This window comes from Amblyomma maculatum, chromosome 8 (assembly GCF_055883805.1).
Source record: "Amblyomma maculatum isolate TAMU_Amacu chromosome 8, ASM5588380v1, whole genome shotgun sequence".
Lineage (NCBI taxonomy): Eukaryota > Metazoa > Arthropoda > Arachnida > Ixodida > Ixodidae > Amblyomma > Amblyomma maculatum.
In genome coordinates this window covers 15,495,511-15,639,689 of record NC_139351.1, presented here as the reverse complement: position 1 = coordinate 15,639,689, position 144,179 = coordinate 15,495,511, and the positions used below count along the sequence as shown (strand labels likewise).

General features: G+C 46.0%; 1 protein-coding gene across 1 annotated transcript; it reads left to right on the top strand.

Annotated features, from left to right (window-relative positions):
• Window positions 1-98,517: 98,517 nt before the first annotated feature.
• Window positions 98,518-99,375, top strand: LOC146180602 (uncharacterized). The gene has a single exon (XM_084577813.1). It carries the CDS (start codon window positions 98,518-98,520, stop codon window positions 99,373-99,375), a length of 858 nt encoding a protein of 285 aa, XP_084433939.1.
• Window positions 99,376-144,179: the final 44,804 nt, after the last annotated feature.

The following is a 144,179-nucleotide window of genomic DNA, read 5'->3' as shown; positions in this document are numbered from 1 at the left end:
GCGGTGCAATAACGGACGGAAATGGACAATACAAATGAATTTGTATTTCACAGTGCGGCATATATGCAGGCGTTATTAGTTTACACTCAGGATGGCGCCGATTGAAATCCAGGGCCATCGTCAGCTGATCCACTCGCTCACAATTGTCCACATTCCTCTATTTTGTGCCCGGAAGGCTGCTCTTTGTGGCATGTCCACTGCGGTGCAATAACGGACGGAAATGGACAATACAAATGAATTTGTATTTCACAGTGCGGCATATATGCAGGCGTTATTAGTTTACTTTACACTCAGGATGGCGCCTATTGAAATCCAGGGCCATCGTCAGCTGATCCACTCGCTCACAATTGTCCACATTCCTTTATTTTGTGCCCGGAAGGCTGCTCTTTGTGGCATGTCCACTGCGGTGCAATAACGGACGGAAATGGACAATACAAAGGAATTTGTATTTCACAGTGCGGCATATAAGCAGGCGTTATTAGTTTACTTTACACTCAGGATGGCGCCTATTGAAATCCAGGGCCATCGTCAGCTGATCCACACGCTCACAATTCTCCACATTCCTTTATTTTGTGCCCGGAAGGCTGCTCTTTGTGGCATGTCCACTGCGGTGCAATAACGGACGGAAATGGACAATACAAATGAATTTTTATTTCACAGTGCGGCATATATGCAGGTGTTATTAGTTTACTTTACACTCAGGATGGCGCCTATTGAAATCCAGGGCCATCGTCAGCTGATCTACTCGCTCACAATTCTCCACATTCCTTTATTTTGTGCCCGGAAGGCTGCTCTTTGTGGCATGTCCACTGCGGTGCAATAACGGACGGAAATGGACAATACAAATGAATTTGTATTTCACAGTGCGGCATATATGCAGGCGTTATTAGTTTACACTCAGGATGGCGCCGATTGAAATCCAGGGCCATCGTCAGCTGATCCACTCGCTCACAATTGTCCACATTCCTCTGTTTTGTGCCCGGAAGGCTGCTCTTTGTGCCATGTCCACTGCGGTGCAATAACGGACGGAAATGCACAATACAAATGAATTTGTATTTCACAGTGTGGCATATATGCAGGCGTATTAGTTTACACTCAGGATGGCGCCTATTGAAATCCAGGCTCATCGTCAGCTGATCCACTCGCTCACAATTGTCCACATTCCTTTATTTTGTGCCCGGAAGGCTGCTCTTTGTGGCATGTCCACTGCGGTGCAATAACGGACGGAAATGGACAATACAAATGAATTTGTATTTCACAGTGCGGCATATATGCAGGCGTCATTAGTTTACTTTACACTCAGGATGGCGCCTATTTAAATGCAGGCTCGTCGTCAGCTGATCCACTCGCTCACAATTGTCCACATTCCTCTATTTTGTGCCCGGAAGGCTGCTCTTTGTGGCATGTCCACTGCGGTGCAATAACGGACGGAAATGGACAATACAAATGAATTTGTATTTCACAGTGCGGCATATATGCAGGCGTTATAGTTTACACTCAGGATGGCGCCTATTGAAATCCAGGCTCATCGTCAGCTGATCCACTCGCTCACAATTGTCCACATTCTTTTATTTTGTGCCCGGAAGGCTGCTCTTTGTGGCATGTCATCTGCGGTGCACTAACGGACGGAAATAGACAATACAAATGAATTTGTATTTCACAGTGCGGCATATATGCAGGCGTTATTAGTTTACACTCAGGATGGCGCCTATTGAAATCCAGGCTCATCGTCAGCTGATCCACTCGCTCACAATTGTCCGCATTCCTTTATTTTGTGCCCGGAAGGCTGCTCTTTGTGGCATGTCCACTGCGGTGCAATAACGGACGGAAATGGGCAATACAAATGAATTTGTATTTCACAGTGCGGCATATATGCAGGCGTTATTAGTTTACTTTACACTCACAATGGCGCCTATTGAAATCCAGGGCCATCGCCAGCTGATCCACACGCTCACAATTGTCCACATTCCTTTATTTTGTGCCCGGAAGGCTGCTCTTTGTGGCATGTCCACTGCGGTGCAATACTGGACGGAAATGGACAATACAAATGAATTTGTATTTCACAGTGCGGCGTATATGCAGGCGTTATTAGTTTACTTTACACTCAGGATGGCGCCTATTTAAATCCAGGCTCATCGTCAGCTGATCCACTCGCTCACAATTGTCCACTTTCCTTTATTTTGTGCCCGGAAGGCTGCTCTTTGTTGCATGTCCACTGCAGTGCAATAACGGACGGAAATGGACAATACAAATGAATTTGTATTTCACAGTGCGGCATATATGCAAGCGTTATTAGTTTACTTTACACTCAGGATGGCGCCTATTTAAATCCAGGGCCATCGTCAGCTGATCCTCACGCTCACAATTGTCCACATTCTTTTATTTTGTGCCCGGAAGGCTGCTCTTTGTGGCATGTCCACTGCGGTGCAATAACGGACGGAAATGGACAATACAAATGAATTTGTATTTCACAGTGCGGCATATATGCAGGCGTTATTAGTTTACTTTACACTCAGGATGGTGCCTATTGAAATCCAGGGCCATCGTCAGCTGATCCACTCGCTCACAATTGTCCACATTCCTTTATTTTGTGCCCGGAAGGCTGCTCTTTGTGGCATGTCCACTGCGGTGCAATAACGGACGGAAATGGACAATACAAATGAATTTGTATTTCACAGTGCGGCATATATGCAGGCGTTATTAGTTTACTTTACACTCAGGATGGCGCCTATTGAAATACAGGGCCATCGTCAGCTGATCCACACGCTCACAATTGTCCACATTCCTTTATTTTGTGCCCGGAAGGCTGCTCTTTGTGGCATGTCCACTGCGGTGCAATAACGGACGGAAATGGACAATACAAATGAATTTGTATTTAACAGTGCGGCATATATGCAGGCGTTATTAGTTTACTTTACACTCAGGGAGGCGCCTATTGAAATCCAGGGCCATCGTCCGCTGATCCACACGCTCACAATTGTCCACATTCCTTTATTTTGCGCCCGGAAGGCTGCTCTTTGTGGCATGTCCACTGCGGTGCAATAACGGATGGAAATGGACAATACAAATGAATTTGTATTTCACAGTGCGGCATATGCAGGCGTTATTAGTTCACTTTACACTCAGGATGGCGCCTATTGAAATCCAGGCTCATCGTCAGCTGATCCACTCGCTCACAATTGTCCACATTCCTTTATTTTGTGCCCGGAAGGCTGCTCTTTGTGGCATGTCCACTGCGGTGCAATAACGGACGGAAACGGACAATAGAAATGAATTTGTATTTCACAGTGCGGCATATATGCAGGCGTTATTAGTTTACTTTACACTCAGGATGGCGCCTATTTAAATCCAGGCTCATCGTCAGCTGATCCACCCGCTCACAATTGTCCACATTCCTTTATTTTGTGCCCGGAAGGCTGCTCTTTGTGGCATGTCCACTGCAGTGCAATAACGGACGGAAATGGACAATACAAATGAATTTGTATTTCACAGTGCGGCATATATGCAGGCGTTATTAGTTTACTTTACACTCAGGATGGCGCCTATTTAAATCCAGGGCCATCGTCAGCTGATCCACACGCTCACAATTGTCCACATTCTTTTATTTTGTGCCCGGAAGGCTGCTCTTTGTGGCATGTCCACTGCGGTGCAATAACGGACGGAAATGGACAATACAAATGAATTTGTATTTCACAGTGCGGCATATATGCAGGCGTTAATAGTTTACTTTACACTCAGGATGGCGCCTATTGAAATCCAGGGCCATCGTCAGCTGATCCACACGCTCACAATTGTCCACATTCCTTTATTTTGTTCCCGGAAGGCTGCTCTTTGTGGCATGTCCACTGCGGTGCAATAACGGACGGAAATGGACAATACAAATGAATTTGTATTTCACAGTGCGGCATATATGCAGGCGTTATTAGTTTAATTTACACTCAGGATGGCGCCGATTGAAATCCAGGGCCATCGTCAGCTGATCCACTCCCTCACAATTGTCCACATTCCTCTATTTTGTGCCCGGAAGGCTGCTCTTTGTGGCATGTCCACTGCGGTGCAATAACGGACGGAAATGGACAATACAAATATATTTGTATTTCACAGTGCGGCATATATGCAGGCGTTATTAGTTTACTTTACACTCAGGATGGCGCCTATTGAAATCCAGGGCCATCGTCAGCTGATCCACACGCTTACAATTGTCCACATTCCTTTATTTTGTTCCCGGAAGGCTGCTCTTTGTGGCATGTCCACTGCGGTGCAATAACGGACGGAAATGGACAATACAAATGAATTTGCATTTCACAGTGCGGCATATATGCAGGCGTTATTAGTTTAATTTACACTCAGGATGGCGCCGATTGAAATCCAGGGCCATCGTCAGCTGATCCACTCCCTCACAATTGTCCACATTCCTCTATTTTGTGCCCGGAAGGCTGCTCTTTGTGGCATGTCCACTGCGGTGCAATAACGGACGGAAATGGACAATACAAATGAATTTGTATTTCACAGTGCGGCATATATACAGGCGTTATTAGTTTACTTTACACTCAGGATGGCGCCTATTGAAATCCAGGGCCATCGTCAGCTGAACCACACGCTCACAATTGTCCACATTCCTTTATTTTGTGCCCGGAAGGCTGCTCTTTGTGGCACGTCCACTGCGGTGCAATAACGGACGGAAATGAACAATACAAATGAATTTGTATTTCACAGTGCGGCATATATGCAGGCGTTATTAGTTTACTTTACACTCAGGATGGCGCCTATTGAAATCCAGGGCCATCGTCAGCTGATCCACACGCTCACAATTGTCCACATTCCTTTATTTTGTGCCCGGAAGGCTGCTCTTTGTGGCATGTCCACTGCGGTGCAATAACGGACGGAAATGGACAATACAAATGAATTTGTATTTCACAGTGCGGCATATATGCAGGCGTTATTAGTTTACTTTACACTCAGGATGGCGCCTATTGAAATCCAGGCTCGTCGTCAGCTGATCCACTCGCTCACAATTGTCCACATTCCTTTATTTTGTGCCCGGAAGGCTGCTCTTTGTGGCATGTCCACTGCGGTGCAATAGCGGACGGAAATGGACAATACAAATGAATTTGTATTTCACAGTGCGGCATATATGCAGGTGTTATTACTTTACTTTACACTCAGGATGGCGCCTAACGCAAATGCACAATACAAATGAATTTGTATTTCACAGTGTGGCATATATGCAGGCGTTATTAGTTTACACTCAGGATGGCGCCTATTGAAATCCAGGCTCATCGTCAGCTGATCCACTCGCTCACAATTGTCCACATTCCTTTATTTTGTGCCCGGAAGGCTGCTCTTTGTGGCATGTCCACTGCGGTGCAATAACGGACGGAAATGGACAATACAAATGAATTTGTATTTCACAGTGCGGCATATATGCAGGCGTTATTAGTTTACTTTACACTCAGGATGGCGCCTATTGAAATCCAGGGCCATCGTCAGCTGATCCACACGCTCACAATTGTCCACATTCCTTTATTTTGTTCCCGGAAGGCTGCTCTTTGTGGCATGTCCACTGCGGTGCAATAACGGACGGAAATGGACAATACAAATGAATTTGTATTTCACAGTGCGGCATATATGCAGGCGTTATTAGTTTAATTTACACTCAGGATGGCGCCGAGTGAAATCCAGGGCCGTCGTCAGCTGATCCACTCCCTCACAATTGTCCACATTCCTCTATTTTGTGCCCGGAAGGCTGCTCTTTGTGGCATGTCCACTGCGGTGCAATAACGGACGGAAATGGACAATACAAATGAATTTGTATTTCACAGTGCGGCATATATACAGGCGTTATTAGTTTACTTTACACTCAGGATGGCGCCTATTGAAATCCAGGGCCATCGTCAGCTGAACCACACGCTCACAATTGTCCACATTCCTTTATTTTGTGCCCGGAAGGCTGCTCTTTGTGGCATGTCCACTGCGGTGCAATAACGGACGGAAATGAACAATACAAATGAATTTGTATTTCACAGTGCGGCATATATGCAGGCGTTATTAGTTTACTTTACACTCAGGATGGCGCCTATTGAAATCCAGGGCCATCGTCAGCTGATCCACACGCTCACAATTGTCCACATTCCTTTATTTTGTGCCCGGAAGGCTGCTCTTTGTGGCATGTCCACTGCGGTGCAATAACGGACGGAAATGGACAATACAAATGAATTTGTATTTCACAGTGCGGCATATATGCAGGCGTTATTAGTTTACTTTACACTCAGGATGGCGCCTATTGAAATCCAGGCTCGTCGTCAGCTGATCCACTCGCTCACAATTGTCCACATTCCTTTATTTTGTGCGCGGAAGGCTGCTCTTTGTGGCATGTCCACTGCGGTGCAATAGCGGACGGAAATGGACAATACAAATGAATTTGTATTTCACAGTGCGGCATATATGCAGGTGTTATTACTTTACTTTACACTCAGGATGGCGCCTAACGCAAATGCACAATACAAATGAATTTGTATTTCACAGTGTGGCATATATGCAGGCGTTATTAGTTTACACTCAGGATGGCGCCTATTGAAATCCAGGCTCATCGTCAGCTGATCCACTCGCTCACAATTGTCCACATTCCTTTATTTTGTGCCCGGAAGGCTGCTCTTTGTGGCATGTCCACTGCGGTGCAATAACGGACGGAAATGGACAATACAAATGAATTTGTATTTCACAGTGCGGCATATATGCAGGCGTTATTAGTTTACTTTACACTCAGGATGGCGCCTATTGAAATCCAGGGCCATCGTCAGCTGATCCACACGCTCACAATTGTCCACATTCCTTTATTTTGTTCCCGGAAGGCTGCTCTTTGTGGCATGTCCACTGCGGTGCAATAACGGACGGAAATGGACAATACAAATGAATTTGTATTTCACAGTGCGGCATATATGCAGGCGTTATTAGTTTAATTTACACTCAGGATGGCGCCGATTGAAATCCAGGGCCATCGTCTGCTGATCCACTCCCTCACAATTGTCCACATTCCTCTATTTTGTGCCCGGAAGGCTGCTCTTTGTGGCATGTCCACTGCGGTGCAATAACGGACGGAAATGGACAATACAAATGAATTTGTATTTCACAGTGCGGCATATATACAGGCGTTATTAGTTTACTTTACACTCAGGATGGCGCCTATTGAAATCCAGGGCCATCGTCAGCTGAACCACACGCTCACAATTGTCCACATTCCTTTATTTTGTGCCCGGAAGGCTGCTCTTTGTGGCACGTCCACTGCGGTGCAATAACGGACGGAAATGAACAATACAAATGAATTTTTATTTCACAGTGCGGCATATATGCAGGCGTTATTAGTTTACTTTACACTCAGGATGGCGCCTATTGAAATCCAGGGCCATCGTCAGCTGATCCACACGCTCACAATTGTCCACATTCCTTTATTTTGTGCCCGGAAGGCTGCTCTTTGTGGCATGTCCACTGCGGTGCAATAACGGACGGAAATGGACAATACAAATGAATTTGTATTTCACAGTGCGGCATATATGCAGGCGTTATTAGTTTACTTTACACTCAGGATGGCGCCTATTGAAATCCAGGCTCGTCGTCAGCTGATCCACTCGCTCACAATTGTCCACATTCCTTTATTTTGTGCCCGGAAGGCTGCTCTTTGTGGCATGTCCACTGCGGTGCAATAGCGGACGGAAATGAACAATACAAATGAATTTGTATTTCACAGTGCGGCATATATGCAGGCGTTATTAGTTTACTTTACACTCAGGATGGCGCCTATTGAAATCCAGGGCCATCGTCAGCTGATCCACACGCTCACAATTGTCCACATTCCTTTATTTTGTTCCCGGAAGGCTGCTCTTTGTGGCATGTCCACTGCGGTGCAATAAGGGACGGAAATGGACAATACAAATGAATTTGTATTTCACAGTGCGGCATATATGCAGGCGTTATTAGTTTAATTTACACTCAGGATGGCGCCGATTGAAATCCAGGGCCATCGTCAGCTGATCCACTCCCTCACAATTGTCCACATTCCTCTATTTTGTGCCCGGAAGGCTGCTCTTTGTGGCATGTCCACTGCGGTGCAATAACGGACGGAAATGGACAATACAAATGAATTTGTATTTCACAGTGCGGCATATATACAGGCGTTATTAGTTTACTTTACACTCAGGATGGCGCCTATTGAAATCCAGGGCCATCGTCAGCTGAACCACACGCTCACAATTGTCCACATTCCTTTATTTTGTGCCCGGAAGGCTGCTCTTTGTGGCATGTCCACTGCGGTGCAATAACGGACGGAAATGAACAATACAAATGAATTTGTATTTCACAGTGCGGCATATATGCAGGCGTTATTAGTTTACTTTACACTCAGGATGGCGCCTATTGAAATCCAGGGCCATCGTCAGCTGATCCACACGCTCACAATTGTCCACATTCCTTTATTTTGTGCCCGGAAGGCTGCTCTTTGTGGCATGTCCACTGCGGTGCAATAACGGACGGAAATGGACAATACAAATGAATTTGTATTTCACAGTGCGGCATATATGCAGGCGTTATTAGTTTACTTTACACTCAGGATGGCGCCTATTGAAATCCAGGCTCGTCGTCAGCTGATCCACTCGCTCACAATTGTCCACATTCCTTTATTTTGTGCCCGGAAGGCTGCTCTTTGTGGCATGTCCACTGCGGTGCAATAGCGGACGGAAATGGACAATACAAATGAATTTGTATTTCACAGTGCGGCATATATGCAGGTGTTATTACTTTACTTTACACTCAGGATGGCGCCTAACGCAAATGCACAATACAAATGAATTTGTATTTCACAGTGTGGCATATATGCAGGCGTTATTAGTTTACACTCAGGATGGCGCCTATTGAAATCCAGGCTCATCGTCAGCTGATCCACTCGCTCACAATTGTCCACATTCCTTTATTTTGTGCCCGGAAGGCTGCTCTTTGTGGCATGTCCACTGCGGTGCAATAACGGACGGAAATGGACAATACAAATGAATTTGTATTTCACAGTGCGGCATATATGCAGGCGTTATTAGTTTACTTTACACTCAGGATGGCGCCTATTTAAATGCAGGCTCGTCGTCAGCTGATCCACTCGCTCACAATTGTCCACATTCCTCTATTTTGTGCCCGGAAGGCTGCTCTTTGTGGCATGTCCACTGCGGTGCAATAACGGACGGAAATGGACAATACAAATGAATTTGTATTTCACAGTGCGGCATATATGCAGGCTTTATAGTTTACACTCAGGATGGCGCCTATTGAAATCCAGGCTCATCGTCAGCTGATCCACTCGCTCACAATTGTCCACATTCTTTTATTTTGTGCCCGGAAGGCTGCTCTTTGTGGCATGTCCACTGCGGTGCAATAACGGACGGAAATAGACAGTACAAATGAATTTGTATTTCACAGTGCGGCATATATGCAGGCGTTATTAGTTTACACTCAGGATGGCGCCTATTGAAATCCAGGCTCATCGTCAGCTGATCCAGTCGCTCACAATTGTCCACATTCCTTTATTTTGTGCCCGGAAGGCTGCTCTTTGTGGCATGTCCACTGCGGTGCAATAACGGACGGAAATGCACAATACAAATGAATTTGTATTTCACATTGCGGCATATATGCAGGCGTTATTAGTTTACTTTACACTCAGGATGGCGCCTATTGAAATCCAGGGCCATCGTCAGCTGATCCACACGCTCACAATTGTCCACATTCCTTTATTTTGTGCCCGGAAGGCTGCTCTTTGTGGCATGTCCACTGCGGTGCAATAACGGACGGAAATGGACAATACAAATGAATTTGTATTTCACAGTGCGGCATATATGCAGGCGTTATTAGTTTACTTTACGCTCAGGATGGCGCCTATTGAAATCCAGGGCCATCGCCAGCTGATCCACACGCTCACAATTGTCCACATTCCTTTATTTTGTGCCCGGAAGGCTGCTCTTTGTGGCTGTCCACTGCGGTGCAATACCGGACGGAAATGGACAATACAAATGAATTTGTATTTCACAGTGCGGCATATATGCAGGCGTTATTAGTTTACTTTACACTCAGGATGGCGCCTATTTAAATCCAGGCTCATCGTCAGCTGATCCACTCGCTCACAATTGTCCACGTTCCTTTATTTTGTGCCCGGAAGGCTGCTCTTTGTTGCATGTCCACTGCAGTGCAATAACTGACGGAAATGGACAATACAAATGAATTTGTATTTCACAGTGCGGCATATATGCAAGCGTTATTAGTTTACTTTACACTCAGGACGGCGCCTATTGAAATCCAGAGCCATCGTGAGCTGATCCACACGCTCACAATTGTCCACATTCCTTTATTTTGTGCCCGGAAGGCTGCTCTTTGTGGCATGTCCACTGCGGTGCAATAACGGACGGAAATGAACAATACAAATGAATTTGTATTTCACAGTGCGGCATATATGCAGGCGTTATTAGTTTACTTTACACTCAGGACGGCGCCTATTGAAATCCAGGGCCATAGTCAGCTGATCCACACGCTCACAATTGTCCACATTCCTTTATTTTGTGTCCGGAAGGCTGCTCTTTGTGGCATGTCCACTGCGGTGCAATAACGGATGGAAATGGACAATACAAATGAATTTGTATTTCACAGTGCGGCATATATGCAGGCGTTATTAGTTCACTTTACACTCAGGATGGCGCCTATTGAAATCCAGGCTCATCGTCAGCTGATCCACTCGCTCACAATTGTCCACATTCCTTTATTTTGTGCCCGGAAGGCTGCTCTTTGTGGCATGTCCACTGCGGTGCAATAACGGACGGAAATGGACAATACAAATGAATTTGTATTTCACAGTGCGGCATATATGCAGGCGTTATTAGTTTACTTTACACTCAGGATGGCGCCTATTTAAATCCAGGGCCATCGTCAGCTGATCCACACGCTCACAATTGTCCACATTCTTTTATTTTGTGCCCGGAAGGCTGCTCTTTGTGGCATGTCCACTGCGGTGCAATAACGGACGGAAATGGACAATACAAATGAATTTGTATTTCACAGTGCGGCATATATGCAGGCGTTATTAGTTTACTTTACACTCAGGATGGCGCCTATTGAAATCCAGGGCCATCGTCAGCTAATCCACTCGCTCACAATTGTCCACATTCCTTTATTTTGTGCCCGGAAGGCTGCTCTTTGTGGCATGTCCACTGCGGTGCAATAACGGACGGAAATGGACAATACAAATGAATTTGTATTTCACAGTGCGGCATATATGCAGGCGTTATTAGTTTACTTTACACTCAGGATGGCGCCTATTGAAATCCAGGGCCATCGTCAGCTGATCCACACGCTCACAATTGTCCACATTCCTTTATTTTGTGCCCGGAAGGCTGCTCTTTGTGGCATGTCCACTGCGGTGCAATAACGGACGGAAATGGACAATACAAATGAATTTGTATTTCACAGTGCGGCATATATGCAGGCGTTATTAGTTTACTTTACACTCAGGAAGGCGCCTATTTAAATCCAGGCTCGTCGTCAGCTGATCCACTCGCTCACAATTGTCCACATTCCTTTATTTTGTGCCCGGAAGGCTGCTCTTTGTGGCATGTCCACTGCGGTGCAATAGCGGACGGAAATGGACAATACAAATGAATTTGTATTTCACAGTGCGGCATATATGCAGGCGTTATTAGTTTACACTCAGGATGGCGCCTATCGAAATCTAGGCTCATCGTCAGCTGATCCACTCGCTCACAATTGTCCACATTCTTTTATTTTGTGCCCGGAAGGCTGCTCTTTGTGGCATGTCCACTGCGGTGCAATAACGGACGGAAATGGACAATACAAATGAATTTGTATTTCACAGTGCGGCATATATGCAGGCGTTATTAGTTTACACTCAGGATGGCGCCTATTGAAATCTAGGCTCATCGTCAGCTGATCCACTCGCTCGCAATTGTCCACATTCCTTTATTTTGTGCCCGGAAGGCTGCTCTTTGTGGCATGTCCACTGCGGTGCAATAACGGACGGAAATGGACATTACAAATGAATTTGTATTTCACATTGCGGCATATATGCAGGCGTTATTAGTTTACACTCAGGAATGCGCCTATTGAAATCCAGGGCCATCGTCAGCTGATCTACACGCTCACAATTGTCCACATTCCTTTATTTTGTGCCCGGAAGGCTGCTCTTTGTGGCATGTCTACTGCGGTGCAATAACGGACGGAAATGGACAATACAAATGAATTTGTATTTCACAGTGCGGCATATATGCAGGCGTTATTAGTTTACACTCAGGATGGCGCCTATTGAAATCCAGGACCATCGTCAGCTGATCCACACGCTCACAATTGTCCTCATTCTTTTATTTTGTGCCCGGAAGGCTGCTCTTTGTGGCATGTCCACTGCGGTGCAATAACGGACGGAAATTGACAATACAAATGAATTTGTATTTCACAGTGCGGCATATATGCAGGCGTTATTAGTTTACACTCAGGATGGCGCCTATTGAAATCCAGGCTCATCGTCAGCTGATCCACTCGCTCACAATTGTCCACATTCTTTTATTTTGTGCCCGGAAGGCTGCTCTTTTTGGCATGTCCACTGCGGTGCAATAACGGACGGAAATGGACAATACAAATGAATTTGTATTTCACAGTGCGGCATATATGCAGGTTTTATTAGTTTACTTTACACTCAGGATGGCGCCTATTTAAATCCAGGCTCATCGTCAGCTGATCCACTCGCTCACAATTGTCCACATTCCTTTATTTTGTGCCCGGAAGGCTGCTCTTTGTGGCATGTCCACTGCAGTGCAATAACGGACGGAAATGGACAATACAAATGAATTTGTATTTCACAGTGCGGCATATATGCAGGCGTTATTAGTTTACTTTACACTCAGGATGGCGCCTATTTAAATCCAGGGCCATCGTCAGCTGATCCACACGCTCACAATTGTCCACATTCTTTTATTTTGTGCCCGGAAGGCTGCTCTTTGTGGCATGTCCACTGCGGTGCAATAACGGACGGAAATGGACAATACAAATGAATTTGTATTTCACAGTGCGGCATATATGCAGGCGTTATTAGTTTACTTTACACTCAGGATGGCGCCTATTGAAATCCAGGGCCATCGTCAGCTGATCCACACGCTCACAATTGTCCACATTCCTTTATTTTGTGCCCAGAAGGCTGCTCTTTGTGGCATGTCCACTGCGGTGCAATAACGGACGGAAATGGACAATACAAATGAATTTGTATTTCACAGTGCGGCATATATGCAGGCGTTATTAGTTTACTTTACACTCAGGATGGCGCCTATTGAAATCCAGGGCCATCGTCAGCTGATCCACACGCTCACAATTGTCCACATTCCTTTATTTTATGCCCGGAAGGCTGCTCTTTGTGGCATGTCCACTGCGGTGCAATAACGGACGGAAATGGACAATACAAATGAATTTGTATTTCACAGTGCGGCATATATGCAGGCGTTATTAGTTTACTTTACACTCAGGATGGCGCCGATTGAAATCCAGGGCCATCGTCAGCTGATCCACTCGCTCACAATTGTCCACATTCTTCTATTTTGTGCCCGGAAGGCTGCTCTTTGTGGCATGTCCACTGCGGTGCAATAACGGACGGAAATGGACAATGCAAATGAATTTGTATTTCACAGTGCGGCATATATGCAGGCGTTATTAGTTTACTTTACACTCAGGATGGCGCCTATTGAAATCCAGGGCCATCGTCAGCTGATCCACTCGCTCACAATTGTCCACATTCCTTTATTTTGTGCCCGGAAGGCTGCTCTTTGTGGCATGTCCACTGCGGTGCAATAACGGACGGAAATGGACAATACAAAGGAATTTGTATTTCACAGTGCGGCATATAAGCAGGCGTTATTAGTTTACTTTACACTCAGGATGGCGCCTATTGAAATCCAGGGCCATCGTCAGCTGATCCACACGCTCACAATTCTCCACATTCCTTTATTTTGTGCCCGGAAGGCTGCTCTTTGTGGCATGTCCACTGCGGTGCAATAACGGACGGAAATGGACAATACAAATGAATTTGTATTTCACAGTGCGGCATATATGCAGGTGTTATTAGTTTACTTTACACTCAGGATGGCGCCTATTGAAATCCAGGGCCATCGTCAGCTGATCCACTCGCTCACAATTGTCCACATTCTTTTATTTTGTGCCCGGAAGGCTGCTCTTTGTGCCATGTCCACTGCGGTGCAATAACGGACGGAAATGGACAATACAAATGAATTTGTATTTCACAGTGCGGCATATATGCAGGCGTTATTTACTTTACACTCAGGATGGCGCCTATTGAAATCCAGGGCCATCGTCAGCTGATCCACACGCTCACAGTTGTCCACATTCCTTTATTTTGTGCCCGGAAGGCTGCTCTTTTTGGCATGTCCACTGCGGTGCAATAACAGACGGAAATGGACAATACAAATGAATTTGTATTTCACAGTGCGGCATATATGCAGGCGTTATTAGTTTACTTTACATTCAGGATGGCGCCTATTGAAATCCAGGGCCATCGTCAGCTGATCCACACGCTCACAGTTGTCCACATTCCTTTATTTTGTGCCCGGAAGGCTGCTCTTTGTGGCATGTCCACTGCGGTGCAATAACGGACGGAAATGGACAATACAAATGAATTTGTATTTCACAATGCGGCATATATGCAGGCGTTATTAGTTTACTTTACACTCAGGATGGCGCCTATTTAAATCCAGGCTCGTCGTCAGCTGATCCACTCGCTCACAATTGTCCACATTCTTTTATTTTGTGCCCGGAAGGCTGCTCTTTTTGGCATGTCCACTGCGGTGCAATAACAGACGGAAATGGACAATACAAATGAATTTGTATTTCACAGTGCGGCATATATGCAGGCGTTATTAGTTTACTTTACACTCAGGATGGCGCCTATTTAAATCCAGGCTCGTCGTCAGCTGATCCACTCGCTCACAATTGTCCACATTCTTTTATTTTGTGCCCGGAAGGCTGCTCTTTGTGGCATGTCCACTGCGGTGCAATAACGGACGGAAATGGACAATACAAATGAATTTGTATTTCACAGTGCGGCATATATGCAGGCGTTATTAGTTTACTTTACACTCAGGATGGCGCCTATTTAAATCCAGGCTCGTCGTCAGCTGATCCACTCGCTCACAATTGTCCACATTCTTTTATTTTGTGCCCGGAAGGCTGCTCTTTTTGGCATGTCCACTGCGGTGCAATAACAGACGGAAATGGACAATACAAATGAATTTGTATTTCACAGTGCGGCATATATGCAGGCGTTATTAGTTTACTTTACACTCAGGATGGCGCCTATTTAAATCCAGGCTCGTCGTCAGCTGATCCACTCGCTCACAATTGTCCACATTCTTTTATTTTGTGCCCGGAAGGCTGCTCTTTTTGGCATGTCCACTGCGGTGCAATAACAGACGGAAATGGACAATACAAATGAATTTGTATTTCACAATGCGGCATATATGCAGGCGTTATTAGTTTACTTTACACTCAGGATGGCGCCTATTTAAATCCAGGCTCGTCGTCAGCTGATCCACTCGCTCACAATTGTCCACATTCTTTTATTTTGTGCCCGGAAGGCTGCTCTTTGTGGCATGTCCACTGCGGTGCAATAACGGACGGAAATGGACAATACAAATGAATTTGTATTTCACAGTGCGGCATATATGCAGGCGTTATTAGTTTACACTCAGGATGGCGCCTATTGAAATCCAGGACCATCGTCAGCTGATCCACACGCTCACAATTGTCCTCATTCTTTTATTTTGTGCCCGGAAGGCTGCTCTTTGTGGCATGTCCATTGCGGTGCAATAACGGACGGAAATGGACAATACAAATGAATTTGTATTTCACAGTGCGGCATATATGCAGGTTTTATTACTTTACTTTACACTCAGGATGCCGCCTATTTAAATCCAGGCTCATCGTCAGCTGATCCACTCGCTCACAATTGTCCACATTCCTTTATTTTGTGCCCGGAAGGCTGCTCTTTGTGGCATGTCCACTGCAGTGCAATAACGGACGGAAATGGACAATACAAATGAATTTGTATTTCACAGTGCGGCATATATGCAGGCGTTATTAGTTTACTTTACACTCAGGATGGCGCCTATTTAAATCCAGGGCCATCGTCAGCTGATCCACACGCTCACAATTGTCCACATTCTTTTATTTTGTGCCCGGAAGGCTGCTTTTTGTGGCATGTCCACTGCGGTGCAATAACGGACGGAAATGGACAATACAAATGAATTTGTATTTCACAGTGCGGCATATATGCAGGCGTTATTAGTTTACTTTACACTCAGGATGGCGCCTATTGAAATCCAGGGCCATCGTCAGCTGATCCACACGCTCACAATTCTCCACATTCCTTTATTTTGTGCCCGGAAGGCTGCTCTTTGTGGCATGTCCACTGCGGTGAAATAACGGAAGGAAATGGACAATACAAATGAATTTGTATTTCACAGTGCGGCATATATGCAGGCGTTATTAGTTTACTTTACACTCAGGATGGCGCCTATTGAAATCCAGGGCCATCGTCAGCTGGTCCACACGCTCACAATTGTCCACATTCCTTTATTTTGTGCCCGGAAGGCTGCTCTTTGTGGCATGTTTACTGCGGTGCAATAACGGACGGAAATGGACAATACAAATGAATTTGTATTTCACAGTGCGGCATATATGCAGGCGTTATTAGTTTACTTTACACTCAGGATGGCGCCTATTGAAATCCAGGGCCATCGTCAGCTGATCCACACGCTCACGATTGTCCACATTCCATTATTTTGTGCCCGGAAGGCTGCTCTTTGTGGCATGTCCACTGCGGTGCAATAACGGACGGAAATGGACAATACAAATGAATTTGTATTTCACAGTGCGGCATATATGCAGGCGTTATTAGTTTACTTTACACTCAGGATGGCGCCGATTGAAATCCAGTGTCATCGTCAGCTGATCCACTCGCTCACAATTGTCCACATTCCTCTATTTTGTGCCCGGAAGGCTGCTCTTTGTGGCATGTCCACTGCGGTGCAATAACGGACGGAAATGGACAATACAAATGAAATTGTATTTCACAGTGCGGCATATATGCAGGCGTTATTAGTTTACACTCAGGATGGCGCCTACTGAAATCCAGGGCCATCGTCAGCTGATCCACACGCTCACAATTGTCCACATTCCTTTATTTTGTGCCCGGAAGGCTGCTCTTTGTGGCATGTCCACTGCGGTGCAATAACGGACGGAAATGGACAATACAAATGAATTTGTATTTCACAGTGCGGCATATATGCAGGCGTTATTAGTTTACTTTACACTCAGGATGGCGCCTATTTAAATCCAGGCTCGTCGTCAGCTGATCCACTCGCTCACAATTGTCCACATTCCTTTATTTTGTGCCCGGAAGGCTGCTCTTTGTGGCATGTCCACTGCGGTGCAATCGCGGACGGAAATGGACAATACAAATGAATTTGTATTTCACAGTGCGGCATATATGCAGGCGTTATTAGTTTACACTCAGGATGGCGCCTATTGAAATCTAGGCTCATCGTCAGCTGATCCACTCGCTCACAATTGTCCACATTCTTTTATTTTGTGCCCGGAAGGCAGCTCTTTGTGGCATGTCCACTGCGGTGCAATAACGGACGGAAATGGACAATACAAATGAATTTGTATTTCACAGTGCGGCATATATGCAGGCGTTATTAGTTTACACTCAGGATGGCGCCTATTGAAATCCAGGCCCATCGTCAGCTGATCCACACGCTCACAATTTTCCTCATTCTTTTATTTTGTGCCCGGAAGGCTGCTCTTTGTGGCATGTCCACTGCGGTGCAATAACGGACGGAAATGGACAATACAAATGAATTTGTATTTCACAGTGCGGCATATATGCAGGCGTTATTAGTTTACACTCAGGATGGCGCCTATTGAAATCCAGGCTCATCGTCAGCTGATCCACTCGCTCACAATTGTCCACATTCTTTTATTTTGTGCCCGGAAGGCTGCTCTTTGTGGCATGTCCACTGCGGTGCAATAACGGACGGAAATGGACAATACAAATGAATTTGTATTTCACAGTGCGGCATATATGCAGGCGTTATTAGTTTACACTCAGGATGGCGCCTATTGAAATCCAGGGCCATCGTCAGCTGATCCACACGCTCACAATTGTCCACATTCCTTTATTTTGTGCCCGGAAGGCTGCTCTTTGTGGCATGTCCACTGCGGTGCAATAACGGACGGAAATGGACAATACAAATGAATTTGTATTTCACAGTGCGGCATATATGCAGGCGTTATTAGTTTACTTTACACTCAGGATGGCGCCGATCGAAATCCAGGGCCATCGTCAGCTGATCCACTCGCTCACAATTGTCCACATTCCTCTATTTTGTGCCCGGAAGGCTGCTCTTTGTGGCATGTCCACTGCGGTGCAATAACGGACGGAAATGGACAATACAAATGAAATTGTATTTCACAGTGCGGCATATATGCAGGCGTTATTAGTTTACTTTACACTCAGGATGGCGCCTACTGAAATCCAGGGCCATCGTCAGCTGATCCACACGCTCACAATTGTCCACATTCCTTTATTTTGTGCCCGGAAGGCTGCTCTTTGTGGCATGTCCACTGCGGTGCAATAACGGACGGAAATGGACAATACAAATGAATTTGTATTTCACAGTGCGGCATATATGCAGGCGTTATTAGTTTACTTTACACTCAGGATGGCGCCTATTTAAATCCAGGCTCGTCGTCAGCTGATCCACTCGCTCACAATTGTCCACATTCCTGTATTTTGTGCCCGGAAGGCTGCTCTTTGTGGCATGTCCACTGCGGTGCAATCGCGGACGGAAATGGACAATACAAATGAATTTGTATTTCACAGTGCGGCATATATGCAGGCGTTATTAGTCTACACTCAGGATGGCGCCTATTGAAATCTAGGCTCATCGTCAGCTGATCCACTCGCTCACAATTGTCCACATTCTTTTATTTTGTGCCCGGAAGGCAGCTCTTTGTGGCATGTCCACTGCGGTGCAATAACGGACGGAAATGGACAATACAAATGAATTTGTATTTCACAGTGCGGCATATATGCAGGCGTTATTAGTTTACACTCAGGATGGCGCCTATTGAAATCCAGGCTCATCGTCAGCTGATCCACTCGCTCACAATTGTCCACATTCCTTTATTTTGTGCGCGGAAGGCTGCTCTTTGTGGCATGTCCACTGCGGTGCAATAACGGACGGAAATGGACATTACAAATGAATTTGTATTTCACATTGCGGCATATATGCAGGCGTTATTAGTTTACTTTACACTCAGTATGGCGCCTATTGAAATCCAGGGCCATCGTCAGCTGATCTACACGCTCACAATTGTCCACTTTCCTTTATTTTGTGCCCTGAAGGCTGCTCTTTGTGGCATGTCTACTGCGGTGCAATAACGGACGGAAATGGACAATACAAATGAATTTGTATTTCACAGTGCGGCATATATGCAGGCGTTATTAGTTTACACTCAGGATGGCGCCTATTGAAATCCAGGCCCATCGTCAGCTGATCCACACGCTCACAATTTTCCTCATTCTTTTATTTTGTGCCCGGAAGGCTGCTCTTTGTGGCATGTCCACTGCGGTGCAATAACGGACGGAAATGGACAATACAAATGAATTTGTATTTCACAGTGCGGCATATATGCAGGCGTTATTAGTTTACACTCAGGATGGCGCCTATTGAAATCCAGGCTCATCGTCAGCTGATCCACTCGCTCACAATTGTCCACATTCTTTTATTTTGTGCCCGGAAGGCTGCTCTTTGTGGCATGTCCTCTGCGGTGCAATAACGGACGGAAATGGACAATAGAAATGAATTTGTATTTCACAGTGCGGCATATATGCAGGCGTTATTAGTTTACACTCAGGATGGCGCCTATTGAAATCCAGGGCCATCGCCAGCTGATCCACACGCTCACAATTGTCCACATTCCTTTATTTTGTGCCCGGAAGGCTGCTTTTTGTGGCATGTCCACTGCGGTGCAATAACGGACGGAAATGGACAATACAAATGAATTTGTATTTCACAGTGCGGCATATATGCAGGCGTTATTAGTTTACACTCAGGATGGCGCCTATTGAAATCCAGGGCCATCGCCAGCTGATCCACACGCTCACAATTGTCCACATTCCTTTATTTTGTGCCCGGAAGGCTGCTTTTTGTGGCATGTCCACTGCGGTGCAATAACGGACGGAAATGGACAATACAAATGAATTTGTATTTCACAGTGCGGCATATATGCAGGCGTTATTAGTTTACACTCAGGATGGCGCCTATTGAAATCCAGGCCCATCGTCAGCTGATCCACACGCTCACAATTTTCCTCATTCTTTTATTTTGTGCCCGGAAGGCTGCTCTTTGTGGCATGTCCACTGCGGTGCAATAACGGACGGAAATGGACAATACAAATGAATTTGTATTTCACAGTGCGGCATATATGCAGGCGTTATTAGTTTACACTCAGGATGGCGCCTATTGAAATCCAGGCTCATCGTCAGCTGATCCACTCGCTCACAATTGTCCACATTCTTTTATTTTGTGCCCGGAAGGCTGCTCTTTGTGGCATGTCCACTGCGGTGCAATAACGGACGGAAATGGACAATACAAATGAATTTGTATTTCACAGTGCGGCATATATGCAGGCGTTATTAGTTTACACTCAGGATGGCGCCTATTGAAATCCAGGGCCATCGCCAGCTGATCCACACGCTCACAATTGTCCACATTCCTTTATTTTGTGCCCGGAAGGCTGCTTTTTGTGGCATGTCCACTGCGGTGCAATAACGGACGGAAATGGACAATACAAATGAATTTGTATTTCACAGTGCGGCATATATGCAGGTTTTATTAGTTTACTTTACACTCAGGATGGCGCCTATTTAAATCCAGGCTCATCGTCAGCTGATCCACTCGCTCACAATTGTCCACATTCCTTTATTTTGTGCCCATAAGGCTGCTCTTTGTGGCATGTCCACTGCAGTGCAATAACGGACGGAAATGGACAATACAAATGAATTTGTATTTCACAGTGCGGCATATATGCAGGCGTTATTAGTTTACTTTACACTCAGGATGGCGCCTATTGAAATCCAGGGCCATCGTCAGCTGATCCACACGCTCACAATTCTCCACATTCCTTTATTTTGTGCCCGGAAGGCTGCTCTTTGTGGCATGTCCACTGCGGTGCAATAACGGACGGAAATGGACAATACAAATGAATTTGTATTTCACAGTGCGGCATATATGCAGGCGTTATTAGTTTACACTCAGGATGGCGCCGATTGAAATCCAGGGCCATCGTCAGCTGATCCACTCGCTCACAATTGTCCACATTCCTCTATTTTGTGCCCGGAAGGCTGCTCTTTGTGGCATGTCCACTGCGGTGCAATAACGGACGGAAATGGACAATACAAATGAATTTGTATTTCACAGTGCGGCATATATGCAGGCGTTATTAGTTTACTTTACACTCAGGATGGCGCCTATTTAAATGCAGGCTCGTCGTCAGCTGATCCACTCGCTCACAATTGTCCACATTCCTCTATTTTGTGCCCGGAAGGCTGCTCTTTGTGGCATGTCCACTGCGGTGCAATAACGGACGGAAATGGACAATACAAATGAATTTGTATTTCACAGTGCGGCATATATGCAGGCGTTATAGTTTACACTCAGGATGGCGCCTATTGAAATCCAGGCTCATCGTCAGCTGATCCACTCGCTCACAATTGTCCACATTCTTTTATTTTGTGCCCGGAAGGCTGCTCTTTGTGGCATGTCCACTGCGGTGCACTAACGGACGGAAATAGACAATACAAATGAATTTGTATTTCACAGTGCGGCATATATGCAGGCGTTATTAGTTTACACTCAGGATGGCGCCTATTGAAATCCAGGCTCATCGTCAGCTGATCCACTCGCTCACAATTGTCCACATTCCTTTATTTTTTGCCCGGAAGGCTGCTCTTTGTGGCATGTCCACTGCGGTGAAATAACGGAAGGAAATGGACAATACAAATGAATTTGTATTTCAGAGTGCGGCATATATGCAGGCGTTATTAGTTTACTTTACACTCAGGATGGCGCCTATTGAAATCCAGGGCCATCGTCAGCTGGTCCACACGCTCACAATTGTCCACATTCCTTTATTTTGTGCCCGGAAGGCTGCTCTTTGTGGCATGTTTACTGCGGTGCAATAACGGACGGAAATGGACAATACAAATGAATTTGTATTTCACAGTGCGGCATATATGCAGGCGTTATTAGTTTACTTTACACTCAGGATGGCGCCTATTGAAATCCAGGGCCATCGTCAGCTGATCCACACGCTCACAATTGTCCACATTCCTTTATTTTGTGCCCGGAAGGCTGCTCTTTGTGGCATGTCCACTGCGGTGCAATAACGGACGGAAATGGACAATACAAATGAATTTGTATTTCACAGTGCGGCATATATGCAGGCGTTATTAGTTTACTTTACACTCAGGATGGCGCCGATCGAAATCCAGGGCCATCGTCAGCTGATCCACTCGCTCACAATTGTCCACATTCCTCTATTTTGTGCCCGGAAGGCTGCTCTTTGTGGCATGTCCACTGCGGTGCAATAACGGACGGAAATGGACAATACAAATGAAATTGTATTTCACAGTGCGGCATATATGCAGGCGTTATTAGTTTACTTTACACTCAGGATGGCGCCTACTGAAATCCAGGGCCATCGTCAGCTGATCCACACGCTCACAATTGTCCACATTCCTTTATTTTGTGCCCGGAAGGCTGCTCTTTGTGGCATGTCCACTGCGGTGCAATAACGGACGGAAATGGACAATACAAATGAATTTGTATTTCACAGTGCGGCATATATGCAGGCGTTATTAGTTTACTTTACACTCAGGATGGCGCCTATTTAAATCCAGGCTCGTCGTCAGCTGATCCACTCGCTCACAATTGTCCACATTCCTGTATTTTGTGCCCGGAAGGCTGCTCTTTGTGGCATGTTCACTGCGGTGCAATCGCGGACGGAAATGGACAATACAAATGAATTTGTATTTCACAGTGCGGCATATATGCAGGCGTTATTAGTCTACACTCAGGATGGCGCCTATTGAAATCTAGGCTCATCGTCAGCTGATCCACTCGCTCACAATTGTCCACATTCTTTTATTTTGTGCCCGGAAGGCAGCTCTTTGTGGCATGTCCACTGCGGTGCAATAACGGACGGAAATGGACAATACAAATGAATTTGTATTTCACAGTGCGGCATATATGCAGGCGTTATTAGTTTACACTCAGGATGGCGCCTATTGAAATCCAGGCTCATCGTCAGCTGATCCACTCGCTCACAATTGTCCACATTCCTTTATTTTGTGCGCGGAAGGCTGCTCTTTGTGGCATGTCCACTGCGGTGCAATAACGGACGGAAATGGACATTACAAATGAATTTGTATTTCACATTGCGGCATATATGCAGGCGTTATTAGTTTACTTTACACTCAGTATGGCGCCTATTGAAATCCAGGGCCATCGTCAGCTGATCTACACGCTCACAATTGTCCACTTTCCTTTATTTTGTGCCCTGAAGGCTGCTCTTTGTGGCATGTCTACTGCGGTGCAATAACGGACGGAAATGGACAATACAAATGAATTTGTATTTCACAGTGCGGCATATATGCAGGCGTTATTAGTTTACACTCAGGATGGCGCCTATTGAAATCCAGGCCCATCGTCAGCTGATCCACACGCTCACAATTTTCCTCATTCTTTTATTTTGTGCCCGGAAGGCTGCTCTTTGTGGCATGTCCACTGCGGTGCAATAACGGACGGAAATGGACAATACAAATGAATTTGTATTTCACAGTGCGGCATATATGCAGGCGTTATTAGTTTACACTCAGGATGGCGCCTATTGAAATCCAGGCTCATCGTCAGCTGATCCACTCGCTCACAATTGTCCACATTCTTTTATTTTGTGCCCGGAAGGCTGCTCTTTGTGGCATGTCCTCTGCGGTGCAATAACGGACGGAAATGGACAATAGAAATGAATTTGTATTTCACAGTGCGGCATATATGCAGGCGTTATTAGTTTACACTCAGGATGGCGCCTATTGAAATCCAGGGCCATCGCCAGCTGATCCACACGCTCACAATTGTCCACATTCCTTTATTTTGTGCCCGGAAGGCTGCTTTTTGTGGCATGTCCACTGCGGTGCAATAACGGACGGAAATGGACAATACAAATGAATTTGTATTTCACAGTGCGGCATATATGCAGGCGTTATTAGTTTACACTCAGGATGGCGCCTATTGAAATCCAGGGCCATCGCCAGCTGATCCACACGCTCACAATTGTCCACATTCCTTTATTTTGTGCCCGGAAGGCTGCTTTTTGTGGCATGTCCACTGCGGTGCAATAACGGACGGAAATGGACAATACAAATGAATTTGTATTTCACAGTGCGGCATATATGCAGGTTTTATCAGTTTACTTTACACTCAGGATGGCGCCTATTTAAATCCAGGCTCATCGTCAGCTGATCCACTCGCTCACAATTGTCCACAATCCTTTATTTTGTGCCCGGAAGGCTGCTCTTTGTGGCATGTCCACTGCAGTGCAATAACGGACGGAAATGGACAATACAAATGAATTTGTATTTCACAGTGCGGCATATATGCAGGCGTTATTATTTACTTTACACTCAGGATGGCGCCGATTGAAATCCAGGGCCATCGTCAGCTGATCCACTCGCTCACAATTGTCCACATTCCTCTATTTTGTGCCCGGAAGGCTGCTCTTTGTGGCATGTCCACTGCGGTGCAATAACGGACGGAAATGGACAATACAAATGAATTTGTATTTCACAGTGCGGCATATATGCAGGCGTTATTAGTTTACTTTACACTCAGGATGGCGCCTATTGAAATCCAGGGCCATCGTCAGCTGATCCACTCGCTCACAATTGTCCACATTCCTTTATTTTGTGCCCGGAAGGCTGCTCTTTGTGGCATGTCCACTGCGGTGCAATAACGGACGGAAATGGACAATACAAAGGAATTTGTATTTCACAGTGCGGCATATAAGCAGGCGTTATTAGTTTACTTTACACTCAGGATGGCGCCTATTGAAATCCAGGGCCATCGTCAGCTGATCCACACGCTCACAATTCTCCACATTCCTTTATTTTGTGCCCGGAAGGCTGCTCTTTGTGGCATGTCCACTGCGGTGCAATAACAGACGGAAATGGACAATACAAATGAATTTTTATTTCACAGTGCGGCATATATGCAGGTGTTATTAGTTTACTTTACACTCAGGATGGCGCCTATTGAAATCCAGGGCCATCGTCAGCTGATCTACTCGCTCACAATTCTCCACATTCCTTTATTTTGTGCCCGGAAGGCTGCTCTTTGTGGCATGTCCACTGCGGTGCAATAACGGACGGAAATGGACAATACAAATGAATTTGTATTTCACAGTGCGGCATATATGCAGGCGTTATTAGTTTACACTCAGGATGGCGCCGATTGAAATCCAGGGCCATCGTCAGCTGATCCACTCGCTCACAATTGTCCACATTCCTCTATTTTGTGCCCGGAAGGCTGCTCTTTGTGCCATGTCCACTGCGGTGCAATAACGGACGGAAATGCACAATACAAATGAATTTGTATTTCACAGTGTGGCATATATGCAGGCGTTATTAGTTTACACTCAGGATGGCGCCTATTGAAATCCAGGCTCATCGTCAGCTGATCCACTCGCTCACAATTGTCCACATTCCTTTATTTTGTGCCCGGAAGGCTGCTCTTTGTGGCATGTCCACTGCGGTGCAATAACGGACGGAAATGGACAATACAAATGAATTTGTATTTCACAGTGCGGCATATATGCAGGCGTTATTAGTTTACTTTACACTCAGGATGGCGCCTATTTAAATGCAGGCTCGTCGTCAGCTGATCCACTCGCTCACAATTGTCCACATTCCTCTATTTTGTGCCCGGAAGGCTGCTCTTTGTGGCATGTCCACTGCGGTGCAATAACGGACGGAAATGGACAATACAAATGAATTTGTATTTCACAGTGCGGCATATATGCAGGCGTTATAGTTTACACTCAGGATGGCGCCTATTGAAATCCAGGCTCATCGTCAGCTGATCCACTCGCTCACAATTGTCCACATTCTTTTATTTTGTGCCCGGAAGGCTGCTCTTTGTGGCATGTCCACTGCGGTGCACTAACGGACGGAAATAGACAATACAAATGAATTTGTATTTCACAGTGCGGCATATATGCAGGCGTTATTAGTTTACACTCAGGATGGCGCCTATTGAAATCCAGGCTCATCGTCAGCTGATCCACTCGCTCACAATTGTCCACATTCCTTTATTTTTTGCCCGGAAGGCTGCTCTTTGTGGCATGTCCACTGCGGTGCAATACTGGACGGAAATGGACAATACAAATGAATTTGTATTTCACAGTGCGGCGTATATGCAGGCATTATTAGTTTACTTTACACTCAGGATGGCGCCTATTTAAATCCAGGCTCATCGTCAGCTGATCCACTCGCTCACAATTGTCCACGTTCCTTTATTTTGTGCCCGGAAGGCTGCTCTTTGTTGCATGTCCACTGCAGTGCAATAACGGACGGAAATGGACAATACAAATGAATTTGTATTTCACAGTGTGACATATATGCAAGCGTTATTAGTTTACTTTACACTCAGGATGGCGCCTATTTAAATCCAGGGCCATCGTCAGCTGATCCTCACGCTCACAATTGTCCACATTCTTTTATTTTGTGCCCGGAAGGCTGCTCTTTGTGGCATGTCCACTGCGGTGCAATAACGGACGGAAATGGACAATACAAATGAATTTGTATTTCACAGTGCGGCATATATGCAGGCGTTATTAGTTTACTTTACACTCAGGATGGTGCCTATTGAAATCCAGGGCCATCGTCAGCTGATCCACTCGCTCACAATTGTCCACATTCCTTTATTTTGTGCCCGGCAGGCTGCTCTTTGTGGCATGTCCACTGCGGTGCAATAACGGACGGAAATGGACAATACAAATGAATTTGTATTTCACAGTGCGGCATATATGCAGGCGTTATTAGTTTACTTTACACTCAGGATGGCGCCTATTGAAATACAGGGCCATCGTCAGCTGATCCACACGCTCACAATTGTCCACATTCCTTTATTTTGTGCCCGGAAGGCTGCTCTTTGTGGCATGTCCACTGCGGTGCAATAACGGACGGAAATGGACAATACAAATGAATTTGTATTTCACAGTGCGGCATATATGCAGGCGTTATTAGTTTACTTTACACTCAGGGAGGCGCCTATTGAAATCCAGGGCCATCGTCAGCTGATCCACACGCTAACAATTGTCCACATTCCTTTATTTTGCGCCCGGAAGGCTGCTTTTTGTGGCATGTCCACTGCGGTGCAATAACGGACGGAAATGGACAATACAAATGAATTTGTATTTCACAGTGCGGCATATATGCAGGCGTTATTAGTTTACACTCAGGATGGCGCCTATTGAAATCCAGGCTCATCGTCAGCTGATCCACTCGCTCACAATTGTCCACATTCCTTTATTTTGTGCCCGGAAGGCTGCTCTTTGTGGCATGTCCACTGCGGTGCAATAACGGACGGAAACGGACAATAGAAATGAATTTGTATTTCACAGTGCGGCATATATGCAGGCGTTATTAGTTTACTTTACACTCAGGATGGCGCCTATTTAAATCCAGGCTCATCGTCAGCTGATCCACTCGCTCACAATTGTCCACATTCCTTTATTTTGTGCCCGGAAGGCTGCTCTTTGTGGCATGTCCACTGCAGTGCAGTAACGGACGGAAATGGACAATACAAATGAATTTGTATTTCACAGTGCGGCATATATGCAGGCGTTATTAGTTTACTTTACACTCAGGATGGCGCCTATTTAAATCCAGGGCCATCGTCAGCTGATCCACACGCTCACAATTGTCCACATTCTTTTATTTTGTGCCCGGAAGGCTGCTCTTTGTGGCATGTCCACTGCGGTGCAATAACGGACGGAAATGAACAATACAAATGAATTTGTATTTCACAGAGCGGCATATATGCAGGCGTTAATAGTTTACTTTACACTCAGGATGGCGCCTATTGAAATCCAGGGCCATCGTCAGCTGATCCACTCGCTCACAATTGTCCACATTCCTTTATTTTGTGCCCGGAAGGCTGCTCTTTGTGGCATGTCCACTGCGGTGCAATAACGGACGGAAATGGACAATACAAATGAATTTGTATTTCACAGTGCGGCATATATGCAGGCGTTATTAGTTTACTTTACACTCAGGATGGCGCCTATTGAAATCCAGGGCCATCGTCAGCTGATCCACACGCTCACAATTGTCCACATTCCTTTATTTTGTGCCCGGAAGGCTGCTCTTTGTGGCATGTCCACTGCGGTGCAATAACAGACGGAAATGAACAATACAAATGAATTTGTATTTCACAGTGCGGCATATATGCAGGTGTTATTACTTTACTTTACACTCAGGATGGCGCCTAACGCAAATGCACAATACAAATGAATTTGTATTTCACAGTGTGGCATATATGCAGGCGTTATTAGTTTACACTGAGGATGGCGCCTATTGAAATCCAGGCTCATCGTCAGCTGATCCACTCGCTCACAATTGTCCACATTCCTTTATTTTGTGCCCGGAAGGCTGCTCTTTGTGGCATGTCCACTGCGGTGCAATAACGGACGGAAATGGACAATACAAATGAATTTGTATTTCACAGTGCGGCATATATGCAGGCGTTATTAGTTTACTTTACACTCAGGATGGCGCCTATTGAAATCCAGGGCCATCGTCAGCTGATCCACACGCTCACAATTGTCCACATTCCTTTATTTTGTTCCCGGAAGGCTGCTCTTTGTGGCATGTCCACTGCGGTGCAATAACGGACGGAAATGGACAATACAAATGAATTTGTATTTCACAGTGCGGCATATATGCAGGCGTTATTAGTTTAATTTACACTCAGGATGGCGCCGATTGAAATCCAGGGCCATCGTCAGCTGATCCACTCCCTCACAATTGTCCACATTCCTCTATTTTGTGCCCGGAAGGCTGCTCTTTGTGGCATGTCCACTGCGGTGCAATAACGGACGGAAATGGACAATACAAATGAATTTGTATTTCACATTGCGGCATATATACAGGCGTTATTAGTTTACTTTACACTCAGGATGGCGCCTATTGAAATCCAGGGCCATCGTCAGCTGATCCACACGCTCACAATTGTCCACATTCCTTTATTTTGTGCCCGGAAGGCTGCTCTTTGTGGCATGTCCACTGCGGTGCAATAACGGACGGAAATGAACAATACAAATGAATTTGTATTTCACAGTGCGGCATATATGCAGGCGTTATTAGTTTACTTTACACTCAGGATGGCGCCTATTGAAATCCAGGGCCATCGTCAGCTGATCCACACGCTCACAATTGTCCACATTCCTTTATTTTGTGCCCGGAAGGCTGCTCTTTGTGGCATGTCCACTGCGGTGCAATAACGGACGGAAATGGACAATACAAATGAATTTGTATTTCACAGTGCGGCATATATGCAGGCGTTATTAGTTTACTTTACACTCAGGATGGCGCCTATTGAAATCCAGGGCCATCGTCAGCTGATCCACACGCTCACAATTGTCCACATTCCTTTATTTTGTGCCCGGAAGGCTGCTCTTTGTGGCATGTCCACTGCGGTGCAATAACGGACGGAAATGGACAATACAAATGAATTTGTATTTCACAGTGCGGCATATATGCAGGCGTTATTAGTTTACTTTACACTCAGGATGGCGCCTATTGAAATCCAGGGCCATCGTCAGCTGATCCACACGCTCACAATTGTCCACATTCCTTTATTTTGTTCCCGGAAGGCTGCTCTTTGTGGCATGTCCACTGCGGTGCAATAACGGACGGAAATGGACAATACAAATGAATTTGTATTTCACAGTGCGGCATATATGCAGGCGTTATTAGTTTAATTTACACTCAGGATGGCGCCGATTGAAATCCAGGGCCATCGTCAGCTGATCCACTCCCTCACAATTGTCCACATTCCTCTATTTTGTGCCCGGAAGGCTGCTCTTTGTGGCATGTCCACTGCGGTGCAATAACGGACGGAAATGGACAATACAAATGAATTTGTATTTCACATTGCGGCATATATACAGGCGTTATTAGTTTACTTTACACTCAGGATGGCGCCTATTGAAATCCAGGGCCATCGTCAGCTGATCCACACGCTCACAATTGTCCACATTCCTTTATTTTGTGCCCGGAAGGCTGCTCTTTGTGGCATGTCCACTGCGGTGCAATAACGGACGGAAATGAACAATACAAATGAATTTGTATTTCACAGTGCGGCATATATGCAGGCGTTATTAGTTTACTTTACACTCAGGATGGCGCCTATTGAAATCCAGGGCCATCGTCAGCTGATCCACACGCTCACAATTGTCCACATTCCTTTATTTTGTGCCCGGAAGGCTGCTCTTTGTGGCATGTCCACTGCGGTGCAATAACGGACGGAAATGGACAATACAAATGAATTTGTATTTCACAGTGCGGCATATATGCAGGCGTTATTAGTTTACTTTACACTCAGAATGGCGCCTATTGAAATCCAGGCTCGTCGTCAGCTGATCCACTCGCTCACAATTGTCCACATTCCTTTATTTTGTGCCCGGAAGGCTGCTCTTTGTGGCATGTCCACTGCGGTGCAATAGCGGACGGAAATGGACAATACAAATGAATTTGTATTTCACAGTGCGGCATATATGCAGGTGTTATTACTTTACTTTACACTCAGGATGGCGCCTAACGCAAATGCACAATACAAATGAATTTGTATTTCACAGTGTGGCATATATGCAGGCGTTATTAGTTTACACTCAGGATGGCGCCTATTGAAATCCAGGCTCATCGTCAGCTGATCCACTCGCTCACAATTGTCCACATTCCTTTATTTTGTGCCCGGAAGGCTGCTCTTTGTGGCATGTCCACTGCGGTGCAATAACGGACGGAAATGGACAATACAAATGAATTTGTATTTCACAGTGCGGCATATATGCAGGCGTTATTAGTTTACTTTACACTCAGGATGGCGCCTATTTAAATGCAGGCTCGTCGTCAGCTGATCCACTCGCTCACAATTGTCCACATTCCTCTATTTTGTGCCCGGAAGGCTGCTCTTTGTGGCATGTCCACTGCGGTGCAATAACGGACGGAAATGGACAATACAAATGAATTTGTATTTCACAGTGCGGCATATATGCAGGCTTTATAGTTTACACTCAGGATGGCGCCTATTGAAATCCAGGCTCATCGTCAGCTGATCCACTCGCTCACAATTGTCCACATTCTTTTATTTTGTGCCCGGAAGGCTGCTCTTTGTGGCATGTCCACTGCGGTGCAATAACGGACGGAAATAGACAGTACAAATGAATTTGTATTTCACAGTGCGGCATATATGCAGGCGTTATTAGTTTACACTCAGGATGGCGCCTATTGAAATCCAGGCTCATCGTCAGCTGATCCAGTCGCTCACAATTGTCCACATTCCTTTATTTTGTGCCCGGAAGGCTGCTCTTTGTGGCATGTCCACTGCGGTGCAATAACGGACGGAAATGGACAATACAAATGAATTTGTATTTCACATTGCGGCATATATGCAGGCGTTATTAGTTTACTTTACACTCAGGATGGCGCCTATTGAAATCCAGGGCCATCGTCAGCTGATCCACACGCTCACAATTGTCCACATTCCTTTATTTTGTGCCCGGAAGGCTGCTCTTTGTGGCATGTCCACTGCGGTGCAATAACGGACGGAAATGGACAATACAAATGAATTTGTATTTCACAGTGCGGCATATATGCAGGCGTTATTAGTTTACTTTACACTCAGGATGGCGCCTATTGAAATCCAGGGCCATCGCCAGCTGATCCACACGCTCACAGTTGTCCACATTCCTTTATTTTGTGCCCGGAAGGCTGCTCTTTGTGGCATGTCCACTGCGGTGCAATACCGGACGGAAATGGACAATACAAATGAATTTGTATTTCACAGTGCGGCATATATGCAGGCGTTATTAGTTTACTTTACACTCAGGATGGCGCCTATTTAAATCCAGGCTCATCGTCAGCTGATCCACTCGCTCACAATTGTCCACGTTCCTTTATTTTGTGCCCGGAAGGCTGCTCTTTGTTGCATGTCCACTGCAGTGCAATAACGGACGGAAATGGACAATACAAATGAATTTGTATTTCACAGTGCGGCATATATGCAAGCGTTATTAGTTTACTTTACACTCAGGACGGCGCCTATTGAAATCCAGGGCCATCGTGAGCTGATCCACACGCTCACAATTGTCCACATTCCTTTATTTTGTGCCCGGAAGGCTGCTCTTTGTGGCATGTCCACTGCGGTGCAATAACGGACGGAAATGAACAATACAAATGAATTTGTATTTCACAGTGCGGCATATATGCAGGCGTTATTAGTTTACTTTACACTCAGGATGGCGCCTATTTAAATCCAGGCTCATCGTCAGCTGATCCACTCGCTCACAATTGTCCACGTTCCTTTATTTTGTGCCCGGAAGGCTGCTCTTTGTTGCATGTCCACTGCAGTGCAATAACGGACGGAAATGGACAATACAAATGAATTTGTATTTCACAGTGCGGCATATATGCAAGCGTTATTAGTTTACTTTACACTCAGGACGGCGCCTATTGAAATCCAGGGCCATCGTGAGCTGATCCACACGCTCACAATTGTCCACATTCCTTTATTTTGTGCCCGGAAGGCTGCTCTTTGTGGCATGTCCACTGCGGTGCAATAACGGACGGAAATGAACAATACAAATGAATTTGTATTTCACAGTGCGGCATATATGCAGGCGTTATTAGTTTACTTTACACTCAGGACGGCGCCTATTGAAATCCAGGGCCATAGTCAGCTGATCCACACGCTCACAATTGTCCACATTCCTTTATTTTGTGTCCGGAAGGCTGCTCTTTGTGGCATGTCCACTGCGGTGAAATAACGGACGGAAATGGACAATACAAATGAATTTGTATTTCACAGTGCGGCATATATGCAGGCGTTATTAGTTTACTTTACACTCAGGATGGCGCCTATTTAAATGCAGGCTCGTCGTCAGCTGATCCACTCGCTCACAATTGTCCACATTCCTCTATTTTGTGCCCGGAAGGCTGCTCTTTGTGGCATGTCCACTGCGGTGCAATAACGGACGGAAATGGACAATACAAATGAATTTGTATTTCACAGTGCGGCATATATGCAGGCTTTATAGTTTACACTCAGGATGGCGCCTATTGAAATCCAGGCTCATCGTCAGCTGATCCACTCGCTCACAATTGTCCACATTCTTTTATTTTGTGCCCGGAAGGCTGCTCTTTGTGGCATGTCCACTGTGGTGCAATAACGGACGGAAATAGACAGTACAAATGAATTTGTATTTCACAGTGCGGCATATATGCAGGCGTTATTAGTTTACACTCAGGATGGCGCCTATTGAAATCCAGGCTCATCGTCAGCTGATCCAGTCGCTCACAATTGTCCACATTCCTTTATTTTGTGCCCGGAAGGCTGCTCTTTGTGGCATGTCCACTGCGGTGCAATAACGGACGGAAATGGACAATACAAATGAATTTGTATTTCACATTGCGGCATATATGCAGGCGTTATTAGTTTACTTTACACTCAGGATGGCGCCTATTGAAATCCAGGGCCATCGTCAGCTGATCCACACGCTCACAATTGTCCACATTCCTTTATTTTGTGCCCGGAAGGCTGCTCTTTGTGGCATGTCCACTGCGGTGCAATAACGGACGGAAATGGACAATACAAATGAATTTGTATTTCACAGTGCGGCATATATGCAGGCGTTATTAGTTTACTTTACACTCAGGATGGCGCCTATTGAAATCCAGGGCCATCGCCAGCTGATCCACACGCTCACAATTGTCCACATTCCTTTATTTTGTGCCCGGAAGGCTGCTCTTTGTGGCATGTCCACTGCGGTGCAATACCGGACGGAAATGGACAATACAAATGAATTTGTATTTCACAGTGCGGCATATATGCAGGCGTTATTAGTTTACTTTACACTCAGGATGGCGCCTATTTAAATCCAGGCTCATCGTCAGCTGATCCACTCGCTCACAATTGTCCACGTTCCTTTATTTTGTGCCCGGAAGGCTGCTCTTTGTTGCATGTCCACTGCAGTGCAATAACGGACGGAAATGGACAATACAAATGAATTTGTATTTCACAGTGCGGCATATATGCAAGCGTTATTAGTTTACTTTACACTCAGGACGGCGCCTATTGAAATCCAGGGCCATCGTGAGCTGATCCACACGCTCACAATTGTCCACATTCCTTTATTTTGTGCCCGGAAGGCTGCTCTTTGTGGCATGTCCACTGCGGTGCAATAACGGACGGAAATGAACAATACAAATGAATTTGTATTTCACAGTGCGGCATATATGCAGGCGTTATTAGTTTACTTTACACTCAGGACGGCGCCTATTGAAATCCAGGGCCATAGTCAGCTATCCACACGCTCACAATTGTCCACATTCCTTTATTTTGTGTCCGGAAGGCTGCTCTTTGTGGCATGTCCACTGCGGTGCAATAACGGATGGAAATGGACAATACAAATGAATTTGTATTTCACAGTGCGGCATATATGCAGGCGTTATTAGTTCACTTTACACTCAGGATGGCGCCTATTGAAATCCAGGCTCATCGTCAGCTGATCCACTCGCTCACAATTGTCCACATTCCTTTATTTTGTGCCCGGAAGGCTGCTCTTTGTGGCATGTCCACTGCGGTGCAATAACGGACGGAAATGGACAATACAAATGAATTTGTATTTCACAGTGCGGCATATATGCAGGCGTTATTAGTTTACTTTACACTCAGGATGGCGCCTATTTAAATCCAGGGCCATCGTCAGCTGATCCAGTCGCTCACAATTGTCCACATTCCTTTATTTTGTGCCCGGAAGGCTGCTCTTTGTGGCATGTCCACTGCGGTGCAATAACGGACGGAAATGGACAATACAAATGAATTTGTATTTCACAGTGCGGCATATATGCAGGCGTTATTAGTTTACTTTACACTCAGGGTGGCGCCTATTGAAATCTAGGGCCATCGTCAGCTGATCCACTCGCTCACAATTGTCCACATTCCTTTATTTTGTGCCCGGAAGGCTGCTCTTTGTGGCATGTCCACTGCGGTGCAATAACGGACGGAAATGGACAATACAAATGAATTTGTATTTCACAGTGCGGCATATATGCAGGCGTTATTAGTTTACTTTACACTCAGGATGGCGCCTATTGAAATCCAGGGCCATCGTCAGCTGATCCACACGCTCACAATTGTCCACATTCCTTTATTTTGTGCCCGGAAGGCTGCTCTTTGTGGCATGTCCACTGCGGTGCAATACCGGACGGAAATGGACAATACAAATGAATTTGTATTTCACAGTGCGGCATATATGCAGGCGTTATTAGTTTACTTTACACTCAGGATGGCGCCTATTTAAATCCAGGCTCATCGTCAGCTGATCCACTCGCTCACAATTGTCCACGTTCCTTTATTTTGTGCCCGGAAGGCTGCTCTTTGTTGCATGTCCACTGCAGTGCAATAACGGACGGAAATGGACAATACAAATGAATTTGTATTTCACAGTGCGGCATATATGCAAGCGTTATTAGTTTACTTTACACTCAGGACGGCGCCTATTGAAATCCAGGGCCATCGTGAGCTGATCCACACGCTCACAATTGTCCACATTCCTTTATTTTGTGCCCGGAAGGCTGCTCTTTGTGGCATGTCCACTGCGGTGCAATAACGGACGGAAATGAACAATACAAATGAATTTGTATTTCACAGTGCGGCATATATGCAGGCGTTATTAGTTTACTTTACACTCAGGACGGCGCCTATTGAAATCCAGGGCCATAGTCAGCTGATCCACACGCTCACAATTGTCCACATTCCTTTATTTTGTGTCCGGAAGGCTGCTCTTTGTGGCATGTCCACTGCGGTGCAATAACGGATGGAAATGGACAATACAAATGAATTTGTATTTCAAAGTGCGGCATATATGCAGGCGTTATTAGTTCACTTTACACTCAGGATGGCGCCTATTGAAATCCAGGCTCATCGTCAGCTGATCCACTCGCTCACAATTGTCCACATTCCTTTATTTTGTGCCCGGGAGGCTGCTCTTTGTGGCATGTCCACTGCGGTGCAATAACGGACGGAAATGGACAATACAAATGAATTTGTATTTCACAGTGCGGCATATATGCAGGCGTTATTAGTTTACTTTACACTCAGGATGGCGCCTATTTAAATCCAGGGCCATCGTCAGCTGATCCACACGCTCACAATTGTCCACATTCTTTTATTTTGTGCCCGGAAGGCTGCTCTTTGTGGCATGTCCACTGCGGTGCAATAACGGACGGAAATGGACAATACAAATGAATTTGTATTTCACAGTGCGGCATATATGCAGGCGTTATTAGTTTACTTTACACTCAGGGTGGCGCCTATTGAAATCCAGGGCCATCGTCAGCTGATCCACTCGCTCACAATTGTCCACATTCCTTTATTTTGTGCCCGGAAGGCTGCTCTTTGTGGCATGTCCACTGCGGTGCAATAACGGACGGAAATGGACAATACAAATGAATTTGTATTTCACAGTGCGGCATATATGCAGGCGTTATTAGTTTACACTCAGGATGGCGCCTATTGAAATCTAGGCTCATCGTCAGCTGATCCACTCGCTCACAATTGTCCACATTCTTTTATTTTGTGCCCGGAAGGCTGCTCTTTGTGGCATGTCCACTGCGGTGCAATAACGGACGGAAATGGACAATACAAATGAATTTGTATTTCACAGTGCGGCATATTTGCAGGCGTTATTAGTTTACACTCAGGATGGCGCCTATTGAAATCTAGGCTCATCGTCAGCTGATCCACTCGCTCGCAATTGTCCACATTCCTTTATTTTGTGCCCGGAAGGCTGCTCTTTGTGGCATGTCCACTGCGGTGCAATAACGGACGGAAATGGACATTACAAATGAATTTGTATTTCACATTGCGGCATATATGCAGGCGTTATTAGTTTACACTCAGGAATGCGCCTATTGAAATCCAGGGCCATCGTCAGCTGATCTACACGCTCACAATTGTCCACATTCCTTTATTTTGTGCCCGGAAGGCTGCTCTTTGTGGCATGTCTACTGCGGTGCAATAACGGACGGAAATGGACAATACAAATGAATTTGTATTTCACAGTGCGGCATATATGCAGGCGTTATTAGTTTACACTCAGGATGGCGCCTATTGAAATCCAGGACCATCGTCAGCTGATCCACACGCTCACAATTGTCCTCATTCTTTTATTTTGTGCCCGGAAGGCTGCTCTTTGTGGCATGTCCACTGCGGTGCAATAACGGACGGAAATTGACAATACAAATGAATTTGTATTTCACAGTGCGGCATATATGCAGGCGTTATTAGTTTACACTCAGGATGGCGCCTATTGAAATCCAGGCTCATCGTCAGCTGATCCACTCGCTCACAATTGTCCACATTCTTTTATTTTGTGCCCGGAAGGCTGCTCTTTGTGGCATGTCCACTGCGGTGCAATAACGGACGGAAATGGACAATACAAATGAATTTGTATTTCACAGTGCGGCATATATGCAGGTTTTATTAGTTTACTTTACACTCAGGATGGCGCCTATTTAAATCCAGGCTCATCGTCAGCTGATCCACTCGCTCACAATTGTCCACATTCCTTTATTTTGTGCCCGGAAGGCTGCTCTTTGTGGCATGTCCACTGCAGTGCAATAACGGACGGAAATGGACAATACAAATGAATTTGTATTTCACAGTGCGGCATATATGCAGGCGTTATTAGTTTACTTTACACTCAGGATGGCGCCTATTTAAATCCAGGGCCATCGTCAGCTGATCCACACGCTCACAATTGTCCACATTCTTTTATTTTGTGCCCGGAAGGCTGCTCTTTGTGGCATGTCCACTGCGGTGCAATAACGGACGGAAATGGACAATACAAATGAATTTGTATTTCACAGTGCGGCATATATGCAGGCGTTATTAGTTTACTTTACACTCAGGATGGCGCCTATTGAAATCCAGGGCCATCGTCAGCTGATCCACACGCTCACAATTGTCCACATTCCTTTATTTTGTGCCCGGAAGGCTGCTCTTTGTGGCATGTCCACTGCGGTGCAATAATGGACGGAAATGGACAATACAAATGAATTTGTATTTCACAGTGCGGCATATATGCAGGCGTTATTAGTTTACTTTACACTCAGGATGGCGCCTATTGAAATCCAGGGCCATCGTCAGCTGATCCACACGCTCACAATTGTCCACATTCCTTTATTTTGTGCCCGGAAGGCTGCTCTTTGTGGCATGTCCACTGCGGTGCAATAACGGACGGAAATGGACAATACAAATGAATTTGTATTTCACAGTGCGGCATATATGCAGGCGTTATTAGTTTACTTTACACTCAGGATGGCGCCGATTGAAATCCAGGGCCATCGTCAGCTGATCCACTCGCTCACAATTGTCCACATTCTTCTATTTTGTGCCCGGAAGGCTGCTCTTTGTGGCATGTCCACTGCGGTGCAATAACGGACGGAAATGGACAATGCAAATGAATTTGTATTTCACAGTGCGGCATATATGCAGGCGTTATTAGTTTACTTTACACTCAGGATGGCGCCTATTGATATCCAGGGCCATCGTCAGCTGATCCACTCGCTCACAATTGTCCACATTCCTTTATTTTGTGCCCGGAAGGCTGCTCTTTGTGGCATGTCCACTGCGGTGCAATAACGGACGGAAATGGACAATACAAAGGAATTTGTATTTCACAGTGCGGCATATAAGCAGGCGTTATTAGTTTACTTTACACTCAGGATGGCGCCTATTGAAATCCAGGGCCATCGTCAGCTGATCCACACGCTCACAATTCTCCACATTCCTTTATTTTGTGCCCGGAAGGCTGCTCTTTGTGGCATGTCCACTGCGGTGCAATAACGGACGGAAATGGACAATACAAATGAATTTGTATTTCACAGTGCGGCATATATGCAGGTGTTATTAGTTTACTTTACACTCAGGATGGCGCCTATTGAAATCCAGGGCCATCGTCAGCTGATCCACTCGCTCACAACTGTCCACATTCTTTTATTTTGTGCCCGGAAGGCTGCTCTTTGTGCCATGTCCACTGCGGTGCAATAACGGACGGAAATGGACAATACAAATGAATTTGTATTTCACAGTGTGGCATATATGCAGGCGTTATTAGTTTACACTCAGGATGGCGCCTATTGAAATCCAGGCTCATCGTCAGCTGATCCACTCGCTCACAATTGTCCACATTCCTTTATTTTGTGCCCGGAAGGCTGCTCTTTGTGGCATGTCCACTGCGGTGCAATAACGGACGGAAATGGACAATACCAATGAATTTGTATTTCACAGTGCGGCATATATGCAGGCGTTATTTACTTTACACTCAGGATGGCGCCTATTGAAATCCAGGGCCATCGTCAGCTGATCCACACGCTCACAGTTGTCCACATTCCTTTATTTTGTGCCCGGAAGGCTGCTCTTTGTGGCATGTCCACTGCGGTGCAATAACGGACGGAAATGGACAATACAAATGAATTTGTATTTCACAATGCGGCATATACGCAGGTGTTATTAGTTTACTTTACACTCAGGATGGCGCCTATTGAAATCCAGGGCCATCGTCAGCTGATCCACTCGCTCACAATTGTCCACATTTTTTTATTTTGTGCCCGGAAGGCTGCTCTTTGTGCCATGTCCACTGCGGTGCAATAACGGACGGAAATGGACAATACAAATGAATTTCTATTTCACAGTGTGGCATATATGCAGGCGTTATTAGTTTACACTCAGGATGGCGCCTATTGAAATCCAGGGCCATCGTCAGCTGATTTACACGCTCACAATTGTCCACATTCCTTTATTTTGTGCCCGGAAGGCTGCTCTTTGTGGCATGTCCACTGCGGTGCAATAACGGACGGAAATGGACAATACAAATGAATTTGTATTTCACAGTGCGGCATATATGCAGGCGTTATTAGTTTACACTCAGGATGGCGCCTATTGAAATCCAGGCTCATCGTCAGCTGATCCACTCGCTCACAATTGTCCTCATTCTTTTATTTTGTGCCCGGAAGGCTGCTCTTTGTGGCATGTCCACTGCGGTGCAATAACGGACGGAAATGGACAATACAAATGAATTTGTATTTCACATTGCGGCATATATGCAGGCGGTATTAGATTACACTCAGGATGGCGCCTATTGAAATCCAGGGCCATCGTCAGCTGATTTACACGCTCACAATTGTCCACATTCCTTTATTTTGTGCCCGGAAGGCTGCTCTTTGTGGCATGTCCACTGCGGTGCAATAACGGACGGAAATGGACAATACAAATGAATTTGTATTTCACAGTGCGGCATATATGCAGGCGTTATTAGTTTACACTCAGGATGGCGCCTATTGAAATCCAGGGCCATCGTCAGCTGATTTACACGCTCACAATTGTCCACATTCCTTTATTTTGTGCCCGGAAGGCTGCTCTTTGTGGCATGTCCACTGCGGTGCAATAACGGACGGAAATGGACAATACAAATGAATTTGTATTTCACAGTGCGGCATATATGCAGGCGTTATTAGTTTACACTCAGGATGGCGCCTATTGAAATCCAGGCTCATCGTCAGCTGATCCACTCGCTCACAATTGTCCTCATTCTTTTATTTTGTGCCCGGAAGGCTGCTCTTTGTGGCATGTCCACTGCGGTGCAATAACGGACGGAAATGGACAATACAAATGAATTTGTATTTCACATTGCGGCATATATGCAGGCGGTATTAGTTTACACTCAGGATGGCGCCTATTGAAATCCAGGGCCATCGTCAGCTGATTTACACGCTCACAATTGTCCACATTCCTTTATTTTGTGCCCGGAAGGCTGCTCTTTGTGGCATGTCCACTGCGGTGCAATAACGGACGGAAATGGACAATACAAATGAATTTGTATTTCACAGTGCGGCATATATGCAGGCGTTAATAGTTTACACTCAGGATGGCGCCTATTGAAATCCAGGACCATCGTCAGCTGATCCACACGCTCACAATTGTCCTCATTCTTTTATTTTGTGCCCGGAAGGCTGCTCTTTGTGGCATGTCCACTGCGGTGCAATAACGGACGGAAATGGACAATACAAATGAATTTGTATTTCACATTGCGGCATATATGCAGGCGGTATTAGTTTACACTCAGGATGGCGCCTATTGAAATCCAGGACCATCGTCAGCTGATCCACACGCTCACAATTGTCCTCATTCTTTTATTTTGTGCCCGGAAGGCTGCTCTTTGTGGCATGTCCACTGCGGTGCAATAACGGACGGAAATGGACAATACAAATGAATTTGTATTTCACAGTGCGGCATATATGCAGGTGTTATTAGTTTACACTCAGGATGGCGCCTATTGAAATCCAGGGCCATCGTCAGCTGATCCACTCGCTCACAATTGTCCACATTCCTTTATTTTGTGCCCGGAAGGCTGCTCTTTGTGGCATGTCCACTGCGGTGCAATAGCGGACGGAAATAGACAATACAAATGAATTTGTATTTCACAGTGCGGCATATATGCAGGCGTTATTAGTTTACACTCAGGATGGCGCCTATTGAAATCTATGCTCATCGTCAGCTGATCCACTCGCTCACAATTGTCCACATTCTTTTATTTTGTGCCCGGAAGGCTGCTCTTTGTGGCATGTCCACTGCGGTGCAATAACGGACGGAAATGGACAATACAAATGAATTTGTATTTCACAGTGCGGCATATATGCAGGCGTTATTAGTTTACACTCAGGATGGCGCCTATTGAAATCCAGGCTCATCGTCAGTTGATCCTTTCGCTCACAATTGTCCACATTCCTTTATTTTGTGCCCGGAAGGCTGCTCTTTGTGGCATGTCCACTGCGGTGCAATAACGGACGGAAATGGACATTACAAATGAATTTGTATTTCACATTGCGGCATATATGCAGGCGTTATTAGTTTACACTCAGGATGGCGCCTATTGAAATCCAGGGCCATCGTCAGCTGATCTACACGCTCACAATTGTCCACATTCCTTTATTTTGTGCCCGGAAGGCTGCTCTTTGTGGCATGTCCACTGCGGTGCAATAACGGACGGAAATGGACAATACAAATGAATTTGTATTTCACAGTGCGGCATATATGCAGGTTTTATTAGTTTACACTCAGGATGGCGCCTATTTAAATCCAGGCTCATCGTCAGCTGATCCACTCGCTCACAATTGTCCACATTCCTTTATTTTGTGCCCGGAAGGCTGCTCTTTGTGGCATGTCCACTGCAGTGCAATAACGGACGGAAATGGACAATACAAATGAATTTGTATTTCACAGTGCGGCATATATGCAGCGTTATTAGTTTACTTTACACTCAGGATGGCGCCTATTTAAATCCAGGGCCATCGTCAGCTGATCCACATGCTCACAATTGTCCACATTCTTTTATTTTGTGCCCGGAAGGCTGCTCTTTGTGGCATGTCCACTGCGGTGCAATAACGGACGGAAATGGACAATACAAATGAATTTGTATTTCACAGTGCGGCATATATGCAGGCGTTATTAGTTTACTTTACACTCAGGATGGCGCCTATTGAAATCCAGGGCCATCGTCAGCCGATCCACACGCTCACAATTGTCCACATTCCTTTATTTTGTGCCCGGAAGGCTGCTCTTTGTTGGTTGGTTGGTTTGTGGGGTTTAACGTCCCAAAGCAACTCAGGCTATGAGAGACGCCGTAGTGGAGGACTCCGGAAATTTCGACCACCTGGGGTTCTTTAACGTGCACTGACATCGCACAGCACACGGACGCCTTGCTTTTCGCCTCCACCGAAAAGCTGCCGCGCTCTTTGTGGCATGTCCACTGCGGTGCAATAACGGACGGAAATGGACAATACAAATGAATTTGTATTTCACAGTGCGGCATATATGCAGGCGTTATTAGTTTACTTTACACTCAGGATGGCGCCTATTGAAATCCAGGGCCATTGTCAGCTGATCCACACGCTCACAATTGTCCACATTCCTTTATTTTGTGCCCGGAAGGCTGCTCTTTGTGGCATGCCCACTGCGGTGCAATAACGGACGGAAATGGACAATACAAATGAATTTGTATTTCACAGTGCGGCATATATGCAGGCGTTATTAGTTTACTTTACACTCAGGATGGCGCCGATTGAAATCCAGGGCCATCGTCAGCTGATCCACTCGCTCACAATTGTCCACATTCCTCTATTTTGTGCCCGGAAGGCTGCTCTTTGTGGCATGTCCACTGCGGTGCAATAACGGACGGAAATGGACAATGCAAATGAATTTGTATTTCACAGTGCGGCATATATGCAGGCGTTATTAGTTTACTTTACACTCAGGATGGCGCCTATTGAAATCCAGGACCATCGTCAGCTGATCCACTCGCTCACAATTGTCCACATTCCTTTATTTTGTGCCCGGAAGGCTGCTCTTTGTGGCATGTCCACTGCGGTGCAATAACGGACGGAAATGGACAATAAAAAGGAATTTGTATTTCACAGTGCGGCATATAAGCAGGCGTTATTAGTTTACTTTACACTCAGGATGGCGCCTATTGAAATCCAGGGCCATCGTCAGCTGATCCACACGCTCACAATTCTTCACATTCCTTTATTTTGTGCCCGGAAGGCTGCTCTTTGTGGCATGTCCACTGCGGTGCAAATCCGGACGGAAATGGACAATACAAATGAATTTGTATTTCACAGTGCGGCATATACGCAGGTGTTATTAGTTTACTTTACACTCAGGATGGCGCCTATTGAAATCCAGGGCCATCGTCAGCTGATCCACTCGCTCACAATTGTCCACATTTTTTTATTTTGTGCCCGGAAGGCTGCTCTTTGTGCCATGTCCACTGCGGTGCAATAACGGACGGAAATGGACAATACAAATGAATTTCTATTTCACAGTGTGGCATATATGCAGGCGTTATTAGTTTACACTCAGGATGGCGCCTATTGAAATCCAGGCTCATCGTCAGCTGATCCACTCGCTCACAATTGTCCACATTCCTTTATTTTGTGCCCGGAAGGCTGCTCTTTGTGGCATGTCCACTGCGGTGCAATAACGGACGGAAATGGACAATACCAATGAATTTGTATTTCACAGTGCGGCATATATGCAGGCGTTATTTACTTTACACTCAGGATGGCGCCTATTGAAATCCAGGGCCATCGTCAGCTGATCCACACGCTCACAGTTGTCCACAATCCTTTATTTTGTGCCCGGAAGGCTGCTCTTTGTGGCATGTCCACTGCGGTGCAATAACGGAAGGAAATGGACAATACAAATGAATTTGTATTTCACAGTGCGGCATATATGCAGGTGTTATTAGTTTACTTTACACTCAGGATGGCGCCTATTGAAATCCAGGGCCATCGTCAGCTGATCCACTCGCTCACAATTGTCCACATTCCTTTATTTTGTGCCCGGAAGGCTGCTCTTTGTGGCATGTCCACTGCGGTGCAATAACGGACGGAAATGGACAATACAAATGAATTTGTATTTCACATTGCGGCATATATGCAGGCGGTATTAGTTTACACTCAGGATGGCGCCTATTGAAATCCAGGGCCATCGTCAGCTGATTTACACGCTCACAATTGTCCACATTCCTTTATTTTGTGCCCGGAAGGCTGCTCTTTGTGGCATGTCCACTGCGGTGCAATAACGGACGGAAATGGACAATACAAATGAATTTGTATTTCACAGTGCGGCATATATGCAGGCGTTATTAGTTTACACTCAGGATGGCGCCTATTGAAATCCAGGCTCATCGTCAGCTGATCCACTCGCTCACAATTGTCCTCATTCTTTTATTTTGTGCCCGGAAGGCTGCTCTTTGTGGCATGTCCACTGCGGTGCAATAACGGACGGAAATGGACAATACAAATGAATTTGTATTTCACATTGCGGCATATATGCAGGCGGTATTAGTTTACACTCAGGATGGCGCCTATTGAAATCCAGGGCCATCGTCAGCTGATTTACACGCTCACAATTGTCCACATTCCTTTATTTTGTGCCCGGAAGGCTGCTCTTTGTGGCATGTCCACTGCGGTGCAATAACGGACGGAAATGGACAATACAAATGAATTTGTATTTCACAGTGCGGCATATATGCAGGCGTTAATAGTTTACACTCAGGATGGCGCCTATTGAAATCCAGGACCATCGTCAGCTGATCCACACGCTCACAATTGTCCTCATTCTTTTATTTTGTGCCCGGAAGGCTGCTCTTTGTGGCATGTCCACTGCGGTGCAATAACGGACGGAAATGGACAATACAAATGAATTTGTATTTCACATTGCGGCATATATGCAGGCGGTATTAGTTTACACTCAGGATGGCGCCTATTGAAATCCAGGACCATCGTCAGCTGATCCACACGCTCACAATTGTCCTCATTCTTTTATTTTGTGCCCGGAAGGCTGCTCTTTGTGGCATGTCCACTGCGGTGCAATAACGGACGGAAATGGACAATACAAATGAATTTGTATTTCACAGTGCGGCATATATGCAGGTGTTATTAGTTTACACTCAGGATGGCGCCTATTGAAATCCAGGGCCATCGTCAGCTGATCCACTCGCTCACAATTGTCCACATTCCTTTATTTTGTGCCCGGAAGGCTGCTCTTTGTGGCATGTCCACTGCGGTGCAATAGCGGACGGAAATAGACAATACAAATGAATTTGTATTTCACAGTGCGGCATATATGCAGGCGTTATTAGTTTACACTCAGGATGGCGCCTATTGAAATCTATGCTCATCGTCAGCTGATCCACTCGCTCACAATTGTCCACATTCTTTCATTTTGTGCCCGGAAGGCTGCTCTTTGTGGCATGTCCACTGCGGTGCAATAACGGACGGAAATGGACAATACAAATGAATTTGTATTTCACAGTGCGGCATATATGCAGGCGTTATTAGTTTACACTCAGGATGGCGCCTATTGAAATCCAGGCTCATCGTCAGTTGATCCTTTCGCTCACAATTGTCCACATTCCTTTATTTTGTGCCCGGAAGGCTGCTCTTTGTGGCATGTCCACTGCGGTGCAATAACGGACGGAAATGGACATTACAAATGAATTTGTATTTCACATTGCGGCATATATGCAGGCGTTATTAGTTTACACTCAGGATGGCGCCTATTGAAATCCAGGGCCATCGTCAGCTGATCTACACGCTCACAATTGTCCACATTCCTTTATTTTGTGCCCGGAAGGCTGCTCTTTGTGGCATGTCCACTGCGGTGCAATAACGGACGGAAATGGACAATACAAATGAATTTGTATTTCACAGTGCGGCATATATGCAGGTTTTATTAGTTTACACTCAGGATGGCGCCTATTTAAATCCAGGCTCATCGTCAGCTGATCCACTCGCTCACAATTGTCCACATTCCTTTATTTTGTGCCCGGAAGGCTGCTCTTTGTGGCATGTCCACTGCAGTGCAATAACGGACGGAAATGGACAATACAAATGAATTTGTATTTCACAGTGCGGCATATATGCAGCGTTATTAGTTTACTTTACACTCAGGATGGCGCCTATTTAAATCCAGGGCCATCGTCAGCTGATCCACATGCTCACAATTGTCCACATTCTTTTATTTTGTGCCCGGAAGGCTGCTCTTTGTGGCATGTCCACTGCGGTGCAATAACGGACGGAAATGGACAATACAAATGAATTTGTATTTCACAGTGCGGCATATATGCAGGCGTTATTAGTTTACTTTACACTCAGGATGGCGCCTATTGAAATCCAGGGCCATCGTCAGCCGATCCACACGCTCACAATTGTCCACATTCCTTTATTTTGTGCCCGGAAGGCTGCTCTTTGTGGCATGTCCACTGCGGTGCAATAACGGACGGAAATGGACAATACAAATGAATTTGTATTTCACAGTGCGGCATATATGCAGGCGTTATTAGTTTACTTTACACTCAGGATGGCGCCTATTGAAATCCAGGGCCATTGTCAGCTGATCCACACGCTCACAATTGTCCACATTCCTTTATTTTGTGCCCGGAAGGCTGCTCTTTGTGGCATGCCCACTGCGGTGCAATAACGGACGGAAATGGACAATACAAATGAATTTGTATTTCACAGTGCGGCATATATGCAGGCGTTATTAGTTTACTTTACACTCAGGATGGCGCCGATTGAAATCCAGGGCCATCGTCAGCTGATCCACTCGCTCACAATTGTCCACATTCCTCTATTTTGTGCCCGGAAGGCTGCTCTTTGTGGCATGTCCACTGCGGTGCAATAACGGACGGAAATGGACAATGCAAATGAATTTGTATTTCACAGTGCGGCATATATGCAGGCGTTATTAGTTTACTTTACACTCAGGATGGCGCCTATTGAAATCCAGGACCATCGTCAGCTGATCCACTCGCTCACAATTGTCCACATTCCTTTATTTTGTGCCCGGAAGGCTGCTCTTTGTGGCATGTCCACTGCGGTGCAATAACGGACGGAAATGGACAATAAAAAGGAATTTGTATTTCACAGTGCGGCATATAAGCAGGCGTTATTAGTTTACTTTACACTCAGGATGGCGCCTATTGAAATCCAGGGCCATCGTCAGCTGATCCACACGCTCACAATTCTTCACATTCCTTTATTTTGTGCCCGGAAGGCTGCTCTTTGTGGCATGTCCACTGCGGTGCAAAACCGGACGGAAATGGACAATACAAATGAATTTGTATTTCACAGTGCGGCATATACGCAGGTGTTATTAGTTTACTTTACACTCAGGATGGCGCCTATTGAAATCCAGGGCCATCGTCAGCTGATCCACTCGCTCACAATTGTCCACATTTTTTTATTTTGTGCCCGGAAGGCTGCTCTTTGTGCCATGTCCACTGCGGTGCAATAACGGACGGAAATGGACAATACAAATGAATTTCTATTTCACAGTGTGGCATATATGCAGGCGTTATTAGTTTACACTCAGGATGGCGCCTATTGAAATCCAGGCTCATCGTCAGCTGATCCACTCGCTCACAATTGTCCACATTCCTTTATTTTGTGCCCGGAAGGCTGCTCTTTGTGGCATGTCCACTGCGGTGCAATAACGGACGGAAATGGACAATACCAATGAATTTGTATTTCACAGTGCGGCATATATGCAGGCGTTATTTACTTTACACTCAGGATGGCGCCTATTGAAATCCAGGGCCATCGTCAGCTGATCCACACGCTCACAGTTGTCCACAATCCTTTATTTTGTGCCCGGAAGGCTGCTCTTTGTGGCATGTCCACTGCGGTGCAATAACGGAAGGAAATGGACAATACAAATGAATTTGTATTTCACAGTGCGGCATATATGCAGGTGTTATTAGTTTACTTTACACTCAGGATGGCGCCTATTGAAATCCAGGGCCATCGTCAGCTGATCCACTCGCTCACAATTGTCCACATTCCTTTATTTTGTGCCCGGAAGGCTGCTCTTTGTGGCATGTCCACTGTGGTGCAATAGCGGACGGAAATGGACAATACAAATGAATTTGTATTTCACAGTGCGGCATATATGCAGGCGTTATTAGTTTACACTCAGGATGGCGCCTATTGAAATCTAGGCTCATCGTCAGCTGATCCACTCGCTCACAATTGTCCACATTCTTTTATTTTGTGCCCGGAAGGCTGCTCTTTGTGGCATGTCCACTGCGGTGCAATAACGGACGGAAATGGACATTACAAATGAATTTGTATTTCACATTGCGGCATATATGCAGGCGTTATTAGTTTACACTCAGGATGGCGCCTATTGAAATCCAGGGCCATGTCAGCTGATCTACACGCTCACAATTGTCCACATTCCTTTATTTTGTGCCCGGAAGGCTGCTCTTTGTGGCATGTCTACTGCGGTGCAATAACGGACGGAAATGGACAATACAAATGAATTTGTATTTCACAGTGCGGCATATATGCAGGCGTTATTAGTTTACACTCAGGATGGCGCCTTTTGAAATCCAGGACCATTGTCAGCTGATCCACACGCTCACAATTGTCCTCATTCTTTTATTTTGTGCCCGGAAGGCTGCTCTTTGTGGCATGTCCACTGCGGTGCAATAACGGACGGAAATGGACAATACAAATGAATTTGTATTTCACAGTGCGGCATATATGCAGGCGTTATTAGTTTACACTCAGGATGGCGCCTATTGAAATCCAGGCTCATCGTCAGCTGATCCACTCGCTCACAATTGTCCACATTCCTTTATTTTGTGCCCGGAAGGCTGCTCTTTGTGGCATATCCACTGCGGTGCAATAATGGACGGAAATGGACAATACAAATGAATTTGTATTTCACAGTGCGGCATATATGCAGGCGTTATTAGTTTACACTCAGGATGGCGCCTATTGAAATCCAGGCTCATCGTCAGCTGATCCACTCGCTCACAATTGTCCACATTGCTTTATTTTGTGCCCGGAAGGCTGCTCTTTGTGGCATGTCCAGACAGTTCAGTCGTTCAGTCGTGTCCGACTCTTCGTGACCCTATGGACCATGTCACGCCACGCTTTCCGGTCTCTCACTATCTTCCTAACATCACAACTTCATCTGCAGTGCCTCGAGGATGCCATCTAACCTTCGTGTTCGCTGCCTACCCCTTCTCCGGCGACCCTCAACCTTTCCCAACATCAAATCTTTCTCCAGCGACTCCTCTCTTCTCATCAGATGACCAAAGTAGCTGAGCTTTAACTTTAGAATTTGACCCTCCAATGAGCAGTCAGGGTTTATGGTCGACAATATCGACTGATTTGATCTTCTTGCAGTCCAAGGCACTCTCAAGAGTCTTCGCCAGCACCACAATTCAAACGCGTCAATTCTTCGGTGGTCACCCTTTTTCACAGTCCAACTCTCGCATCCATACATCACAACTGGAAAGACCATAGCACGAGTTATACGGATCTTGGTTGACAGACTAATGTCTCTGCTCTTTACTAGGCGGTCAAGGCTAACCATTGCTCTGTTTCCCAGAAGCAGGCGTCTCCTAATTTCATGGCTGCAGTCTCCTTCCGAGGTAATCTTGGAGCCCAAGAATAGAAAATCTGTCAAAGCTTCCACTTCTTGTCCATTGATGCTCCAGGACTTGATAGGGCAAGACGCCATGATCTTTGTCTTTTTAATGTTCAGTTTAAGCCCAAACTTCTCACTCTCTTCTTGTACGCGTATCAGAAGTCTCTTGAGCTCCACTTCACTTTCTGAAATTAAAGTGGTATCATCCGCATATCTAAGGTTGTTGATACGGTTTCCAGCAATCTTCACTCCAGCTGAAAACTCGTCCAGACCGGCCTTCCTCATGATGCACTCTGCATATAGGTTGAATAGGCAGGGCGACAGTATGCAGCCTTGCCTCACTCCTTTCTCAATCGGAAACCAATCAGTAAGACCATGCCCAGTTCTGACTGTGGCCTCTTGTCCTTCATACAGGTTCCTGAGGAGACAGATGAGGTGAATTGGAACTCCCATCTCTTGGAGAGCGTGCCACAATCTGCTGTGATCTACGCAGTCAAACGCTTTCGCATAATCAATAAAGCAGAAGTAGATGGGTTTCTGGAACTCTCTTGCTTTTTCCATGATCCAGCGAAGGTTGGCAATTTGGTCTCTAGTTCCTCTGCCCTTGCGAAACCCAGCTTGCACGTCCGGAAGCTCCCGATCCACATACTGCTGCAGCCTACCTTGGAGGATTTTCAACATCACCTTCCTAGCATGCGAAATAAGCGCGATCGTGCGGTAGTTGGAACAATGTTTGGCACTGCCTTTCTTTGGAATGGGGATGGAAACTGACCTCCTCCAATCCTGTGGCCACTGCAGTGTTGTCCAAATCTTCTGACATAATGTATGCAGAATGTTAACAGCATCATGGTGGAGGTTTTGAAGCCACTCCGCTGGATTGCCATCAATTCCGCTAGCTTTGTTCTTAGCAAGGCTGGCTAAGGCCCATTCAACTTCACTCTTCAGGATGCCCGGCTCGAGATCAGTAATCACAACCGTCTTATGTTGGGTTTGCACATTCGGGTCCTTCGTGTACAGTTCTTCTGTATATTCCTGCCACCTCTTCTTCATCTCTGTGGCTTCAGTGAGGTCCTTGCCTCGTTTGTCCTTTATCAAGCCCAGCTTAGCACAGAAGCTTCCCAATATCTTTGATTGTCTTATACAGAGCTCTTGTGTTCCTTAATTGGCTGTTGTCCTCAACTGCTTGGCACTGTATGTTCATATTTATGCGGCATATATGCAGCATATATGCAGGCATATATGCAGGCGTTATTAGTTTACACTCAGGATGGCGCCTATTTAAATCCAGGCTCATCGTCAGCTGACCCACTCGCTCAAAATTGTCCACATTCCTTTATTTTGTGCCCGGAAGGCTGCTCTTTGTGGCATGCCCACTGCGGTGCAATAACGGACGGAAATGGACAATACAAATGAATTTGTATTCCACAGTGTGACATATATGCAGGCGTTATTAGTTTGCTTTACACTCAGGATGGCGCCTATTTAAATCCAGGCTCATCGTCAGCTGATCCACTCGCTCACAATTGTCCACATTCCTTTATTTGGTGCCCGGAAGGCTGCTCTTTGTGGCATGTCCACTGCGGTGCAATAACGGACGGAAATGGACATTACAAATGAATTTGTATTTCACATTGCGGCATATATGCAGGCGTTATTAGTTTACACTCAGGATGGCGCCTATTGAAATCCAGGGCCATCGTCAGCTGATCTACACGCTCACAATTGTCCACATTCCTTTATTTTGTGCCCGGAAGGCTGCTCTTTGTGGCATGTCCACTGCGGTGCAATAACGGACGGAAATGGACAATACAAATGAATTTGTATTTCACAGTGCGGCATATATGCAGGCGTTATTAGTTTACACTCAGGATGGCGCCTATTTAAATCCAGGCTCATCGTCAGCTGACCCACTCGCTCAAAATTGTCCACATTCCTTTATTTTGTGCCCGGAAGGCTGCTCTTTGTGGCATGCCCACTGCGGTGCAATAACGGACGGAAATGGACAATACAAATGAATTTGTATTCCACAGTGTGACATATATGCAGGCATTATTAGTTTACTTTACACTCAGGATGGCGCCTATTTAAATCCAGGCTCATCGTCAGCTGATCCACTCGCTCACAATTGTCCACATTCCTTTATTTGGTGCCCGGAAGGCTGCTCTTTGTGGCATGTCCACTGCGGTGCAATAACGGACGGAAATGGACATTACAAATGAATTTGTATTTCACATTGCGGCATATATGCAGGCGTTATTAGTTTACACTCAGGATGGCGCCTATTGAAATCCAGGGCCATCGTCAGCTGATCTACACGCTCACAATTGTCCACATTCCTTTATTTTGTGCCCGGAAGGCTGCTCTTTGTGGCATGTCCACTGCGGTGCAATAACGGACGGAAATGGACAATACAAATGAATTTGTATTTCACAGTGCGGCATATATGCAGGCGTTATTAGTTTACACTCAGGATGGCGCCTATTGAAATCCAGGACCATCGTCAGCTGATCCACACGCTCACAATTGTCCTCATTCTTTTATTTTGTGCCCGGAAGGCTGCTCTTTGTGGCATGTCCACTGCGGTGCAATAACGGAAGGAAATGGACAATACAAATGAATTTGTATTTCACAGTGCGGCATATATGCAGGTGTTATTAGTTTACTTTACACTCAGGATGGCGCCTATTGAAATCCAGGGCCATCGTCAGCTGATCCACTCGCTCACAATTGTCCACATTCCTTTATTTTGTGCCCGGAAGGCTGCTCTTTGTGGCATGTCCACTGTGGTGCAATAGCGGACGGAAATGGACAATACAAATGAATTTGTATTTCACAGTGCGGCATATATGCAGGCGTTATTAGTTTACACTCAGGATGGCGCCTATTGAAATCTAGGCTCATCGTCAGCTGATCCACTCGCTCACAATTGTCCACATTCTTTTATTTTGTGCCCGGAAGGCTGCTCTTTGTGGCATGTCCACTGCGGTGCAATAACGGACGGAAATGGACAATACAAATGAATTTGTATTTCACAGTGCGGCATATAAGCAGGCGTTATTAGTTTACACTCAGGATGGCGCCTATTGAAATCCAGGCTCATCGTCAGCTGATCCACTCGCTCACAATTGTCCACATTCCTTTATTTTGTGCCCGGAAGGCTGCTCTTTGTGGCATGTCCACTGCGGTGCAATAACGGACGGAAATGGACATTACAAATGAATTTGTATTTCACATTGCGGCATATATGCAGGCGTTATTAGTTTACACTCAGGATGGCGCCTATTGAAATCCAGGGCCATCGTCAGCTGATCTACATGCTCACAATTGTCCACATTCCTTTATTTTGTGCCCGGAAGGCTGCTCTTTGTGGCATGACTACTGCGGTGCAATAACGGACGGAAATGGACAATACAAATGAATTTGTATTTCACAGTGCGGCATATATGCAGGCGTTATTAGTTTACACTCAGGATGGCGCCTATTGAAATCCAGGACCATTGTCAGCTGATCCACACGCTCCCAATTGTCCTCATTCTTTTATTTTGTGCCCGGAAGGCTGCTCTTTGTGGCATGTCCACTGCGGTGCAATAACGGACGGAAATGGACAATACAAATGAATTTGTATTTCACAGTGCGGCATATATGCAGGCGTTATTAGTTTACACTCAGGATGGCGCCTATTGAAATCCAGGCTCATCGTCAGCTGATCCACTCGCTCACAATTGTCCACATTCCTTTATTTTGTGCCCGGAAGGCTGCTCTTTGTGGCATGTCTACTGCGGTGCAATAACGGACGGAAATGGACAATACAAATGAATTTGTATTTCACAGTGCGGCATATATGCAGGCGTTATTAGTTTACGCTCAGGATGGCGCCTATTGAAATCCAGGCTCATCGTCAGCTGATCCACTCGCTCACAATTGTCCACATTGCTTTATTTTGTGTCCGGAAGGCTGCTCTTTGTGGCATGTCTACTGCGGTGCAATAACGAACGGAAATGGACAATACAAATGAATTTGTATTTCACAGTGCGGCATATATGCAGGCGTTATTAGTTTACACTCAGGATGGCGCCTATTGAAATCCAGGACCATTGTCAGCTGATCCACACGCTCCCAATTGTCCACATTCTTTTATTTTGTGCCCGGAAGGCTGCTCTTTGTGGCATGTCCACTGCGGTGCAATAACGGACGGAAATGGACAATACAAATGAATTTGTATTTCACAGTGCGGCATATATGCAGGCGTTATTAGTTTACACTCAGGATGGCGCCTATTGAAATCCAGGCTCATCGTCAGCTGATCCACTCGCTCACAATTGTCCACATTCCTTTATTTTGTGCCCGGAAGGCTGCTCTTTGTGGCATATCCACTGCGGTGCAATAACGGACGGAAATGGACAATACAAATGAATTTGTATTTCACAGTGCGGCATATATGCAGGCGTTAGTTTACGCTCAGGATGGCGCCTATTGAAATCCAGGCTCATCGTCAGCTGATCCACTCGCTCACAATTGTCCACATTGCTTTATTTTGTGTCCGGAAGGCTGCTCTTTGTGGCATGTCCAGACAGTTCAGTCGTTCAGTCGTGTCCGACTCTTCGTGACCCTATGGACCATGTCACGCCACGCTTTCCGGTCTCTCACTATCTTCCTAACATCACAACTTCATCTGCAGTGCCTCGAGGATGCCATCTAACCATCGTGTTCGCTGCCTACCCCTTCTCCGGCGACCCTCAACCTTTCCCAACATCAAATCTTTCTCAGCGACTCCTCTCTTCTCATCAGATGACCAAAGTAGCTGAGCTTTAACTTTAGAATTTGACCCTCCAATGAGCAGTCAGGGTTTATGGTCGACAATATCGACTGATTTGATCTTCTTGCAGTCCAAGGCACTCTCAGAGTCTTCGCCAGCACCACAATTCAAACGCGTAAATTCTTCGGTGGTCACCCTTTTTCACAGTCCAACTCTCGCATCCATACATCACAACTGGAAAGACCATAGCACGAGTTATACGGATCTTGGTTGACAGACTAATGTCTCTGCTCTTTACTAGGCGGTCAAGGCTAACCATTGCTCTGTTTCCCAGAAGCAGGCGTCTCCTAATTTCATGGCTGCAGTCTCCTTCCGAGGTAATCTTGGAGCCCAAGAAGAGAAAATCTGTCAAAGCTTCCACTTCTTGTCCATTGATGCTCCAGGACTTGATAGGGCAAGACGCCATGATCTTTGTCTTTTTAATGTTCAGTTTAAGCCCAAACTTCTCACTCTCTTCTTGTACGCGTATCAGAAGTCTCTTGAGCTCCACTTCACTTTCTGAAATTAAAGTGGTATCATCCGCATATCTAAGGTTGTTGATACGGTTTCCAGCAATCTTCACTCCAGCTGAAAACTCGTCCAGACCGGCCTTCCTCATGATGCACTCTGCATATAGGTTGAATAGGCAGGGCGACAGTATGCAGCCTTGCCTCACTCGTTTCTCAATCGGAAACCAACCAGTAAGACCATGCACAATTCTGACTGTGGCCTCTTGTCCTTCATACAGGTTCCTGAGGAGACAGATGAGGTGAATTGGAACTCCCATCTCTTGGAGAGCGTGCCACAATCTGCTGTGATCTACGCAGTCAAACGCTTTCGCATAATCAATAAAGCAGAAGTAGATGGGTTTCTGGAACTCTCTTGCTTTTTCCATGATCCAGCGAAGGTTGGCAATTTGGTCTCTAGTTCCTCTGCCCTTGCGAAACCCAGCTTGCACGTCCGGAAGCTCCCGATCCACATACTGCTGCAGCCTACCTTGGAGGATTTTCAACATCACCTTCCTAGCATGCGAAATAAGCGCGATCGTGCGGTAGTTGGAATAATGTTTGGCACTGCCTTTCTTTGGAATGGGGATGGAAACTGACCTCCTCCAATCCTGTGGCCACTGCAGTGTTGTCCAAATCTTCTGACATAATTTATGCAGAATGTTAACAGCATCATGGTGGAGGTTTTGAAGCAACTCCGCTGGATTGCCATCAATTCCGCTAGCTTTGTTCTTAGCAAGGCTGGCTAAGGCCCATTCAACTTCACTCTTCAGGATGCCCGGCTCGAGATCAGTAATCACAACCGTCTTATGTTGGGTTTGCACATTCGGGTCCTTCTTGTACAGTTCTTCTGTATATTCCTGCCACCTCTTCTTCATCTCTGTGGCTTCAGTGAGGTCCTTGCCTCGTTTGTCCTTTATCAAGCCCAGCTTAGCACAGAAGATTCCCAATATCTTTGATTGTCTTATACAGAGCTCTTGTGTTCCTTAATTGGCTGTTGTCCTCAACTGCTTGGCACTGTATGTTCATATATATGCGGCATATATGCAGCATATATGCAGACATATATGCAGGCATATATGCAGGCGTTATTTACTTTACACTCAGGATGGCGCCTATTTAAATCCAGGCTCATCGTCAGCTGACCCACTCGCTCAAAATTGTCCACATTCCTTTATTTTGTGCCCGGAAGGCTGCTCTTTGTGGCATGCCAGCTGCGGTGCAATAACGGACGGAAATGGACAATACAAATGAATTTGTATTCCACAGTGTGACATATATGCAGGCGTTATTAGTTTACTTTACACTCAGGATGGCGCCTATTTAAATCCAGGCTCATCGTCAGCTGATCCACTCGCCCACAATTGTCCACATTCCTTTATTTGGTACCCGGAAGGCTGCTCTTTGTGGCATGTCCACTGCGGTGCAATAACGGACGGAAATGGACAATACAAATGAATTTGTATTTCACATTGCGGCATATATGCAGGCGTTATTAGTTTACTTTACACTCAGGATGGCGCCTATTGAAATCCAGAGCCATCGTCAGCTGATCCACACGCTCACAATTGTCCACATTCCTTTATTTTGTGCCCGGAAGGCTGCTCTTTGTGGCATGTCCACTGCGGTGCAATAACGGACAGAAATGGACAATACAAATGAATTTGTATTTCACAGTGCGGCATATATGCAGGCGTTATTAGTTTACACTCAGGATGGCACCTATTGAAATCCAGGCTCATCGTCAGCTGATCCACTCGCTCACAATGTCCACATTCCTTTATTTTGTGCCCGGAAGGCTGCTCTTTGTGGCATGTCCACTGCGGTGCAATAACGGACGGAAATGGACAATACAAATGAATTTGTATTTCACAGTGCGGCATATATGCAGGCGTTATTAGTTTACTTTACACTCAGGATGGCGCCGATTGAAATACAGGGCCATCGTCAGCTGATCCACTCGCTCACAATTGTCACATTCCTCTATTTTGTGCCCGGAAGGCTGCTCTTTGTGGCATGTCCACTGCGGTGCAATAACGGACGGAAATGGACAATACAAATGAATTTGTATTTCACAGTGCGGCATATATGCAGGCGTTATTAGTTTACTTTACACTCAGGATGGCGCCGATTGAAATCCAGGACCATCGTCAGCTGATCCACTTGCTCACAATTGTCCACATTCCTCTATTTTGTGCCCGGAAGGCTGCTCTTTGTGGCATGTCCGCTGCGGTGCAATAACGGACGGAAATGGACAATACAAATGAATTTGTATTTCACAGTGCGGCATATATGCAGGCGTTATTAGTTTACTTTACACTCAGGATGGCGCCTATTGAAATCCAGGGCCATCGTCAGCTGATCCACTCGCTCACAATTGTCCACATTCCTTTATTTTGTGCCCGGAAGGCTGCTCTTTGTGGCATGTCCACTGCGGTGAAATAACGGACGGAAATGGACAATACAAAGGAATTTGTATTTCACAGTGCGGCATATATGCAGGCGTTATTAGTTTACTTTACACTCAGGATGGCGCCTATTGAAATCCAGGGCCATCGTCAGCTGATCCACACGCTCACAATTCTCCACATTCCTTTATTTTGTGCCCGGAAGGCTGTTCTTTGTGGCATGTCCACTGCGGTGCAATAACGGACGGAAATGGACAATACAAATGAATTTGTATTTCACAGTGCGGCATATATGCAGGCGTTATTAGTTTACTTTACGCTCAGGATAGCGCCTATTGAAATCCAGGGCCATCGTCAGCTGATCCACTCGCTCACAATTGTCCACATTCTTTTATTTTGTGCCCGGAAGGCTGCTCTTTGTGCCATGTCCACTGCGGTGCAATAACGGACGGAAATGGACAATACAAATGAATTTGTATTTCACAGTGTGGCATATATGCAGGCGTTATTAGTTTACACTCAGGATGGCGCCTATTGAAATCCAGGCTCATCGTCAGCTGATCCACTCGCCCACAATTGTCCACATTCCTTTATTTTGTGCTCGGAAAGCTGCTCTTTGTGGCATGTCCACTGCGGTGCAATAACGGACGGAAATGGACAATACAAATGAATTTGTATTTCACAGTGCGGCATATATGCAGGCGTTATTTACTTTACACTCAGGATGGCGCCTATTGAAATCCAGGGCCATCGTCAGCTGATCCACACGCTCACAGTTGTCCACATTGCTTTATTTTGTGTCCGGAAGGCTGCTCTTTGTGGCATGTCCAGACAGTTCAGTCGTTCAGTCGTGTCCGACTCTTCGTGACCCTATGGACCATGTCACGCCACGCTTTCCGGTCTCTCACTATCTTCCTAACATCACAACTTCATCTGCAGTGCCTCGAGGATGCCATCTAACCATCGTGTTCGCTGCCTACCCCTTCTCCGGCGACCCTCAACCTTTCCCAACATCAAATCTTTCTCAGCGACTCCTCTCTTCTCATCAGATGACCAAAGTAGCTGAGCTTTAACTTTAGAATTTGACCCTCCAATGAGCAGTCAGGGTTTATGGTCGACAATATCGACTGATTTGATCTTCTTGCAGTCCAAGGCACTCTCAGAGTCTTCGCCAGCACCACAATTCAAACGCGTAAATTCTTCGGTGGTCACCCTTTTTCACAGTCCAACTCTCGCATCCATACATCACAACTGGAAAGACCATAGCACGAGTTATACGGATCTTGGTTGACAGACTAATGTCTCTGCTCTTTACTAGGCGGTCAAGGCTAACCATTGCTCTGTTTCCCAGAAGCAGGCGTCTCCTAATTTCATGGCTGCAGTCTCCTTCCGAGGTAATCTTGGAGCCCAAGAAGAGAAAATCTGTCAAAGCTTCCACTTCTTGTCCATTGATGCTCCAGGACTTGATAGGGCAAGACGCCATGATCTTTGTCTTTTTAATGTTCAGTTTAAGCCCAAACTTCTCACTCTCTTCTTGTACGCGTATCAGAAGTCTCTTGAGCTCCACTTCACTTTCTGAAATTAAAGTGGTATCATCCGCATATCTAAGGTTGTTGATACGGTTTCCAGCAATCTTCACTCCAGCTGAAAACTCGTCCAGACCGGCCTTCCTCATGATGCACTCTGCATATAGGTTGAATAGGCAGGGCGACAGTATGCAGCCTTGCCTCACTCGTTTCTCAATCGGAAACCAACCAGTAAGACCATGCACAATTCTGACTGTGGCCTCTTGTCCTTCATACAGGTTCCTGAGGAGACAGATGAGGTGAATTGGAACTCCCATCTCTTGGAGAGCGTGCCACAATCTGCTGTGATCTACGCAGTCAAACGCTTTCGCATAATCAATAAAGCAGAAGTAGATGGGTTTCTGGAACTCTCTTGCTTTTTCCATGATCCAGCGAAGGTTGGCAATTTGGTCTCTAGTTCCTCTGCCCTTGCGAAACCCAGCTTGCACGTCCGGAAGCTCCCGATCCACATACTGCTGCAGCCTACCTTGGAGGATTTTCAACATCACCTTCCTAGCATGCGAAATAAGCGCGATCGTGCGGTAGTTGGAATAATGTTTGGCACTGCCTTTCTTTGGAATGGGGATGGAAACTGACCTCCTCCAATCCTGTGGCCACTGCAGTGTTGTCCAAATCTTCTGACATAATTTATGCAGAATGTTAACAGCATCATGGTGGAGGTTTTGAAGCAACTCCGCTGGATTGCCATCAATTCCGCTAGCTTTGTTCTTAGCAAGGCTGGCTAAGGCCCATTCAACTTCACTCTTCAGGATGCCCGGCTCGAGATCAGTAATCACAACCGTCTTATGTTGGGTTTGCACATTCGGGTCCTTCTTGTACAGTTCTTCTGTATATTCCTGCCACCTCTTCTTCATCTCTGTGGCTTCAGTGAGGTCCTTGCCTCGTTTGTCCTTTATCAAGCCCAGCTTAGCACAGAAGATTCCCAATATCTTTGATTGTCTTATACAGAGCTCTTGTGTTCCTTAATTGGCTGTTGTCCTCAACTGCTTGGCACTGTATGTTCATATATATGCGGCATATATGCAGCATATATGCAGACATATATGCAGGCATATATGCAGGCGTTATTTACTTTACACTCAGGATGGCGCCTATTTAAATCCAGGCTCATCGTCAGCTGACCCACTCGCTCAAAATTGTCCACATTCCTTTATTTTGTGCCCGGAAGGCTGCTCTTTGTGGCATGCCAGCTGCGGTGCAATAACGGACGGAAATGGACAATACAAATGAATTTGTATTCCACAGTGTGACATATATGCAGGCGTTATTAGTTTACTTTACACTCAGGATGGCGCCTATTTAAATCCAGGCTCATCGTCAGCTGATCCACTCGCCCACAATTGTCCACATTCCTTTATTTGGTACCCGGAAGGCTGCTCTTTGTGGCATGTCCACTGCGGTGCAATAACGGACGGAAATGGACAATACAAATGAATTTGTATTTCACATTGCGGCATATATGCAGGCGTTATTAGTTTACTTTACACTCAGGATGGCGCCTATTGAAATCCAGAGCCATCGTCAGCTGATCCACACGCTCACAATTGTCCACATTCCTTTATTTTGTGCCCGGAAGGCTGCTCTTTGTGGCATGTCCACTGCGGTGCAATAACGGACAGAAATGGACAATACAAATGAATTTGTATTTCACAGTGCGGCATATATGCAGGCGTTATTAGTTTACACTCAGGATGGCACCTATTGAAATCCAGGCTCATCGTCAGCTGATCCACTCGCTCACAATGTCCACATTCCTTTATTTTGTGCCCGGAAGGCTGCTCTTTGTGGCATGTCCACTGCGGTGCAATAACGGACGGAAATGGACAATACAAATGAATTTGTATTTCACAGTGCGGCATATATGCAGGCGTTATTAGTTTACTTTACACTCAGGATGGCGCCGATTGAAATACAGGGCCATCGTCAGCTGATCCACTCGCTCACAATTGTCCACATTCCTCTATTTTGTGCCCGGAAGGCTGCTCTTTGTGGCATGTCCACTGCGGTGCAATAACGGACGGAAATGGACAATACAAATGAATTTGTATTTCACAGTGCGGCATATATGCAGGCGTTATTAGTTTACTTTACACTCAGGATGGCGCCGATTGAAATCCAGGACCATCGTCAGCTGATCCACTTGCTCACAATTGTCCACATTCCTCTATTTTGTGCCCGGAAGGCTGCTCTTTGTGGCATGTCCGCTGCGGTGCAATAACGGACGGAAATGGACAATACAAATGAATTTGTATTTCACAGTGCGGCATATATGCAGGCGTTATTAGTTTACTTTACACTCAGGATGGCGCCTATTGAAATCCAGGGCCATCGTCAGCTGATCCACTCGCTCACAATTGTCCACATTCCTTTATTTTGTGCCCGGAAGGCTGCTCTTTGTGGCATGTCCACTGCGGTGAAATAACGGACGGAAATGGACAATACAAAGGAATTTGTATTTCACAGTGCGGCATATATGCAGGCGTTATTAGTTTACTTTACACTCAGGATGGCGCCTATTGAAATCCAGGGCCATCGTCAGCTGATCCACACGCTCACAATTCTCCACATTCCTTTATTTTGTGCCCGGAAGGCTGTTCTTTGTGGCATGTCCACTGCGGTGCAATAACGGACGGAAATGGACAATACAAATGAATTTGTATTTCACAGTGCGGCATATATGCAGGCGTTATTAGTTTACTTTACGCTCAGGATAGCGCCTATTGAAATCCAGGGCCATCGTCAGCTGATCCACTCGCTCACAATTGTCCACATTCTTTTATTTTGTGCCCGGAAGGCTGCTCTTTGTGCCATGTCCACTGCGGTGCAATAACGGACGGAAATGGACAATACAAATGAATTTGTATTTCACAGTGTGGCATATATGCAGGCGTTATTAGTTTACACTCAGGATGGCGCCTATTGAAATCCAGGCTCATCGTCAGCTGATCCACTCGCCCACAATTGTCCACATTCCTTTATTTTGTGCTCGGAAAGCTGCTCTTTGTGGCATGTCCACTGCGGTGCAATAACGGACGGAAATGGACAATACAAATGAATTTGTATTTCACAGTGCGGCATATATGCAGGCGTTATTTACTTTACACTCAGGATGGCGCCTATTGAAATCCAGGGCCATCGTCAGCTGATCCACACGCTCACAGTTGTCCACAATCCTTTATTTTGTGCCCGGAAGGCTGCTCTTTGTGGCATGTCCACTGCGGTGCAATAACGGAAGGAAATGGACAATACAAATGAATTTGTATTTCACAGTGCGGCATATATGCAGGTGTTATTAGTTTACTTTACACTCAGGATGGCGCCTATTGAAATCCAGGGCCATCGTCAGCTGATCCACTCGCTCACAATTGTCCACATTCCTTTATTTTGTGCCCGGAAGGCTGCTCTTTGTGGCATGTCCACTGTGGTGCAATAGCGGACGGAAATGGACAATACAAATGAATTTGTATTTCACAGTGCGGCATATATGCAGGCGTTATTAGTTTACACTCAGGATGGCGCCTATTGAAATCTAGGCTCATCGTCAGCTGATCCACTCGCTCACAATTGTCCACATTCTTTTATTTTGTGCCCGGAAGGCTGCTCTTTGTGGCATGTCCACTGCGGTGCAATAACGGACGGAAATGGACAATACAAATGAATTTGTATTTCACAGTGCGGCATATAAGCAGGCGTTATTAGTTTACACTCAGGATGGCGCCTATTGAAATCCAGGCTCATCGTCAGCTGATCCACTCGCTCACAATTGTCCACATTCCTTTATTTTGTGCCCGGAAGGCTGCTCTTTGTGGCATGTCCACTGCGGTGCAATAACGGACGGAAATGGACATTACAAATGAATTTGTATTTCACATTGCGGCATATATGCAGGCGTTATTAGTTTACACTCAGGATGGCGCCTATTGAAATCCAGGGCCATGTCAGCTGATCTACACGCTCACAATTGTCCACATTCCTTTATTTTGTGCCCGGAAGGCTGCTCTTTGTGGCATGTCTACTGCGGTGCAATAACGGACGGAAATGGACAATACAAATGAATTTGTATTTCACAGTGCGGCATATATGCAGGCGTTATTAGTTTACACTCAGGATGGCGCCTTTTGAAATCCAGGACCATTGTCAGCTGATCCACACGCTCACAATTGTCCTCATTCTTTTATTTTGTGCCCGGAAGGCTGCTCTTTGTGGCATGTCCACTGCGGTGCAATAACGGACGGAAATGGACAATACAAATGAATTTGTATTTCACAGTGCGGCATATATGCAGGCGTTATTAGTTTACACTCAGGATGGCGCCTATTGAAATCCAGGCTCATCGTCAGCTGATCCACTCGCTCACAATTGTCCACATTCCTTTATTTTGTGCCCGGAAGGCTGCTCTTTGTGGCATATCCACTGCGGTGCAATAATGGACGGAAATGGACAATACAAATGAATTTGTATTTCACAGTGCGGCATATATGCAGGCGTTATTAGTTTACACTCAGGATGGCGCCTATTGAAATCCAGGCTCATCGTCAGCTGATCCACTCGCTCACAATTGTCCACATTGCTTTATTTTGTGCCCGGAAGGCTGCTCTTTGTGGCATGTCCAGACAGTTCAGTCGTTCAGTCGTGTCCGACTCTTCGTGACCCTATGGACCATGTCACGCCACGCTTTCCGGTCTCTCACTATCTTCCTAACATCACAACTTCATCTGCAGTGCCTCGAGGATGCCATCTAACCTTCGTGTTCGCTGCCTACCCCTTCTCCGGCGACCCTCAACCTTTCCCAACATCAAATCTTTCTCCAGCGACTCCTCTCTTCTCATCAGATGACCAAAGTAGCTGAGCTTTAACTTTAGAATTTGACCCTCCAATGAGCAGTCAGGGTTTATGGTCGACAATATCGACTGATTTGATCTTCTTGCAGTCCAAGGCACTCTCAAGAGTCTTCGCCAGCACCACAATTCAAACGCGTCAATTCTTCGGTGGTCACCCTTTTTCACAGTCCAACTCTCGCATCCATACATCACAACTGGAAAGACCATAGCACGAGTTATACGGATCTTGGTTGACAGACTAATGTCTCTGCTCTTTACTAGGCGGTCAAGGCTAACCATTGCTCTGTTTCCCAGAAGCAGGCGTCTCCTAATTTCATGGCTGCAGTCTCCTTCCGAGGTAATCTTGGAGCCCAAGAATAGAAAATCTGTCAAAGCTTCCACTTCTTGTCCATTGATGCTCCAGGACTTGATAGGGCAAGACGCCATGATCTTTGTCTTTTTAATGTTCAGTTTAAGCCCAAACTTCTCACTCTCTTCTTGTACGCGTATCAGAAGTCTCTTGAGCTCCACTTCACTTTCTGAAATTAAAGTGGTATCATCCGCATATCTAAGGTTGTTGATACGGTTTCCAGCAATCTTCACTCCAGCTGAAAACTCGTCCAGACCGGCCTTCCTCATGATGCACTCTGCATATAGGTTGAATAGGCAGGGCGACAGTATGCAGCCTTGCCTCACTCCTTTCTCAATCGGAAACCAATCAGTAAGACCATGCCCAGTTCTGACTGTGGCCTCTTGTCCTTCATACAGGTTCCTGAGGAGACAGATGAGGTGAATTGGAACTCCCATCTCTTGGAGAGCGTGCCACAATCTGCTGTGATCTACGCAGTCAAACGCTTTCGCATAATCAATAAAGCAGAAGTAGATGGGTTTCTGGAACTCTCTTGCTTTTTCCATGATCCAGCGAAGGTTGGCAATTTGGTCTCTAGTTCCTCTGCCCTTGCGAAACCCAGCTTGCACGTCCGGAAGCTCCCGATCCACATACTGCTGCAGCCTACCTTGGAGGATTTTCAACATCACCTTCCTAGCATGCGAAATAAGCGCGATCGTGCGGTAGTTGGAACAATGTTTGGCACTGCCTTTCTTTGGAATGGGGATGGAAACTGACCTCCTCCAATCCTGTGGCCACTGCAGTGTTGTCCAAATCTTCTGACATAATGTATGCAGAATGTTAACAGCATCATGGTGGAGGTTTTGAAGCCACTCCGCTGGATTGCCATCCATTCCGCTAGCTTTGTTCTTAGCAAGGCTGGCTAAGGCCCATTCAACTTCACTCTTCAGGATGCCCGGCTCGAGATCAGTAATCACAACCGTCTTATGTTGGGTTTGCACATTCGGGTCCTTCGTGTACAGTTCTTCTGTATATTCCTGCCACCTCTTCTTCATCTCTGTGGCTTCAGTGAGGTCCTTGCCTCGTTTGTCCTTTATCAAGCCCAGCTTAGCACAGAAGCTTCCCAATATCTTTGATTGTCTTATACAGAGCTCTTGTGTTCCTTAATTGGCTGTTGTCCTCAACTGCTTGGCACTGTATGTTCATATTTATGCGGCATATATGCAGCATATATGCAGGCATATATGCAGGCGTTATTAGTTTACACTCAGGATGGCGCCTATTTAAATCCAGGCTCATCGTCAGCTGACCCACTCGCTCAAAATTGTCCACATTCCTTTATTTTGTGCCCGGAAGGCTGCTCTTTGTGGCATGCCCACTGCGGTGCAATAACGGACGGAAATGGACAATACAAATGAATTTGTATTCCACAGTGTGACATATATGCAGGCGTTATTAGTTTGCTTTACACTCAGGATGGCGCCTATTTAAATCCAGGCTCATCGTCAGCTGATCCACTCGCTCACAATTGTCCACATTCCTTTATTTGGTGCCCGGAAGGCTGCTCTTTGTGGCATGTCCACTGCGGTGCAATAACGGACGGAAATGGACATTACAAATGAATTTGTATTTCACATTGCGGCATATATGCAGGCGTTATTAGTTTACACTCAGGATGGCGCCTATTGAAATCCAGGGCCATCGTCAGCTGATCTACACGCTCACAATTGTCCACATTCCTTTATTTTGTGCCCGGAAGGCTGCTCTTTGTGGCATGTCCACTGCGGTGCAATAACGGACGGAAATGGACAATACAAATGAATTTGTATTTCACAGTGCGGCATATATGCAGGCGTTATTAGTTTACACTCAGGATGGCGCCTATTTAAATCCAGGCTCATCGTCAGCTGACCCACTCGCTCAAAATTGTCCACATTCCTTTATTTTGTGCCCGGAAGGCTGCTCTTTGTGGCATGCCCACTGCGGTGCAATAACGGACGGAAATGGACAATACAAATGAATTTGTATTCCACAGTGTGACATATATGCAGGCGTTATTAGTTTACTTTACACTCAGGATGGCGCCTATTTAAATCCAGGCTCATCGTCAGCTGATCCACTCGCTCACAATTGTCCACATTCCTTTATTTGGTGCCCGGAAGGCTGCTCTTTGTGGCATGTCCACTGCGGTGCAATAACGGACGGAAATGGACATTACAAATGAATTTGTATTTCACATTGCGGCATATATGCAGGCGTTATTAGTTTACACTCAGGATGGCGCGTATTGAAATCCAGGGCCATCGTCAGCTGATCTACACGCTCACAATTGTCCACATTCCTTTATTTTGTGCCCGGAAGGCTGCTCTTTGTGGCATGTCCACTGCGGTGCAATAACGGACGGAAATGGACAATACAAATGAATTTGTATTTCACAGTGCGGCATATATGCAGGCGTTATTAGTTTACACTCAGGATGGCGCCTATTGAAATCCAGGACCATCGTCAGCTGATCCACACGCTCACAATTGTCCTCATTCTTTTATTTTGTGCCCGGAAGGCTGCTCTTTGTGGCATGTCCACTGCGGTGCAATAACGGAAGGAAATGGACAATACAAATGAATTTGTATTTCACAGTGCGGCATATATGCAGGTGTTATTAGTTTACTTTACACTCAGGATGGCGCCTATTGAAATCCAGGGCCATCGTCAGCTGATCCACTCGCTCACAATTGTCCACATTCCTTTATTTTGTGCCCGGAAGGCTGCTCTTTGTGGCATGTCCACTGTGGTGCAATAGCGGACGGAAATGGACAATACAAATGAATTTGTATTTCACAGTGCGGCATATATGCAGGCGTTATTAGTTTACACTCAGGATGGCGCCTATTGAAATCTAGGCTCATCGTCAGCTGATCCACTCGCTCACAATTGTCCACATTCTTTTATTTTGTGCCCGGAAGGCTGCTCTTTGTGGCATGTCCACTGCGGTGCAATAACGGACGGAAATGGACAATACAAATGAATTTGTATTTCACAGTGCGGCATATAAGCAGGCGTTATTAGTTTACACTCAGGATGGCGCCTATTGAAATCCAGGCTCATCGTCAGCTGATCCACTCGCTCACAATTGTCCACATTCCTTTATTTTGTGCCCGGAAGGCTGCTCTTTGTGGCATGTCCACTGCGGTGCAATAACGGACGGAAATGGACATTACAAATGAATTTGTATTTCACATTGCGGCATATATGCAGGCGTTATTAGTTTACACTCAGGATGGCGCCTATTGAAATCCAGGGCCATCGTCAGCTGATCTACATGCTCACAATTGTCCACATTCCTTTATTTTGTGCCCGGAAGGCTGCTCTTTGTGGCATGACTACTGCGGTGCAATAACGGACGGAAATGGACAATACAAATGAATTTGTATTTCACAGTGCGGCATATATGCAGGCGTTATTAGTTTTGCACTCAGGATGGCGCCTATTGAAATCCAGGACCATTGTCAGCTGATCCACACGCTCCCAATTGTCCTCATTCTTTTATTTTGTGCCCGGAAGGCTGCTCTTTGTGGCATGTCCACTGCGGTGCAATAACGGACGGAAATGGACAATACAAATGAATTTGTATTTCACAGTGCGGCATATATGCAGGCGTTATTAGTTTACACTCAGGATGGCGCCTATTGAAATCCAGGCTCATCGTCAGCTGATCCACTTGCTCACAATTGTCCACATTCCTTTATTTTGTGCCCGGAAGGCTGCTCTTTGTGGCATGTCTACTGCGGTGCAATAACGGACGGAAATGGACAATACAAATGAATTTGTATTTCACAGTGCGGCATATATGCAGGCGTTATTAGTTTACGCTCAGGATGGCGCCTATTGAAATCCAGGCTCATCGTCAGCTGATCCACTCGCTCACAATTGTCCACATTGCTTTATTTTGTGTCCGGAAGGCTGCTCTTTGTGGCATGTCTACTGCGGTGCAATAACGAACGGAAATGGACAATACAAATGAATTTGTATTTCACAGTGCGGCATATATGCAGGCGTTATTAGTTTACACTCAGGATGGCGCCTATTGAAATCCAGGACCATTGTCAGCTGATCCACACGCTCCCAATTGTCCACATTCTTTTATTTTGTGCCCGGAAGGCTGCTCTTTGTGGCATGTCCACTGCGGTGCAATAACGGACGGAAATGGACAATACAAATGAATTTGTATTTCACAGTGCGGCATATATGCAGGCGTTATTAGTTTACACTCAGGATGGCGCCTATTGAAATCCAGGCTCATCGTCAGCTGATCCACTCGCTCACAATTGTCCACATTGCTTTATTTTGTGTCCGGAAGGCTGCTCTTTGTGGCATGTCCAGACAGTTCAGTCGTTCAGTCGTGTCCGACTCTTCGTGACCCTATGGACCATGTCACGCCACGCTTTCCGGTCTCTCACTATCTTCCTAACATCACAACTTCATCTGCAGTGCCTCGAGGATGCCATCTAACCATCGTGTTCGCTGCCTACCCCTTCTCCGGCGACCCTCAACCTTTCCCAACATCAAATCTTTCTCAGCGACTCCTCTCTTCTCATCAGATGACCAAAGTAGCTGAGCTTTAACTTTAGAATTTGACCCTCCAATGAGCAGTCAGGGTTTATGGTCGACAATATCGACTGATTTGATCTTCTTGCAGTCCAAGGCACTCTCAGAGTCTTCGCCAGCACCACAATTCAAACGCGTAAATTCTTCGGTGGTCACCCTTTTTCACAGTCCAACTCTCGCATCCATACATCACAACTGGAAAGACCATAGCACGAGTTATACGGATCTTGGTTGACAGACTAATGTCTCTGCTCTTTACTAGGCGGTCAAGGCTAACCATTGCTCTGTTTCCCAGAAGCAGGCGTCTCCTAATTTCATGGCTGCAGTCTCCTTCCGAGGTAATCTTGGAGCCCAAGAAGAGAAAATCTGTCAAAGCTTCCACTTCTTGTCCATTGATGCTCCAGGACTTGATAGGGCAAGACGCCATGATCTTTGTCTTTTTAATGTTCAGTTTAAGCCCAAACTTCTCACTCTCTTCTTGTACGCGTATCAGAAGTCTCTTGAGCTCCACTTCACTTTCTGAAATTAAAGTGGTATCATCCGCATATCTAAGGTTGTTGATACGGTTTCCAGCAATCTTCACTCCAGCTGAAAACTCGTCCAGACCGGCCTTCCTCATGATGCACTCTGCATATAGGTTGAATAGGCAGGGCGACAGTATGCAGCCTTGCCTCACTCGTTTCTCAATCGGAAACCAACCAGTAAGACCATGCACAATTCTGACTGTGGCCTCTTGTCCTTCATACAGGTTCCTGAGGAGACAGATGAGGTGAATTGGAACTCCCATCTCTTGGAGAGCGTGCCACAATCTGCTGTGATCTACGCAGTCAAACGCTTTCGCATAATCAATAAAGCAGAAGTAGATGGGTTTCTGGAACTCTCTTGCTTTTTCCATGATCCAGCGAAGGTTGGCAATTTGGTCTCTAGTTCCTCTGCCCTTGCGAAACCCAGCTTGCACGTCCGGAAGCTCCTGATCCACATACTGCTGCAGCCTACCTTGGAGGATTTTCAACATCACCTTCCTAGCATGCGAAATAAGCGCGATCGTGCGGTAGTTGGAATAATGTTTGGCACTGCCTTTCTTTGGAATGGGGATGGAAACTGACCTCCTCCAATCCTGTGGCCACTGCAGTGTTGTCCAAATCTTCTGACATAATGTATGCAGAATGTTAACAGCATCATGGTGGAGGTTTTGAAGCAACTCCGCTGGAATGCCATCAGTTCCGCTAGCTTTGTTCTTAGCAAGGCTGGCTAAGGCCCATTCAACTTCACTCTTCAGGATGCCCGGCTCGAGATCAGTAATCACAACCGTCTTATGTTGGGTTTGCACATTCGGGTCCTTCTTGTACAGTTCTTCTGTATATTCCTGCCACCTCTTCTTCATCTCTGTGGCTTCAGTGAGGTCCTTGCCTCGTTTGTCCTTTATCAAGCCCAGCTTAGCACAGAAGATTCCCAATATCTTTGATTGTCTTATACAGAGCTCTTGTGTTCCTTAATTGGCTGTTGTCCTCAACTGCTTGGCACTGTATGTTCATATATATGCGGCATATATGCAGCATATATGCAGACATATATGCAGGCATATATGCAGGCGTTATTAGTTTACTTTACACTCAGGATGGCGCCTATTTAAATCCAGGCTCATCGTCAGCTGACCCACTCGCTCAAAATTGTCCACATTCCTTTATTTTGTGCCCGGAAGGCTGCTCTTTGTGGCATGCCAGCTGCGGTGCAATAACGGACGGAAATGGACAATACAAATGAATTTGTATTCCACAGTGTGACATATATGCAGGCGTTATTAGTTTACTTTACACTCAGGATGGCGCCTATTTAAATCCAGGCTCATCGTCAGCTGATCCACTCGCCCACAATTGTCCACATTCCTTTATTTGGTACCCGGAAGGCTGCTCTTTGTGGCATGTCCACTGCGGTGCAATAACGGACGGAAATGGACAATACAAATGAATTTGTATTTCACATTGCGGCATATATGCAGGCGTTATTAGTTTACTTTACACTCAGGATGGCGCCTATTGAAATCCAGAGCCATCGTCAGCTGATCCACACGCTCACAATTGTCCACATTCCTTTATTTTGTGCCCGGAAGGCTGCTCTTTGTGGCATGTCCACTGCGGTGCAATAACGGACAGAAATGGACAATACAAATGAATTTGTATTTCACAGTGCGGCATATATGCAGGCGTTATTAGTTTACACTCAGGATGGCACCTATTGAAATCCAGGCTCATCGTCAGCTGATCCACTCGCTCACAATGTCCACATTCCTTTATTTTGTGCCCGGAAGGCTGCTCTTTGTGGCATGTCCACTGCGGTGCAATAACGGACGGAAATGGACAATACAAATGAATTTGTATTTCACAGTGCGGCATATATGCAGGCGTTATTAGTTTACTTTACACTCAGGATGGCGCCGATTGAAATCCAGGGCCATCGTCAGCTGATCCACTCGCTCACAATTGTCCACATTCCTCTATTTTGTGCCCGGAAGGCTGCTCTTTGTGGCATGTCCACTGCGGTGCAATAACGGACGGAAATGGACAATACAAATGAATTTGTATTTCACAGTGCGGCATATATGCAGGCGTTATTAGTTTACTTTACACTCAGGATGGCGCCGATTGAAATCCAGGACCATCGTCAGCTGATCCACTTGCTCACAATTGTCCACATTCCTCTATTTTGTGCCCGGAAGGCTGCTCTTTGTGGCATGTCCGCTGCGGTGCAATAACGGACGGAAATGGACAATACAAATGAATTTGTATTTCACAGTGCGGCATATATGCAGGCGTTATTAGTTTACTTTACACTCAGGATGGCGCCTATTGAAATCCAGGGCCATCGTCAGCTGATCCACTCGCTCACAATTGTCCACATTCCTTTATTTTGTGCCCGGAAGGCTGCTCTTTGTGGCATGTCCACTGCGGTGAAATAACGGACGGAAATGGACAATACAAAGGAATTTGTATTTCACAGTGCGGCATATATGCAGGCGTTATTAGTTTACTTTACACTCAGGATGGCGCCTATTGAAATCCAGGGCCATCGTCAGCTGATCCACACGCTCACAATTCTCCACATTCCTTTATTTTGTGCCCGGAAGGCTGTTCTTTGTGGCATGTCCACTGCGGTGCAATAACGGACGGAAATGGACAATACAAATGAATTTGTATTTCACAGTGCGGCATATATGCAGGCGTTATTAGTTTACTTTACGCTCAGGATAGCGCCTATTGAAATCCAGGGCCATCGTCAGCTGATCCACTCGCTCACAATTGTCCACATTCTTTTATTTTGTGCCCGGAAGGCTGCTCTTTGTGCCATGTCCACTGCGGTGCAATAACGGACGGAAATGGACAATACAAATGAATTTGTATTTCACAGTGTGGCATATATGCAGGCGTTATTAGTTTACACTCAGGATGGCGCCTATTGAAATCCAGGCTCATCGTCAGCTGATCCACTCGCCCACAATTGTCCACATTCCTTTATTTTGTGCTCGGAAAGCTGCTCTTTGTGGCATGTCCACTGCGGTGCAATAACGGACGGAAATGGACAATACAAATGAATTTGTATTTCACAGTGCGGCATATATGCAGGCGTTATTAGTTTACTTTACACTCAGGATGGCGCCGATTGAAATCCAGGGCCATCGTCAGCTGATCCACTCGCTCACAATTGTCCACATTCCTCTATTTTGTGCCCGGAAGGCTGCTCTTTGTGGCATGTCCACTGCGGTGCAATAACGGACGGAAATGGACAATACAAATGAATTTGTATTTCACAGTGCGGCATATATGCAGGCGTTATTAGTTTACTTTACACTCAGGATGGCGCCTATTGAAATCCAGGGCCATCGTCAGCTGATCCACTCGCTCACAATTGTCCACATTCTTTTATTTTGTGCCCGGAAGGCTGCTCTTTGTGGCATGTCCACTGCGGTGCAATAACGGACGGAAATGGACAATACAAATGAATTTGTATTTCACAGTGCGGCATATAAGCAGGCGTTATTAGTTTACACTCAGGATGGCGCCTATTGAAATCCAGGCTCATCGTCAGCTGATCCACTCGCTCACAATTGTCCACATTCCTTTATTTTGTGCCCGGAAGGCTGCTCTTTGTGGCATGTCCACTGCGGTGCAATAACGGACGGAAATGGACATTACAAATGAATTTGTATTTCACATTGCGGCATATATGCAGGCGTTATTAGTTTACACTCAGGATGGCGCCTATTGAAATCCAGGGCCATCGTCAGCTGATCTACACGCTCACAATTGTCCACATTCCTTTATTTTGTGCCCGGAAGGCTGCTCTTTGTGGCATGTCTACTGCGGTGCAATAACGGACGGAAATGGACAATACAAATGAATTTGTATTTCACAGTGCGGCATATATGCAGGCGTTATTAGTTTACACTCAGGATGGCGCCTATTGAAATCCAGGACCATTGTCAGCTGATCCACACGCTCCCAATTGTCCTCATTCTTTTATTTTGTGCCCGGAAGGCTGCTCTTTGTGGCATGTCCACTGCGGTGCAATAACGGACGGAAATGGACAATACAAATGAATTTGTATTTCACAGTGCGGCATATATGCAGGCGTTATTAGTTTACACTCAGGATGGCGCCTATTGAAATCCAGGCTCATCGTCAGCTGATCCACTCGCTCACAATTGTCCACATTCCTTTATTTTGTGCCCGGAAGGCTGCTCTTTGTGGCATATCCACTGCGGTGCAATAACGGACGGAAATGGACAATACAAATGAATTTGTATTTCACAGTGCGGCATATATGCAGGCGTTATTAGTTTACGCTCAGGATGGCGCCTATTGAAATCCAGGCTCATCGTCAGCTGATCCACTCGCTCACAATTGTCCACATTGCTTTATTTTGTGCCCGGAAGGCTGCTCTTTGTGGCATGTCCAGACAGTTCAGTCGTTCAGTCGTGTCCGACTCTTCGTGACCCTATGGACCATGTCACGCCACGCTTTCCGGTCTCTCACTATCTTCCTAACATCACAACTTCATCTGCAGTGCCTCGAGGATGCCATCTAACCATCGTGTTCGCTGCCTACCCCTTCTCCGGCGACCCTCAACCTTTCCCAATATCAAATCTTTCTCCAGCGACTCCTCTCTTCTCATCAGATGACCAAAGTAGCTGAGCTTTAACTTTAGAATTTGACCCTCCAATGAGCAGTCAGGGTTTATGGTCGACAATATCGACTGATTTGATCTTCTTGCAGTCCAAGGCACTCTCAAGAGTCTTCGCCAGCACCACAATTCAAACGCGTCAATTCTTCGGTGGTCACCCTTTTTCACAGTCCAACTCTCGCATCCATACATCACAACTGGAAAGACCATAGCACGAGTTATACGGATCTTGGTTGACAGACTAATGTCTCTGCTCTTTACTAGGCGGTCAAGGCTAACCATTGCTCTGTTTCCCAGAAGCAGGCGTCTCCTAATTTCATGGCTGCAGTCTCCTTCCGAGGTAATCTTGGAGCCCAAGAAGAGAAAATCTGTCAAAGCTTCCACTTCTTGTCCATTGATGCTCCAGGACTTGATAGGGCAAGACGCCATGATCTTTGTCTTTTTAATGTTCAGTTTAAGCCCAAACTTCTCACTCTCTTCTTGTACGCGTATCAGAAGTCTCTTGAGCTCCACTTCACTTTCTGAAATTAAAGTGGTATCATCCGCATATCTAAGGTTGTTGATACGTTTTCCAGCAATCTTCACTCCAGCTGAAGACTCGTCCAGACCGGCCTTCCTCATGATGCACTCTGCATACAGGTTAAATAGGCAGGGCGACAGTATGCAGCCTTGCCTCACTCCTTTCTCAATCGGAAACCAATCAGTAAGACCATGCACAGTTCTGACTGTGGCCTCTTGTCCTTCATACAGGTTCCTGAGGAGACAGATGAGGTGAATTGGAACTCCCATCTCTTGGAGAGCGTGCCACAATCTGCTGTGATCTACGCAGTCAAACGCTTTCGCATAATCAATAAAGCAGAAGTAGATGGGTTTCTGGAACTCTCTTGCTTTTTCCATGATCCAGCGAAGGTTGGCAATTTGGTCTCTAGTTCCTCTGCCCTTGCGAAACCCAGCTTGCACGTCCGGAAGCTCCCGATCCACATACTGCTGCAGCCTACCTTGGAGGATTTTCAACATCACCTTCCTAGCATGCGAAATAAGCGCGATCGTGCGGTAGTTGGAATAATGTTTGGCACTGCCTTTCTTTGGAATGGGGATGGAAACTGACCTCCTCCAATCCTGTGGCCACTGCAGTGTTGTCCAAATCTTCTGACATAATGTATGCAGAATGTTAACAGCATCATGGTGGAGGTTTTGAAGCAACTCCGCTGGATTGCCATCAATTCCGCTAGCTTTGTTCTTAGCAAGGCTGGCTAAGGCCCATTCAACTTCACTCTTCAGGATGCCCGGCTCGAGATCAGTAATCACAACCGTCTTATGTTGGGTTTGCACATTCGGGTCCTTCTTGTACAGTTCTTCTGTATATTCCTGCCACCTCTTCTTCATCTCTGTGGCTTCAGTGAGGTCCTTGCCTCGTTTGTCCTTTATCAAGCCCAGCTTAGCACAGAAGCTTCCCAATATCTTTGATTGTCTTATACAGAGCTCTTGTGTTCCTTAATTGGCTGTTGTCCTCAACTGCATGGCACTGTATGTTCATATATATGCGGCATATATGCAGCATATATGCAGGCATATATGCAGGCGTTATTAGTTTACTTTACACTCAGGATGGCGCCTATTTAAATCCAGGCTCATCGTCAGCTGACCCACTCGCTCAAAATTGTCCACATTCCTTTATTTTGTGCCCGGAAGGCTGCTCTTTGTGGCATGCCCACTGCGGTGCAATAACGGACGGAAATGGACAATACAAATGAATTTGTATTCCACAGTGTGACATATATGCAGGCGTTATTAGTTTACTTTACACTCAGGATGGCGCCTATTTAAATCCAGGCTCATCGTCAGCTGATCCACTCGCTCACAATTGTCCACATTCCTTTATTTGGTGCCCGGAAGGCTGCTCTTTGTGGCATGTCCACTGCGGTGCAATAACGGACGGAAATGGACAATACAAATGAATTTGTATTTCACATTGCGGCATATATGCAGGCGTTATTAGTTTATTTTACACTCAGGATGGCGCCTATTGAAATCCAGAGCCATCGTCAGCTGATCCACACGCTCACAATTGTCCACATTCCTTTATTTTGTGCCCGGAAGGCTGCTCTTTGTGGCATGTCCACTGCGGTGCAATAACGGACAGAAATGGACAATACAAATGAATTTGTATTTCACAGTGCGGCATATATGCAGGCGTTATTAGTTTACACTCAGGATGGCACCTATTGAAATCCAGGCTCATCGTCAGCTGATCCACTCGCTCACAATGTCCACATTCCTTTATTTTGTGCCCGGAAGGCTGCTCTTTGTGGCATGTCCACTGCGGTGCAATAACGGACGGAAATGGACAATACAAATGAATTTGTATTTCACAGTGCGGCATATATGCAGGCGTTATTAGTTTACTTTACACTCAGGATGGCGCCGATTGAAATCCAGGGCCATCGTCAGCTGATCCACTCGCTCGCAATTGTCCACATTCCTCTATTTTGTGCCCGGAAGGCTGCTCTTTGTGGCATGTCCACTGCGGTGCAATAACGGACGGAAATGGACAATACAAATGAATTTGTATTTCACAGTGCGGCATATATGCAGGCGTTATTAGTTTACTTTACACTCAGGATGGCGCCGATTGAAATCCAGGGCCATCGTCAGCTGATCCACTCGCTCACAATTGTCCACATTCCTCTATTTTGTGCCCGGAAGGCTGCTCTTTGTGGCATGTCCACTGCGGTGCAATAACGGACGGAAATGGACAATACAAATGAATTTGTATTTCACAGTGCGGCATATATGCAGGCGTTATTAGTTTACTTTACACTCAGGATGGCGCCTATTGAAATCCAGGGCCATCGTCAGCTGATCCACTCGCTCACAATTGTCCACATTCCTTTATTTTGTGCCCGGAAGGCTGCTCTTTGTGGCATGTCCACTGCGGTGAAATAACGGACGGAAATGGACAATACAAAGGAATTTGTATTTCACAGTGCGGCATATATGCAGGCGTTATTAGTTTACTTTACACTCAGGATGGCGCCTATTGAAATCCAGGGCCATCGTCAGCTGATCCACACGCTCACAATTCTCCACATTCCTTTATTTTGTGCCCGGAAGGCTGCTCTTTGTGGCATGTCCACTGCGGTGCAATAACGGACGGAAATGGACAATACAAATGAATTTGTATTTCACAGTGCGGCATATATGCAGGCGTTATTAGTTTACTTTACGCTCAGGATAGCGCCTATTGAAATCCAGGGCCATCGTCAGCTGATCCACTCGCTCACAATTGTCCACATTCTTTTATTTTGTGCCCGGAAGGCTGCTCTTTGTGCCATGTCCACTGCGGTGCAATAACGGACGGAAATGGACAATACAAATGAATTTGGTATTTCACAGTGTGGCATATATGCAGGCGTTATTAGTTTACACTCAGGATGGCGCCTATTGAAATCCAGGCTCATCGTCAGCTGATCCACTCGCCCACAATTGTCCACATTCCTTTATTTTGTGCTCGGAAAGCTGCTCTTTGTGGCATGTCCACTGCGGTGCAATAACGGACGGAAATGGACAATACAAATGAATTTGTATTTCACAGTGCGGCATATATGCAGGCGTTATTAGTTTACTTTACACTCAGGATGGCGCCGATTGAAATCCAGGGCCATCGTCAGCTGATCCACTCGCTCACAATTGTCCACATTCCTCTATTTTGTGCCCGGAAGGCTGCTCTTTGTGGCATGTCCACTGCGGTGCAATAACGGACGGAAATGGACAATACAAATGAATTTGTATTTCACAGTGCGGCATATATGCAGGCGTTATTAGTTTACTTTACACTCAGGATGGCGCCTATTGAAATCCAGGGCCCTCGTCAGCTGATCCACTCGCTCACAATTGTCCACATTCCTTTATTTTGTGCCCGGAAGGCTGCTCTTTGTGGCATGTCCACTGCGGTGCAATAACGGACGGAAATTTACAATACAAAGGAATTTGTATTTCACAGTGCGGCATATATGCAGGCGTTATTAGTTTACTTTACACTCAGGACGGCGCCTATTGAAATCCAGGGCCATCGTCAGCTGATCCACACGCTCACAATTCTCCACATTCCTTTATTTTGTGCCCGGAAGGCTGCTCTTTGTGGCATGTTCACTGCGGTGCAATAACGGACGGAAATGGACAATACAAATGAATTTGTATTTCACAGTGCGGCATATATGCAGGCGTTATTAGTTTACTTTACACTCAGGATGGCGCCTATTGAAATCCAGGGCCATCGTCAGCTGATCCACTCGCTCACAATTGTCCACATTCTTTTATTTTGTGCCCGGAAGGCTGCTCTTTGTGCCATGTCCACTGCGGTGCAATAAAGGACGGAAATGGACAATACAAATGAATTATTTCACAGTGTGGCATATATGCAGGCGTTATTAGTTTACACTCAGGATGGCGCCTATTGAAATCCAGGCTTATCGTCAGCTGATCCACTCGCTCACAATTGTCCACATTCCTTTATTTTGTGCCCGGAAGGCTGCTCTTTGTGGCATGTCCACTGCGGTGCAATAACGGACGGAAATGGACAATACAAATGAATTTGTATTTCACAGTGCGGCATATATGCAGGCGTTATTAGTTTACTTTACACTCAGGATGGCGCCTATTGAAATCCAGGGCCATCGTCAGCTGATCCACACGCTCACAATTGTCCACATTCCTTTATTTTGTGCCCGGAAGGCTGCTCTTTGTGGCATGTCCACTGCGGTGCAATAACGGACGGAAATGGACAATACAAATGAATTTGTATTTCACAGTGCGGCATATATGCAGGTGTTATTAGTTTACTTTACACTCAGGATGGCGCCTATTTAAATCCAGGCTTGTCGTCAGCTGATCCACTCGCTCACAATTGTCCACATTCCATTATTTTGTGCCCGGAAGGCTGCTCTTTGTGGCATGTCCACTGCGGTGCAATAGCGGACGGAAATGGACAATACAAATGAATTTGTATTTCACAGTGCGGCATATATGCACGCGTTATTAGTTTACACTCAGGATGGCGCCTTTTGAAATCCAGGCACATCGTTAGCTGATCCACTCGCTCACAATTGTCCACATTCTTTTATTTTGTGCCCGGAAGGCTGCTCTTTGTAGCATGTCCACTGCGGTGCAATAACGGACGGAAATGGACAATTCAAATGAATTTGTATTTCACAGTGCGGCATATATGCAGGCGTTATTAGTTTACACTCAGGATGGCGCCTATTGAAATCCAGGCTCATCGTCAGCTGATCCACTCGCTCACAATTGTCCACATTCTTTTATTTTGTGCCCGGAAGGCTGCTCTTTGTGGCATGTCCACTGCGGTGCAATAACGGACGGAAATGGACAATACAAATGAATTTGTATTTCACAGTGCGGCATATATGCAGGTTTTATTAGTTTACTTTACACTCAGGATGGCGCCTATTTAAATCCAGGCTCATCGTCACCTGATCCACTCGCTCACAATTGTCCACATTCCTTTATTTTGTGCCCGGAAGGCTGCTCTTTGTGGCATGTCCACTGCGGTGCAATAACGGACGGAAATGGACAATACAAATGAATTTGTATTTCACAGTGCGGCATATATGCAGGCGTTATTAGTTTACTTTACACTCAGGATGGCGCCTATTGAAATCCAGGGCCATCGTCAGCTGACCCACTCGCTCACAATTGTCCACATTCCTTTATTTTGTGCCCGGAAGGCTGCTCTTTGTGGCATGCCCACTGCGGTGCAATAACGGACGAAAATGGACAATACACATGAATTTGTATTCCACAGTGCGACATATATGCAGGCGTTATTAGTTTATTTACACTCAGGATGGCGCCAATTTAAATCCAGGCTCATCGTCAGCTGATCCACTCGCTCACAATTGTCCACATTCCTTTATTTTGTGCCCGGAAGGCTGCTCTTTGTGGCATGTCTACTGCGGTGCAATAACGGACGGAAATTGACAATACAAATGAATTTGTATTTCACAGTGCGGCATATATGCAGGCGTTATTAGTTTACACTCAGGATGGCGCCTATTGAAATCCAGGGCCATCGTCAGCTGATCCACACGCTCACAATTGTCCACATTCCTTTATTTTGTGCCCGGAAGGCTGCTCTTTGTGTCATGTCCACTGCGGTGCAATAACGGAGGGAAATGGACAATACAAATGAATTTGTATTTCACAGTGCGGCATATATGCAGGCGTTATTAGTTTACACTCAGGATGGCTCCTATTGAAATCCAGGCTCATCGTCAGCTGATCCACTCACTCACAATTGTCCACATTCCTTTATTTTGTGCCCGGAAGGCTGCTCTTTGTGGCATGTCCACTGCAGTGCAATAACGGACGGAAATGGACAATACAAATGAATTTGTATTTCACAGTGCGGCATATATGCAGGCGTTATTAGTTTACTTTACACTCAGGATGGCGCCTATTGAAATCCAGGGCCATCGTCAGCTGATCCACATGCTCACAATTGTCCACATTCCTTTATTTTGTGCCCGGAAGGCTGCTCTTTGTGGCATGTCCACTGCGGTGCAATAACGGACGGAAATGGACAATACAAATGAATTTGTATTTCACAGTGCGGCATATATGCAGGCGTTATTAGTTTACTTGACACTCAGGATGGCGTCTATTTAAATCCAGGCTCATCGTCAGCTGATCCACTCGCTCACAATTGTCCACATTCCTTTATTTTGTGCCCGGAAGGCTGCTCTTTGTGGCATGTCCACTGCAGTGCAATAACGGACGGAAATGGACAATACAAATGAATTTGTATTTCACAGTGCGGCATATATGCAGGCGTTATTAGTTTACTTTACACTCAGGATGGCGCCTATTTAAATCCAGGGCCATCGTCAGCTGATCCACACGCTCACAATTGTCCACATCCTTTTATTTTGTACCCGGAAGGCTGCTCTTTGTGGCATGTTCACTGCGGTGCAATAACGGACGGGAATGGACAATACAAATGAATTTGTATTTCACAGTGCGGCATATATGCAGGCGTTATTAGTTTACTTTACACTCAGGATGGCGCCGATTGAAATCCAGGGCCATCGTCAGCTGATCCACTCGCTCACAATTGTCCACATTCCCTTATTTTGTGCCCGGAAGGCTGCTCTTTGTGGCATGTCCACTGCGGTGCAATAACGGACGGAAATGGACAATGCAAATGAATTTGTATTTCACAGTGTGGCATATATGCAGGCGTTATTAGTTTACTTTACACTCAGGATGGCGCCTATTGAAATCCAGGGCCATCGTCAGCTGATCCACACGCTCACAATTGTCCACATTCTTTTATTTTTATGCCCGGACGGCTGCTCTTTGTGGCATGTCCACTGCGGTGCAATAACGGACGGTAATGGACAATACAAATGAATTTGTACTTCACAGTGCGGCATATATGCAGGCGTTATTAGTTTACTTTACACTCAGGATGGCGCCTATTTAAATCCAGGCTCATCTTCAGCTGATCCACTCGCTCACAATTGTCCACATTCCTTTATTTTGTGCCCGGAAGGCTGCTCTTTGTGGCATGTCCACTGCGGTGCAATAACGGACGGAAATGGACAATACAAATGAATTTGTATTTCACAGTGCGGCATATATGCAGGCGTTATTAGTTTACACTCAGGACGGCGCCTATTGAAATCCAGGCTCATCGTTAGCTGATCCACTCGCTCACAATTGTCCACATTCTTTTATTTTGTGCCCGGAAGGCTGCTCTTTGTGGCATGTCCACTGCGGTGCAATAACGGACAGAAATGGACAATACAAATGAATTTGTATTTCACAGTGCGGCATATATGCAGGCTTTATTAGTTTACACTCAGGATGGCGCCTATTGAAATCCAGGCTCATCGTCAGCTGATCCACTCGCTCACAATTGTCCACATTCCTTTATTTTGTGCCCGGAAGGCTGCTCTTTGTGGCATGTCCACTGCGGTGCGATAACGGACGGAAATGGACAATACAAATGAATTTGTATTTCACATTGCGGCATATATGCAGGCGTTATTAGTTTACTTTACACTCAGGATGGCGCCTATTGAAATCCAGGGCCATCGTCAGCTGATCCACTCGCCCACAATTGTCCACATTCTTTTACTTTGTGCCCGGAAGGCTGCTCTTTGTGCCGTTATTTCACAGTGCGGCATATATGCAGGCGTTATTAGTTTACACTCAGGATGGCGCCTATTGAAATCCAGGCTCATCGTCAGCTGATCCACTCGCTCACAATTGTCCACATTACTTTTTTTTGTGCCCGGAAGGCTGCTCTTTGTGGCATGTCCTCTGCGGTGCAATAACGGACGGAAATGGACAATGCAAATGAATTTGTATTCCACAGTGTGACATATATGCAGGCGTTATTAGTTTACTTTACACTCAGGATGGCGCCTATTGAAATCTAGGGCCATCGTCAGCTGATCCACACGCTCACAATTGTCCACATTCCTTTATTTTGTGCCCGGAAGGCTGCTCTTTGTGGCATGTCCACTGCGGTGCAATAACGGACGGAAATGGACAATACAAATGAATTTGTATTTCACAGTGCGGCATATATGCAGGCGTTATTAGTTTACTTTACACTCAGGATGGCGCCTATTTAAATGCAGGCTCGTCGTCAGCTGATCCGCTCGCTCACAATTGTCCACATTCCTTTATTTTGTGCCCGGAAGGCTGCTCTTTGTGGCATGTCCACTGCGGCGCAATAACGGACGGAAATGGACAATACAAATGAATTTGTATTTCACAGTGCGGCATATATGCAGGCGTTATTAGTTTACATTCAGGATGGCGCCTATTGAAATCCAGGCTCATCGTCAGCTGATCCATTCGCTCACAATTGTCCACATTCTTTTATTTTGTGCCCGGAAGGCTGCTCTTTGTGGCATGTCCACTGCGGTGCAATAACGGACGGAAATGGACAATACAAATGAATTTGTATTTCACAGTGCGGCATATATGCAGGCGTTATTAGTTTACACTCAGGATGGCGCCTATTGAAATCCAGGCTCATCGTCAGCTGATCCACTCGCTCACAATTGTCCACATTCCTTTATTTTGTGCCCGGAAGGCTGCTCTTTGTGGCATGTCCACTGCGGTGCAATAACGGACGGAAATGGACAATACAAATGAATTTGTATTTCACATTGCGGCATATATGCAGGCGTTATTAGTTTACTTTACACTCAGGATGGCGCCTATTGAAATCCAGGGCCATCATCAGCTGATCCACACGCTCACAATTGTCCACATTCCTTTATTTTGTGCCCGGAAGGCTGCTCTTTGTGGCATGTCTACTGCGGTGCAATAACGGACGGAAATGGACAATACAAATGAATTTGTATTTCACATTGCGGCATATATGCAGGCGTTATTAGTTTACACTCAGGATGGCGCCTATTGAAATCCAGGCCCATCGTCAGCTGATCCACACGCTCACAATTGTCCTCATTCTTTTATTTTGTGCCCAGAAGGCTGCTCTTTGTGGCATGTCCACTGCGGTGCGATAACGGACGGAAATGGACAATACAAATGAATTTGTATTTCACAGTGCGGCATATATGCAGACATTATTAGTTTACACTCAGGATGGCGCCTATTGAAATCCAGGCTCATCGTCAGCTGATCCACTCGCTCACAATTGTCCACATTCTTTTATTTTGTGCCCGGAAGGCTGCTCTTTGTGGCATGTCCACTGCGGTGCAATAACGGACGGTAATGGACAATACAAATGAATTTGTATTTCACAGTGCGGCATATATGCAGGCGTTATTAGTTTACACTCAGGATGGCGCCTATTGAAATCCAGGCTCATCGTTAGCTGATCCACTCGCTCACAATTGTCCACATTGCTTTATTTTGTGCCCGGAAGGCTGCTCTTTGTGGCATGTCCAGACAGTTCAGTCGTTCAGTCGTGTCCGACTCTTCGTGACCCTATGGACCATGTCACGCCACGCTTTCCGGTCTCTCACTGTCTTCCTAACATCACATAACTTCATCTGCAGTGCCTCGAGGATGCCATCTAACCATCGCGTTCGCTGCCTACCCCTTCTCCGGCGACCCTCAACCTTTCCCAACATCAAAATTTTCTCCAGCGACTCCTCTCTTCTCATCAGATGACCAAAGTAGCTTAGCTTTAACTTTAGAACTTGACCCTCCATAGAGCAGTCAGGGTTTATGGTCGACAATATCGACTGATTTGATCTTCTTGCAGTCCAAGGAACTCTCAAGAGTCTTCGCCAGCACCACAATTCAAACGCGTCAATTCTTCGGCGGTCAGCCTTTTTCAGAGTCCAACTCTCGCATCCATACATCACAACTGGAAAGACCATAGCACGAGTTATACGGATCTTGGTTGGCAGACTAATGTCTCTGCTCTTTACTAGGCGGTCAAGGCTAACCATTGCTCTCTTTCCCAGAAGCAGGCGTCTCCTAATTTCATGGCTGCAGTCTCCTTCCGAGGTAATCTTGGAGCCCAAGAAGAGAAAATCTGTCAAAGCTTCCACTTCTTGTCCATTGATGCTCCAGGACTTGATAGGGCAAGACGCCATGATCTTTGTCTTTTTAATGTTCAGTTTAAGCCCAAACTTCTCACTCTCTTCTTGTACGCGTATCAGAAGTCTCTTGAGCTCCACTTCACTTTCTGCCATTAAAGTGGTATCATCCGCATATCTAAGGTTGTTGATACGTTTTCCAGCAATCTTCACTCCAGCTGAAAACTCGCCCAGACCGGCCGTCCTCATGATGCACTCTTCATATAGGTTGAATAGGCAGGGCGACAGTATGCAGCCTTGCCTCACTCCTTTCTCAATCGCAAACCAATCAGTAAGACCATGCCCAGTTCTGACTGTGGCCTCTTGTCCTTCATACAGGTTCCTGAGGAGACAGATGAGGTGAATTGGAACTCCCATCTCTTGGAGAGCGTGCCACAATCTGCTGTGATCTACGCAGTCAAACGCTTTCGCATAATCAATAAAGCAGAAGTAGATGGGTTTCTGGAACTCTCTTGCGTTTTCCATGATCCAGCGAAGGTTGGCAATTTGGTCTCTAGTTCCTCTGCCCTTGCGAAACCCAGCTTGCACGTCCGGAAGCTCCCGATCCACATACTGCTGCAGCCTATCTTGGAGGATTTTCAACATCACCTTGCTAGCATGCGAAATAAGCGCGATCGTGCCGTAGTTGGAACAATCTTTGGCACTGCCTTTCTTTGGAATGGGGATGTAAACTGACCTCCTCTAATCCTGTGGCCACTGCAGGGTTGTCCAAATCTTCTGACATAATGTATGCAGAATGTTAACAGCATCATGGTGGAGGTTTTGAAGCAACTCCGCTGGAATGCCATCAGTTCCGCTAGCTTTGTTCTTAGCAAGGCTGGCTAAGGCCCATTCAACTTCACTCTTCAGGATGCCCGGCTCGAGATCAGTAATCAGAACCGTCTTATGTTGGGTTTGCACATTCGGGTCCTTCTTGTACAGTTCTTCTGTATATTCCTGCCACCTCTTCTTCATCTCTGAGGCTTCAGTGAGGTCCTTGCCTCGTTTGTCCTTTATCACGCCCAGCTTAGCACAGAAGCTTCCTTTGATATCTTTGATTGTCTTATACAGAGCTCTTGTGTTCCTTAATTGGCTGTTGTCCTCAACTGCTTGGCACTGTATGTTCATATATATGCGGCATATATGCAGGCATATATGCAGGCGTTATTAGTTTACTTTACACTCAGGATGGCGCCTATTTAAATCCAGGCTCATCGTCAGCTGATCCACTTGCTCACAATTGTCCACATTCCTTTATTTTGTGCCCGGAAGGCTGCTCTTTGTGGCATGCCCACTGCTGTGCAATAACTGACGGAAACGTACAATACAAATGAATTTGTATTCCACAGTGCGGCATATATGCAGGCGTTATTAGTTTACTTTACAGTCAGGATGGCGCCTATTGAAATCCAGGCCCATCGTCAGCTGATCCACACGCTCACAATTGTCCACATTCCTTTATTTTGTGCCCGGAAGGCTGCTCTTTGTGGCATGTCCACTGCGGTGCAATAACGGACGGAAATGGACAATACAAATGAATTTGTATTTCACAGTACGGCATATATGCAGGCGTTATTAGTTTACTTTACACTCAGGATGGCGCCTACTTAAATCCAGGCTCATCGTCAGCTGATCCACTCGCTCACAATTGTCCACATTCTTTTATTTTGTGCCCGGAAGGCTGCTCTTTGTGGCATGTCCACTGCGGTGCAATAACGGACGGAAATGGACAATACAAATGAATTTGTATTTCACAGTGCGGCATATTTGGAGGCGTTATTTTTTTTTTCCTTGCAAATGTTTAGCACATATAGCTGTTTTCGCTACCTGCCTTGTACACAGTGGGCTTATGCACTGCGGGAAAAAGCTCGCTGCCTCATTGTTTGTACAAGCGCTATAATAAAATGGACTGAAGTAATTGTCACCAGAGCACCACCGGCTTGTACGAAAAAAAAAAGTAAAGTTTGATAAGCGTATTTTGTTTTATTCGTGCTGTTAGTGTCAGTTCTGAAAGAAATGTCAGTGGTGCTGACATTTTCGGTATGTGTAATTGCTGTTTCGTTGAAAACCTTTTTTTTTCACCGCAAAGTGGGTCACGCATGAAAGTAAGCTTTTCAGGAAGCCAGTTTTAGTTTCGTTTTACTGTTGACAGATGCCGCCACAGACGCACTTACCTCAAGGAATGCGTCGGGAGCGCAAATTTTTAAATCACTGCACTGTGCTTACAAAGAGATCTGAAAATTAAAAATCGTGAATTTCACAAGTGGTGACTACGGCCAGTCAGCTGCATACGACAGCGACAACAAATGTTTGCAGCCTATGTGAAAATGCCTCAATGGGTTGCGTTTTACTTTGCCCAGAGTTTGAATATGCGCTCATGTGTCAACAAAGAGCTTAACACGTGAAAAACAAAAATATGCATAGAATCAAGAAAAAAAAAATGAAGGTAGTTTTTCGTTTTCCTCCCAAAACATAAAATTGTTAGAACTGCAATTCTTAATATTGCTTGACATGGAGAATTGCGCAATTTCTATTTGCTAAGTATATTTTCAAGAGTATACTGCTGCCTAGACACACGTTTTTTGCCGTAAAAAAAGCTTGCAATACAATGACTCTTTATGAGAAACCAAATACGTAGCTTTCGGAAGAAATCATTTTTGCCGTTTGTGTCAAAAGCGAGATAGAAGCTTCGGATACAATAATTTCATATTGGTTTTTAAAACGAAAAAATGAAAGCCAGTTCCCTAAACTATTTTCGGCAAAATGAAATCTCACGATAATTGTCTGCAAAGGCGAACTCCCATTTTTAGACGATCAGGAAGCATGTTGGAAATACAACGCTCATTGGCTAAGTGATCATGTGACTGCACCGCCAAATTTGATTTGTTCTTGCTGTAGTGTATCTTGTCATGCCTATTCTACTGGTTTGTCTGTAACTGCAAGTCTGCATTTCGTTGTGCCACACAACGAAGCAAAATATATGGAGACTATTAAGGGGAAATGCGGGGTTAAAATCGCAATTTCTATAATAAGTGTGTTGGTGGTTTTCTTGAAATTATGCATGTATTAAAGAAAATTGTCAGAAAGTTTGGTTAATAATAATAATAATAATAATAATGGTTTATTTGCGCCAAATGAATACATGGCGCGGGAGACCCGCAGTAAAAGCTGTCACAAGCGACAGCTTGACAAAGCCGGAGGCCCCCCTATACACTTGACAGCATCATAGGCGCAATGAAACGGCATGTCTCATCCAAAAAGAAAATAGAAACAAAACATGAAAACATCTGCAATTACAATCACTCATAAAAACTACATAATGGTTGTCACCTGTGCAGCCGAAATATATATATTTTTTCCAGTGATGAACTGACCGCTGAAAGAACCTATGAGCGCTGATTTCAACACAAAGAAATTGAAAATAGTGCATGCCTATGTTAGGATGTGTGTCTTTCGCTCTCTTTATTAAAAATGAACTTGCAATAACGAGTACAGCAGAAAGCTGAAACACAAAGTAGAAACAACAATTTGGGGACACGGCCACTACGGATTGGCTGGTAAACGGAAATATAAGCTTGGATTGAATAAAACGCCCACGTAACGTCCGAACGCTCTTTGCGCACCACTGGTAGCCAGGATAATCAAAGTGTTCGGCAAGTAGGAGATAGAAATGAAGCCTGGACAAAATCTCACGCCCAGCAAGCAACAAAGGAAAGCTTTTTACGAACGCAGACGAGGGAGCAATACAGGTGTAACGCTGAAACAAAAACAGGCAACTCGATTTAATCGCTACAGAAAAGTGCATTGTTCAAAAGGATGGCCCAGCTTATGCACCAGGTCGCTTTAATTTATTACTTTGGACTTATTTTTAAATAGGAAGTTCTGAAATCTCTGAAATAATTTTTCGCATTTCATACTTTTTGTAAGAGCGCAATTGTGAGATAAATCACCATCTACAAGTGATTTCGCCAAAGGCTGCTTTCAAGGCGGTTTCGAACTGAAAGTTTGTTGGGAAGAAGAGAAGGTACTTTTTGGATTCCTAATTCGATTTTACGGTGAATAAGAGCAGAGAAGGACTTCCGCCATGACCCATTTCTGATAACACTGACCCTCGCAGAGAAAATCAGCGCGGTTTGGCAAGAAGCAACCGGACAAGGCAGATTCCAAGAAAAACAAGCGCCAAATATGTGACATGTAATGAAACAAAAATGTTCCTTGTTAAAGTATCACATCTGAAATTTCGTTCATAAAGAAGCCGTAAATGTCCTAATCCTGCGCAATGAGCTGCCTAGAAGTTATCCAAACACAAAGAATTAGCACATATTCATGATTTTTGAAATCATAGTTTTGTTAATCTGACGCAATAATTAGTCATTACTACTTCTACAACATTTTTCTATATTTTCTAAGGTGATGAAACTTAGAATATATTCCAAAGAGAGGAAGATAAGCCATCCCTCAAACTTTTTTTTTTGCAATTGGTGCAACTGTTCTGAAGCTGACCCCTCATTCTCGCATGCCACGCTCCACTTGACAAGGCTGTGACAATAATGCCGCGAAACCTTCAAAACAGTATTTGTTGTTTTTTTAACAGCCGCCGGCATACAAGCTTATCACTCTGATTCTGGGCCGCGTATCAGTTCCGTAATCTTTGTTTGTTACTGCTCGATGTCGCGAGTCACACCTTTATCAGTTTTTGTTGTAGCGCAAGACGCACCGAGATCTGTCTCGGAGGTTCCGGCCACTCGCGTGTCTTTCCACAATGTTCCAGCCCGTGCTGGTAGCTGTTTGCGACGTTATCTAGATTGTTCTGTGCAGCCTTTAAATTGAGCGTTGCCGAGTGTGACGGGCATTCTTTGTTCGACGATCGACGAGCACGTTTGTTTCTATCGCCGCCGCCGAGTTGCTTAGTTCTTTTGCGGGCGCAAGTCAGCACAAATAAAGAGTTTCTTTAGTGCAATCATCGACCCTCTTCATTTGTGTCGTCGACCTCGTCACCACTACGTGACATCTGGTGGAGGTGCTACCTTTGATCCTTCAAGCGAAGACCCAAGCCGTGTTCTTGTCGTCCTGGAAGACCAGCCTACAGGTCACCGAGCCAGCCGCCGACTTCAAGGCCTACAACCCGAACACGGTCTGCTGCCTGACCCCATTCGATCTCGGAAGGCATCGACGCTGACAATGGCCCAGCCTACAGCACCGGTTGTTTTCGTCCAACCACGTGAGCCCCCCTGCTTCCATGGACTACCGGAGGAAGATGCGGGAGATTGGATGGACCTTTTCGACCGTGTGGCAGATTTCAACGGCTGGAACGACGCTGCGAAACTCAGGCAGGTCTACTTTGTTCTTCAAGGACATGCCCGAATTTGGTTTGAAAATCACGAACTTCTTTCAAGGATTGGGAGATATTCAAAGCACAATTCTTGATGGCCTTTACAAGTTCTGTCCGAAAAGAAAGAGCTCAGGCCCTCCTCCAATCAAGAATTCAACTACCAAACGAGCCCGTCCTGGTCTACGTAGAGGAGATGAAACGCCTGTTTCGCCGCGCCGACCCTAACATGACCGAAGGTGAGAGAGTGAAATTCCTAATGCAAGGAGTTAGAGAATCGCTTTTTGCGGGGCTTGTCCGGAACCCGCCGAAAACTGTGGAAGAATTTGAAAGTGAAGCATCGACCATTGAGAAGACGTTGGACACCCGGATGCGCCACTACGAGCGACCACTTCAACCAGACTACTCATGCCACTACCCCAGCGCATCTGCAAGCGGAGAGAACCTTCGGGACCTCATCCGGGAGATCGTGCGAGAGGAGCTCCGCCGAATGCTGCCATCATCGCAACAACCCCAGGTGGCGACGCTCGCGGACGTCGTCCGTGAAGAAGTTCAGCAGGCACTGGGCGTTCCTAAAGCGACGACTCCGACGGCTCCAGTGCATGAATCAGCAGCGATGGACTATGCAGCTGCATTATGTCGTCCTGCACCCCGACGCGACCTCCCAAGCCGACGCGACCTCCCAAGCCTTCGTCGCTACCATCCTGCTTCCGAAAGCCGCCCCTTGGTCCCCGTCCGCCAAGCCTACAAACGACCCCCAAGCCCCAGAAAGTGCGACGCCTGGAGGACAGCAAACAACCGACCGCTCTGCTTCCATTGTGGTGAGGCAGGACACATCCTCCGTCACTGTCCGTACAGGCGGATCGGCCTCCGTGGTTTCGCTGTCGACGCCCCACGACCCCGTCCTGGCGAGCGACCACAGGAAATCAACGACTTCCTGCGCAGTGGAGAGCACTCGTCGCCAAGGCGTCTGTCACGCTCCCCATCACCGTACAATGCCCGATTTGCGTCGCCGGGCCGCGGTTACGTGCAAGGACGGTCTCCTAGCCCCCGTAGGGGAAACTAAAGACAGCAACCTTTGGAGGTGAGGATGCTCAGCGGCGAAAAGACGAAGATCCTCCGCCGCCGACGACCACTAACGACGACGCAGCCGTTTCACCGCCGCTCCACACGACGTCATCGACGACAACACGACCAAAGTGCAAGCAGACACCGCCGCCCAGCGAAGTAACAACGGTATGCCCCGGCCATGACCTGAAGAAACGACGGAGCCGAGATCGGACACTAAGGCCCACGAGCAATGCGAGGACGCGAACAAGTGACCTTGAAGTTGATATCGACGGTCGCAGAGTCACTGCCCTAGTAGTCACCGGAGCTGACTATTCAGTCATTAGTGGACCGTTAGCCTCTCAGCTCAGAAAAGTTACCACCGCTTGGGATGGCCCGCTGATTCGCACCGCAGGGGGCAACCTGATTACTCCATCGGGACGATGCACTGCAAGAATAACCGTAAATCGGCGTACTTACCCCACCGGCTTTGTGGTCTTGCAGCAGTGCTCCCGCGACGTGATTTTAGGCATGGACTTCCTAAATGAACATAGGGCTATCATCGACCTGCGATCCAAGCTCATCAAGCTCTCTGCAGACAAAGCCATTCCTGCTACAACGAGGTCGATGCAACACATCCCTCTAAACGTCCTCGATGAAGAATTGAACGTCCCGCCCCGATCAATAGATAGATGGATTTATTGATAGGAAAAGGCAGAGAGGTTGGCCCGAATAATTCAAATCTGGCCTGCTACTCTGCACTGGGGAAGGGGAAGGAGAGAAGAAAGAAGGTCATGATGGGTGACGATGTGGGAGAAGGCATATGAAATATATATACAGACACAGCAGCTTGCTTTACAAACGTGAATCAAGTCCACTGGCGCTCAAATAACGGCAAAGAGCGCGCACTGCCTGGATGCCCTTCCCCTTGTCCTGCCAAGCGCCCAGCAGCAGTTCCTCCGACAGAGGCCTCTTGTCTAAACGCTTCAAGGAAGCAGCTAGCACATTTCTTTCGTTCGCATACTCTGGGCACACCAATAATACATGGTCCACAGTCTCTGGGATGCCACAAGTTAAACATTCCGGTGAGTCCATCTGTCCAATTAAATGTAAGTACTTGCGCGTGAAAGCCACGTTTAAACGAAGTCGATGTATCAAGCATGCCTGATGACGCGGAATATCACGCGGAACAGTAAATTTAAATGTTCGATCAAGCTTTCTTAGACGCATGTGTCGGGCGTCTGGTTGAGCCCAGTAAGTCGCTGTAGCAATATTCATACAACTCTTTAGAAGACACGTCGTATCCGCTCTTGAAAAAGGCACAGCTGTTTGGAAGCCATTGATGAGAGCGCTTTTCGCTTCAACATCGGCCTGCTCATTCCCATGGAGGCCGCAGTGGGCAGGAATCCATTGAAACATTATCATGTGGCCTTGCAGCTGGGCAGATGTGATGAGCTCCGTAATGTTTAGTGCCAGGGACTGATAGGCAGTGTGGCGTAAGAAGTTTTCCAAAATTTGTAATGCAGTCTTCGAGTCCGTGAATATACACCATTTTTGAGGTGGTTCCCCACATATATAGCGAATAGATTCCCGAACGGCTACAAGTTCGGCAGCGGTTGATGTAGAGTTATGTCCCAAAAGGAAATGCAGAGTCGTTTTCTGAGCTGGTATGACCACAGCTGCAGCGGATGCCTGTGCTGACACAGATCCATCGGTGTATACGTGAATATAACTGGGATATTCTGACCAGATGTGTGCCAGAGTAAGTTGTTTGAGTCCACTAATTGGTACCATAGATTTTTTTAGTATTCCGGGAACACGAAGGTGCACCAAAGGTTTATCCATCGTCCATGGTGGTTGGGTGGGACGATATGGGAGGGCATATCCTGTCGGTACTTGCGACTGATGGCAGCGGAGTGCAGTTGTAAAACTGCAGTCCGGCCTCTCATCCAGAATCTTGCTGAGTGGGTGAAAACGGTGTCTTGTAAGTGCTCGTAAATATACACGAAGTGGTTCGTGTGACAAGTATATGGACATTGGGCGAGCGTGTGCCTCTTCAATTGTGCCTTTGTTAGAGGTGCATCTGGGCAGTCCAAGACATATTTTCAGTGCCTGCGCTTGCACGCTCTCTAAAGTCCGCAAGCAGGAAATGCTCATACTAGAAAGTACTGGGAGACTGTACCGGATGTAGCCAACAAACAGAGCCTCGTAAAGCCGTATTAAGGAGCGCTCAGTTGGACCCCATTTGATGCCAGCTATGTAACGAAGTACATGGCAAAAATTAATTAGCCTCTTCTTCACCATAGCAATATGTTTCGACCAAGATAGTCGGTGGTCAAGTATCGCAGTCTGCGTAGGTAGCGCCAATATCGAAACCGCTGAAGGCATCGTCGAAGGAAATATCCAATTGCTCTTAGAACGAGGTGTCGGTATCGCAAGAGGCATCACGAAATTCCGGAGAGGTCAAGCTCAGGTTCTGGTAACAAAATTCACCGAAGAATACCGGCATCTCAACAAGGGCACGACGATCGCTTTTTTCGACGAATTAGCGGACCTCAAAGATATATTCGCCCTCCACGACCAAACGCTGGAAGACGCACCGGACCTATTCCGTCAGCCCACATTTGACATCAACCCACTATTGACCCACAGCAGGAAAAACCAGATTCGCAGTCTTCTTCGAAACTACAGGGAGTGCTTCTCGTCATCATCGAAGGTACGACAAACACCACTGGCCAAGCACCGCATTATAACGGATGAACACGACCGACCTCTGCGCCAAAGCCCTTATCGTGTATCGCCGCGAGAACGGCAGGCCATTCGCGATCAAGTTGAGGAAATGCTGCGTGATGACGTAATCCAGCCATCGAACAGCCCCTGGGCGGCACCAGTCGTTTTGGTCAAGAAGAAAGACGGCACACTTCGCTTCTGCGTTGATTACCGCCGCTTGAATAGCATAACGAAGAAGGATGTCTACCCGCTCCCCCGCATGGACGACACTCTCGACCGACTCTGCAATGCAAGGTACTTCTCATCGATGGACCTGAAGAGCGGATATTGGCAAATTGAGGTCGACGAAAGAGATCGCGAGAAGACCGCATTCATCACACCGGACGGCCTTTACGAGTTCAAGGTGATGCCATTTGGCCTCTGCTCCGCACCAGCCACGTTTCAACGAGTAATGGACACAGTCCTGGCAGGCTTGAAGTGGCAAATTTGTTTGGTATATTTGGACGCCGTTGTTGTCTTCTCGTCAAACTTTGAAGACCACTTAAAACGACTACAGACAGTGTTGGAAGCCATCAAGTCATCGGGACTAACGCTAAAAGCAGAGAAGTGTCACTTCGCCTACGAAGAACTCCTGTTCCTAGGTCACATCGTTAGCAAGGACGGTATTCGCCCAGACCCGGAGAAAACAGCTGCAATCGCACAATTCCCACCGCCTGCCGACAAGAAAGCTGTGCGCCGATTCCTTGGGCTGTGCGCTTATTATCGACGATTTGTCAAAAACTTTTCGCGCATCGCCGCACCGTTGACGCAGCTTACAAAGGCTGACGTACCTTTTAAATGGGAAGCGCCGCAAGGAGAAGCCTTCAACGAACTCAAGCGCCGCCTGCAATGCCCTCCTGTACTTGGCCACTTTGATGAAAACGCCGAGACCGAAATTCACACCGACGCGAGCAGTGTGGGCCTAGGAGCCGTTCTCGTCCAGAAGAGTGCCGGACAGGAGAAAGTAATCGCCTACGCTACTAGCAGGTCCCTCACAAAAGCCGAAGTCAATTACTCGACGACCGAGAAGGAGTGCCTTGCAATCATCTGGGCCACTTCTAAGTTTCGTCCATACCTATACGGCCGACCATTCAAGGTGGTAACCGACCATCACGCGCTCTGCTGGCTGGCTAATTTGAAAGATCCTTCCGGCCACCTTGCCAGATGGAGCCTACGACTTCAAGAATTTGACATGACTGTAGTCTATAAGTCGGGCCGGAAGCATTCCGACGCAGACTGCTTATCCCGCGCTCCCGTCGATGCACCCCCGAAGTACGATGACGACGACGCCTTTTTGAGACCGGTAAGCGCCAGCACTTTCGCAGAACAACAGCGATCCGACCCTGAGCTGAAAGCGCTAGCCGATTACTTGGAAGGAAAGACCGCTTCCCCTCCTGGTGTGTTCAGGCGACATTTATCATCCTTCACGTTAAGCAATGGCCTCCTCGTGAAGAAGAACTTCGCACCCAACAAGACCGCACAGCTTCTCGTAGTGCCTAAAACCCTTCGGCAAGAAATTCTGCAGGCGTTGCACGATGAGCCCACAGCAGGCCACCTCGGATTTGCGCGCACGTTGCGTCGAATCCAGGAAAAGTATTACTGGCCGCGACTGCCTGCCGAAGTTGCCCACTACGTGAAGACGTGTCGTGAGTGCCAACGACGCAAGACGCCGCCGATCAGACCAGCAGGACTACTAAACCCGATTTCGCCCCCAATCCTGCCCTTTCAACAAATTGGGATGGATCTCCTCGGCCCCTTTCCATCTTCCTCTATGGGCAACAAATGGATCATCGTGGCCACTGACTACCTTACCCGTTACGCCGAAGCAAGAGCACTACCAAATGGTACCGCGGCAGAAGTCGCCAAATTGTTTGTCGAACAAATTCTCTTGCGACACGGCGCCCCAGAAGTGCTCATCACGGACAGGGGAACGGCGTTTACGGCAGAGTTGACGCAAGCCATCCTGGAATACAGTCACACAAGCCATCGACGAACAACTGCGTACCATCCCCAGACCAATGGCCTTACGGAGCGCCTGAACAAAATGATCGCGGACATGATCGCTATGTACGTCGACGCTGAACACAAGACCTGGGACGCCATCTTGCCGTACGTGATCTTCGCGTATAACACGGCAGTCCAGGAGACGACCAGAGCGACCCCGTTTAAGCTTGTGTACGGCAGGGAGCCCACGACGACGCTCGACGCAATGCTGCCGCACGTAACCAACGAGGACAACCTTGACGTCGCCGCCTACCTGCAGCGTGCAGAGGAAGCCCGACGACTCGCACGGCTGCGTATTAAAGAGCAACAGCGCACCGACAGCCGACGATACAATTTACGACGACGCCACGCAGAGTACAATCCAGGAGACCAAGTGTGGGTTTGGGCACCAATTCGCCGTCGCGGATTAAGTGAAAAGTTGTTGCGCCGATACTTTGGGCCGTACAAAATCCTTCGCCGCGTCGGACCACTGGACTATGAAGTCATTCCCGACGGAACGTCATCATCACAACGGCGACGCGCACGCCCAGAAATTGTACATGTTGTACGACTGAAGCCATATTACGCGCGTTAATGAATCTGTGGTGTTTAAATTTTGCAGTGTTTATGTTTAAGTGTCTTTGTTTTGGGAACATCGAGGCGATGTTTTTTAAGGGGGGAGTAATGCCGCGAAACCTTCAAAACAGTATTTGTTGTTTTTTTAACAGCCGCCGGCATACAAGCTTATCACTCTGATTCTGGACCGCGTATTAGTTCCGTAATCTTTGTTACTGCTCGATGTCGCGAGTCACACCTTTATCAGTTTTGTTGTAGCGCAAGACGCACCGAGATCTGTCTCGGAGGTTCCGGCCACTCGCGTGTCTTTCCACAATGTTCCAGCCCGTGCTGGTAGCTGTTTGCGACGTTATCTAGATTGTTCTGTGCAGCCTTTAAATTGAGCGTTGCCGAGTGTGACGGGCATTCTTTGTTCGACGATCGACGAGCACGTTTGTTTCTATCGCCGCCGCTGAGTTGCTTAGTTCTTTTGCGGGCGCAAGTCAGCCCAAATAAAGAGTTTCTTTACTGCAATCATCGACCCTCTTCATTTGTGTCGTCGACCTCGTCACCACTACGTGACAATATTGCGTTCTTCGGTGCATGTTTCTACCCACACATTCATCAGCACAGTATCGCAAGGTGCCACTGATGCATGCAAAAGACAACGCGACATGCATATCAATCTCCACTTGCTCCCAAGTCCTACAAAAATGCATTTTATGGCCTGTAGCGAGGCCGGATGTCAAACCAAAAGTCCAGAGTTTGAAGCTCATGTAAAATAAAACGTTCCTTTTTGCGAAATCGGCTGAATCTATCTTATGATGTAACTTAATAAATTAAGTTACATCATAAGATACATCCAGCAAACTTTGAATTACCTCACTACGCCTAATCGCCGAACCAATATTGCGTGCGTAGTATGGCATCACGCAGCCGTCAATAGACCAAAATTTTTACTACTCCAACTACGCCTATTCTGCAACGCGCAATCTTGATATTATATTGGGGAAGAACGAAGAGCGCTAAACTCAAATTCGACGCAGTTTGAATTAGGAGCCACAGGTATTAGCACACGCCGTAAGTTGGCATCGCAATGTCATCATAGCCTTTACTTGGATTGTAGGTGGGCTCTGCGGCTGTGCCTCCGCACGGGCCGCTAATCCGCTTATGTTCGCCATGCAGGTCATTGTCCAAATCGTCACGTTTGTTCTTGTGCCAGCCTGGACGGCAGGGACATCTGGCTACACAGCAGTCATCCGGACGCCCCATCAAGAAAGCGAACTTGGTGCACTACACCTAGTCGCCACCGACAATTGGAAACCCCCGGCAGCGCCACCTGTGGAACGCTGGACCAACGAAACTACCTCCGCAGCACCATCGTCACCGACAGCACCGTACGGCTTGCCTATAAAGGAGCGACAGCCACCTTCGGCACACTGTGGGCTCTGCGGCTGTGCCTCCGCACGGGCCGCTAATCCGCTTATGTTTACCATGCAGGTTGGTGGTCCATATACGCTTTTCACTAATAAAACTAGTAATTATTGCCTGGTACAGCTGCTGAGCCCGCAGTGTTGCTTTTGTCTTGCCGCCGAATGTGTCGATGTCATTCGCGCTTTACTAGTGCTGTCGGGTGATGTAGAAACCAACCCGGGACCAGGTGGCCTTGATGCAGTTTTGAGTGAACTACAAAAGTTGTCCGCCGGACAATCACAACTTATCACTGAAATACATGACCTCAAAAATCAACTAGTAGCAACAGATAAAACAATATCTGCTCTAAGCAATCGAATCGCTGATCTTGAAACCAAATGTGAATGTCTTAACACCCTGCGAACAGAAGTAGAAACCCTTCAATCCAACACAGATAGAATGACTTTGCAGCTTTCTGAGTTAGATACACATCTCGATGATCTCGAGAACCGCTCGAGAAGAAATAACTTAGTGTTCTATGGGCTTCCTGACCCAAATGATAAAGAATCTTACGAGCAATCAGAAAAAAATATCATTCAGCACTGCCTTGACAGCCTCAATCTGATAATCCAGCCTAAAGACATAGAGCGCGCACACCGCCTTGGCCGCCACAGCACAGACCGCCAGAGACCAATAATAGTGAAATTGTCATCTTTCAAAACAAAAGGAATCATACTCTCCAAAGGCCCTAAGCTTAAAGACACTGATTTTAGTATTGGAGAAGATTTTTCTCGACCCGTTCGAAATGCACGGAAGCACCTTGTGGCTTTTGCTAAAGCTAAGTCTGGACCATTTTCCCTCCGATACAAAAAGCTACACATGGGACCCAAACGGTTTATTTTCGACCAAGGTTCACAATCAGTTAAAGAAATCACATAGGAATCCTTTCGCCGTCGGAAAGCGCGCAAGCAGCCGCGGACTAGCCTTCGAGATAACCTTTCCTTATCCATAATCTACACTAATGCTCGCAGTTTCCTTCCAAAGCGCGAGGCCTTGTCGAATCTCTTTATCTTCCGGCAGCAACGTATTAATCCTAACGGAAACATGGCTAACAAGCGACATCAGTGATAATGAAGTTTTAGATGACTTACCCGATTTTACTGTGTACCGTAAAGATTGTCAAGGCACACGTGGAGGAGGTGTGCTTATTGCCATTAACAACCAAATAGCATGTTCCGTTGTTAACATAACTTCAGATCTGGAAATATTATGGTTAAAATGCAACGCTCCACCGCAAACCGTTCTGCTTGGCGTGTGCTACAGGGCCCCTAACAGCAATCCCGGTTTTGCACCTAAACTAAACGATGTTCTGGTCCAAATCACTACGAAACACCCCAATGCTCAACTGCTTCTCTTTGGAGACTTTAACTTCCCGAGTATAAATTGGAAAAACGTAGGTCCATTAACAGCTGGTAACCCTGAAGCAAGAAACTTTGTAGATGTTTGCTTAAATTTCAACTTCAGGCAAATGGTGCTTGAACCGACTCGGGTTACCCAAGGATCTTCAAACATCCTGGATTTAACACTAACCAACAGCCCTGAAAGCTTATCCTCGATTACTTACTTGCGTGAAATCAGTGATCATAGAGTTATTCATTCCACGTTCAAATTCTCGCCCGCATCCCGCCAAACGTTCAAGAAAACCATCCGCCTGTACGACAAAGGAAACTACCAAGCAATCAACAACGAAGCTTTTCTGCCCTGTTTTCAATCCACGTTTCATCTCCGGTCTCTTACTGATAACTGGTCACTTTTCAAAAACAAGATAAACGAACTAACAAACAAATTTATTCCCTGTATCAGCTTTCGCGCAAACCGCCAGAAGCAGTGGTTCTCACACAATCTGAAAAGATTAGAAAGAAGAAAAAGACGACTTTATAGTACAGCAAAACGGAACTCAAGTGCTGAAGCATGGGAACGGTACCACGCAGCTGAGGACTCTTATTATGCTGCAGTTTGCTCCGCCAAACGTGCTTTTTTTCACAATGACCTACCAAATATCCTAAAAAACAACCCCAGGAGGTTTTGGGAAATAATAAACCCGCAAGCAACGTGCCCCACCGCTCTTACAAATGCCGCGGGCGAGGAAGCCACTGATGACGAATGTGCTGACATATTTAACCGTGCGTTTGTTTCCGTCTTCACAGATGAAACTGATTCCTCATTGCCTACCCCGCCTAGCGTATCATTACCAGCAATGTCACCCATCGAAATTACTGTGCAAGGCATCATAAACCATATTGACAGAATTAAACTTTCATCAGCCGCAGGAGTGGACGAAATAAACTCTAAAGTGCTTAAAAACACGAAACACACCTCAGCCATTTATCTTTCATTGTTGTTTTCTCAATCGCTTTCAACAGGAACCCTACCGGCCGACTGGAAGGTGGGGAGGGTCATTCCGGCCTACAAGTCAGGTACAAAGGACTCTCCACTAAATTATCGCCCCATCTCCTTAACAAGCGTACCTTGTAAAATCATGGAACACGTCATCTATTCTCACGTAATAAATTTTCTAGATTGCCACAACTTCCTTCATCCGGCTCAACATGGGTTTCGCAAGGGTCTCTCCTGCGAAACCCAATTGGCAATTTTCACTTTTGACTTGCATAGTAACCTTGACCGCAACCTGCAGACCGATGCATTATTCTTAGATTTCGCAAAGGCATTTAACAAAGTACCACACCAACGCCTATTACTAAAGCTTGCCCTTTTAAATTTAAACCCCAATGTTCTAGAGTGGATTAAAGAATTCCTTGCTAACCGATCTCAGTTCGTTTCTATTAACAATCACAGCTCAGGCACCCTGCCTGTAACATCCGGCGTTCCGCAGGGATCTGTGCTCGGCCCGCTTTTGTTCTTAATTTACATTAATGATTTGGCACTACAAGTATCATGTAATATTCGCATTTTCGCCGATGACTGTGTAATTTATCGTACCGTTACTAACATTTGTGATCAAATGGCCCTTCAGAATGACCTTACCTGTGTCCATGAATGGTGTAACAACTGGTTAATGACGCTAAACGCCAAAAAATGCAAACTCGTCTGATTCCTACGTCATCACAACCCCCTTATGTTTTCCTATACAGTTGCTAATTCACCCATAGAAAGCATTCAATCCTTCAAGTGCCTCGGTGTAACCCTGTCTAGCGATCTTTCCTGGCGAACACACATCACCACAATCATATCCTCTGCCAACAGATCTCTAGGTTTCCTAAAACGTCATCTTCGTCATGCACCGCAGCACGTTAAACTTCTGGCTTATAAAACACTTATCAGACCTAAACTTGAGTACGCTAGTCCCATCTGGAACCCTCACCAAATGTACCTAACAAATGCACTTGAATCAGTCCAAAACCGCGCCATCCGCTTCGTTCATTCTGCATATTCGTATACCATCAGCGTTTCATCCCTGAAGAATATTTCCGGTCTCGAAAGCCTCGAAGCTCGCCGCCGCATCGCGAGCCTTTGTTTACTCCATAAGTTGTACCACAGCACTCTGAATCAAACACCTTACATTACTCATCCGACCCGCATATCTCACCGCACCGCACATCCGTTTCAGATTGCCCGGCCCCTATCTCGTACTGCAACTTTTTCAGGTTCCTTTTTCCCCCGCACTGCTGTGGACTGGAATGCCCTCCCCACCAACGTCGCCACTATCATGTGCCCATCTTCTTTTTTACATGCTATAACTACTTTTATCGTAAGGCAATGACATGTATTTATTATTGTTGTATATATTAACCCACCCCTTATGTAATACCCCCGGAAGGGGGCCTTTAAGGTGAATAAAGTGAAGTGAAGTGAAGTAGGGCCAAGTAAAGCAACATAAGACATCCTGCAAAACACTAGAACGCGTCTCATATTTTTGCAATCGTTCCCGAGTTGCTTTGTACTGAAATGAACAAAATCTCTCACAAGTGACTGTTAAAGGAGGGAACCAAATGTCCTGGTAATTTTTTGCAGCATTCTTTTATGGTTATTTTGCAGCTACACCTGAGACAACCCACCGCTTTCACCACTCTTGTCCACGTGACGCTCGAACTTACATCTAGGCTTCTAGTACTGCAGCATAGAGCTTAACGATGAAGCGCTTAGGCATCGGTGACCTGTGCTTCGAGAAAACATAGGCGTCTTTAGTCTAGTGCAGCCGTTTACAGAGTTGCCTTGTTTATGTTGTAAAAGGCGCACTTCGGCCACATTCGTAAAAAGTTCGTTTGAAAAATAGGTACTGATCTGGAGGAGGTGTCTATTCTACTCTAGGGACTTATTTTAACAGCTTGTAAATGCAGCTTTGCCACAATAAGGGTTCTTGTGCAATAGAGTACCCTTTAAAGGAGAGAACAGATAGTCCTGGTAATATATTTTTTTTTTTGCAGCGTTCATTTATGGTTATTTTGCAGCTACGCCTGAGACAACCCACAACTTCAACCACTCTCGTCCACGTGGCCCTCGAACTTACATCTAGGCTTCTTGTACTGCACCGTAGAGCTTAACGATGAAGCGCCTAGGCGTCGGTGACTTGTGCTTCGAGAAACCATAGGCGTGTTTGGTCTAGTGCACCCGTTGAGTGGGCGTAGCGGGACCAGCGTAGGCATGTGGTCTCAAAAGCTTCTCTTCTGCTTTGTGCAGGTTTTTTTACCCAGTTCTGCCGCATCAACGACTGCAGTAAATGGATCAGCAATCGACACGTGTTTTCTGGCTGCACCGTCACCTTTGGAGCCTCTTCTTTTTGATTGTCCATTCCCGCGTGACATCAAGCTTGGAACGCCACCTAGCCACCACGTGACCTTGTCCGAATCGCCTTTAAAAGAACGTCAACAGGAATTTGTCTTCAGTGGGCGCGGCGGAACCAGCGTAGGCATGTGGTCTCCCAAGCTTCTCTTCTGCTTGTGCAGGTTAGTACCGATTACTGTTCTGTTAAAAGTGATTGCCGCTGTCTTCTGGTCCTGCCGTGCCCACAGCAGTTCGTTGAAATTGCCTACAATGCTTTTTGTATGTGCAAACTGCTCCTATGTGGAGACGTTGAAACTAATCCCGGTCCGGATACTAATGAAATGCTGAAAGAATTACTTGAAGGGCAAAAAGGCCTAGCCACTGAAGTGAGAGCTTTGAGAAAGCAACAGAGCAATATTGAAAAACTCATGAATGATACTAGACTAAGGTTTACAGCCTTGCAGAAGCACACAAACAGGATTGACACTCTAGAACAAACAATATATGAACTCTAGGCGAAAATAACTGATTTAGAAGACAGGAGCCGCCGCTCAAACCTTATTGTTTTTAGAGTAAAAGAGGAACCCGGGGAATCTAAGGCTGACTTGAAAAAGAAGGTTCTAACTGAAGTTTTTGCAGAAAAGCTTAAGGTATCTTGCAGTTCTGTGGGCAGAATACACAGGCTGGCCAAAAAGGCAACAAACCGCCCTGTAATTGTGTTCTTCCAGGGCTATAACGAAAAGCAAGAACTCTTTAAAAACTGCAATAAACTAAAGGCAGTAATATTTCAATACAGAACGATTATTCACGAAACACACTTAGGAAGCGTAAATTACTGTGGGACAGCGCAAAAACAGAAAGGGATGAAGGGAAAAAAAGTTACCTTAATAAATGACAAGCTGCGAATCGAAGAAATGCTTTACACCTGGGATGACAGCGATAACAGCAGAGTTCAACTCGGTGACAAAAACAGTTATCAAAGCAAAGACTGACTTTCACAACCTCGTGTTTGGGAATTTCGCTTACTTAATATTAATGCACGTAGTGTTGTAAATAAATCGGAGGCTTTGGGGGCTATCTTGTTGATTCACAATCCACACGCAGTAGTTATAACCGAGACTTGGCTGCGAGATGATATTGATGATGAAACTGTTTCCCCCCGCTCTTATGAAGTTTTTCGCCGTGATAGAGCAACACGTGGAGGGGGAGTTGCGGTCCTGGTGAATCAAAACACATAGGCACACACGTTGCAGCATAGCTAACCATGAAAGTGTGACTTTAAAACTGTCGTACGGCAGTAGATCGTTCGTGCTTTTTGCTGTATACAGACCATCTGATTCACCACCTCAATATTTATGTGATCTGGCCGATCACATGTCTAAATTTCGCCGTGATAAAATATTCCTTGTCGGTGATTTTAATCTCCCAAATATTGACTGGAATAGTCCCTTCCTCAGTACAAACAATGACATAAATGCTTCATACATGTGTGAAATTATGCTGATTCATAATTTGCAGCAGGGAGTTAAGCACCCAACGCGCATACACGGTGAAGCTGCATCTATTCTCGACCTCGTATTTCTCAGCCAAGGAACAGAACGTTTCACTGTATCAGTTGAAACTGGGTTATCTGATCACTGCATGGGGGTTTTTACTTGTCCCATTCAACAAAATGTCGATAGTGAACCAGCAAAATTATTTCCGTGAAAAACTTCTCCAGAGCTAATGATGAAAGTGTGTTAGATTACTTCAGCTTACGCCTTGACATGTTTCGAGGAACTAATGTTGATGAACACTGGAAGAAATTTAAAGAAATCTGTACGTACTGCATTGATAACTACATTCCTAATAGAACAAAGAAAACGTGTAAAAAAACTCCTTGGATCACGCGAGAAATAATACATTTGAAAAGAAAAATCAAACGACTGAAGCGTTGGGGTGCCTGTCGAAACATAGTTAAAATACATCAGGCTAACTTCACAAGCGCTTTGCGGCAGGCTAAACAAAATTACTTTCAGTATAGCCTGCCAAATTTCCTTCGTGACTCACCACATAAATTCTGGAAATTTTTATCGAAAAAGAAAAAAACAATTACGCGCATATCATGTCAAGGTGTGCAGCTTGCTGATAAATCGCAAATCTCTGAGGCATTCAATAAGTATTTTCAGAGTGTGTTTTCCCATCATGGTTTATTTGTTCAACACAGTACCATGTCTCCCAACTCGACCCCCGACATTGTTTCTTCATGTGGCGTATTCTCCATGCTACTCAACCTCAAAACTAAAGCGTCCGCTGGACCTGACGGGATACCGAATATTTTTTTGCGCCGTTATGCAGAAGCCATCACAGAGTTCCTGGTTGTTATTTTCCGCAAATCGTTTGAAACAGGAAGCATTCCTTCCGACTGGAGGAAAGCGCGGATTGTGCCCGTGCTGAAAAAGGATGATCCTGCCTTGATTATTATCGTCCCATATCAATAACTTCCACATGTTGCAAACTTGCTGAGCATATAGCTAACTACATAACTACATTTCTAAATGATAACAAGGAGCTTACCCCCCATCAGCACGGGTTTCGAAAAGGCTTTTCCGCTGTCTTTCAGCTAACTTCTGTCATTAATACTTTTGCAAGTGTACTAAATAGGGCTGGTCAAATGGATGTCATTTTTTTAGACTTCAGCAAAGCCTTTGATGTTATTTCTCATGCCAAACAAATTTACAAACTTGAACTTATTGGTCTTCCTAATTTCATAATTCGTTGGATTTCCTCATACCTTTCTCACCGCACACAATTTGTTTGTAATGATGATTGCTATTCAAACCACCTGTCGGTCACTTCAGGCGTCCCACAGGGAAGCGTCCTCGGACCTCTCCTCTTTTTGATATATATCAATGACATTACTAACGTTATAACTACCCCTGTTCAAATTAGATTATTTGCAGATGACTGCGTTTTATTTCCCCAAATTACTTGCCAAGATGATCAAGTTTTACTAAACTCCAATCTTCAGAACATACATACATGGTGTAATAAATGGGACATGAAGCTTAATTTAGAGAAAACGGTATACATGAAGATAACTAACAAAAAGGCTTCCTTCTCATTTCCTTACAATATTTCATCTCACCTTCTGACCGAAGTCAGCGAGTACAAGTATCTAGGAGTTACAATAACGAAAAACCTTAGCTGGAATAAACATGTATCAAACGTATGCTCCTCAGCCTTTCGTAAACTCTGCTTTCATAGACATAAACTAAAACTTGCCCCACCTGAACTTAAAAAATTAACCTACTTTTCAATAATAAGGCCATCACTAGAATATGCATGCACCGTTTGGGATCCCCTCCTCCAGGCGTCGCACTTTCTGGGGCTTGGGGGTCGTTGGTAGGCTTGGCGGGCGGGGGCCAAGGGGCGGTTTTCAGGAACAGGGCGGTAACGGCGAGGGCTCGGAAAGTCGTCACGTCGGGGCGCAGGGCGACGTAATGCACCAGCGTAGTTTATCGCTGTTGCCTCTTGTGCTGGAACAGTCGCAGCTGTCGCTTCAGGAACGCCCAGCGCCTGCTGGACTTCTTCACGGATGACTTTCGCGAGCGTCGCCACCTGGGGTTGCGATGATGGCATCAGTCGGCGGAGCTCCTCTCGCAAGATCTCCCGGATGAGGTCCCGAAGGTTCTCTCCGCTTGGAGATGCGCTGGGGTAGTGGCTTCAGTAGTCCGGCTGAAGTGGTCGCTCGTAGTGGCGCATCCGGGTGTCCAACGTCTTCTCGATGGTAGACGCTTCTGTTTCAAATTTCGCCACAGTTCTCGGCGGATTTCGCACAAGACCCGCAAAGAGCGACTCTTTAACGCCTCGCAATAAAAGTTTGACTCGCTCACCTCCGGTCATATTAGGGTCGGCGCGGCGAAAGTGGCGCTTCATCTCCTCAACGTACGCTAGGACAGGCTCGTTAGGGAGTTGAAGTCTTGACTGAAGGAGGGCCTGGGCTCTTTCCTTTCGGACGGCGCTTGAAAAGGCAGTCAGAAACGCTTCCTTGAAAGTCTCCCAATCCTTAAAAGTTGCCTCATGATTTTCGAACCAAACTCGGGCATGTCCTTGAAGAACAAAGTAGACTGCCTAAGTTTCGCGGCGTCGTTCCAGCCGTTGAATTCTGCCACACGATCGAAAAGGTCCATCCAGTCTCCCGCATCTTCATCCGGTCGTCCATGGAAGCAGGGGGGCTCACGCGGCTGGACGAAAACAACCGGTGCTGTAGGCTGGGCCATTGTCAGCGTCGATGCCTTCCGAGATCGAATGGGGTCAGGCAGCAGACAGTGTTCGGGTTGTAGGCCTTGAAACGGGCGGCTGGCTCGGTGACCTGTAGGTTGGTCGCCCAGGGCGACAGGAATAGGGCTGAGGTCTTCACTAGAAGGACCAAGGGCAGCACCTCCACCAGATGTCAGGTAGTGGTGACGAGGTCGACGACACAAATGAAGGGTCAATGATTGCACTAAAGAAACTCTTTATTTGGGCTGACTTGCGCCCGCAAAAGAACTAAGCAACTCGGCGGCGGCGATAGAAACAAACGCGCTCGTCGGTCGTCGAACAAAGAATCCCGTCACACACGGCAACGCTCAATTTAAAGGTGCACAGAACAATCTAGATAACGTCGCAAACAGCTACCAGCACGGGCTGGAACATTGTGGAAAGACACCCGAGTTGCCGGAGCCTTCGAGACAGATCTCGGTGCATCTTGCGCTACAACAAAACTGATAAAGGTGTGACTCGCGACATCGAGCGTTAACAAACAAAGATTGCGGAACTGATACGCGGTCCAGAATCAGAGTGATAAGCCTGTATGCCGGTGGCTGTTAAAAAACAACAAATACTGTTTTGAAGGTTTCGCGGCAATATCATCTATGTAATCATTATGGCCTTAATTAAACTAAAGTTAACGCCACTTTTTCCAAACTTGCCCAGTAGGAAAAAAGTACGGAACATTCTTTGTTGTCACAGCAATATTTATGTCCGGTTTTTTTAAACTGAAAATCATACTGTGACAACATACATTTATGCAGTAACGTCATCATTTTGTGTTGTTACAGCAGAAAAGTACTACACACGTACCGACTACAAAAACGTACCGCTGAAACAACTATAGAGAAGTATAACAGAACATAAGAAAAGTTCTGCGTTGACAGAAGTGCGGAAACTTTTATCGTACCTTTGACATGGTTCTGTCGTTTCTCTTCGACTAAGAGAAAAAAAAATGGATTCCTGTCCTCAGAACGCCTGTTTTGCAACAAATGTTCTGAGTCTACGTTGTGCCTGAGGAGCTGATACTCACAAAAAATAAAGATCAAAAAACAGCTCGGCTACTTGGGACAAACAGAGAGGAGAATAACGGACAAGCGCTGACTAACAACTGAAGTTTATTCGAAAAAAGCACAGGTAATATACACTTTTTTTCTCAAGAACCAGGACGCATGCGCTCCCAAACAAGCATCAGTCTAATCATGGGAATCTAAATATACAATCTCAGTGTCATGCAGAAGCACCGATGGCGTGCTCACGCAACTATCCCATTTTCTATGGATGTGATAGGCTTCCGATAACTCCCTGGTTAGTTGATCCTTATGCCTGTAGATTACATTAGTGTTGTTAAAAAGAGGTGTGCATAGCTTTTTATCAGGATATCTCGGATCATTATTTAAAGGGCAGTCCCTGTAGTGCAGGGCAAGGTTCGAAGATGGGGCATTTTTCAAAAATGCCCTATGTTGGCGTAGACGGGTGTTGATACATTTACCTCTTTGGCCAATATACCTCTTTCCGCAAGAAAATTCAATGTCATACACCACGCCTTCAGCATATGGTACGAACTTAACCTGGTGATTTATTTTACTTGACCTCCTCTCGCTTATTTTTTGTTGATCCTTCATTCTTCTGTCCACTATGGCACATATCTTGGCAAATTTTGGGGGGGCTGAAAATACTACATCAACATCATATCTTGATCCTATGTTCCTTAACCTATGCGACAACCGGTGTACGTACGGGATGACTGCGTACTTCTTTCTACTGCCCTGCTCCTGTGGCTGAGAGCTATCTACCGACTTTAGTTTTCTTAAATTTTTTTTTACAGGCAAGCGAGATTACCTGATCCGGATATGCCGCCAATCTTAATCTGTCAATCTGCTGTCCAAAACTAGTAATCATTTCATGCTCACACGATTTTGAAAGGGCAGACACTAAGCACGCGACAGCTATACCACATTTTACCAATTTTGAGTGGGCTGATTTGTAACTAAGTAACGGTTTCTCCGAGCGCTGCCGAAAAGCCCAGCATACATGATCTAACTTTAATACTAACCTTAAATCTAAAAATTGCAACTGCTTGGCGCTCGGTACCTCGAAAGTAAACTTCAAACCCTGCCCGCAACTATCAAAGACCCTCAAAATTTCACCAACCTGCTCCATTAAGTCCCCCTGCACAAAAATCAAATAATCATCAACATACCTAAAAACCTGTTTTACACCTTCCCCCAAGCTACTTGTTATTGCCCTATCCACATAGCAAAGAAAAATATTACTTAGTATGGGTGCTACTTTTGAACCAATGCACACCCCCGCTTTTTGAGCATACAGTTCACCCTCCCATTCCACAAAAGTCGACTGCAAATAAAACATTAACAGTTCCAAAAAAGATTCAACAGACACCCCACAAGCCGAAATAAACTCTTCTTCATCATTATCACTCGTTATACAATTTCTAACATACTGCAGGAGCCTATCCTGAGGAAGAGAATAAAACAAATCTTGGACGTCAATGCTGAACATTCCACTTGAACCAGGGTTATGACACTGCAAATACTCTACAATCGCCACTGAATTAGAAACCAAAAAAGGGTCATCAACTACAAGCGTGTCCAAACATTTCTGCAAGAAACCCGATAAGGAGTGTTGCCAGGAGGCGCGTTCCGTAACTATGCATCTGAAAGGAATTCCCGGCTTGTGGGGTTTGGCAGAAAAGAAAATTTCTAAACAGTTTCTCTCTGACTTGTTAACAGACTCCCGAAGGCGTTCCAAATTCATTAATTCCTGCAATAACCTCAAAGCTTCACTCTTTTGCCTATTAATGTTAAGTCGGACTTTTTTAAAGTTTTTTGCGACGGCAGCCCCTGCTTTTTCAGTGAAAATATTCCCTGGCACAACAACAAAATGACCTTTCTTATCGGAAACCAATAGCCTCAAATCCTCAGATGACATGAAATTCACCAGCGGGGCAAAGCTGTACCCCTTCACATGCCCCCCCTCAGTCCCCTTCATAGCCTCCACACAATCAACCATGCACCTCGGCTGCTCCTCTTTTTTGGCCTGGCGAGACACAGACCTTCCAAGCGACAACTTCTCTTCCTTGCCAAGGGTGGGCTGCACACAAAACTTCGGGCAAAACAGGTAAATGTATCAACACCCGTCTACGCCAACATAGGGCATTTTTGAAAAATGCCCCATCTTCGAACCTTGCCCTGCACTACAGGGACTGCCCTTTAAATAATGATCCGAGATATCCTGATAAAAAACTATGCATACCTCTTTTTAACAACACTAATGTAATCTACAGGCATAAGGATCAACTAACCAGGGAGTTATCGGAAGCCTATCACATCCATAGAAAAGGGGATAGTTGCGTGAGCACGCCATCGGTGCTTCTGCATGACACTGAGATTGTATATTTAGATTCCCATGATTAGACTGATGCTTGTTTGGGAGCGCATGCGTCCTGGTTCTTGAGAAAAACAGTGTATATTACCTGTGCTTTTTTCGAATAAACTTCAGTTGTTAGTCAGCGCTCGTACGTTATTCTCCTCTCTGTTTGTCCCAAGTAGCCGCGCTGTTTTTTGATCTTGCAATGCACCAACTAGCTCAGATTTCCGTTCTTCACGAAGAATAGTAGCAAGTGCTTCAGTTACATTTTAAACGGGATGTATATGCAATATCGAAATGCTTATCCTTTTGGTTACAGACGTTTGAGAGGCCCCGCCGGGGTGGCGGAGAGATTACAGAGCTCGATTACTGTGCCCAAGAAAGCGGGATCGAATCCCGGCCTCGGCGGCTGCGTTTCGATGGAGGCGAAACAGAGTGGCGTCCGTGTGCTGTGCGATGTCAGTGCACGTTAAAGAACACCAGGTGGTCGAAATATCCGGAGCCCTCCACTACGGCGTCTCTCATAGCCTGAGTCGCTTTGGGACGTTAAACCCCACAAACCAATCAACAGACGTTTGAGAGAAGGGGCGGGAAGGCAGGAAGTTTTACTTCGAATATTTTCACGTCAGGATTATGGGGGAGGTGAGTTATTTTTGGTTCTCTAGAATACGCCGGTATTTGTATACAAACTTGGATTCGTAGCTTATCAGGCAAGACCAAGGGGGTAAAGCGCGGCGAGTAGGTCGAGCAACACTCGCGTAGCGTCATCATGGCAGTCCCATGGTTGCCTATTATTCGGGGGTTTTCGCAAATAAAATGGGCAATTTTCACTTTCCTCGCCCAAAATACTCTAAAAAGTAAACCTATATAATATTGAAGATAATAAAAATGTTTTAATACTGGATCTTTTCACAGCTGTAACATGTGAGTGATAAAAAGGTGTACCTTCGACAGTTTCGTATCGCTTCGTCCGCTGTATTTACAGTGTTTTTTTTCCTGTGCACAGCCGTCGCTAGTATTTTTCATGCTCGCGTCGGTCGATCGGGTGGAATAAGCTCGATTCTCAGAGTCGTTTGTAGTTTTAAACATCTGCACCTTCCCGGTGTCCAAGCGGGTGCCCGAAGCCGCCGCAGAGGCCAATGTTTGTGCTAGGTAGTCAGTGGGCGTGCGATAGCGGGCTTACCTTCGCCCGAAAGCTAAGGAACACAACCGTCACAACCGTCCGGCATCAGTTCTTTGTCCAGTAAGCGCTCAGCGCTCTACAGCTCGATCCGCGCCACGCGATCTATCGCTGTCTCAGGCACCGAATTTCAGCATAATAGTGGCATTGTGACGCCACTTCGGGCTCGCGCTCTAAGTGGGAGGCGCCATGTCACAGAACATGACGCAGATTCAACTATACGGCTGAAGCAGATGACATTATAGGCCGATTAGACATGTAAGCAACTTCTCGCTGTTCCACTCCCGAATCGCTGCCAGAGTGCAGGGAGTGCATGCTTCGTGCTTTATCATTAATAATCTAGGGAGAACCATCAAATAACTGTAAATGTGCACAGTGAGCTGTACTACATGCTGTAGTCACTAGTCGCTACATTACGGCCAATTTCCTCATAGCGAATAATCTGTAGCGTAATACCCTTAAAAGCGGATTAGTCACGGCACAAGATCAACGATCAGCTAGCAAGAGAAGCGAACGCAGTGCAGTCACTCACCTGAGAATTTGCAAACTAAAATATTCTGCAAACCTTTCACACTATCCTCTGGAAAAAGGAACCTACGCAAAAGTCGTACAACATGCCAAGCCAACCTACTGCTCGTCTTACTAGAATAACATGTGCCCGCAGCAACCGGAGCATTTTTCTTTTGCAATTCCCAGCTTTTCCCCAGTGACAAGGGCTACATTCGCCTCAAGAGTGTCTTCGTTATTCGGCAGAAAAAGGTGGCAGTCATCGAAAACAGTACAAGACAGCGAAGCAACTACTAACTCCAGAGGAGGTCCCACGTGCACCTGGTGAAAGAAAATATTTGAAAGAATAACAGGAAACTGAGGACAGGCTAAAGTTGGCCTCTACCTTTAAGTACCATGTTCTAATAAAGTGAAGACATATTCGGACAATTAACGGGATACTGAGGAGAGGCTAAATTTGGCCTCTATCCGTGGATGCCACGTTGTAATACAAAAGACGCCATGTCACTTCTATTGCGCTCTTAGAAGTCTCAATTCTAAAAGAATTAACGGAACTCTTAAAACTGCTTTTAAGGGTATTACGAGACAGATAACTGAATTCCTTTTGGCAGCTTCCCTGTCGGGTGCTCGCCCGTGTCCGTTAGTCACTCCACTCGCATAACCAGTAATCACTTAACTTGGGGCTAGAATTGTGTTCGCCATATTTCGAGGTCAACGGCGACACCACATGTTCTGAAGATTGGGGCCTTTAACTATATTCTATTAAAATTAAGCACAGCTGTCATAACCTTCGGTGCATTTATCAGACAAGCTTCAGTTTGCGTGTATACGGAGACAACGCTACACCGCCACTCTCTCCCAAACAATGATCACGGGGTCAATTGCGGTATTGACGTGGCAAATCAAGAAAAATGATTTGCAAATTTTAAGCTTGAGTTTTCTAATCAATGCGTCATTCACTACTGAATATGCTATGTTAAATATGCGGCGACAAACTATGAATTTTTACCTAGGAAAAGAAAATCTGGCTGGAGTTTTTTTTTTTTTTGTGAAAGTGAAAGTGAAAGTTTATTAAATTGAATATATTTACAAAATGCATAAAAATACAGACGAGGGTCCCATAGTCATAAGACTGCACCGGGATCCTCGATAGATAACTGCAACAAAATAAATAATAACAGCAAAGTTAGCGAAAGGTTATAACATACAAAACATGTCAAATCGGTATTTTTACACAAAAACAAAGGCACTAACACAAGTATCAGAAATAAAAAATGTAAAACATCAGCAATCCAACAAATATTCCTTCAAGTTATTATTAAATGTGGGCAAGGACATATAAGTTTTCAGTGTTAAAGGCAATGAGTTCCAGAATGAAATGTCTACAAAAGATGTCGTCATTTTTCCATAATTAGTACGAACTTTCGGGAGTAGTAAATTGTTATTCCGTGCAAATCTTGTAGAGTTATTGTTCGAAAGTAGTAACTGATTAACAAACTGGAAATGCAAGCTGCCATTCAATAGCTTAAAGAACGCGATTACAAGGTGATACTGAAAGAGCTGGTGGACTGATACGATATGATGTTCATATAATAAGGGACGAGCGCTAGTGGAAAAAGTGCTGCAGGTGAAAATGCGGATGGCCTGATTTTGTATATGCTGTGCAGACGATAAATGGCAGTTGTATTTCCCCAAACGACAATCTCGTAAGTGAGGCGACTGTGAATGAAAGCATAATACAGAGATAAGAGAATGTAGCAAAGAAAATATGGGCGTGCTTTAATGAGAGCTCGGATGCCAAACAGATATTTTTTTCAGATGAGTGATGTGGGCTGAGAATTTAAGTGCAGAATCAAGAATAACGCCCAGAAAGCTAGTGTTATCAGAAGCTGGGATAGTGTAAGAACAGAGGGTTACCGTAGGAGTGCAAGGAAGGATTTTCTCGCTATTTTTGAAGATTAAAAACTTCGTTTTAGTGAGGTTATTAAGACACCATTTTGTAATGTTACTCAAAACGATATTCAAATCAACAGTAAGATCATCAATGAACCTGTTAGATAATGACACGGTAGTATCGTCCGCGTATAAAACACAATGAGTTGGACTAATAGAAGTAGGAAGGTCGTTAATATATAATATGAACAGTAAAGGTCCTAAAATAGATCCCTGAGGAACACCTTGGTTAATAGTTTTATCTAGAGAGGTATTTCCATTAATATTATTATTTGTTTACGATCTTGTAAGTAGCTTTTCAGAAGGAGAGATACAGGGCCTACTACGCCATAACATTCTAGTTTCTGTAGCAAAATCAAAGGGTTAATCGTGTCAAAAGCTTTTGTGAAATCTAAAAACACAGAACCAACAAATTCGCCATTGTCAATGCCTTGCTTAATAAATTCAGTCAAAGACAAAAGAGCCACGTTAGTTGAACTGCCGGACCTAAAACCAAACTGACAGGGGGTAATAATATTAAGTTTATTTAGATAAGCGGCTGACTATTAATTTTTCAATTACCTTACTAAGAGATGATAAAATAGATATTGGGCGATAGTTAGATATTGTTTGTCTGTCACCTTTTTTGAAGACCGGAATGACTTTCGCTATCTTAAGGCAAGCAGGAAAAACGCCATTCTTTAAGGTGAGATTAATAATATGACAAAGTGGTATAGAAACTAGATTAGCAGCAAGTTTTAGGTGCCGTGAGGATATGTTATCAAGTCCAGGACTAGTGTCCTTGAGGCTATTAATAATCAACTCGATTTCACAAGGGGAGACAGGAAAAAGAAAGAAAGATTGATTAGTGCGTTTCATATTTAGCTCCGGCGGAAGTGGAAGTTGGTTATGTGGCTCAGAAAAGAAGTCACTGAAAGCATACGCGATGTCAAATGGCTCAGTGTAGACAGTACTATTGAAATTAATTTCAGTAGGGGCATTGTTAGCGCAGGGCAAATTGAGGAATTCGCTCAGGAGTCTCCATTGCTTTTTAGTGTCGTTAGCGTTTTCACACAGTTCGTGTTCATAGTAAAATCTTTTCGCGCGTTTAAGTAAGTTGTTCAGAACAATGGAGTATTTTTTGTAGCGGGCTTTCAGGGAAGCTTTAAAAGGCTGTTTCTTCGTTTTTCTGTGCAGATTTTCTTTTCGACGCATGCTACTTAATAATCTATTTGTAAGCCAAGGATTAAGGGGAAATTTATCATTCTTTTTACATTTAAGTATTGTTGTACTCTCAGATATGCAGTTGGAAAGAAGGTGACAAAAACACTTCATTGCTCCCTCCGGATTGCTGAACAAGAGGCACGGAGACCAGTCTGTGTTACTGATAGCGTTAACAAAATCTTCGTTGTTGAATCTGGAAGTGTAGAAAATTGACCGTGGAGGACGGGATGGTTTACTGTGTGTAACGAAAATAGGAAAATGATCCGTAATGCCAAGTTCAATGACCCCTGAGAGGGGAGAGAGTGATATATTTGTCAGGGCATGGTCAATTGAAGAAGAGGATCCACTGGAAGTACACTTCGTTGGGGCATTGATGATAGATTCGTAGCCGAACCCACTGAAGCAATCGGTATAGGAAACAGCATTAGGGTTATCTGTATCTAAAATATTAATGTTAATGTCACCGAGAATTAAAACATTTTTGTTTTCGAAACATACTTATTTAATGTGTTGTCTAATGCTAACAAAAACTCTGGGATTGATGAAGACGGTGAGCGGTAAATGCAGCCGAGTACCAACTTTCGTGACATAGGGGAAAAGAGAGAATGGTTAGCTTCTATCCAAACAGATTCACATTGCGGTACATTCAGAGCGAGATCACATCTACGCTGGTAAGAAATTTCAAGGGAAATAAAAATTGCAGTGCCTCCGGGGCTGCTAGACAAGCGATGACAATACTCTGGAAGGTAAGATGTAAAACCAAATAGATTGCCATCAGAAGTGGAAAGCCAGGTCTCCGAAACGCAGATGAAAGAGAACGAGTGCTGAAGTGAGATGCTAAAATTATCTATAGATTCAAGGTTCTTCCTGAGGTTACGTGCATTGAAATGGATAAGAGAATGACTACTATTTTCCAAGATATGATGAAGCTTATCAGGAGATAGCGGGGTGTCTAAGGTTTCAGCGCCGCCAGAAGCCATGAATGTGTATTAACTAGTGGAAGACCTAAGGTCTGTTTCTGAGCTTATGCGGAAGACCGTGCTCACGTCAGGCTCACGCGCAAGCATGCGACAATTGTCAGTCCAGAGATGCTGCCATTTCTTTTCTTTCTTGAGCAACTCAGCTCTAGCAAACAGTTTCTTGTTGTCAAAGGTGAGGTGTTCATTTACAAAAATCGGGCAAGTTGAATCAACAGGGAAGCCAATTTGGTCTGTTTGTGGGCGAGTTTCCCGTGCCTTGCGCACGAATTCATTTTTCTTTTCCCGACACACAAAGCGAGCAATGATGGTTTTTTCATTTTTGTTTTTGGTGGCAACGCGCTGGACGATGTCAAAGTCAGCGGCGTTGATAGGACACGCAATGACATCACCGATGGTCTCAAGCACTTTCGTGACAACCTCGCCTTTAGTTACTGGAACACCTTTTATCTCCACATTGTTGATCCTAGAATACTGTTCGAGTTCACAAACCCTTTTGTGGAGCTTTTCATTTTCCTCTGCCAGCAACTTGTTGGTATTCATGAGCTCGGCCTCCCTGACCATCATTGATTGCAATTCATTTGCAAATTGAACAGTGCTGAGCAAAGAAGGAGTGTCGTCACCTTAAGAAGCTCTGAGTTGTGAAAAAAACCTTTGTGGTGATCTCGGCCACCACGTCATCTAGTTTCCTTTTCAGTAACAACTCCAATTCCTCAACTCTCTTTGCGAGCTCTGCGTTCGTCGGCATTTCAAACCACTGCGAACCAAATGCACGTACTTAGCGAAGCCTGCAGAAGCCGCAAATGCTGCCAGAAAGCTTTGAACATGGAAACGTTTACAACCGTGCTGGTCATCGACCTTGAAGTGGGCAGACCTATTATAGTGTTACGTTTAAAACTGGGAGGCCCATAGAAGTTTCTACCAAAGGCGCTGCAGCATACGCACGAGGGAATCCGCAAGGCCCATATTTTGCAAAGAAAAAAGCGTCATATAAAATATGCTATGCCTCGTGACTGTACATATCCGGCTTCCCGTGGTCCTCAAGCTCAATAAAGGTTTTACTTTCAATGCCATTAATACATTAAGATGAATCCTCCTGGGTTACCTAGGCATCTCCTGGCTTCCACCATGTGTCCCAGTGATAGAAAATACGCTGGCTCTTCAACCAAGTGAAACCTCTGCAAAGCCAATAGAAGTCAAGCCGCTAAGGACATCGTACCAGGCATCGATGCTCGTCTGAAGTCCACGGCGCGGCTGGCGTTATGTAAGGGTCACGCTCCCGGTTGGCCCGCTTGATCAGCTCGTCCTCGTTCGCCGGCGCCGGCATGCCGTCCACGTCGCGAAAGTACGGGTGGTGGAAAACCAGGGAGTGGTACCAGTTCTTGCGCTTCTTCGGCTTTCTGCGGCGTGTCGTCCGGCCCGACAGCCGCGAAGGCAGCTCCTTCTGCAACTTCCTGCGCAAGATAATAGTACCTCGTGCTACTAAGAGCTCACGATAAAGAAACGTACACTGAGAACTAGGTGAGTACATAGGCAGCGATCACGTCGCCCCCCCCCCCCCCCTCCTAAATAAGAAGCGTGAGCACTCGCTACTGACGAGAAGAAAAGAATCGCATTATATTTTTAAACTGTTGCAGTACAAAACGTCTTTTCGTTCAGGGTGCGGCCTCTGTTTGCCACCCGAGCTCTACCTCTATCGATTACACCATCCCGCGTGTCTCTTCGGAGCTTACTCCTCTCCTCAGTGTACTTCTCGCCAACGATGATCAATGACATGAGGGTGTAGGGTACATAACACAGGCAATAAGAGAGAGCGAGTTGGCGGGCTAGTTGCTTTTGCATATTTAAGGAAACAGCGCAAAGGACAGGACACAGAGACACAAGAAAGCACAAACACAAGGCGCTGACTATCAACTGAGGTTTATTGCAAAAAGGCAGAGATTATGTAGCGAAGAGAACTGGGGGTGGAACAACGATAAAGATAGTGCTTAGTCACCGGCCGTCGGAAGATAGTCACGTCACTAAGTTAAAACATTTGCTAATTGTTGAAATTGTAGTGAAAAATAGCCATCCATGGAAAACAAGATAAACAATATATTAAACATAATGGAAGATGACGAGGAAAAGCAATGGCGGTAACATCTATAAAACGTGAAAGTTAAAAATTCGAAATTGTGGTGAAAACAGCCGTCGATGGAACACAAGATAAATAATGGATTAACAATAATGGGAGATGAAAAGCAATAGCGGTAAAATCTATAAAACATGAAAGGTAAAACTCAAGGTGTAGAGAAACCGAATGGAAATTGAAACTGAATGGCAACTGAAACCGAATGGCAGAAGCAATTGTCAGCGCCAAAAGGGGGCAAAATCTTAAAAATCTTTAAAAAGTATAACAATATGAGGAGTAATATGCCTACGGATGAAGAAACAATTAAAACCAGTAAAATTGTAAATACAGCAAAGAGCCAGGCGATGAACATTCAAACACTAAGAAAGGAAATGGAACCATTACAACGCATGCCCGGAGGCGCCTTGTGTTCGTGCTTTCTTGTGTCTCTGTGTCCCGTCCTTTGCGCTGTAACACAAGTGCTACTTCCGACTGAAAGAAACTAAGGCGACCGAGGTGAAACGTGGCATGTAGCGACTAACAGGTCCAGAAAAACAGGTGAAAAAGAATAGACGAAAAATCTGATTAACGGTCCTTAAGAATGCCAGCTCACGTTTGGACGGGGAGATGGACGGCTTGCTGATACATTTATGATCCAAAGAAGCGATATGTGCTGCTTCTATAATCTCACGTGTCAATTGATCTGTTGATTGATTGATCGAGGATTTGTTCGTGAAATCATTGGCTTATGAAGTGGGGCACGACGTTTTCAGGGTATTCTTCAGGCACGTAATAATAATGGCTTTGAATGATTTGTAAGGAAGCAGTGGTTTGTTGGCACGAGGTGAATAGCCCCAACGAACCATTCTTCGCTCTCTCTCCTTTTATTTTCTCCAGTTCCAGAACAAACAAAAGGAGTCTCGGCTGATTCCACGAAAGCAACTACCATTACACACTTTCTGTTCTACCGTTTGCAAGCACGCACCACGTCTTGGTCGGAACAGTTCCCTCTGCAAGTAGCAGCTTTTCGATTCAGAACTTAGCTGTCTTGCTTACGGCACTCTGCGGTCTCCTAGCCCGCTTTCCGCCATTCTGGGGTGCCTTCCGTCCGACATCACTAAGCCACACCACAGAAGCAAACAAGCAAGCAAGGAGCTAGTGCTGCCTGCGTTCGAGGTCGACATGGCCCCACGTACTATGCTAATACAATGCACTAAAATCATTCCCGCTTTAGATTGATCGATACAGTCCCGGGCCGTGACGTGGTGATTATTCGAGTTAGCAAGCTGGCACAGGAAATTTTCGAGACCGAAATAATTGCTATCTCCAGCACTTGGCAATAAGTACGTTTCTATCAACTTACAAGCCATAAAATGAGGCACAGTTTTTACAAACAGACTGAAGGCAATCTGTCCAGAGGAGGCTAAGAAGTAGCTGTTCCGCGAAAGGAAGCTGTACTGCCAAACCTCTTCCCAAGGAATAAATGAGATATCTGAACGCTAACTGTCTAACGCAGGACAGAACCGGGAGGCGGGGTACGATCTGAAGTTCACTTGCTTCGGTAAGTCTAACCACGAAGACGTTATCAAGCATGCAAAATGCTTTCAGGTTCCTCTTTTCGCGCATCGCGGGTGCCCTTAGCGTCACAATGGAGGGAAAAGGTAGATGCCAACCCAACCTTTTACGTCGTCGCAAAGTACCTCGCCTCTCCCTCTTTCATAAATTCGATTAGAAATCCCTTCAAATTGCTGCTATTGTTTCCCTCCATCGCCACTCCTGTAGCCTCAGCCATGATAAGGCCCTGTACCCACCTTCAAATCCTTTAGTTAGCTCTACATTTCTTGTACAGACGCCTCTAGACCGCAGTGACTTCCTGCTGCGGTTGTCCTCCCCCCGATATTTAACCATTTCAAGCGTTTTGAAGCGAAAGCTTCACTGGTCTAGTCGCATGAGTTGCCACTGTCAGAGGGGAAGGAGACTTCTGACTCGAAAGTGTCGCGCCCTGTACGTGGAATGACCTTGACCTAAAGTGGGGCGTGAAGAGCCAGAGCTGTTTCACACACTTGCTTTTTTTTGACAACCTAGATAACTTTATTCGTACCGGTTAATATCCCCTAAAATATACAATACCTACTGCCTGCCACAATGCGACACAGCCTTCCTGTCCCCTGCCTAAACTTTCCCTCCAATCACTGCCCATCTGGCTCGCCTCCTGGGACCTCCTCCTTCAATATACCGTCGGCAGTTTCTCGTGGTATAGACCTGGCTGTGGTATCCTTGGCATTCACAGACGGCCACGCAGGAGTCGCATGCTGCAACTCGTGCTTCAGCTTCGTTTTCTTGACGTTCTCACTTTCGAAGACAGGCATGTAGGAGTTAAATCACAGCAAATCATGCCTTCCGTTCTGTTAGTGGGTTATCTATATGAGACACCTAGTTTACCAACAACGCATAATAGCCAATCACAACAACGCTTATGCTTGGTTAGCAGAGTTTACCTGAGCTAAGCCGCATCAATTCTAATTTAACAAGTAATTTTGTAATAAATGCCCAGCCCTCATGTACAACTCCTTTGCGAGGGAATTTGAGGTATCCAAAAAAAATTAAACAATTCTTGCGGGAAAAGCATTCGCGCCACGCAACCCTGTCATTCACTCCCAGGATTGTCAGTTCTATCCTGAAGCCGCAATTTGTCGTCGCAAGTTTGGAATAAATAAACCACCGTTTTTACTGCGAAAGCAATACTGCTCGCAGTTTGAGCCTTCAGCGTGGAACGGCGGTGACCACCTTTGACCTTTAGACGACCCCCGTAGACGACCCCAAGCTGGCAGGAGCTGCCAACATGGGTCGCTCGTTTCACATGGAATGGTTATGCCAGAATCAGCCTGCCAGGACTCTGGCATTCACGTTACTCCTACAGCCCAATAAGGCACTTTCATACGGCTTGGTTAGAGAGGGGCTTTATATGTGGGCTGGCAGGAGCTGCCAACTTGGGCCTCTCGTTTCACATGGGACGCTTATGTTAGAATCAGCTTGCCAGGACCTTGGCGTTTGGTTACCCCTCTAGGCCACTAAGGCAAATTCATACGGCTTGGTTAAAGCGGGGCTATTTGTGTGTGCTGGGGAAGAAATGCTCGGTCACCAGCAGCTATTGCTTTCGCTCAATATTCGGCTCAGCAGCGTTGAACTCTTCTAATGTATATCGCGATAGCGTCAAGGGCCCCGTGTCGCAAAAAAATTCGGTGTCGTGGTCGGCGGCCGCCGTCCCGCGTCGTCCGGTGTTGGCCGTGAGCGAAAAATCCTAGAAGCATTAATAAATAAAAACTAGTAGGAAAAACAGCCGACCTGAGGAATCGAACGTGGGCCTCTAACCCCTCCGCCACGCCATTTAGATGGCTTGAAATGGACAAAGGCGCGTCTATTGATTGCGGTCTTGTCTCAGGATTGTCCCTTAGAGAGGGTAGATGTGTAGGCCAGTTGGTGAGACATAAGGAAAATAAAACCGCTGCAGACACAGGACGGAGACACAGGACAACCGCCCTGTGTTGTCTAAAGCCTCCGTCCTGTGTCTGCTGCGGTTTTATTTTCCTTATGTCCCTTAGAGAAGTGTATTGTGGCGTATAATAATAATTAGGAGCATGTAAATTTCAGAACACGCAGTTAAGCGAGTGGCAAATTACTTTTCCGCTGTACTTCCTCTTCGTTTGGCGTGCACGTAGCGCCATCATGCGTGTGGCGCACGGAATAAGATAGACAAGGCATGGCCTCCGAGATCTTCATCGCGCCGGCTCAGATCGGCAACGATGTTGCCGACGAACTACGACTGCAACTTGAGGCCCGCGCGTTTCGGCAAGGTGGCTGGCAGCGCTTCTACGTCCCGGAAGGATTAATAAATAAAAATGAGTAACTTTGGACAAGTTAACGAGTGTTGTATCATGTGAACTACGTCTTTGTGTCGCTCAAAAGCGCGACAAGTAAATGAGTAGACGGTGCGAACGGGGCGCGATAACGCTATCGCGGTCCATTCTTAAAGGCGAAGCTTAAGCGTCCTCCAAATTTTTTATACCCAGCTTTCTCAGCTATTGGCACAAGCCAGTCAAATCATTATTTGTTATTTTTTTCGGCAGCCGCCGGCATGCGGCCTTTCACTCTGATTCTGGCACGCGGAATAATTCTATATTTTTTTTTGTGCATGGTCATTTTCGCGAGACGCAGCTCTATCAGTTTCTTGTAGCGCAAGACGCGCTCAGAAGTGTTTCGAAGATTTCGGCCACCCGCGTATGTCTGCAATGTTCCAGGTCGTGCTAGTCACTGATTGCGACTTCATCTAGATGTTTCTTCGCTGCCTTAAAATTGAGCTATGATGGGTGCGACGGGCATTCTCAGTTCGACGACCAGAGAGCACGCTTTGCTATAGCCGCCGCCGAGTTGTTTAGTTCTTTTGTGGGCGCAAGCCAGCCCAATAAAGAGTTTCTTTTGTGCACACCCAGACTTGATTTGTTGTCATCGGCTTTGTCACCACCCCCCGAAGATGGCCTCCATCGAGCAGAAATCACCTTTTGTTTTTGTTTAATCCCACGAGCCCCCTGTTTTCAAGGATGACCAGATTAGGATGCAGAATACTGAAACCACCTGTTCGAACGCGTGTTAAAGCTCAACGCCTGGAACGACGAAGCCAAGCTAAGGTAAGTCTACTATGCTATTCATGATTTTGCCAGAATTTGGCTTTAAAATCGATTTTTTTTTAAGGATTGGCAGACAGTTAGGAGGGCGTTTTTGACGGGTTTTGCAAACGTCGTCCGAAATGAAAGAGCCCAGACCCACTTACAATCCCGAAATGGACTAACGGATGAGTCTGTCCGGCCATACGTTCAAGAAATGAAACGTTTATTCCACCTGTGATCCTAACATGACCGAGAGGATCAAGGTCAACTAACTGACGCGAAAAGAACAACCTCCCTCAGTCTCCTACGCCAGCCACCAAAAACCGTGGCGACATTCACTCAAGAGGTAACGGGTATTAAGAAAACATTGAACGCCCGAAACCGCCAGTACAACCGGCTGCTTCAAGCTTTCCCTGCAAGCCCCTATGACGCCTCTCATAGATGCGCAGATAACCTGCCGGAACTTATCCGTGACATCGTCTGCGAAGAATTAAGACGACGTCTACCGTCGACACAATAGCCTAAAATCACCTCCACGCTTGCGGACGTCGTCCGCGAAGAAGTCCAGCATGCACTGGGCGTCCCTCAAGCGACGGCTCCGACCACCCTAGTGCAAGAAGCAGCAGTGACGAACTGTGCTGCTGCATTACGCCGTCCTGCACCCAGACGTGACCTTACAAGCCTTCGTAGCTACCGTCCTGCTCCCGAAAGACGCCCCTTGGCCTCCGCCCGCCGAACCTACGGCCGTCCTTCAAGCCCAGGAAATGTGACACCTGGAGAACGTCTAACAACCGACCACTCTGCTTCCATTGTTTGCGACGCTGGGCACATTCTCCATCACTGTCTGTACAGGCGTATAGGCCTGCGAGAATTCGTCATCGACGCCCCACGACCCCGTCCTGGTGAGACCACAAGAAATCGAGGCCTTTCTGCGCCGGGAGGAGCATGCGTCGTCAACCCATCTGTCGCGCTCAGAATCGCCGTTTGGGGTCCGTGTTTCGTCATCGGGCCGAAGCTACGCGCAAGGAAGGTCCCATAGACCCCTTAGGGAAAACTGAGGACAGCAACCTTTCGAGGTGAGGTTGCTCAACGACGAAAATGCGAAGATCCTCTGTCGTCGACGACGACTTATACGATGCATCTATTTTACCGCCGCTCCACGCGACGACATCGGTTACCAACCACCCGGAGTTGAATCAGACACCGCCGCCCAACGAAGTGACAACGGCGTTCCCCGGCCGCTCCCACAGTAGATGACGGAGCCGAGATCGAACATCAAGCAAACACGTAATACAAGGACACGAAAAAGTGACCTTGAAGTGGATCAAAGGTTGCATGGTTACTGCCCTACTGTACACCGATGCTGACTATTCTGTCATGAGCTGATCGTTCGCCACCCAGTTTAAGAAAGTGACGACGACGACTTGGTATGGGCCGCTAATCCGTACACTGCTGGTAGCTTCATTACTCCGTCCGGAAGATGCACCGCAGTAGTCACAGTTGAAATGCACCGCAGTTGAAATGCCTGTACGGCTCTGAGGGCAAAGACAAATAAATAAATAAATAAATAAATAAATAAATAAATAAATAAATAAATAAATAAATAAATAAATCGCCGCACTTATCCTACTTGTTTCGTAGTCTTACAGAACCGCTTGCGAGACGTGATTTTGGACATGAAGTTTCTCACCGAATGTTAAGCAATCACTGACCTTCGATCAAAGCTCATCAAGCTTTCGACGGACAATGCCATGCCTACTACGACACCTTCGATGCAACATGTTGCTTAAACTTCCTCGACGCAGAATTGACCGTCCCGCCCCGATCAAGCATCGAAGTTTGCGTGGGTAACGCAGACATCAATACTGCCGAAGACGTCGTGGAAAGATACACCCAGTTGCTAATGAAGTAAGGTCTCGACATCACAGATGCATCATTATTTCACTATTTTCTGGAAAGGACGAGGTCGGGTGCTGGTAAAGAACTTTAAGAAAAATACCGGCGTCCCAACAAGGGCACGACGATCGCTTTCCTCGACGAATTAGCGGACATCCGAGAATTCGCCCTCCCCGACCTGCCCACAGACGATTCATCCACCCGAGGAGACCAGCTCATGTTCCACATAAACCCAGCACTACACCGGCAAAGACAGGACCAGAGTCGTTCTCTTCTTGAAAGGTACGAATGCTTTTCGTCAGCGTCGAAAGTACGACAAACTCCGTTGGCAAAGTCCTGCATTATCACGGACGAGCAGATCCGACTTCTATGCCAAAGCCCCTAGCGCGTATCCCCCAGAGAACGCCAAGCCATCCGCTAGGAAGTCGATGAAATGCTTCGTGACGACGTCATTCAGCCGCCAAAGAGGTATGGGCCGCACCAGTGGTTCTGGTGAAAGAAGAAAGATGGACTCTACGTTTCTTCGTCGATTATTGCCACTTGAACAACATAACAAAGTATGTTTACCCTCTATCTCGCATCAACTATACACTGGACCCGCTCTGCAACGCAAGTTCTCATCGATCGACGTAAGAGCGGCTACTGGCAAATTGAAGTCGATGAAAAAGACCACGAGAGTACTGCGTTCATCACACTAGACGGCCTAACGAAGTATGTTTACCCTCTATCTCACATCAACTACACACTGGAACTGCTCTGCAACGCAAGTTAGTTCTCATCGATCGACGTAAGAGCGGCTACTGGCAAATTGAAGTCGATGAAAAAGACCACGAGAGTACTGCGTTCATCACACTAGACGGCCTAACGAAGTATGTTTACCCTCTATCTCACATCAACTACACACTGGAACTGCTCTGCAACGCAAGTTAGTTCTCATCGATCGACGTAAGAGCGGCTACTGGCAAATTGAAGTCGATGAAAAAGACCACGAGAGTACTGCGTTCATCACACTAGACGGCCTAACGAAGTATGTTTACCCTCTATCTCGCATCAACTACACACTGGAACTGCTCTGCAACGCAAGTTAGTTCTCATCGATCGACGTAAGAGCGGCTACTGGCAAATTGAAGTCGATGAAAAAGACCACGAGAGTACTGCGTTCATCACACTAGACGGCCTAACGAAGTATGTTTACCCTCTATCTCACATCAACTACACACTGGAACTGCTCTGCAACGCAAGTTAGTTCTCATTGAGCGACGTAAGAGCGGCTACTGGCAAATTGAAGTCGGTGAAAAAGACCACGAGAGTACTGCGTTCATCACACTAGACGGCCTAACGAAGTATGTTTACCCTCTATCTCGCATCAACTACACACTGGAACTGCTCTGCAACGCAAGTTAGTTCTCATCGATCGACGTAAGAGCGGCTACTGGCAAATTGAAGTCGATGAAAAAGACCACGAGAGTACTGCGTTCATCACACTAGACGGCCTAACGAAGTATGTTTACCCTCTATCTCACATCAACTACACACTGGAACTGCTCTGCAACGCAAGTTAGTTCTCATCGATCGACGTAAGAGCGGCTACTGGCAAATTGAAGTCGATGAAAAAGACCACGAGAGTACTGCGTTCATCACACTAGACGGCCTAACGAAGTATGTTTACCCTCTATCTCACATCAACTACACACTGGAACTGCTCTGCAACGCAAGTTAGTTCTCATTGAGCAACGTAAGAGCGGCTACTGGCAAATTGAAGTCGATGAAAGAGACCACGAGAATACTGCGTTCATCACACCAGACGGTCTCTTCGAATTCAAGGTAATACCATTCGGCCTCTGCTCCGCACCCGCGACGTTCCAGCGATTAATGGATACCGTACTTGGTGGTTTGAAGTGGCATATTCGTCTAGTGTACCTAGACGACATTATTGTCTTCTCTTCAAGCTTTGAAGACCACCTGAAAAGGCTTCGCACAGTGCTCGACGCAATAAAGTCGCTAGGGCTAGCGCTGAAAGCAGTGCCACTTCGCTTACGAGCTTTTTCTGGTCTACATCGTAAGCAAAAACGGCGTTCGTCCAGACCCAAACAAAACAAGCTGCGATCATGCAGTTCCCCTGTCAAGTGATAAAAAAGCTGTGCGCCGATTCCTCAGACTGCGCGCGTATTACCGACGACTCGTCAAGAACTTTTCGCGCCTCGCCGAACCTTTGACGCTGCTTACAAAGGTAGACGTGCGAATTGAGTGGAAAGCACCACAAGCAGAATTGTTCGAGGGACATAGCTCCGCTTACAGCCCCCACCTGTACTCGGGCATTTTGATGAAAACATTAAAGACAGAATTCCGTACCGATGAAAGCAGCCTGGGTGCAGGCGCCGTCCTCGTTCAGATGAATGCAGGTGTAGAAGTTATCGCCTATGGTATACCAGGTCGCTCTCAAAAGCCGAAACCAAGTACTCGACAACTGAGAAGGACAGCCTCTAAATCATCTGGGAAGCGCCGAAGTTCCGTCCGTACTTATATGGTCGACTATTCAAAGTAGTAAGCGATCATAATGCGCTCTGCTGGCTAGTCAGTTTAAAAATTTAAAAAACGCCTCCGGCTGCCTTACTTGATGGAACGTATGTCTCCAAGAATTTGACATCACAGTTGTCAAGTCCAGTTGCAAGCAATCCGACGCAGACTGCTTGTCACGCGCCCCTGTGTACGCGCCCTCAAAAGACGACAACGATGCCTTATTGACGTCGGTAAACTCCAGCAGTTTCGCTAAACAGCAGCGCTCGAACCCTGGACCATATTCCTCCTTGTCGTACCTAAGGAACTCTGAAAAGAACTCCGACGTTGCCCATTACATGAAAACGTGCCGCGAGTGCCAGGGATGCAAGACGCCCCCGAGCAGACCAGTTTGGCTTCTGAACCCCATATCACCCGCGACCAAACCCTTTCAATTGAAACGACCAAATCCTTTCAATAAACTACAATAGATCTGCTCGGCCCCTTTCCGACTCCATTTATGGGTAAGAAGTGGATCACCGTGGCCAATGACTGCCTTACCCGCTACGCCGAAGTGAAAGCCCAGACTAATGGCACCGCGGCAGAAGTCGACAAGTTTTTTGTTCAACACATTCTCTTGCGACACGGTGCCCCAGAAGTGCTAATCATAAACAGGGGAACTGCATTTATGGCAGAGCAGACGCAAGCTACCTTGACCTACACTCATACAAGCCACTGACGCACAACAGCGAACCATTTCCAGACAAACGTACTTACGGAGCGCCTCAACAAAACGGTAGCAGACGTGATCACAGGTACGTCGACGCCGAACACATGACCTGGGATGCCATCCTGCCGTACGTGATCTTCGCGTATAACACGGCAGTCTAGGAGGCAGAGCGACCCCGTTCAAGCTTGTGTACTGCAGGGAGCCCACGACGACGCTTGAGGCAATGCTGCCGCACGTAACCGACGAGGAGAACCTGGATGTCGCCGCCTACCTTCAGCGTGTAGAGGAAGCCCGATGGCTTGCCCAGCTGCGCATAAAAGACCAGCAACACACAAACGACCGACGATACAACTTGCGACGACGCGACGCGGAGTGCAGGCCGGGGAGACCAAATGCTGGTTTTAACGCCGATATGCCAACGCGGACTAAGTGAAAAGCTCTCGTCGCGATACTTCGGACCATACAGACTCCTTGGAGGGATCGAACGGCTTGACTACGAGGTCATGGCCGACGACGTGACCACATCGTAAAGGCGCCAGGCGCACCCAGATGTCGTCGATGTTGTGTTCCTCAAACCTTATCACGCGCGCTAAAGTTAATTTAATATCTAATATTCTGTTTACCTTTCTGTGCTTTTGTAAGCATCGGGTCAATGCATTTTTAAAGTGGGGGGGGGGGGGCGGGTAGTGCCACAAGCCATTCAAATCTTTATTTGTTCTTTTCTCGACAGCCGCCGGCATGCGGCTTTATCACTCTGATTCTGGTACGCGGATCAATACTGTATTCTTTTTTTTTTTTGTTCATGGTCGTTGTCGCAAGACACAGCTTTATCACTTCCTTTGTTGCGTAAGCTGCGCCGAGATGTCTCGAAGATTCCGGCCACTGGCGTATATCCCTGCAATATTCTAGGTTGTGTTAGTAACCATCGGCGGCTTTATCTACATGTTTTCTCGCCGCCTTTAAAATTAACGTTGACGGGTGCAACTGGCATTCTCATTCGACGACCAGGGAGCACGTTTGTTGCTATCGCCGCCGCCGAATTGTTTAGTTCTTTTGTGGGCGCAAGTCAAATAAAGAGCTTTATTAGTGCACTCCAAGATTCTTCATTTGTTGTCATCGGATTTCACTACACCAAATGACACTGTAAATGCGTCTTTTGCGGCAATAAAGCATAAACGTTAATAGACCTTTTTTGGCTAGCCTCGGACGCCTTGCTAACGTTTAGTCCACCGTGGGAAACATTGTAGGAGCTGTAAGTGGGGAAGCAGCAAACCAAACAGAGTCGCCGTGTACGTGATGCATCTTACAAGGCTGTCCAAAGGTTTGAACAGAGGCTCGCTGCGCAGCTATCGACCACCGGTGCCGGAAAAAAAATATGCGCTAAGATTTAGTATCGGCTAAAGTAGTAAGCCGTGGGATGCATAAGGATCAGAAATAAAACGCATTTGAGAATCGTTCACCAATACTGGGTCGCGTGCAGGAGTAATGGCTGTGTTTGAGCGAACTTCGTCGAACATCTGCTTCGCTGCTGCTGCAGCTGCAGCCCGACGCGGTTTGATAGCGTCTATTAGACTCGGTGCTGTAAGCGTCGTGGATGCCAACCATGTTTTATTTCATATGATAGAGTTAACAGTAAAATAGAGAAAAGGGTATATTAATGTTTGCAGCGCTAGAGGTTTGCCGTCTTTTTCGGGTTCATTGAGAAGCAGGAAAGGTGCAGTAACGGCACGGTGAGCAACGAAGCAGCTGCATCGCCCGGGTCATGCTTGGGCGGCGTAGTTGTGGAGAGCTCGCCACTTGTACAGGCGTTCTTTGTTGTGCCTCGATTAGACAGTTAGTTTATGTGAAAGGAAAACCGCTGTATGTTACAGCACTGTAAAGAGAGAGAGAGGCAGGTGGGAGCGAAAAAAACAGAGAAAGAGGTGCCGCAGGGTACGAGGAGTAATTTCATCACCTGGTGATCGTCGACGTGCGCTAACATCGCACAGCACGCAGACAATGTCTTAAGTGGTGATTAAAAATCATTTAGGCCTCTTCGAAAAGGAACTTGGGCCGAGGAGTGCCACCTTAGAAGGTTCTGAACCAAGTCTTCCCTAAAACACTAGATAGCAACAGATGTGGGCCCGACATTCACGGGTACGTGCAAATTCTGCGGGGACACTATTGTGACCTGTACCAAATAGTGTGGGCCTACCAGCATAACACACAGATAAAAATTATAGGTCAGCCAACTAAGGAAGGCTGGAAGGTGGCTTTGTCCAGCTTGGACTTGGACGTCCAGCACGCGCTGGCCCAGAGACCTCGGACAGCGGCGGCTGGCAGTAGTGTCCCGGAATGGAGACTGCCATTCACCGCCACAATATACACACTTCCCTCTTCCGGGGAAGTGCCGAAATAACCACATCATCAACACATCAATAAACACAAAAATAAACACAGTTCAGCGCCGAAATAAACGTTTTCTCCTCCTTTCTGTCGAGCCTGGATGCGACCGACGCGTCCAGATTCAAACCCGGGTACTCAGGTACTATAGCCGAGCGTCTTAACCGCTGATCCGCATAGTGGAAAGAATTTTCTATCGAAATGCGCTAGAAACGTCGGAAACGGTGACGCCCCCTCAAGCAAGAAGCAGGCTACTTAGATCGGGGCTTTAGAGAAAGCCGAACTTACCAGTTCTTCTCAAGGGCTTCTGCGCGCTCCCTAATGGCCGCCTCCAGAGCATCTTGATGGAACAGGTTGGCGTCAAGGCATCGCTGCAGGTCAAATGGTGCTCTCGTACTGTTGGAGCCTGGGTGAAGGAGGGTAAATATATATTTGTTATGTCTTCAGCAGTACAATCAAGTAAACCTATAAAAACTGTTCCCACTTCTCTCAAGGAGACTAAAGCTCCACCCTCCTGAGTAGAGATGAACATTTCCGGAAATTTTGAGTGGCCTGGAAAAAGCCTTTGACTTTTTAAAAGAGAACGCTTTTACTACTCCACTCCGTAGCTTTTTCGCCATGTACACGTTTTTCCTTGTACGCCTGTGCCTAGTCACATGACAACACATGTAGTAACTCAACCGCAGATGGGCTGGAGCCGTGGCGCCCGCTCTGCCTAGATTGCCGCCGCTGCCTATAATCCGGAGCGAACGGATTGGAACCACTCCAATACCTTATCGCTTCCATGCACTTCGTTCGCATTGCGTATCTAGCAAACAACACACACCGCAGTGCAGTACAATAACCGCCAAAGCCACGACCAATTCACTACTGACTACTCACAAATATTACTTCATACCTTCGTCCAAAGCGACCAACACGGCATATTTTCAAAGCTAAATGATGCCTCCCTAAACACAGTTCGAGTCGAGCCAATTTCCACTCAGAAGGTATCGAAAAGCTTGATCTAAGACAGCATTAATTTAGCTTTGCACTTCTAGAGTGATACGACCTAGAGAGAAGTACTCAGCCCATTCGACCTTTCCGTTCGTGGGCGGCACTTTTTGGCACTGCGAACAACACCTCATTTGTTTCATTACATGGCTGCATTGATAATCGTTGTATTTTGTTTCATTTCGTTAGTATCCAGCCCCGCAGGGGTGGTGCAGTGGTAAGACGCCCGACCACTGTGCCGGAGTACCCGGGTTTGAACCCGACCTCGGCGGCTGCGTTTCGATGGAGGCGAAACGGAGTGGCGTCCGTATGCTGTGCGATGTCAGTGAACGTTAAAGAACGCCAGGTGGCCGAAATTTCAGGAGTCCTCCACTACGGCGTCTCAGCCTTAGTCGCTTTGGGACGTTAAACCCCACAAACCAACCAACCAACCTTAATATCCAGTCTAGATGTTCATGGTGGTTTGGTGGGCGCTGGTTAACACAGACAAAGAGAGGAAAACATGGGACTGGCACCTTTTCACAACTGATTTATTGGGAAGAAAACGACGCTTATTTAAGAACGAACACCTCCAGCAAAAAAACAACACGAAAAAAAGATCAAAACTTTTGAAGATAGCCAATTTCCCTCTTCGATAACGAGAGCGAAGGCTTACTTCAAACAACGCCCGGTTTGTCCTATGCATGCGAGCCCACAAAGAAAAGGAATTTCATATTCGCCTAAAAGAACACAATAACGACAAATCTTCAGGAGGGGGGGGGGGGTGAATGAACTCCTCCGGGAATCCAATAATTGCCAACCTCTCTTTGACGCGACACAGGTGTTGCATAGGCATCCGAAACAAAGGTTTAGAGAGGTGATGGTAGTATTCCACATCGCCTCGTGTGGTAATTGTGTCAATAAGCCTTCGCTCTCGTTATCGAAGAGGAAAACTGGCTGTCATCGAAAGTTTTATTCTCTGTTTCGTGTTTTTTTTTTCTTTTTTTTTTTTGCTGGAGGCGTTCGTTTTTAAATAAGCTTCGTTTTCTTCCCAATAAATCAGTTGTGAAAAACGCGCCAGTCCAGTGTTTTATTATCTTTGTGTGCTAAGCAGCGCCCACCAAACCACCATGAACAACCTACAACTCGCTCAAGTTGCCCTTCTGTTGATCCAGTCTAGACCTACGCAACAACAAATGCCTTGTCAAACACGTCACATTCTGTGACCTGCTCAACGTTACAGGAACGTAAACTAGATATGCAGCTCCGCGTGCATGCCCAAGCCATTGAAGTAATCTTTTAATTGGAACATTCCGCGCGTTGAGCAACAAACGACGCAGAATGCGTTACATGCGGCTGTCAGAAAACAGCAAATCGGCAATGGCATATGAGGAGCACGCAACGTCGGTCAAATAACAAAAAAAAAGGAAGCCGGCAATCCGTAATCTTGCTCAACGTTGCAGGAACGTAAACTAGATATGCAGCTCCGTGCATACCCAAGCCATTGAAGTAATCTTTTAATTGTGAACATTCCGCGCGTTGAGCAACAAACGACACAGAATGCGTTGCATGCGGCCGTCAGAAAACTGCAAATCGGCAATGGCATATGAGGAGCAGGCAACGTCGGTCAAATAACAAAAAAGGAAGCCGGCCGCGGTGGTTCAGTGCTTAAGACGTTAGGTTACTTAACCGAAATACTCGGATGGCAATTTGACCACGGCAGGCATGAATTGCAAATGCGCCCTTATGCTGGGTAGTGTTGGTGCACTTTTAATATCCCCAGGTGGTGGAAAACAAAATATTGACAGACACAAGCTCCGCCATTGCGGGTACGAAGCAATGGCGTTTCCTACACACGGACGACGTTTTCCACTTTTTTATTTTGTGTTTAATTTTTCTCAATTACTTGATGTTCATATACAGATAATCAGCATGAGCAAACATTACTTTCCGTTCTGACTCCGTTCTAACTCCGTTTAAGGCATCATTGATTTTTAATTGTTTCAAATAATTGATCAATTACACAATCTAATTTTCCTATAATACCATCATCAAGCATATATGTTTTCATTCTCAGGATTTTGACATGTTTGAACCCTCTTTTTCTAAATATTCCTTCCTTTTCAGTTATTCAAAAATTATTGATAAATTTCACACTCACTTTTCTTAATTAGCATTTTATCAAGCCTTTTCTTACCATTCTTATCATTCTGACACATATGAAGTCCTTTATCAATTTTTCATTGAATTATCTTTTCATCAATTACACACATTATATTTTACTCAATTAGCATCATGAACAATTGCCTTTTGATTCTGAGAATTTCGTCACCTTTCCCGTTTTTATCGTTCTCTAATTTTATTTCTTGAATTAATCAATTAGGCCCAGTAATTTTATTACCTCTTCATTGCCTATTTAACGACAATGGACATAGGTTACCATGATGCAGTCCCTTTTAAGGAGTCCCGATTATTTCCGCTAAACGGTGCATACTTCTTTTTTCTAATACTAATACTATACTACTACTACGAAGACTCGGACGGATTTTCGACCAAACGGGCTGTATAAGCTGTCTTAATATTCCAGAGCCTTCCACTACGGCACCTCTTTCTTCCCGCTTTCGCTCTCATCTTACTATCTCTCTACTTTTCCTTGTAGCACAATCATGGGACCACGGAGATAAAGGGCAAATACTCTGTCTATTTTATAAGGCAATTAACAACCAATTTACAGGTGGCATTTCTAGAAGCCGATACCGCAAATTGCAATCAAGGATACCTGATATCGTGTAGGAACCTTTGAATCAAAATCTTCACTGGACTAGCTGCGGCGCGTTTTGAAAACTGCGGAGTTTGACCTTTAGCCGACCTTCTTTCGCGTGCTAAGCGGCGGGCGACCTGCTCATCGCCGGGCGTCCTCTAGTTATTCTGACCAGTTCACAGGACGCTTGCCAGTGGTTCATCAACGGTAGGATAGGCAAAAAGGCGACTGCTATTTTGAAGACCGGCGGGGAAAGCACTGAAAAACACTACATACTTTGGGCCCTGGGTCACGACGGCATTTCCGGGAACCTCCAGGCCGATGTCATAGTTCTAGCTTATGCAAGCCGAGTAAGATTAGAGGCCGAAGAGACCGAGGCGGTGACTCGTACCTACGGTGCACTTCCTGGGACCAGAAGTTGGTATCCCCCGCCTAACAAGTCCTTAAACGGGGAGCAGTCAGTATTATGGCGGCAGCTACAACCTGATATTCATGTATTTCGATATAAAAGAAGTTACATCCGACCGTATACAGGGACACATATCCCTTGTAGGGAGAGAAACTAACACTTTATCCCACAACATGGGCCTATCAGAAAATAGATGCAGTGTCCATAATCCCCAATGTAACCGCGGAGCAACGCGAAGCTGCGCTGTCAAGCAGGGAATCGGAAGACCAGCTTTGGCTTGTTGAACGGTCCAGTCGGGTAGCAAAGGCCTCGGGAGGTCTAGAGTGAGTGCCCAACCAGGAGAGCTCTATAATTCGTTTTCGGAGTTAAGTTTATCTCTTCGCATGTGTGATGCAAGTAGTGGGCGGCACCCCATTCTTCTTCTGCTGCTGCTTCGCTTCTTCTCGTACAGCTCAAACCTGCTTCTTCTACTTCACAAGCGGGTTCGTATCCCGGCCTCGGCGGCCACTTTTCGATGGAGGCCAAAAGCAAGGCGCCCATGTGCTGTGCGATGTCAGCGCAGGTTAAAGAATGCCAGGTGGTCGTAATTTTCGGAGTTCTCCACTACGGCATCTCTCATAGCCTGAGTCGCTTTGGGATGCTAAACACCAATAAACAAAACTTCTACTTCACTCATTCGGTAAACTTCATTCGTACCAGTACATATCGCAGGTCTCCGTGGATGAATGCAAAAGAAATTGCTGTGGTTTAGTTTTGATTAAACCTGGAAGGGAGCGGAAGCTTCTTTGGTACGGATACGCCTGTGAACAAGCTTGTGATTAAACACACGTTTAAGCACTGGTTCAAATGGTATTTTCGTCTTTATTTATGCAAATGAATACGATGAGATGGTTCGTGAGACTTGGTTTCTATCTTGTTTATTTGATTTGGCAAGCTGATGATCTTGCGTTGGAGAACCAAGTTTAAACAGGCGCCCCACTTTTGGTTGGCATTGGGGCAACTCCAAGTAAAACCTCTATTCTGCCATTGGCATGAAAGATGTTTCATGCGTTGGGTCTTGTTGTAGTCACCCACGGCGACACTGTAACTATGACTGACAAGCCATTACTATCTCTATAAGTATGGCCATGGCTAAGTGTGGCTGTACTAACCACAGTCATAGTTAGTGTTGAGGTTATTCATAGTCATATTCATAGTCTTTCGTAATCATAGTCAATGATAGCCATAATTCTAGTCATGTTCAGTCATAGTCTAGTAAAGCATAGTCACATGTAATCATATTTATAGACTGACTATGACTATGATTCGCACTAACCGTCACTACGACATATAGTTACTACAACTAATCAAATCTTATGTATCATGATTACTTATCAATTATTCAATTATTAATGATATGTGTCTGAAAGACAAGTCCGAAGGACATTTTCTGGTAATATTGGGCACTACGAAATAAACGCAGTTGTATTAAAATGTAATTTGGTTTACAGGAAAGGAAAGACGCAGTTATACACATCCCTGGAAACACCTGGACCGCGCCGTAATATAAGGAAGGAATTTGGGAGTGAAGGTGAAAGATAGAAAAAGATGCCGCAGTGGAAGGCAGCGGAGTAATTTCAGCTACCTGGGCTCCTTAAACTAGCACCGACATCCCACAACACATGGGCGTATTTCAATTTCGCCTCCATCGAAGCTTGCCTTGTTGTGGTGGCGCAGTGGTTGGGATGCTCGGCTAGTGTTCCGGAGTATCCGAATTCGAACCCGAGCGCCGGCGGCTGCGTTTCAATGGAGGCGAAACCAAGAAGCATCTGAGTGATGTGCAATCTAAGTGCACGTTTTAGATCCCCAGGTTGTCCAAATTACTCCCTACCGTTTCACTACGGCACCTCTATCTCTCTTTCTGTTTTCACTCCCACCTCCCTCCCTTTCCTCACTGCGCAGTTCAGGTTTCCGCCGAGAATTGTGACAAATCAGCACCTATGCTTTCCTGTAAACCAATTAATTAACTTCCATCAAAACGCGGCTTCGAACCTGGTACGTAGTTCGAAACAGTAGTCGAGCGTCTTAACCACTCAGCCACCGCGTCCTTTTTTTTCTTTATTGGTAAATGTACACAATTACAACATATAGAGTACAAATATGTTTACAAGTTCGCCAGGCCGTTTTCCTGCAGCGAAAAATAAAGTCGTTTCATTTATGCTAACTTCCTAAACACAAACTCTTTTTCAGCAGCACGGTCTGCATCTTTCAAGACAATACTGTCAACAATGCATTCATACGAAGATCTCGCTCCAGTGTTACAATGTCGATAATCCATAGCACTCAGCCATACAGAAAGCAGTCCTAACAAGAATATGGCATCTTATGGTACTACCTTGTGGTAAATGGCAAGAACCTTATACCTTGCGGTGTAAGAGGAAGCTTCTTAATATTACGCTGTAACACGTCCCCCCAAAAAAGATAAGCGTTACAAAAATCTGTGAAAATGGGTTCAATTGTTTCTGATTTGTTACATAGGAAACAATTTGTCCTCCACGGTACATAAATTCTTTTTTTGATATAACCAAGTTTTAACAGATAGGGCCATCATCATCATCACCATCAACTACAACATGTTCATCATCATAATCATCCTGACTATAGTCATTGTACGGCGAAGGCCTCTCCCACATTTCTCCAATTAACCCTGTCCTGTGCTAGCTGCATCCACTCGACCCCTGGGAACTTAAGCTCATCTGCCCACCTAACTTTCTGCCGCCCCCTGCTACGCTTTCCTTCCCTTGGAATCCAGTTTGTTACCCTAAGCGACCGTCGGTTATCTTCTCTTTGAACTACATGTCCTGCCCATGCCCCATGTCTTCTTAATTTCCACTAGATTGTCGGTAACTTGAGTTATTTCTCTGAACCACTCTGCACGCTTCCTATCTCTTAATGTTACCCCTACCATTTTTCGTTCCATAGCCCTCTGGGTTGTCCTCAACTGAAGTAGAACTCTCTTGGTTAGCCTCCACGTTTCAGCCCCATAGGTGAGTGCAGGCAAGATGCAACTGTTGTATACTTTCCTCTTGAGCGATACCGGTAATCTGCTAGTCATAATCTGCGAGTGCTTGCCAAATGCGCTCCATCCCAATCTTATTCTTGTGATTTCATTTTCATAGTCCCGATCTGCGGTTACTACCTGTCCTAAGTAAACATATTCGCCTACTACTTCCAGTGCTTCGCTACTTAACGTAAACTGCTGTTCCTTCCCGAGGCTTTCATATCGATTTTCAAGCTTATGTTTCTACTTTTCCTGTCAGGTCACCAATCATTCTTTGCAGTTCATCTCCTGAGATACTTGGCAAGGAAATGTCATCAGCGAATTGCAGATTACTGGGGTATTCTCCATCTACCCTTATCCCTAACTTCTCTCACTCATTCAAAGTCTCTGAATACTTCCTCTAAGCAAGCTGTGAATAGTACTGGGGAGATCGTATCTCCTTGCCTAACAACGTTTTTTTTTATAGAAATTTTGTTACTTTATGTAGAACTATGGTTTCTGTGCAGCCACTATATATATCTTCCATCACTTTCACGTACGGCTCGTCTACCCCCCGATTTCGCAATGCCTGCATCACCGCCGAGGTTTCTACTGAGTCAAATACTTTTTCGTAATCAACGAATGCTATGTATAAGGCCTGGTTACATTCCGATATTCTGTTATCACCAGGTTGATGATATGGATATAATTGATAGTACAGTACCGTTTCCGAAAACCTGCTTGATTCTTTGCTTGATTGCCGTTTAAGGTTGTCCCGAATCTATTAGAGATTCCCCTCGTAAATAACTTATACGTAACAGACAGTAAGCTGTTTGGTCTATAATGTTTCAGGTCCTTAGTCCCCTTTCTTGCGAATTAGGATAATGTTTGCGTTCTTTCATGGTTCCGGTACCGTCGATAACACCAGGCACTGCGCATACAGGGTGGCTAGTTTTTCTAGCACAATATACCCCCCTCCCCTCCATTCTTCAACAAATCTGCAGTTATCTGATCCTCTCCAGCTGCTTTCGCCCTTTTGATAGTTTCTATTGCTTTCTTAACCTCGTCCTTCGTCACTGGCGGAAGGAACGACTAACCGTTTTTCCCTACCGCCAATCTCATTACTGTCCTGACTATTTTGTCTACTGTAGAGATCAATATAGAATTAACCCCTCGGCTACTTTGACTATCTTGTCCGTAGCGCATACATCTCATTTTTGCCTATGCACAATTTCTTCACCGCTTTAAGGCTTCCCCCGTTCTTTACAGCATGCTCTATTTTCTCCATGTTATATACTTCCTTATATCGGCCACTTTGGGCTTATTGATTAGCTTTGATATCTCTGCAGATTCTATCTGGTGGTGTTGAATTGGAAGCTTTCATACTCTGGCGTTTCTTAATCAAATCTTTCGTCTCCTTAGACAGCTTACCGGGATCCTCTCTAACTATCCTACCACCTACTTTTCAGCGCACTCAGTAAAGATATCTCTGAAATTATTGTTTATTGCTTCTAGGCTAATGTCGTCATCCTCGGCTAGAGCTGATTACCTATTCTGGAGCGAGATCCTTAACTCTTCTGCCCTCCCCTTCACCGCTAATTCTTTGATGGACTTCTTTCTTACTAATCTGTTTCGTTCCTTCTTCAGATTTACAGTTAGGTACCAGTGTGTGGATGGAAGAAGAACGTATTGGTTGCAGGCATGACCTACATCTTTCTTACCTTCTTCAACCCATCTTGACCAGCTGTATCTTTGAAAATCTGTCGGTATAGAGGGACTGGCAAGACCGTGTCCACGAGCTCGTGCGTTAGGCGCTTTTTCTTTACCGTATGGAAATACTCTCGAGTGAGACGCGTGGCAAGAAAACGACAGGTGGCAACAACCTCTCGGAGATAGCGCGATACACTATAACGATCCCCTTCACTTGATGGGACGATGAAATCTGGTAAGGCGTTGGTTGGCTGGTTTGGTTGGTTTGTGCGGTTTAACGTCCAAAAGCAACTCGGGCTATGAGAGACGCCGTAGTGGAGGACTCCGGAAATTTCGACCACCTGGGGTTCTTTACCGTGCACTGACATCGCACAGCACACGGGCGCCTTGCTTTTCGCCTCCATCGAAAAGCGACCGCCGAGGCCGGGATCCGATCCCGCGTCCTTGGGAATAGTAGTCGAGCGCCGTAACTACTGCGCCACCCCGGCGGGGTTTGAACAGCATATATTGGACAAAAGAATGAAGAAAGAGATGTCTCTGTCCACGTAGAAACATGAAGCGCAGCACAATCTGCTTTAAATGTAAATTACTACTCTTCGAAAGAGGCTTGTTCAGGACGTTCGCTCCTAATTGCCTCCCTACACAAAAGTTGCAAAAATGCGATGGAAAGTTTGGACATTCCCCCGCGTACAATGTAGAACTTGTAAAATATACACAATTTTTGCACCAAGAAAAACATTGCACACTGCAGCTCGTGTGAATACCGGCAAGTTGCGGCCACCCCACCGAGTCGTCAACTCCTTCATCTCAACTTACGTTTTGCTCCAGGTCGAGCCATCTTCTCGATAGCAGTCAAGTGGCGCTCCGAGATGTGCTCGGTGTGGTAGAAAATTCGACTTTCTCAAAAAGAGTTGGCGTTTTATCCCACGAGCCATGCCACAATCCCACAGACCTAAATTCAACGTGCTTCCGCTTTTGTCACAGTATTCTTGCGTTATTTTTAGTATAGCCGTTATGCTTTTTCTGTCGCGTGAAAATAAAAGCAACATTATCGGCATGCATGCCTGAAGGCCAAAGCCCCTTACCTCATCGCTATGCACAAACTTTCGACACAGTGGCTCCAAAAAAGCGCAAAGAGCAACGGTCAAAGGGGGCAACCTGGACGAACAGAAGAGAGAACTTTTATACGTCTTCGTTAATTCACGATTTATGATCACGCTTGCAGTGTAATTCATAATAAGCCAGCTTGACTCCTTCGCATATGATGAAACCTAAACCTACATGCTTCATCAAATGGAAAAGCGTTTCGTGCGGCACTCTATTAAAGGCCTTCGCCAAATCAATCTGAAGAATAGAAATCCTGAGGAAATCATTGTCACAAAGTTATAATACGCTTCCAGCGACATGAATATTTGTGTATATAGTTCTGCTCTTTATCCCGAATGTCTTATGGGGCCCGATTAAATCCTTAATTACTGATTTGAGCCTTCTTGCGAACACGTTCATAAGAAATTTGTAGTCGTCATTTGTCAACGTGATGAGCCTATAACATGTGACGGTGCGCCGGGTAACTTCGTCCTTGCCTTTGGGTATTAAAACCGTGTGGGCTTTGGTGAACGAAGGCGGCAGAGACTTGCGCACAAAGAATTCTGCGAATACCCTTTGTTATGTATACCCATGTCATTCTTGAACTCCTTGTAGAAGGCAGCACTCGGAAAATCCGGACCCGGTAATTTGCCGGGATTTAAGTCATCTATGGCTTTTTCCACTTCACGAACGCTGATCTTTCTTTCGAGCTTTATTGTGATATCTTTGTTTAAAGTTGGCATAACAGAGAGGAAATCATCTCGGAATTTTGGTTTATCCGATGTCCAATGATTGAAATGTCGTGTATAGTATTTTTCGAAGGCAGGTTTGATACTGTCGTGGTCTCGTGCAATCGCGCCATTATGCTCAATCTTCTAAGCCCTCTCTGGACCTTGCATAGACATTTTTATTAGATAAACATGATTGAAAAAAATGCACTGCGTTAAAAAATACGACGACGAAAGTCCTAAAGAACTGGTCAAGCGCAGACTCACAACTAAGGTTATTCCAATTCCTAAAGTCTAATTACCGACTCGCCCAACTTTCTACCTTACTTCATTAGATAAAGCCCGTTTTGTCGGTACTTCTCCTGCCGGTAGCTTTTTTTTTTTTTGAGCGGGCACAAATTATCGCTCCTCGAAAACGGTTTCGTCGATTTTTTCGAGCTTGTTTTGCCTTATTAGTTCCTATCCTGAGTACACCAGGGACACTAGTCTCTACCTATGAAACTCTCAAACGCCAGACATGCACTTCGTCCCTCATTCCGCTCAATAACTTTTGGCACGCTTTTTCTACACCTTTCATTCCAACTATCTGCACAAAGCGCTCCGACTTCTCAAACATGGTTCTTGCATCTAGAGCTGAAATACTTCCTATTTCCGTTTTCATCTCGTTTAATAATATTTGCTCCTGTAACATATTTCCATTCAGCTTCCTTGTCCCCCACTCATATGTTTCTTGCTAACTCGTCTTCCCGTAGAAGGCATTACTAAGCTATGGTCGCTTAAAGATACCGCCTCAAGCTTATAATCATCACAGTTCTTAGAAAGGCCTGGTGAAGTGTAGATTCGATCCAGCTGGCATGGCTCGTGCCCTGGAAATGGGTAAAATGTTTACGATTTCCTGCATGTGCTAGGTACGCTACGTCTATCAGGCGGAGCCTATTTGCTAATTTGGAAAATATTATTCACTATCGTCTATTTGGCCATTCAAATTCGATCTGTCTTCACACTCGATTATGCAGTTGAAGTTCCCTACCAGTAACAGAACTCTGCCGCATTCCAAAACCTTTGTGACCTCTTTGAACAATTCTAAGCGATGTTTGTGTCTCGTGGTTGAATATATGCATACTACACGAAGGTCAAAATTGTCATATTTAAAATCACATGATACGCAACGATTGGTAGCAGAACAATAACGTTTTGAACAACCAAAACTAGAGATTTCTTCACAAATATGATGCAGCCAGCCGATGACCTTACAGCATTGCTAACACAGACAGCATTGCTAACACAGACATCATATATTGTACTGAAACATTGTACTATGCTGTCCGTGTTGCCCTCGCTTTACACTTTGGTCTCCTGAATTCAACAATGTCGAAACCTGTTAAATTTATCCGCATCCAGCCGGACTCTTGTCTTCTTTGTCTTTTCTTGCAGTGTAATTCATCACCGGTAATCCACTATAGATAATAAATATTTGAATAACCATAATAGCTTATATTAGTTTTCAGGGCTTAACACGCCGAACAGGCTAAAGAACTGCGGCAGAAACTAAAGGAGCTCAACGCTGATATCGAATGGCCAGTGATAGGTCTGTTGATATGAAACGCATTTTATTGATGTCTTTTACGCTGTAACACGCCTTAACTTTGTTTCAAAAGTCGCATAGATGTAATTTATAGGAAAGGATGATGATGAATCAACATTTATTGGGCCCTAAATAAATCAGTGGTGCATGCAGGCATCAGACGGGGTGGTTCCCTAGTTGCGGGACCCATATGTTCCCAGCAGCGCCTGGCCCCTGTCCGTCAGTGCGAGCTGAATCGATAGGGTGGGGCTGGATAACAAGGTCTCCCATCGCTGAAAGTGTTGGGGATTGGGGGCATTGGCGGGAAGGGGAGGAGGGAGGTCTTGAGTTTTGTGCGTGGGCAATGAGGTTGCTTGTTACCTGCGAGTGAGCCGGGACCCACACGAGCTCTATGGCTCTTCCCGGAGGCTTGCACTTGGATAGAATGGCTCAGGCCGCGGAAGAGATTACCCCCCTGCGGAATCTTCCGTAGGAAATGAGTCGGTGACCACGCTGTCCACGCTCGGCTGTGAAAGCGCGAGGGCCACGGCCGCTTCGCCGGCAACTGCGGGGTCTGTTGTCTTTATGGACGCGCTGACAATCAGCCTGTCCTTTGACGTAACCACCACCGTTGCACGGTCACGGTGTTTTCGGAGCGAGGCATCCGCGTAGAGGACCACGGGTTATCTTCCAGCTTCCGGGCTACGGCTTTGGTCCGCGCGGTGTGCCTCTCGTCGTCCTTGCCCGGTGTCATGTTCCGGGGAAGGGGTTCGGTCTGAATGATCGTCTTTCAGTCCTCCGGAAGGGCCCGCCTTGATGACTGCCATCCTATCATGCGTAGGACGGCTCGTCCGTGTTCCGTGTCACTGAGCCGGATTCTCCGATTTAGAGAGGTGGGCTTCAATGAGCTCCTCCACCGTGTTGAGGGCGCCCA

Coding starts and splice junctions, on each gene's coding strand:
- LOC146180602 (XM_084577813.1), top strand. CDS start 98,518: ATGCAGGTTGGTGGTCCATATACGCTTTTCACTAATAAAACTAGTAAT.